Raw genomic sequence first — 142,565 nt, forward strand, 5'->3', positions numbered from 1 at the left:
CTGAGAATAGAAAGAAATATAGAAACACTTGATTTAGTTAGGATGCACATTCCAAAGTCCTGGGGAACCCTAGAAAAGGCTTGGTTTTTGGTCAGCACCAGCTGAACCAGTGGCAACTGCAACCAAGCCTCCCCAGATGATCTGAATAGGCAGCAGCAGGGTTCATGAAGAAGGTAGCATTTCCTCTAATATCTTGGGCCTAAGCCCCAGAGACCAGCCTGGCTGCTGTATTCTACATACATTCGGCATACTACAGACAAAAACTGCCCAATGTACAGTGCATGGCACTAGTGCAGGATGTTACCAGCATATGCGCCACTGTTTCCAGGTGGTCTATCTCCAGGAATGGACGTAGCTGGCGTATCAGCCTAAGCTGATAGAAAGCCCTCCTGGCCACTGCCTCAACCTGAGAGACCAGGAAGAGGCTTGGGTCCAGAAGTACTCCCAGACTACATACGGGTTCTTTCTGGGAGAGTGTAACTCCATCCAAAACAGGCAGATCTAAGCCACTTCCTATGTCCCAACTTCCCACCATGACTACCTTTGTCTTCCTTGGATTCAGCCTCAGTTTGTTCTCCCTCATCCGCCTCATCACAGACTCCAGGTAAGTCCTTCGGGAAGTTAGGCCATTTCCTAAGGCAGTTGACATGGAGAAAGAGGTCTGGGTGTCAGCATATGGGTAACACCCTGCACCAAATCCCTGACGATTTCCCCGCACCGATCCATGTAGATATTAAAAAGCATTGGAGATAGAATGGAGCCCTGTGCAACCCCATACAATAGCTCTCCTTTGGAAGAGCAACAATCTCCAAGCAACAGCATCTGGGACCTACATGAGAAGTAGGAGTGGAGCCACCGCAAAGCGGTGCCTCTCACTCCCTACCCCTCTCCCTACCCCTTCAGGTGCTCCATGAGGTGCCATGATTCACTGATATCAGAAGGATCGGCTGAGAGATCCACAAGGATCCACAGGCTCACACTCCCCCTGTCAATGCCCAATTGGAGATCACCCAACAGGCCAACCAAGTCCTTCTCAACCCCATAGCCCACCCGGAAGCCATTTTGAAATGGGCCCAGATCATCTCCTTCTTCCAAGACTCCTCGAGCTGAGATGGCACTACCCTCTCAGTCCCCTTGCCCTACCATGGGAGGTTGGAGACAGGCCTAGAATGGGATCCAATGCAGGTTTCTTCAACAGTGGTCTAATCATGGCCTTCCTGAGGCAAGGAGGCATCCTGCCCTTCCTCAGAGAAGCATTAATGATGCTTCCAAGACCTTCTCCAATCACCTCCTTGCTAGATGGTATAAGCCATGTTGGGCAAGGATCAAGAAAACAGGTAGTCAAGTGAAGTCTCCCAAGCAGCTTGTCCACATCCTCCGCTCTCACAAATGGAAAATGATCCAAATTCACTGTGTAAGAGGAGCTTCTGGACACCTCCACATTAGGCTCTGCACTACCGGTAGAGTCTAGTTCCGTTGGATGAAGAGAGTTTTCATCTGCAAACATCTCGTTTAAAATGTCAAAGTGGGTAACTGATGGATCCAAATACTCATTCAAGGGAGGAGGGTCATGTACTAACCCTTTCACAACTCGAGACAACTCTGCTGAACGTGAGCTTGCAGAAGCAATGCGGGCAGAAAAGAACTGCTTCTTTGTGGCACGCATGTGATTGATGGATGGAGTGCTGTCAAGTCGGTGTCAACTCTTAGCAACCACATCATTTTGATAATGGAAAGGCAAAATGTTCATAATAAAAAATGATTTTGCCATCGAATGAATTCTTTGCATTGCATCAATATTGGGTTTCTGTATCATATACCTTTTTCACATAAGAAGTAATATAGCTACTCCTGCTAACTTGGCAAAGAGGTACCTTTAACTTGGTGATTCTCTTTATTTAGCGGGGGAGAGTAACTGGCCCTATCCACCCCCAGCACAGTATCTCCAGTGACAGTTGCTGGTGTCTGTCTTATGTTTCTTTTTAGATTGTCAGCCCTTTGGGGACAGGGATCCATCTTATTGATTTATTATTTCTCTGTTTAAACCGCCCTGAGCCATTTTTGGAAGGGCGGTATAGAAATAGAATAAATTATAAAGAATAAATACTTCCAAATTGGATCTATCCAGTTTCTAATGTCAGAAAATGAAATTAGAGCCAAAGAACATGTTTCCCATTTCAGGAGTAACCTGAAGGGTGTGTCTTCAGGGTGAGACCACTGTGTTTGCAATTTGAGCAAATGCTTTACAGATCCTACACACGATTGCTGTCTGGAACACAAGACCGAAGGGATGGAATCAGGATGACAGAAATGGGGATCTGCTGAGTCAAAGACAGCAGCCAAGACAGGAGGTTCATTGAGGCCGGGTGGGCCAACGTATATGACGACACTTGGCTTGGTGGATCCTGGGTGGTTTAGACCTGCATTCAATGTTTGTGTACAATTCCATATGGGAACACCAACCAGTGATCCTGTTCTTACGTGTGCACGGAAGGTGTCAGGGTTTCCATATGAGAGCCACTTTCACTTTGACAAGCAACACTACTCCAGAGATTTGCATCAGAGGATAAAATGGGGCACAAGCTGGGGCAAGTCCTCTCCGCCTTTCCCTATTCTTTCTTCTGTTTTTCCTCAGCATCCAGCCCTCAGAGGGATACCTGCAATCCTTCACCGGGCTCCCCAGAGCTCACCTGTCTATCAACAGACCTATCTTCCATTAATTGGCGTAATTCTTAAGCGAAGCCGGTGGCACTCCCGACATCTCCAAGGGAATCCCGCAACATAAAGATGCATTGTGCAAAGCAGTCTGTCCTGAATCTACTGCCACTGGGTAACCAAGTTCGATTATTGTTGTTGTAGTTGTTCTCTCTCAGTCTAGAAAACCAAACAAAAAGACAAAAGATTGAGTCTCCGGTTCAAATGGCTATTCAACCACTCCCACCCGCTCCATTCTGATACTCATACAATTACCAGACTCCTCCTCCTCATTGAAGTCCTCCAGGACAAGATCATCTGAAGGGAAGAGAAGAGAAAAGATTGGGGTTTCTTCTTTCAATTTGCTAAGAGAAAAGTTAAGGAGGGACAGGTCCATGTTGAATAAATGAGGAGGTTCTAATGGGTCACTTTTTGCACTGGGCTTGCCAAAGCGGAAGACAAGCATGGCTTCCAGACCTCGCAGTTTCACTGCAAGGGCTTTCCCAAGAAGAACCATGTTTGGCCATGTAAGAGGGGTTGGGAGTTTGAGACATGCCCACTCGGGAGGCCTGCCACAGAGAGGTCAGGGCAAAACTGGTGCTCCCTGGACGAATGATGACCTTTGTCACCCAGGCCCATTCTGGGATTCCAAGGAGACAGTTCTGCCCTCCCCACTTCCCTGGAAATTGGCATTACCATTGATGGTGCTTTTAATCAAACGATGTGTCAAGTCATCTTCTATGCGCAAGAGAGCCTTGTGTGTGGTCAGCTGTAGAAATTAAGACGGACATGTTTCTTTCATGTCAATGTGACACCATATCCAAAGCAGTGAAGAATTGAAGATGACCCAGTTGGGAACAAAGTTGAGGATTCCCAAAGATGGAGTGTGGCTCTTCTGGGCACTGGGCAGCCCGAAGAGACATGGGGTGGGTGTGGGTGACAGCTCTGTCCTGTTCCTCCTGTTCCTCGGTGAGCCCCAGTGGAAACAGCCCCTCTCCAGCAAGTGTGCTGCCAGGCAGCCCCCGTGTGACCAGAGACCAATGGGAGGTCTTCTTCTGAACCTGGAAGCTGACAAGGGGTCCCAGAGGATGCTGAAGCAGAGCCAAGCCATGTCCACAGCAGGGTACTTACTTCCACATTGGGCAGTCTGGCAACATGCTGCAGGATGTAGACGTAGGCTTCTCGGCCCAGAGCCTGCAGCCGGGGCTCCTCTGATTCAATATACCTGTGGAGCTCCTGTGGGTTGAAACAGCAGCTCAGAGTCATTGCACTGGCCTAAATCATCCCTTGCCATGCTACTGAGAGCAAAGCGCAGTAGGAATTTGTTCCAGTACAGGAACATCCCTTGCTTGTGTCCCAAAGGAGTCTAAGGAGGATCTAATTCCATATAAACATCCCCCCCCCAATAAAGTTGACAAGATCTTCAATATTCCTGAAAGTTGCTTATGGGAGTGATGGTTTTCTCTGTCTTCTCAGCCAGTTGGCTTCTAATAAGGAAGTGACCTAGATGTATCTTCAATAAACTAAGAGGATGGGGTCTGCTGCCTCTTTCTGTCAGGCCACGTTCGGATGTCGGAGAGGATGAAGACTGAAGCCCCATTCACACCTTATGTTGCACACTCGGACCACGAGTGGAGAGTGCACAGGGGCAGATCTGGACACAGGGACTGCAATTCATACATGCTGTTGAATACAGGCACTGCTTGACACTCCCTCTCTGTACCAGGCCTGTGAGGGGCCCGTGCCCAGGTTCACTTTGAAAAGAAATGCAACTACAGTCATGCAGACAAAATCATGTCAGCGTTCAGACACCTGCACGCATCTGCTACCTAATGTCCCAATAGGGCTTTCATTGCGCTTACCTTCAAGATGCCAATGGTGCTGTAGACAGAGGGGGCCTCCTCCAGCAACCCCCTGAGCATCTTCTTAAAGGATGCCATTGTCTCCTTCGAGGGGGAAAGAGAAGATCAGTCATGAGTAGGAGGCACAACCGGTCTTGAGAATACAACATTGAAAAATCACTGGTACTGACAGTGGTATCACCTTTTCTTCGCAAGAGGAAAAAGCCCAAGAAGAATTTACCTGGGTCCCTGGGTCCACTTGGTTCAGCCCGGACACCGCCACGTTGAGGACTGCTGCCTTGAGATTGAAGGGCATAGGCGGCTTCATTTTGCTGGAGGGAGAAAGATGAGATTTCGTAGTGTGAGGAGGGCTGGTGATCCAGCCAATGGAAGCTCCTCTAGAGAAGAGGAACATGGCAACCCAGCAAGCGTGAAAAACGACGACAGGTCTGTGATGGTTTCCCTTCTCTTTTCCAAAAATGACCAATCCCCGTCTGGGGAGGCCCTGGTTCGCAAAAGGCCATAGTACTTAAGAAGATTTGTTTCTAAAAGAAAAACCTTCACTTCAATGGCCATCTTTTGGGAAAGGGGAGATCCAGTTACAGATCTGGCCTGGTTTGCCACAGCCCTTTCCTGACACAACCCCCTCCTATTTAATCCCCGTGGGCTATAAGCATACGTGAGTTCCGTGACGGTGTCCAGGCTTAACCTCAGCAGGAACCCAGGGTCCGGATGCTTTTTGACATCCTCCATAATTTCCTGGCAGAGATCAAAGAGCAGAAGAGAGTTGCTCACTACCCACGGACTTCCTTGGGATAGCTCCACCCCCAAACACACACTTTGGACTGAGCCCTCGCTTGGGCATTCCCTTCCATTCTCTGCCACATCTCACTCACAAGTACGGCTTCCGCAGCCTCATTCTTTTCATAGGTCAGGAGTTGACCACCCTGCGAACTGACTTCTTTGACGTCTTCTATTACTGCGGACAGGAACTGGGTCCAGCTGAAGATGACCTGAAAATTAAAAGCACTGAACTGTTAGTGATGGAAGGACTCTCTGTGCCTTCCTGCAAATGGAGCGGGCACCCTGACTTGGTGGGCTGCTCTCAAGTCCTTTCTGGGGACACCACCTGCTCCATGGAATATCCTGCAGCTACTGCTTCTCAGGGAGAGTGCAGAACTGGGAAAAGGATCAGAGCAGAGAGTGGGTGCTCCCAGATCCCGGATGGAAGAAATGCCTCTCACAGAGTTGTCTTGAGCTCTGTGGAGGAAGGCCCTCTACTCAAAGGTTCCCTACCTCAGCTCTGTCCATTTCCTCCATGACAGTTGTCAGACCTGGAAGGGAAGAAGAATGGGAAGGGAGGGGGGATTCAGGACTTGAATTCCCATGAGGAATTAACCAATGGGAATTCCCTTTGTTGGCATTCAGGCTGGCTCCCGGGCTCCCAAGCACCAGCTGGCTCACCTTCCCCAAAGGGTCAGCCCCAGTCCCAACCATTTCCCAGGAGCCTGGGGCACGTCCTCACCGATGGTGACTCCGGAGATGGCTGGGGTGCCTCCTGAGGGAGTTGGCGGTGGCGCTGGAGTCGGCTCAACCCGCTTGCTTCGTGGCCAGAACCTCCCTCTGGGGGGCTTGCCCTTTTCGGAGTCACTGGGGGGGGAGGTCTTAAAGAACTTTCTGCAGCATCTGCAGACTCTTCGCAACCTAGAAGAGAGCAGGGAGAAGGTGAGAATGCGACCTTTAAGCAGACATTGGCAGGAGAGGGGGCCAATGGGGCAGGGAAGGAGTGCAGAACAGAAGGAGGGGCAGCAATACAGGTAGCCCAATAGGCTTCCAGATGGTGCACCATCCTCCTTCTGGCTGAGGAATTGGGTCGAGACAGATGCTCCAACGCTTTGGGGCAGAGACCTTTGACATATGGGGTGCAGTTCTGGTCAGCCCAGTTCAGCCAGATGATGTTAGAGCTGGGAAAGATGCAGAAAAGGCCCGCAAAGGTGCGGAGGGGTGGAACACGGAGGCAGAATTACAGGCTCCGAAGGCACTGCCAGGGACACCAGGCAGCTGAACTTAGAGGTGGTGCTGCTGGTGCCGGACTGCACACTCCTAGGCGCTCCAGCCCTCTCCTCCTGCTTGCGACCCAGCCTCCTCCTCTACTCTGAGCTCATTTAATCGGGTTACTCTGCTAAAGGAGGGATTGATTCAATTATTCCCCCCTACAATCGGGACCTCCGTGAAGCACGTCACAGTAGGCATCTTCAGAGCTGGTGCCCTTCCTAATCGGGCAGCCGGGCAGGCAGGCAGGCGGGGGTCTCTAGTCAGACCTGTCCGGGAATAGAGGGAGCAAGGCAAAGCTGTTATGGAATCCTACTCACCGTGCGAAGACATATTTTCTCATCTTCTCCCCCATTTCCCTCCCTGTCTAACTATTCCCCCCTGACTAACTATCCCTCCTGTTCCTAAAAGCTGACTGTCCCTCCCTCCCCCCCTAGATCCCTCCCAAAACCACCCCAAACAAACAACAAACAACAAGCAACAAAATAACAAACACTAACACTAACTGTAATACTGAATGGATAAATAAATGGATAAATCGATGAATAAATAAATGGATAAAGAAACAAATAGATGAATAAATAGATGGATAAACAGAAACAGAAACAGAAACGGACTCACTAATACACTCTTTCCTTGCTATCTCTCCAACTCCTCTCCACCTCGCCTCCTCCCTCCTCGCCTAACTCACCCACAAAGAGCAGCTGAGCCCCGGAGGTGTCATAAAAGAGGATGTGTCATGAGCCTCAGCAATGGCCATTGGTCCTCTTGCCTCTAGTGGTTGCTTCAGGACTAGGAGGCATCCCCTGCCAAGCGGGCAAAGAGGCACCTTTTCAAAGGGCTGATTCTCTTTATTGAACAGAGGCCGCACGGGGGAGCAGTTGGCCCTACCCACCCCCTGCCCAGTAACCCTCCAGTGGTGGTTGCTGGTGTCAATCTTAGGTTCCTCTGTAGATTGTGAGCCTTTGGGGGCAGGGAGCCATCTTTATTCCTTTATTCTTACTCCATTTAAACTGCTTTGGAAACTTGTGTCGAAAAGCGGTATATCAATAGTAGTAGTAGTAGTAGTAGTAGTAGTAGTAGTAGTAGTAGAAGTTCTTCCAAACCTCACCCTTCCTGTTCATATGTCTGTTGATCTGAGAAATCAGAGGACTCTCTTCCCCACCATGTTGAAAGCAAAACCACCACCACAGGCCCCTCAGAGCAGACCCCTCCACCTCCGCCCACTGCCATTCATCCCGAGAGCCACCTTGGTTGCTGGGATGTGCTCTTGTTTCAGCCCGACACGGGGACTCCTTCCTTCAGCGCAATCCTGACACTGATTCTCACCTGAGGGGACACACATCACTTTGCTGGCTCTGCCCTCTGGCCACTGCTCTCTGCTCTTTCCAGAGTGTGGCGATGCTGTCACTTGCCTGCCAGGAGGCAGCATGGAGCAGGTCGGTGGCTGCTTAGCCTTCTCCACTCTGCCTCTTCATCGCTGACTTTGGCATTATTCAGAGGAGGGTGGCGGAAGAGGCAGCAGCAGGATTCTCCCTCCCTCCCTCCCCTCTGAGTCTCAAAACCAAGAGCTGATGCCCCAAGTGGAAGGAAGCTCTGAACAGCTGCCTGGCTTCCCTCTGGACCCTCTTGTTTGGGGAACAGCAGGGCTCTCCTTCCCATGCTTGGAGAGGAGGAGACCCCGTGGAAGTGAAGGAGGAGGCTACTGACGTAATAGCGCAGCAGTCAACCACAGAGAGGCAGCCCCTTGTCTTCTCCATGCTGCCTCTCACCAGGTGCCCCATGCAAAGTGCCAGCAATGTTCAGCAGAGAAAAACAAGGCCTCTCTTGTATCCCTCATCTAATATGGAGCCCTGAGGAACACCATATGAAAGGGAAGAAAGGAAAGGGGGTGAGGAAATGTAGAGGGCCAGGAGGGTAGTACTGACCCTGGTCCATTGGTGCCAAGCAGGTCTCCTCACAAGTGGCAGGCAGCAGGAAAGCAGGAGAAGGACTGAGACGTGACATACAGCTACCACTCACAAGCTAGAGAACCAGTATGGGGAAAGTCCGTATAGATTTGGATTGAGTTCTGATCCCGAGAGCAGGGGCTGGGCCAGGAGGAGTCGTATTTCAAAACCTGCTTGGAGGCCATGCATCAGTCATAGCTGGAGGGTGTGTGTGCAATATTCAGGTAGAAGAATGAGTTCATGGATGCTGGAGTTGGTCCGTTTGGGTGCAGACCCAAGGAAGAGAAGTCTGGAAATGGCTTGAGTGAAGTGTATGTGCAGGTTTGAAGGGGTGACCTTCAACTTCTCTGAGAAGTGGGATGTCTCTTCCAGGTTGAGAGCGAAAGTTTTCTGAACTCTTAACGGCTGAGGCCTCACCAGCTCCTTAGGTTTACAAGTAGAGGGAGTTCCCTGTCCTAAAAAGGGCAAGTGGGCAACCATGAGGGTCAATCTCAAGTGTTGTTTAGCTTCCCACAACTGCTTGGATACCAACATTGCTCGCTGCTATAAGCTGCAGCTACATTGCTTTCATAGGGCTGTAGAGCTGACAACTGATATTATGGTGAACAGCATAGCCATTGCCTGATGACGTTTGAAGACTTGGGGAAGTCTGTTTCCTGATGTCTGCTCTTCAGAGTCCCAATGGCACCAGCTTTTGAACCCCTTTGAACCCCAACGTGAGTGACAACATGACACACTTGATGGTGGACTTCTCTCAGGAAAGGCACATGCTCCAGGCTTGAATGCTCATTGCCCAGATCCTAAAGGTGGCAACTGCTGAAAGAAACCTAGAGGAGGAAAACCTGGTCAGAATAGCTCCAGAGATGACTGACAGTCTGTCTACACAATAGAAAGGAGGACACCCATTTCTCACAGACAGAGAAGCAAACAGCAGGTTGAATTGAAAGAACAGGAAAGTGAGAGAGAGAGAGAGAGAGAGAGAGAGAGAGAGAGAGAGAGAGAGAGAGAGGTCTTTCAATGTAGCAACCAGAAATGAGAGGAATAGTTTTGTTATTGATTCAGGCACTACCCCAAACATCCTGAATTCCCCTCAACTGTTGATAGATGTAGACAAAAATGACAAAGTTGCTGTTTGGTTTGCTGATGGGAAAAATAGTTATTCATCCAGGAGAGGAACTGCTGAACTGTATAGTAAGCAATTGGATGGGGAAATGGAAAAGATTTTGATCCAAGATGCCCTCTTAGTCCCTGATATGGAGAGTAACTTGACCTCTGTGAGAGATGGAGTCAATCAAAGCTGCAAAGTGACTTTGCAGGACAAAGTTTGCTACATCAGCTAAGAAGGATGATTTCATGATGACAGCCTATATGCATAAAGATGTGCTTTTTCAATTGGACTGTGTAACTGAACAGGCCAGGCTTGCAGCCTCATGCAAACACAAGAACTTTTCGACCATATGGCCTAAAAGACTAGCACATAGGCAAATCCATGTGATAAATGAGCTTGGGGGAAATGGCATTAGGAAGGACTTTAAAGTGGAGTCATGCAGAGAAGCTGCCACAAGGGGTCAGTGTTGCTGACTTAATCAAGGGGTGAGACCCAGCTTTTCTGCACAGACACAGACAGAGTCACAGTGTCCTTTGGAGCTCATACATTCTGCTGTCATAGAAACATAGGAAGCTGCCATCTCCTGAGTCAGACCATTGGTCCATCTAGCTCAGTATTGTCTACACAGACTGGCAGCGACTTCTCCAACGTTGCAGGCAGGAATCTCTCTCAGTCCTATCTTGGAGAAGCCAGGGAGGGGACTTGGAACCTTCTGCTCTTCCCAGAGCGGCTCCATCCCCTAAGGGGAATCTCTTACAGTGCTAGCCTCCCATTCATATGCAAGCAGGGTGGACCCCAACCTTCTCCCAACCTTGGAGAAGCCGCTGCCAGTCTGTGCAGACAATACTGAGCTAGATGGTCCTGTGGTCTGTCTCAGTCTATGGCAGCTTCCCATGTGTTCCTAAGTCCTTGCAACTCAGATTGCTAGCCAAAGCAACAGACAAGACACCATCTGAACGATGGCTTGGGCACAAACCCTCTCTAAAGCATGCCAACATGTTTGGATCAAAAGCTTATGCATACATCCCAAAGGCCAGGAGAACCAAACTCAATCGCAACTGTGAACTGGGAGTGTTGGTTAGATATTCGCCTGGCCAAAAGGGATAGAGAACCTTTGATCGTACAAATGGAGAGGTCAGGATCTGCAATGTGGTGTCTTTTGAGGAGAGACAAGGGCCAACTAGGGATGATGTGCCAGAACCTGTGCCAGAGATCCAGGTGAAAGAGGCAAGATGTCTCACGATGCAAGAGCCAGACCGTGAAGCCGAAGAATCTGTGCCACAACCAGAAGGAGGTTCAGAAGGGGATACAGATTAGAGAAGGGGCTGCACAGCCTGAGCCCGAACTGAGGCGCTGCTAGAGGCCCAACAAGGGGATTTCACCCAAAAGGTTCTCACTCGTGACCAAAGGAGGAGAGCTACAAGAACCCACCACATGGCGAGAGAAAGAAAAGATGCCAGCTGACACAAGGTGAGACATGGAGATAAGCAGCATTCGAAGGAATTGATTCCCTGCACCAAAAGGAGACTTGAAGACGTGTCAATGCCCACAGGAAGAAAGACTGCGGGATGCAAGTGGGTCTTCAGAGTCAAGCAGGATGCAGAAGGGGAGGCAGAGCGCTACAAGGCGAGGCAAGTAGTCGAGGGATACTCCCAGATCTATGGTGAGGACTACAAGGGGACCTTTGCACCACTTGTGACATACACTTCAATGAGGACACTGCTCAGCATAGCAGCGGCCAGAAAAATGCAAGTTGAAGACATGAATGTAAAGACTGCCTTCCTTCATGGGGAAATCAAGGAAGACATCTCTATGCAATAGCCACCAGGCTGGGAGGTACCTAGAAAGAAGGGGCAGCTTGTGTCCTAACCAGAAAGAAGCATCTATGGCTTCAAAGAAGCAGCCAGAGTGGGGAATGAGAAACTAAATCAACTGCTACTTAAGGAGGGGTTGATGGAAGGAAAAGCTGACCCCCGCCTATATTCCAGATTGAGAGACAATAGATGGACTTACATCCTGACTTCGGTTGTTGACTTGATTATTACATGTGAGGAAAAACAAGATAGCCATGAGACTGTACAGCACCGGAACAAGGAAAGAGAGGTGAAGGAACTCGGAAACATCTCCTATTACCCTGGCATCCAAATACAAAAGAGAAGGGGGTGGGGCATTCCTTCTCCACCAGAGGCAGAAGATAAAGGATCTTCTCCAATGCCTGTTAGCTTCCTTGGTGCTTTGCTAAATAATCACAAACCCCAACAACAGCCTCTTGGAGGCCGTTTTCAGCAACAGCTCCCTGGTGACCACCAGTATCTGGTCTGAACTTTCACACTCTGATTTGCTTGCAGAAAAGCTTTGCCATATATGGGCAAAGCTTAAGTACACCAAAATATACCCGGGATACCAATAGGGCTGGCTCATTCTAAGAGAATAGCCACTGGCGCTTGTATTGTGCCAGCTCAGATGCAGCTCTTTGATTAGAACATTGAAGTCCACTCCCCTCTTCCACATCAAGCGTGATTTCTGTGCATGACAAGCCACATCAAACAGCTCGAGATATCCCATGTGCAGCCTGGCTTGCTCTGTACAGGCCTCTGCTACAGGGTAAACTTGTCCCAGGCTAGTTAGATGGTCATGAACATGTTCCAAAGCCCAGCTTTCTAGATCAAATGGAAGTTTTGATGCTGACCATGAAACTTTGATGGTGAGAGAGAGAGAGAGAGAGAGAGAGAGAGAGAGAGAGAGAGAGAGATTCAACTCTGCACAAGAGACTCCCATGCTCCTTTGGAATTAGGTCAGAAATTGCACTTACTGTAAAGAAGCTACTACTATGAGAGTTGGAGATGGAGTTCCAGTACATCGAGCTTTTGCACCTGCTCTCCTAATGACCACTTGGGGTATTGGGAGTAGAGGTAGTTAGTGAGGGTCTCCTTACCTGTCCCTGCTTGCCTCTACTCTATGGCCCCTGCCTCGACTCCTCAGGTATTTCCAGACAAGAGTCAGTCCTCTTCCTTTCCTCTTAGAAAGTAGATGGAAACATCTCTCTCTCCCTTCCTATTCATTATGTAGCTGATAGATAGGACTAGGTTTTTCCTCTCTAAATGTACGTCACCAATACATCTTTTTCGTTTAGATTGTACAACAATCTCCATGCGTGTTCTTCACATAATGGCAACAACTCAACTCTGCACTCTACTCCGTAACTGGTTTGGGTAGCTTCCTTTTGCCGCCTTGCTAATAAGATCAATAAGATGCATAGCTATGTTGTTACTGGACATCAAACCAAGACATTTCATAAACACATGCTAAGACAGAGATCTATCTATCTTGGATGCGTTTTTGACCACATTTTGTCTGTTCCTTTTGCTCTTTTAGTTGCTGTTGTTGTTGTTTTGTACTGAACGTGTGAAACAAACTTGAAGTGAACTAATCACAAAGTCAGATTTCTTGTGATAGCGAAAGGAAAATTATAGCTTCTGTGGACTCCACCTCACGCCTATAGGCTTTACTACCTTGAAAGAAGTTTGCTTTTGCAACAGAAGGTTGGAAGGCCATTGCGGTAGATTCAGTCTAGAACACACAAGTCTACTTGGTGGCAGTGGTTAAACGGGTCATTGGTCAGGAGATCCATGTTTGGTGTTAGCAGCAAAGCAGATCCTTCTAGGGTCACACCAAGGTAATTTGGGCATCCGGACCTCCCAGCCACGAGCCCCCACCCCCATGCGAGGCTCCCCAAAACTTCCTTTGGGGGCCCACCCCACCAAAGCTCCATTAAAAAGCCAAACCAAAGACTCTAATGGTGGCTGAGGGGTGGCAGCAAGGGGGGAGGTATGGTGTCTTGAAGCAACTGAGTGTCTTGAAGCAACTGAGATGCACGCCTGTGCAGTTTAGAGATCGTCACAAGCTCGTGATGTTACGGGGGGCAACTCAAGTTGTTCGGGGGGAAACCCAAGCCATGATATTGTTCAAAACTGAGCCGGCTTCATCCAGGTCAGGGTCTCCTTGGAAGTCCAACTGGCACTTCCCCCCTCTGTGAAGGAAGGATGTTGAGAAATGGAATACAGAAGCAAACAACTACTTATCTTATTTATATCTCATGTTTCAAGGCAACTGTTCTCAAAGTGGTTTACATACAAAAAGGAGAAGAAAGTGGCCCCCTGTCCCCCAAAGAGCTCGCAATCTAAAAAGAAGCACAAGGGAGAAGCTAGTGCCAGTCACGGAAGGAATGCTGTTCTGGAGTTGTCGCCTAACAGAAAACCTGAATTGGTCATAAAGGTCTGTTGCCAGTTGTTCAATGTCTCGGCATGAAATAAAGAGGGCTTGGTGCTAGCATCACCAAGTTCCAGATGTCCTCTTGTCTAATCAAGTGCTGAACCTCCAGCAGGATTGTAAACTGAGAGCAGGAACAAGCCCCAAATCCAGCCCTATGGCCATTGGTGCTCCTGTGGAGACAGCCTCTCATAAGGCATGACTGAGCCACCTCTCCTGGCTTCAGATTCTCTTTCAGCCATGAAACACACTGGGTGGCCGTGGGCCAGTCACTATTCTCCGCCTAGCCTACCTCAGAAGGCTGTTGCAAGGATAACATGGAGAACTCTACCCTCAGGGAGGAAGAGTGGGGTATAAATGTAATGGGGCGGGGGGTGGGGCGGGGTAGCAGTGTTGATCTGTACCCCGGCTGACATCTGTGCTCAGCCATAAACTCACGGGTGGTCTTGAGCAAGTCACACTGTGATCCTGCCTGCCCACTGGTAAAACAGCAGCTATCATGACTCACCCAGTTAGGTGCAGATTAATCCCACCAAGAAAATGGTGTGTACAATAAAAGATGCTATGTCAAGACTATCATCCAGCACTGCTGTCAGTACAGAGCTCCTCTGCAACCTCTTCTCTACAAACCTCTTCATAACATCACTGTATATAGACTTATGCAATCCGATTTGATCGGATTCCACGCAACACAGCCCAAAATCAAGCAAGATCAAAAGCCTGTCCATAGAATCATTGAGAAGTTCTGCTCCACTGGGCTAGTCTGTGAATTGGAATGTTTTGGATCTTACAGCCCTGAACTGAAGTATGCTTACTCAACGTAAGCCCTATTGATTTCAAAGGGATTTACTTCCAAGCAGCTATGTTTAGGATTGCTGTTTTAATCTTACTTCTGCCATCTATAGATGGTGTGATATGCTTCAGGGAGTAAGACACTTTAATTTCTAGTTGAGATAAATTCAAGATATATAGCAGTTTCACTAATAGTAAGAATAAGAATTCAAATAAGAATAAGAACAATAAACTGTATTTATTAAGATAAAACAAACAAAAAATTAAATCATAACAGATCAAAAAGGGGGGAGGGGTGAAGAAAATACAAAATACAATAAAGAACCATTTCAAAGTCATTGTTAAAATCAATCATGTCACATGATATGTATTCTTAAAAACATATAATACTTCCAGGCAGCTATTCTCCTAGCTTTAGGAGCATTAAAAAGAAAAGGAAGCAAATGGGCGATCAGACAAAGATCCTCCTTTTCATGGAAGTCCTCGAAGACAAGGCCATCTGAAGAGAAGAGAAGAGAAGAGAAGAAGTAATATTCTGATGTTAATTGATTTAGGTAAGGAGGGACTTATACATGTTGAACAAATGGAGGAGGGTCTAATGGGTCACTTTTTGCCTTGGGGTTCACAAAGCGGAAGGCAAGCATGGCTTCCAGACCTCACAGTTTTGCTGCAAGGTCTTTGCCTGCAAGAACCGTTTTTACCCCTGTGAGAGGGGTTGGGAGTTTGGGACATGCCCACTAGGGAGGCCTGCCACAGAGAGGTCAGAGCAAAACTGGGGCTCTTTGGACAAACGATGACCTTTGTCGCTCAGGCCCATTCTGGAATTCCAAGGAGACAGTTTTGAGCTCCCCAATTCCCTGGAAATTGGCATTACCTTTGATGGTGCTCTGGATGTCATGATGATCCAACTCCTTTGCCTTGTGAAAGAAAACCTTCCATGTGACCAGCTGCAGAAATAGAGATGGAAATGGTACTTTTCATGTCAATGTGACACCATATCCAAAGCAGCTAAGAATTGAAGATGATCCAGTTGGATACAAAGTTGAGGATTTCCAAAGATGTAGCGTGGCTCTTCTGGGCACTGGGCAGCTAGAAGAGACACTGGGAGGACCCAGCTCTCTTCTGTTCCTCCTGCCCCTGCTGCTGTCCCCAGGGGCATTCGGTGAGCCCCAGTGGAAACAGCCTCTCTCCAGCAAGTATGCTGCCTGGCAGCCCCCGTGTGACCAAAGACCACTGGGAGGTCTTCTTCTGAACCTGGAACTTGACAAGGGGTCCCACAGAGGATGCTGAAGCCGAAGATGAAGCAGAGGATGCTGAAGCCATGTCCACAGCAGGGTACTTACTTCCACATTGGGCAGTCTGGCCACGTGAGCCAGAGCATCAATGTAGGCTTCTCGGCCCAGAGTCTGCAGCCGGGGCTTCTCCGAGTTGATGTACTTGTGGAGCTCCTGTGGGTTGAAACAGCAGCTCAGAGTCATCGCACTTGCCTAAATCATCCCTTGCCATGCTACTGAGAGCTAAGCCCGGAAGGAATTTGTCCCACTACAGGAAGATCCCTTGGTTGCTGGCCCAAAGGAATCGAAGGATGATCTAATTCCATATAAACACCCCCCCCCCCAATAAAGTTGACAAGATCTTCAACATTTCTGAAGGTTGCTTATGGGAGTGATGTTTTCTCTGTCTTCTCAGCCAGTTGACTTCTAATAGGGAAATGACCTAGACATATCTTCAGTAAACTAAGAGAATGGGGTCTGCTGCCTCTTTCTGTCAGGCCACGTTCGGATGTTGGAGAGGCAAAAGTCAGAAGCCCCATTCACACCTTATGTTCCACACTCGGACCATGAGTGGACAGTGCACAGGTGCAGATCTGGACACAAGGACAGGAATTCATTCATGATGTTGAATACAGGCACTGCTTGACACTCCCTCTCTGTACCAGGCCTGTGAGGGGCCCGTGCCCAGGTTCACTTTGAAAAGAAATGCAACTACAGTCATGCACACAAAATCACATACCAGTGTTCAGACACCTGCACACATCTACTACCCGATGTCTGAATAGGGCTTCCATTTCACTTACCTTCAAGATGCCAATTGTGTCCTGGATAGAGGGGGCATCCTCCAGCAGCCCCCTGAGCATCTTCTTGAAGGATGCCATTTTCTCCTTCAAGGAGGGAAAGAGAAGATAAGTCATGAGTAGGAGACACAACCGGTCTTGAGAATACAACATTGAAAAATCACTCACAATGACAGCGGTATCACGTTTTCTTCGCAAGAGAAAAAAGCCCAAGAAGAATTTACCTGGGTCCCTGGGTCCAGTTGATCCACCCCGGACACCGCCACGTGCAGGACGGCTGCTTTTACATTGAACGGCAGAGCTGGCTTCATTTTGCTGGAGGGAGAAAGATGATATTTTGTAGTGTGAGAAGGACTGGTGATCCAGCCAATGGAAGCTCCTCTAAAGAAGAGGAACATAGCAACCCAGCAAGGTCTGTAATGGGTTCTCCTCTTTTCCCTGAAAAGGTCCAATCCCGGTCTGGGAAGGACCTGATTTGGAGAAGGCCCTAATACTTAACAAATTAAAAGCTATATTTTAAAAAGGGGGAGATCCAGTTACAGATCTTTCCTGGTTTGCCACTGCCCTTTCTCTGTGGACTATAAGCATACCTGAGTTCCGTAAGAGTGTCCATGGTGAGGCTCAAGAGAAACCCAGGGTCTGGATGCTTCTTGATGTCCTCCATAATTTCCTGGCAGAGATCAAAGAGCAGAAGAGAGTTGGTCAGTACCCACGGACTTCATTGGGATAGCACCAGCCTCAAACACACACTTTTGGCAGTCAGGTTTTGACTGAGCCTGCGCTTGGTCATCATCTTCCATTCTCTGCCACATCTCACTCTCTAGTTCGGCATCCACAGCCTTGTCTTTTTCATACGACAGCATCTCACTTTCACAGGACTTGGCATCCTTAATACCGTCAATAATGGACGTCAAGAATTCAGTCCAGCAGAGGATGACCTGAATATTAGAAGCATTGAGCTGTTAGAGATGAAGGACTCTCCGTGCCTTCCTGGAAATGGAGCGGGCACCCTTACTTGGTGGGCTGCTCTCAGGTCCTTTCTGGGGACCCCACCCCCTCCATGGAATATTCTGCTTCTGCCTCTCAGGGATAATGCAGAAGTGGGAAAGGGATCAGAGCAGAGAGTGGGAGCTTTCAGATCCCGTATGGGGCAAATGCCTCTCAGAGAAACGTCCTGGGCTCTAGGGAGGAAGGCCCTTTTCTGAATGGATCCCTACCTCAGCTCTTTCCATTTTCTCCACTCCAGTAGTCAGATCCCAGTAGTCAGATCTGGAAGGGAAGAAGAGTAGGGGGTGAGTGGGTTTAAGGACTTTGATTCCCATTTGGAATTTAAAAATGGGGATTCCCTTTCTTGGAATTAAGGCGGGCTACCAGTTCGAGGTTACATCCCAAGTCAGCCAGCCTATATGAATAATGAGAGATTAGCATCTCCCCAAGGGAAGCGACTTCTCACCAAAGGCCTTTTCATTGAGACCCACAGGTCTGCCAGGTTCCCAAGCACTAGCTGTCTCACCTTCCCCAAAGAGTCGGCCCCAGTCCCAACCAGGGGCACCTGCTCATCGATGGTGACTCCGGATACTGCCGGGGAGTCCCCTGTGGGAGTTGGAGGTGGTGCTGGAGTAGGCTCAATGCGGTGTTTCCATTTAAAGAACCTCCCTCTGGGGGGCTTGCCCTTGGCGGAGTCACTGGTGGGGGAGGACTTAAAGATCTGCCTACAGCAAAGGCAGACTCTTCGCAACCTAGAAGAGAGCAGGGAGAAGGTGAGAATGCGACCCTTAAGCAGACATTGGCAGGAGTTGGGGCCAATGGGGCAGGGAAGGAGTGCAGAACAGAAGGAGGGGCAGCAATACAGGTAGCCCAATAGGCTTCCAGATGGTGCATCATCCTCCTTCTGGCTGAGGAATTGGGTCGAGACAGCTGCTCCAATGCTTTGGGGCAGAGACCTTTGACATATGGGGTGCAGTTCTGGTCAGCCCAGCTCAGCCAGATTATGTTAGAGCTGGCAAAGTTGCAGAGAAGAACCATGAACGAGCTCAGGGGTGAATGGAAACCGTGTAACCAAAAGGCAGTCCTGTTTTCAGGCACTGCATGACACTTCCTAGCTGGACCAGGCCTGTGAGGGGCCTGTGCCCAGGTTCACTTTTAAAACAAATGCAACTACAGTCATGCACACAAAATCACGTACCAGTGTTCAGACACCTGCACACATGTACTACCGACTGTCTGAATAGGGCTTTCATTGCACTTACCTTCAAGATGCTGATTAAGTTCCAGACAGAGGGGGCCTCCTCCAGCAAAGCCCTGATCATCCTCTGGAGCGCCTCAATGTTCTTGTTCTATGGGGGGCGGGGAGAAAAGATCAGACATGAGTATATGAGTGACAACCGGTCTTGAGAATGCAACATTGAAAAAGCACTCATGTTTATTGTGGTATTGTGTTTCATTCCAGTTGGGCCAAGAAACCACCAGGACATATGGAAGTGGGAAAGGGTGCTCACAATTAACTCCGAAGAAGAGCTTATACATTAAATCCAGGTAAAGTAAGAAACCACCTGTGCAGGGAGTCACACCATTTCTAACTTGGTCATTCTTTTGGAACTCTCCCGTTCAGTGTGGGGTCAAATATTCACTTTCCAAAGTGTTTTGGTAACCAGTTCAAACACCTGGAACCAGTTTAGTTACATTTCCTACAGAATAATATCCAAACTCTTGAGCTTGCCATGTAACTCTAGAAAAAGACAACCATGGGACTTGACTTGAGAAGAAAGCATCATGCCAGTCTTTCTGAATGAAACCAATGATGGAATGATGGAACGCCATCTTCTGAACTGGTTACCACTACAGCGCTTTGCTTCGGGTTCCAGTTGGGGCCAACCAGGAGATTTTCAGTTGACACTGAATTCTCCCTTCTTCATAGAACATATTAGGACAAAGCAAAACTGTGGCATCCTTACATAGAAAAGATTCCCAAGTGGTCTCAAATGGGACAAGTAGCCCGGGAGTGGAAGCAGCAGGAGTTTGTGGCGCAGGAGAAAAAAAGCTCAATAAGAATATCCCTGCGTCCCTGGGTCCAGCTGGTTGACTCTGGACACGGCCACGTGCAGGACTGCTGCTATTAGATGAATTGGCAGAGCTGGCTTCATTTCACTGGAGGAAGAAATCTTATATTTCATCGTGTGAGGAGGACTGGTGATCCAGCCCACGGAAGCTCATCTAGAGCAGAGCATCATGGCAAGCCAGCAAGTGTTGGGGAATGTCCTGGGCTGGGTGGAGGAAGGCCCTCTACTCAATGGTTCCTGACCTAAGACCTGGAATGGAAAAAGAAACAGAGAGGGGTGGGACACCGTCTTTTGGAATGAAGGCTGGCTACCATTGATTGGTTACAGCACAAGTCAATAATCCATCGGTAAGACAGTCGCCTTGCTACCAAATGGCAAAACCTAGCCTGGCTGCTGGTCAAAACTTTGGGGAGGAACGAATGCTCTGTCACCCATGTCTTGGTCTGTGGAGTCACACCAGCTGACTGGGGATGTGGATGGTAACTGTGCCTGTTGGTGGGGGCTGGCGTTACAGGGCTGTAAAACAGCAATAAAACCACAAAGAAGACATTGGAAATGTGAATGGCACCTTGCTGACAGTGGGAAGGAAAAGGCTGAACAATGGGAAGACTAGTCCTCCCAGAAAACCAACTGAGAGACTAGCTCTCACCAGATGTAATTTTATCTGGCTCAGTATGGCAATGGACTGAAATGACCCTGACACAATTAAAAAGAAATCATTAAAAACCACCTGATTTCCCAATTGCTCTGTGGGTTGGGTGGTGGGTAGCACCCATCATGCTCAACCCGCTCTGGTGCCCCCAGAAGCCAGAAGAGTGCTCCAAAGAAGTGGGAAAGCAACCGAAAAGGCCCTTTCCCGGGTCCTAGAGCCCCAAACCTCTCAGAAACCAGGGACCGACAAAAGGGCCATCTGAGACGATCTAACCGGAAGGGATGTAACTGGAAAGGGAGAGGCGGGTCTGTAGGTAGACAGATGCCAAGCCCTGAAAGGCTTTCAAGGTCAGAACCAGGACCTTAAATTAAACTCGGAAGCCAATAGGCAACCAGTGCAATGACTGCAGGAGAGGTGTTACTCCATCATATTTTCTGGCACCCATGGGTAGGCGAGCCGCTGCATTCCGGACCCACTGTAGCTTCCTGTTCGTCCTCAAAGGGAACCCTAGATAGAGAGCTCATCACGGCAATCACCAAGAAATATCACACACAGACACATAGAGCTGAGCTGCCACTGTCCCTTTCTCTCCACAACACCATCTCACACACAGACTACCAAACCAGAGCTCAAGGAAGGAAGGAAGGAAGGAAGGAAGGAAGGAAGGAAGGAAGGAAGGAAGCCAAGTACTGCTTTTGTCAATCTGAGAACCAGCAAAACCAGGTCGTTATACTGACAAGAGAACAGCATTACACTCAGTGCAGAGAAAAGGACATTACAGAATCAAACCTCCTTGCCTCTCCTGAGGCACAGCATGAAGCAGAAACCCCCCCAACCAAACCATCCCGGAGAAGAAGGTCAGAGTTCCACTGGGTAGGAACCTCCTGAGGGTTCCGGTGTTCAGGCAGGTCCAGCTCAAGCTGCCTCTCCTTCAGCATGCACTGCGCCTTTTCACCCCGGTGGAAATGGCCGGCTATCTTTTGGCGCTTCTCCGCAAGAGCGCCATGGGAGCAGCAGGGGCCCGTAGCCAGGGTGTGTCCCAGATTGTACATTGCGGCTGGCTATGGGCCCTAGCAGGGCCTGTGTGGTGGGCGCCCCCTATTGCAAGTGCCCTTCGAATCCTGGAGACTTGGGAGCAGCAGCTGCTGCTGCTGCTGCTAGCCGAGGGCACGCCAGAACCATTGCTGCCAGCAGGAGAAAGGGGGTGAAAGGGGTCGCAGGTACAGCAGCACCATCATCGTCCCAAGACGCTTGGGGTCCTTTCCCCTGCTGACTCATGTAGATGCAGACAGTACCTATTACTCACTTCTACCCAGTACCTACTACTCAGTAGGTGCAGACGGCATGTCTATGGTCACTAAGGCAGAACTTGAAGTGATCCCACACCAGGCTGCCACCATGCTCACCGGCCTATGGGTGGTGAAGCTGCTGGTTCCTTCAGGGACCCCACCATCACAACTGGAGACTCGCATTGCTAAGGGGGATTGGGGGCATGGTGAGACCGATCTCCAAGCGAGACCACTTTGGTTGGGCTAGCAGCCAAAGCAGTCGGCACCTCCTCCACAACATGTATTCAACATCAGTCAGTCCCTGCGCATACCTTTGGCTAGTTCACACAGAGAGATGCAGCAAGTTCTCATCATCACTGGCAAGAAGCAAGCAGCCTGGCCTCTGTTGGAGGGTTTCCTTGTCTCAGGTTCAGGATTACATGTCAAAAGGATCTTCACTTTCAAAGAGTGTTCTAATCGGAGGCACCTTCAGCAAGTTTCAGGTCTAGATGCAAGTGCCTTACAGTTCTGTGTCCCCCTTGTGAGGAACAAGCAGGCCCGGTGCTACCGTTAGGCCAACTAGGCAGCAGAGTGCAGACCTCAGACCTCAGGGGGGCGCAGAGTGTAGAGTGTCAATGTGTTTGCCTAGGGCGCAAAAGAGTCTGGCACCGACCCTGGGAACACGTGCACCAACATCCTACTGTTGGTTTTTTCTGCTAGTTAGATTGTCTTCAACATATTCCAAAGCCCAGCTTTCTAGGCCATATGGAAGTTTTGATGCTGTCCATGGGATGTATTTGACATTACGAGAGGGAGGCAGGGAGGGACAGATAAACCTCTTCATTTGTCTCTGCTCAGGAGACTTCCATGCTCCTTTTGAATTTGGTCTGCAATTGAACGTACTGTAAGGAAGTTGCTATTATTTGCTCTGCTGTGGAATACAAAACTACACTTCTCTTGAAGATGTGACCACGTTTGTACCACATGAGAAACAACAGACAGATCAGGAAGAGGTGTCAATCCAGCAGAGAGCAGCATGTCTTGACACCATGCAAAACTCAGTAGTGAGAATCCCAAGGAACACATTAGAAGAGAGCCTTTTCTATTGGAATCCTCAACTTCAGTTAGAAACTGTTGTTACAAGCAAAGAAGTGTGTACTGTCCCTCTCCTTGATCTGTCTGACAGCCTTGAGGTGCGTCAGGGAGACGAAAGAGAAGATCATGAATGGTTTTGTGCAAGTGTCATCCGCAGTAACATACAAGAAGCCCACGCGCAAGCCTGTGTTGCCAAAGAGCAGAGCGGAGGGGAGGGCCAGCAGACCCACACACCTTTCTCCTCCGCCTGGTAGGCATGCTGGTCGATGCAAGTCTCTGTGCTTCTCACTTTGGTGGATGGCACCTAGCAGTCAATGCTGCAGCCTACCTCTCTTAGGTTAGATTTGGAGAAGAATGTGGCAGATGCTGGACACCCCTGAACCAAGTTTGTAATCTCCAAAGCCACAAATTCTTCAACACACCCTCTTGCTTTCTCTGTGTAATTCTCCATTAGGATACCATCCCTGTTGGATGCTGTCCTCTTAGGAACCTAGGAAGCTGCCATATACTGAGTCAGACTATTAGTCCATCTAGCTCAGTATTTTCTACACAGAGTGGCAGTGGCTTCTCCAAGGCTACAGGAAGGAATTTCTCTCAGCCCTCTCTTGGAGAAGCCAGGGAGACCAAAGCTAGGAGTCAGGCACTGTATGGCGCACAGTAGGGCCCCTATCCTTCTTATAAAACCCTGGAGGCTGTGCAAAATCAATTTCTTAGGACAATACTAAGAGCACCAAGATGTGCTCATTCTGTGATGTTGAGATTTGATCTGGGTATTCTGAGAATTGAGGCTAGAGCTTGGATGTTGATCCTAGCATTTTGGCTTAGGATAAACTTCTTTCCTCAAGGATGGATTTTGGCCATTTGGGTTGATAGTTTTCAATCTTCTTGGGCCCAGGCAATTCATGCTAAAATTCTTTCATTGGGATTCTCCATGGATTATCTGGTTTTGTTGAGCCATAATCAAGCTCTACAGGCTCTGAAGCAGAGAATCCTGGATAATGAAAAGCAACACGAGTTTTCCATGATCCCAGATCAAAAACAGCTGGAGGGCCAAGGTTCCCCAGCCCTGCTTTAGAGCAAGGTATGACCTGCTCCTGTCGGTTGTGCATGTGGGGAGAATAAAGAGTATACCTAGGGAAGATAGAATCTGCCCTTGTGGTTATAGGGCGATTGAAACCATCCAACATGTATTGCTCCGTTGTTTGTTTTACAGAGAGTTAAGACCCTCCCTGATATCTCCTTGTCTGGCACCCTCTCCAGGATGCTTAGAAGACTTTTGTGTCTCTTATCTTGGACAGATCAATCTCCATCTATTACATATAAGGTCGCGAAGTGTTGCTCTAATGCTATGTGGTTACGTCAGTTTTTTATTTCATGCGTATGTTCTTCCTGAAGTTTTAGTTTCTATTTCTATTTCTTGTTAGCAATTGCTAGTTAAGTCTTTGATTGGTACTGTATGTGACCGATGTTTTATTATTTTCTAGCAACTGTTAATCTTTTGTAGGATTTATTTATTCTCCCATTTTTAGTTGTTTTATAAGCTGACCATGGGTCGTGAATAAAATATCTGTCTATCTACAGTATCTATCTATCTATCTATCTATCTATCTATCTATCTATCTAATATGCCATTAAAAAGTAAAAACCTCTGGTAGAAGTCAGTGAGCTGGTTTTGTTGTTGTTAGCACACAGGCAACACCAAAACTATTTTGTGAAAATATACCAATAACAACATTTAGAAAAATCTACCAGCACCTGGGGAATTCTCCCCACCCTCCTTTCCACTTTCATTTTGTCAGTGCTGTGTCATTTTTCTCCCCCTTCACACTCTCTTGCTTCGTAGTTGTCCAAGTCGCTAAGTGAGGTTACATGAAGAGGACCAGAAAGGGCCAGCACCAACGTGCCTCCTGGCCATTATAAGTAGGAGGATCCATGGAGAACAGGGCTTGCCTGTAAAGCAGAACCGGTTTTCGCCCTTCCAGAGATGGTGATATGAAAGGAAACCCCTTCATTCATTCCCTGGGCCTGCTTTGGATCTTCTTTACAGAGATCATGGGAGCATTGTGGAATTAAAAGGGCATGGCTGAAGTTGTCCTCAGGTTGAATTCAAACCCAGTTATCCATGGATCCTATATCTGTGGTTTAGCATATCCGTGGTCGGGCAATTGACACCCGACCCCGGCTTACACGGAAAAGAAATGGTTAATTTCTGTGTATCCACGGTATGGAGATGCCCGAAAATATCCTCCAAAAATATTTCCAGATGCCGTTTTGTAAAAGGGAGCTCATTAAGTTTTTAAAAACACTATTTTCTGCAAAAAAAATTGCTGAATAATGGAAAGGACTAAGACGGGGGTGGGTGGGTGGCTAGCTGGGTGCCCACACAGCACAGTAGGGTGCTTTGTTTCACTCTTTTAAAGGTTCTGTGGCCATTTCCCCAGCAATTTTTTCATTGACTTAATGCCTTGGTATATGCCGTTTCGGAATCGGTGGTTGTAGCGGAGAATGGAACCCTCCCGGATACTGAGGTCCGCCTGTATATCCCGTCCTTGAGCGGTATGGGATCCAGCCACAGACAAGCACACTCTTCCAGAAACATACAAACTGGGACCGAGTGTTGAGACAGTGCAGTACAAGACTAACAAGAAGTCTACAATGGGGAAGTGACTGAAAAGGTGCAGCTTGACACACCTCCTCACATAGGCGACAAGGAGAAGGAATGGCCAACTTCTGCATCCGATAGCTGTCCACACTGGAGCCAGTGTGGTGTAGAGTTGGACTAGGACTGGGGAGCCCCGAGTTCAAATCCCTGTTCAGCCATGAAGCTCATTGGGTGACTCTGGGCCAGTCACCTATTTCTCAGCCTAACCTACCTCACAGGCTTGTTGTGAGGGTAAACCTAACCACAGACACCGCTTCAAACACAGGAAGCAATGAAGAATCCACCTTCCCTTTTGATGAAGCCCCCCAAAGGTAAACCAAACCGACAGAAAGCAGCTCTCGTCAAGGAGGTGGCTGCACCGCTGCTGACCCACCAGGCATGGAAAGGGCCTTGATGGATGCTCAGCAACTCCCCTGTCTTTGCGGTGCTGGGAAGTAAGCAGAACCAGGGAGTTTCATTACACTCCTGGTGGGCTACGAGGGGTGGGGGTGGCACAAGCCCAGCAGATCTGGACTCCTGGAAACATTTGTCCATCCAGGGCAATCTCAGAATCAAGATTGGGATGACACTAGTGTTAGTCTAAAGGTCTTGCAGAAGTCGAGATGTGGTAACTCCAATCAATGGACAGCTCGGGCTTCACGGAGACTTCCGATCTTCGGTCTTGTCTGTGCCTTCCATCCTCCTCCTAGTTATCTCCCTCTGGGATGGATGGTTTGTCCCCACCCCCCTAAGAAACCCTTTAAAACATACCAGGACGGCAACACGGATTCAGCACAAGGCATTCGCTGCCCACAGTTCTGGCTGGTGCCCACAGAGAGAGGCAGCAAGGAGGACTCACCATCCCTCAGGCAGGAAGAAGCCGGTCTTTCCAAGCCAGATCCCTTGCCTCCTGTGTGTGTGTCAGGACTCCTGCCAGAGGCCCAGGGGGAGCGGGGAGGAGTTCCCTCACTGGGGTGGGATCCTTGCCCGGAAGGGGTTCCCAGGAGGCTGCTGCCACCATCCACTGTATTATTTTGATGTGGGGAAACACGCTCCCCATATCCGGTGCCTGGGGGTGGGGGATTAAGGGGCCCAACCCTCCCCCAAGGGCTGAGCAGTCCTCGGCCTCCAAAGGCAGGTGCCGAAGGCAGACCCAGAGCAGCCAGGATTTCGTTTCGGATTCCAAGGAAAAGTGGTGCAGCAAGAACTTTTCATCAAAGAGATGACCAGAGAGAGGTCTCATTAACCTGGCAATGCAGATCCCCAGCGATCCGCACAGAAGAACCACTTCCCTCCGGAGGCCTTGCACGGATGTCCTGGTCCTTCTTCCTCACAGGCTGCGGCCTTCTTCCCATCTCCCCAGCAGCTCTCGGCCTGCTTCTTCCTCGGGGTCCTCCTCCTCCTCCTCCTCCTGGGACAGACTCACCAGGAGACCAGAGCTTCTGCTGGGGGTGGAGCCAGGAATCCCGCCCGCTCCTCTGAGCTGGTCCCTTTGATTTGGCTCTAAGCGAGGCCTAGTCCTCCCTCCAGTCCTTACACTGTAATGCTACATTGTGCGTTATCACCTCTTCAGGATGACTAGTCCTCATTGTCCTAGATGTCACTGACTGCAGATGCCTCCCTAGCTGAGCAATTAGCTGGCCAGCAAGATTCCTGGGAAGAGGCAAAGGGTGCCCTAACAGCTCATCCAGAGAGAGGAGGGGGGTTTCGTTTGGTTGTGTAGCACCAGCCTTTCCAATCACACAGTCACAATTGTTGGAGATGGAGTTCCAGTGCATCGACCTCTTGCACCAACTATCCTAATGATGACCACTAGGGGCATTGGGAGTAGAGGTCGTGAGTGGGGGTCTCCCTCAACTCTTCTATCTGCCTCTACTCTATGAGCCCTGATCTGACTCTTCCGCACTTCCTGTGCTGATGAGACTCAATCCTTCCTTTCCTCTTAGAGAACCGATGGAAACATCTGTCTCCCTCCTTACCTATTCATCATGTTGGCCTTTAGATTAGGGTTAGGCTTTCCTATCCAAGTGTACTTCACCAATCAATGCTTAGTATTCAGTTCAACAAGAATCTCCATGCATTTTCTCTAAAGAGCTGCAACAACTAGACCATCCTCTGCTACCTACTCTGGAACGGGAGTGTGTGCTCATTCCTTAGTGCTCTGCTGCTTTACCTACTGGGGGTGAAAATTAACAACCTTCAACAACAATCACTGACGTCTGTGTTCTACATTGCTTCCTCTTTTGCCTGGTTTATTTTTCTTCCCTGCAGAAAACGTATGGAGGCTAGAAAAGTGATGTTCCCCTGACATTTGCAAGAGTGGGAAAGGCAGAAACACCACTGGAGAGACACAACCCAATCAATCAGGGCGTCTAGAAGGAAGGGCACGGCCTGCTCCCCACCCGTTAAAATGTTGAAAGTTGATCTTTATGGAAGGCTGCAGTGCCCAGGCTGACGCCTTGCCTGCACATGCTCCAAGTGATGTGCTTGCATGGTGGCCCGTTTGAAGAACTACTCCGAGAGAGAGAAAATAAGATTCCAAGAGCAGAATTACATTATCAATTGATTTATTTTATTTGACGTATTTATGTACCACCCAAAACTTATGTCTCTGGGAGGCTTACAATAAACAGTACACATTATATAAAAATAAAACATTAATAGAATGTATTGTCCTTGGTATGAAAATGTGAAAGCCACCAATTTTTGTGTGATACTGAAAACAAAATCCCGCAATTAATACATCCCTTAATTGGGTCTTTCTGGCAAAATGAAGGGAGCATCTCAGAATGGAAAACTTCTTCTGGCCATGACTTCCTGATGGGGGAAAGAAGGGCTGGATAAGGGCCACAACAGGTGGTTGTGTCTTATAGACAGGTCAGTCGAGCTGAATGATGTCTTCCCATTCATCAATGGGACAGATCTCATTGGCCTGTACATTGGGTAGTGTGGTCTTCCAGTCCCATGCCTTCACAGGTATCTTCCATGGTTGGCTTTGATGTACTGGAGGGCTTCACACGGTACACGTACCCTGAGTTCTATGAACTCGGTCCAACAGAGTGTGGATTTGGAAAACAGGGACCTGTGTAACATAAAGGACAGGAGGGTTAATGGAATGCATTTTTTGAAAAAGCCTTGCCATGAACTGGAGCACAATCTTTGTGGAAAAGCAAGATCTATATAGTAGTAGTGGTGGTGGTAGTAGCGAATAATAAGAACATTCTGCTTCCTCCAGGAAGGCTGACAGCAGGATGCCATCCATCCTCAGGCAGTCATAGCTCTACATTATTGACCCTTCCAGGAGAATTAACACTTCCTGGGGAATATCACTCAGTCAGTTTCATGGGAAAGCAAGCATTTGTCACAGGTGGTCTTAGTCCAAGTGTAGCACACTCTCTAGAACGCTGCTCTGGCTGTAAGCATGCCGCACCATTTTTGAAAAATGCTGGAACCAAGCTGGCCCTCATACATACAGATGATATTCCCCAGGAATTGTAGATTCTCTTGGAAGGGTCAATAATGTGGAGCTTGACTGCCTGAGGATGGATGGCATCCTGCTTTCAGCCTTCCTGGGGGAAGCTGGTTCTTACTATGGACTACTACTATTTATAGACTGCTTTTCCACAAATGTTTTCCAAAGCAGTTTACATAGAAAAAGAAACACAAAATGAGGGGCCTCACTGTTTCCTCACCTGGACTTTGACTGTGGTTTGAAACACAGTTAACTCTTTCTTCTAGCTCCAACACAAGGTTGGTTAAAAAGAAGAGAGCAGGTTGTCTTTCAGGCAGAACATGCCCACCATTCCTGACCTTCTCATTGAGGAGCCCTTGAGATGCCTCTGTGGGATCCCAGGGTCCCCCAAAACACAGTTTGAAAACCCAGCTGCAGACGATGCAATTGCTTGATGCCTGGTGGGCTCTTTCTTGTTTACGCTCCCTCCACCAAGACAGATGCTCTGTGCTTCCTGGGAGGAGCATTTCATCTTAGGGTGGGCAGGTAGCTCATTTTCTTCCCCCCAGACATGGAACCCAAATCATACTAGAATATCTTGCCCGATTTGGCCTGTATTCCTCCATTCCACACGTTCACATCATCTTCTCCCTGAAAAGAGAGCTCCGAGCTGTCTTCCACTTGTAAGGGAGACAAAAATACACCTTGAATGAACAAAAATATTTCATAGAGGCTGCAGTTGAGCACTGAAAACACACTAAACAGAGAAAATGCGACATCTGAATTGGTCACCTTTGCGCATATAACCTCTGCTACAATTTGAATGAGACGTCTCTAGTGGATTTGAAGATATGCAGAGATGCAAGAGCCAAATGGAAAGAATGTTGATCCCCCCCCGACCCCCAAAGCAAACAATTTAAAGGCTAATTCATACATACATATTCACCCAGCTCATGCCTAAATGTCCAAAACAACAACTCCATGGAAAAGCTTTGCGCTTGAGGTGATATGGAGGTTGCAATTGTGGTGTTGTTAGGGGAGCCTATTCAGAGATGCGAGTTACCACCCGATGTTTCAATGATCCAGTGAATATGTGACACACATTCATCAACCTGAAGTAAGAACAACGATCAGAGTGTGTTCCTGTCAATCTTACTTAATGGCCATTGAGATGATCTGCAAGTGGAAGGTCACTGCACTCTACACTCACATCACAAGTTACAAGGATACTATCTCATATTCAGTTCCTTTACAAGCTTTTCCAGATTGATCAAAACTATTGCCCTATTTTCAGGCTTTGAGGATATTTTCCAAAATATCTCATGGATATTATCCATTTGCCATTTGGAGTTGGTAGCCCAAAAGATGGATGTTTCTTGATAGGGCCTCAATACTTACTAGTACATTTTATCTCTCCAGTGGTAATAGACTGCTGTTTCTGAGTTAGCAGGTTAACTTAGAAACAGCAGGTAGAGATGAGATCCTAACAGGTAGAGACGGGATTCTGAATGGAATGCTAAAGGCCCGCAACCAATGGGCAGGGCGAATTGCACAGCAGTTTCACCCCAAACTCTTGCCCCGATCTCAGTCGGGCAGCAATTGTGCCTACAGAAACTGCACAACTGCTCTGTCCAGGTGACTGCAGGCCACTGAGCATGACTGTAGAGCTGTGCCAAGAACCCACCGAAAAGCGGCTCCTGCCGGGCCCAGATCCTATTGAAAGGGAATCCATTGCACAGTAAACGTGTAAAATCAGGCTTTAGGGAATGTTTCTTTCCCCTAGTGTCTGTATATCATAATGCTTATGCCACTGAAATTCTTGAGAGAGCCAGCAGCAACACTCACCAGCACTCCTTTCAGAGGAGACAATTCAGGCACAAACTGAGCATAGTGTTAGAGACGAACAAAATCCCCAACACTGATAGCAGATGGACACACGTAAAAGGATCCTTGTCAGTGAGGGCTGGGACATGAAGCATCAGGACGGAAGGTAGGCAACCACATTTCCAAGTGATGCACTGGAGATTTCCCCGATGGAATGGACATAGGTGGTCCATTGATATGGGGGAAAGTGAGGAGGTGCACTCAGGCACATCAGTGGGGTGGCAGCTAAACCAAAAACAAGCCCGTTCCTGTCTGCATGGCCCCATCAGGGCTTCTGCTTCTTAGCATGCTACAGTGCAACACAAGGTTGAGAACTCAGTAGCCAGATTCACATGTTATGTTCAACACTTGCACAATGAGGGTACGTTGTCCACAGATACCGCTCTGTACAGAGGTGGAGAAGGCAACTAGCGCCCGCTATTTCAACGGGCTGAAAAATACTAGTACAACATAATGTCTGAATAAGGCTTCCCTGGTGTGTGTGCGCATGAGTGGACAGAAAACATTCTCCCTGTAAAACCTTGTGGTAAATCTGTATTGCAGACACTTTGAAAGGAGGGCTTACCCAAGAGGGACAAAGCACTACAGACAAACATGAGTATACTATCCACCAACCTTGCCAGACTTGTGCTTTGGTGGTAATCCTGCCTTCTGAAATGCTGGAATCATATCTGTTTTATAGTCTGGAATAAAAATCCTCAAGTCCACATCATTGCTGTAAGGAGCTTGAATGGACTTGGGGGTATGTACGGCTGGAGTATGAACGCACACTCTCTCCTCCGGAGGAGATTTGGGGTAACAGCCCTTTCTGTAAAGCCCCCAGGCCAAACAGAGAGGTGTTAAGGGCTCTCTCAAAGGCCAACAATGAACCCGAGTTCTAGTCCAGCAATATCTAGAGGACCACCGGTTGAGGACCTCTGGGAGCAAACAGTGATAAAGGGGAGTGTGTGTGTGTGTGTGTGTGTGTGTGTGTGTGTGTGTGAATTCTCAGTCCCGGGTTGGCCTGTGGTTACCTGCAGCTGTGCCCCATTCATTGCCCTGCCCACCAGCCTCCACTGACAGAAGAGACCCCTTCTGTTCCTGGCTTCTATCGGCCAACCAAAGTTTGGGGGACTCCTGTGGAGAACCAAAGGGATCTCTCCCTTCAAGCAACAGCTGTAGATTGAGCAGTGGAAAGTGGATCCCTTGACCCTAGAAGTGATGCCCTGACTTGAATGACTTGCCCCCCACAGCTCCAGGGGGCACAGTGGAGTATGTATGTATGTATGTATGTATGTATTTAATATCCCACTTTTCCTCCAAGGAGCCCAGAGCAGTGTGTGTGCTTGTGTTTATCCTCACAACAACCCTGTGAGGTGGGCGAGGCTGAGAGAGATGTGACTGGCCCAGAGGCCGCCAGGGAATGTCATGGCTGAATGAGGATTAGAGCCCCGGCCTCCCCAGTCCTAGTACAACACTCTAACCATGACACCACCCTGGAGGCAGTGCTGCCTGGAAGACCACAACCACCAACAGCCCAAATTAGACCTGTAAAGAGGCTTCCATGAAGGGGGGGATCCCAAAGCAACCATTTTTGCCCGACTCATCTGCTGCCACTGGAGTCAGGGGACAGTGAGCTCAGGTGCACCCGTCTCCCCGGGGAGCCCTCCTGCATGCCAGCCACATATACCTGTGTGTGTGATCACATTGGGGGGCGTGGCCATAAGCTGGAAGGGCCCAGGTGGCCCTCTGGAGCTCTTTTCCTAGCTGGCTGTGTTGTCAGCTGGAGGTCTTCTTGGTTCACGGTGGCTCCTAGGCAGCTGGGCGGCTTGGGTTCTTGGAGAGGAAGGGGAGGAGAGCTGGTAGCAAGCCTGAATGGTCCCCTTTGCTAAGCAGGATCCATCCTGGTTTACATCGGAAGGGGAGACTACATCATGTGAGCCCTGTAAGATATTCCCCCCTCAGGGGATGGAGGGGCCGCTCCGGGAAGTGCATCTGCAGGCTTGCATGCAGAAGGTTCCAGATTCCCTCCCTGGCAGCATCTCCAAGATAGGGCTGAGAGAGGCTCCTGCCTGCAATCTTGGAGAAGCCGCTGCCTGTCCAAGGAGACATTCTGGAGCTAGATGGACCAAGGGTCTGACTCAGTATATGGCAGCTTCCAGGGTGTGTGGCGCCATGGATATAAAGAGCCAAGCTGACCAAGGAAAGAAACTACTAGCCAGAGCAGCCAGGGACTGTGGAAGCCACGGAGGGACAGCAGCATCCCGCTGAGAAGGCAAAGCATTGAGGACCTTCCTGTATTCCTCGGTAACCACTGGAAAAGGTGAGGCGTGCCATCAAGTCAATCTCGACTCCTGGCGACCACAGAACCCTGTGGTTGTCTTTGGTAGAATACAGAAGGGGTTGACCATTGCTATCTCCTGCACAGTGTGAGATGATGCCTTTCAGCATCTTCCTATATCACTGCTGCCCGATAGAGGTTTTTTCCATAGTACCAGCGGGGATTGGAACTGGCAACCTCTGGCTCCCTAGTCTAGTCGTTTTCCTGCTGTGCTATTAGTCCATCTGCTTAATTATAGCTTCGCCCAGGACTGGATTAGCCCTCCCCAGTAAAAACTATATTGGGAAACACTTGGGAACTAGAAAGTGGCACAAGCAGGAAAAACAGGGACAAGCAAGAAAGCTGATACTTATAATATTTATATATCACTTTCCAACAGAAGTCCTCTTAAGTAGTTTACATGAATATGAATAAATTTTAAAAATGGCTCCCTGTCCCCCAAAGGGCTCAGAATCTAAAAAAGAAACATAAGATAGACACCAGCAACAGTCACTGGAGGGATGCTGTGCTGGAGATGGATAGGGCCAGTTGCTCTCCCCCTGCTACATATAAGATAATCACCACTTTTTAAAGTTGCCTCTTTGCTCTTTTAGCTGGGATACTAGTAGTAGCAACGATGATGATGATGATGATGATGATGATGATGATGATGATGATGATGAATCAAATGCAGTCAATAACATCTAGTAGATTGTGTGTAAATATAATAATAATAATAATAGTTATAACACATATAATTATTCTAAAATATATATCTTTATTGAGAAGATAGAAAGCACCATGGCACTCAGTTCTTGTTTCTTTAATGTTACTATTATCTGTATACTGTTTTTCAACAAAAAGCAAACTCTTCTCAGAGCAGTTTGCACAGGGGTAAGGTTTGCTGTCCCCAGAGGGCTCACAGTCCACGCAGAAAAAAGGGAGACCCCAGCAAGAGCCGCTGGAGGGATGCCGTGGTGGGGCTGGACAGGGCCAGATGCTCTCCCCCTGCTTAACCGAAAGGGCATCACCGCTTTGCTGGGTGCCCCGTTGCTCAGTCCACAGGGGGACCTTGCCTCTCCAAGCAGACCGGGCTAATCATTACTTGACTTTTATTTGAACATCTGCGCCCTGCCTTTCTCCACAGGCCCCAAAGTGGCCAACCAAAACTAAAATCCCATAGAAAGCAAAAAGGTCATTTCCCAAAGCGCCATGAAATGGGGCACACCCCACATGCTGTGGGGGCAGAGCAGGCACTGGAAAACTACCACTAGAAGACAAACAACCCTGTTCAAAGCAGCCATTGAGCAGCAACTGTTACCCAGCAACCATCAATGATAGAACCCTGGCCCTGTTTGAGTAGGAATAACTGTACTTCTGGCCTTCCTCTTCCCTGGGGGTTACCAACCTCTCCTCCTGTGCCTTTCAAAGCAACCCAAGAAAAGTGTCAGGAGATAAGGATCAGATGAGGATCTGGGGCCCAATTCTCATTCAGCCTGAAGCTTGCTGGGGGGAATTGGGGCCAATCTCTTGTTATCTACTGGCTTTTGGCCAAAGGGTGGATAAGACTATAATTGCTTGCTAGTGGCAAATTAGTATAAATTTTATGTCTATTTTGTTATGTAAAAAGAGATATTTGCAGACTGGATTGGGCAAGGTTCAGACCTCAATGTGAGACTAGACTTAAATTTGCATTCTGATTGGGCAAGACCTCCAGGGTTTTTAAATTCTATGTCGATCAAAATGGGCAAGATCTCTAGGATTTTTAAAATGACGGGAGAAGCTAAGAAGAAGGAGAGAAGAGACTCTACAGTGGGAGAACCACTTTGGGAAGAGCAGGATCAGCCCCTTTATCATTTCGGTTTCCCTCTTCTGCTGCACCTTCTTCAGTTCGACAGTATCGCTTTTTTGGTAATCTGGCGACCGGAAGGATACACTGTAAGTATTCCAAATGTGGCAAAATACCAGGCTCTAGTTTCCCCAGGCACCATGAAATTGGGGCACACACCCCATGCAGTGGGGACCGAGCAAGCCGTAAAAAATGACTCCTCCTCTTCCTGGCCCCAAAGCCAGAGCAGACTCGCCCACCAGCCCTGTTCAAAGCAGGCCTTGACCAGCCACAGTAAGCATTGGAACCCTGGCCCAGTTTGAGCAGGGAGAACAGTATGACTGGTCTCCTCCTCCCTCAGGGTTTCCATCTTGCCCTGACCTTGCAGCTTTCAAAGCAACCCAACCGATGTGCCAGGCGTTAGTATATGATCAGGACTTGGCTTCCAAACCTCACCCAGACTAAAGGTCCGTGGGGGAAACTTGAGCAATCTCTTGCTTCTTTCCCTACCTTATGAGACAGTGGTGAGGTTAAATCATGAGTGGGGAGCACAGGAAGAGATGGATGTACATTGCCCCAAGCTTTTGGCCAAAGGGTGAAATGAAAAATTACTCAGAACATTGCCTAACACAATGTCTGTATCATTTACAGTTACTTCTGAGGAACAGCTACAACTGGAAACAAGGTCAGCTTCATGTTGTTGTTGTTGTTGTTATAGCCCAGTAAGCTTCCAGACCACCTTGGGTTTATTCTCTCTTTTTGACAGTTAAAGCACCACATTTTCATTGATGCCAGGAGATGTTGAACAGTAGGGCACACATCCTGGGGTGCCTCTGTTATGGCACAAGAGATATTCCCAGACTGATTGGGCAAGGTTCGGACCACAATGTGTGTCTGGACATTTAAATTTGCATTCTGATTGGGCAAGACCTCTAGGGTTTTTAAATTCTGTCTTGATCGAATTGGGCAAGATCTCTAGGATTTTTAAATTGTATATTGAATTGGGCAAGATCAAGGCCTGTGTGGGCCTCGATTTCTAAATTGCATCCCCCAGCTTGACCTTTACAATTGTATTCTGATTGGGCAAGACCTCTAGGGTTTTTAAATTCTGTATGGAATTGGGCAAGATCAGGGCCTGTGTGGGCCTCGGTTTTTAAATTGCATCCCCCAGCTTGACCTTTACAATTGTATTCTGATTGGGCAAGACCTCTAGGGTTTTTAAATTCTGTATGGAATTGGGCAAGATCAGGGCCTGTGTGGGCCTCGATTTTTAAATTGCATCCCCCAGCTTGACTGAGCACACAATCTCTAGGTTCCCTTAGAGTGTATTGGGCATGATACCATTTTTTTAAAATTCCATGTTTGGGCAGCTTTAAGCCAGTGGACTGGAGTCCCATGAGCTTGGAATCTCCAATGGCTCAACTGGGCAAGACAATTGGTGTCTTTAAATTCTGTCAGGGCCTTGTGGACATATTTTTCAGCCAGGGGTGTAGTGTTAAATTTGGATCGACTGACCACCCACTTTTATTCATGCTCATGATAAAGTCTGAATCAAATGGATCACGTTGCGTGTTTTATATGCGCTGTGTCCCAAGTCTTGAGTGACCCATGAAGAGATGAGTTCTTCTTTAGTGCGCTCATGGCCATCTCGGATCCTTATTCCTTACTCAAGGAAAGCATTGATTTTGAATGCTGGGCTCAAGGTTTTGATGATTTTCTGTCTATTGATAAAATGGAAGGAATCATTTCACATGCAAATGTTTAAATTGGTTGTGTCATGCAAGGGATTTGAGGACTGTCTGGAATAAAGAAATAGTTTGATTGCCTTGTCAGCAAGAGAGGTGCCTGCAGCCTAGGCGGCAACCATGCTATCTTGCACAGACACAAAAAGCCTTTTGGAAGGTTGTGTCTTTGTTGACGATGATGTTTAGCATTTTAGCATTCAAGACTCTTCAGACACGGATTGCGAGAACGCCTGGCCTGAGAAATTGACACCCGAGTGAATGGAGGCGAATGCACCTGTTTAAGTTGAGGAAGGCAGATCACCAAAGGTGGCAGGAGTCCTTTGGTGAGGATGGGGTGAGTAACTGGGCCTGACTGGTTGGATGATGCCCCATCTATATTGGGCTTCTTCCATAACAGATGCCCAATTAGTAGATAAATGTAAGGCAGTCTAACATTTCTCAATGACTCTCTTACAGAGGTCGGGAGAAGCAAAGAAGAAGGAGAGAAGAGACTCTACAGTGGGAGAACCACTTTGGGAAGAGCAGGATCAGCCCCTTTATCATTTCGGTTTCCCTCTTCTGCTGCACCTTCTTCAGTTCGACAGTATCGCTTTTTTGGTAATCTGGCGACCGGAAGGATACACTGTAAGTATTCCAAATGTGGCAAAATACCAGGCTCTAGTTTCCCCAGGCACCATGAAATTGGGGCACACACCCCATGCAGTGGGGACCGAGCAAGCCGTAAAAAATGACTCCTCCTCTTCCTGGCCCCAAAGCCAGAGCAGACTCGCCCACCAGTCCTGTTCAAAGCAGGCCTTGACCAGCCACAGTAAGCATTGGAACCCTGGCCCTGTTTGAGCAAGGAGAACAGTTTGACTGGTCTCCTCCTACCTCAGGGTTTCCATCTTGCCCTGACCTTGCAGCTTTCAAAGCAACCCAGCCGATGTGCCAGGCGTTAGTATCTGATCAGGACTTGGCTTCCAAACCTCACCCAGACTAAAGGTTCGTGGGGGAAATTTGAGCAATCTCTTGCTTCTTTCCCTACCTTATGAGACAGTGGTGAGGTTAAATCATGAGTGGGGAGCACAGGAAGAGATGGATGGACATTGCCCCAAGCTTTTGGCCAAAGGGTGAAATGAAAAATTACTCAGAACATTGCCTAACACAATGTCTGTATCATTTACAGTTACTTCTGAGGAACAGCTACAACTGGAAACAAGGTCAGCTTCATGTTGTTGTTGTTGTTGTTGCTATAGCCCAGTAAGCTTCCAGACCACCTTGGGTTTATTCTCTCTTTTTGACAGTTAAAGCACCACATTTTCATTGATGCCAGGAGATGTTGAACAGTAGGGCACACATCCTGGGGTGCCTCTGTTATGGCACAAGAGATATTCCCAGACTGATTGGGCAAGGTTCGGACCACAATGTGTGTCTGGACATTTAAATTTGCATTCTGATTGGGCAAGACCTCTAGGGTTTTTAAATTCTGTCTTGATCGAATTGGGCAAGATCTCTAGGATTTTTAAATTGTATATGGAATTGGGCAAGATCAAGGCCTGTGTGGGCCTCGATTTCTAAATTGCATCCCCCAGCTTGACCTTTACAATTGTATTCTGATTGGGCAAGACCTCTAGGGTTTTTAAATTCTGTATGGAATTGGGCAAGATCAGGGCCTGTGTGGGCCTCGATTTTTAAATTGCATCCCCCAGCTTGACTGAGCACACAATCTCTAGGTTCCCTTAGAGTGAATTGGGCATGATACCATTTTTTTTAAATTCCATGTTTGGGCAGCTTTAAGCCAGTGGACTGGAGTCCCATGAGCTTGGAATCTCCAATGGCTCAACTGGGCAAGACAATTGGTGTCTTTAAATTCTGTCAGGGCCTTGTGGACATATTTTTCAGCCAAGGGTGTAGTGTTAAATTTGGATCAACTGACCTCCCACTTTTATTCATGCTCATGATAAAGTCTGAATCAAATGGATCACGTTGCGTGTTTTATATGCGCTGTGTCCCAAGGCTTGAGTGACCCATGAAGAGATGAGTTCTTCTTTAGTGCGCTCATGGCCATCTCGGATCCTTATTCCTTACTCAAGGAAATCATTGATTTTGAATGCTGGGCTCAAGGTTTTGATGCTTTCCTGTCTATTGATAAAATGGAAGGAATCATTTCACATGCAAATGTTTAAATTGGTTGTGTCATGCAAGGGTTTTGAGGACTGTCTGGACTAAAGAAATAGTTTGATTGCCTTGTCAGCAAGAGAGGTGCCTGCAGCCTAGGCGGCAACCATGCTATCTTGCACAGACACAAAAAGCCTTTTGGAAGGTTGTGTCTTTGTTGAAGATGATGTTTAGCATTTTAGCATTCAAGACTCTTCAGACACGGATTGTGAGAACGCCTGGCCTGAGAAATTGACACCCGAGTGAATGGAGGCGAATGTACCTGCTTAAGTTGAGGAAGGCAGATCACCAAAGGCGGCAGGAGTCCAGTGGTGAGGATGAGGTGAGTAACTGGGCCTGACTGGTTGGATGATGCCCCATCTGTACTGGGCCTTTTCCAAACCAGATGCTAATTTTTTTCCCCTTTAAGTTCGGCACTGACATTTTTATTGAGTTAGTGAAGGGGTGTTGCGACAGCTACTTGGGGAACTCTGGAAATGGGCCCATAATTATGTAAGGATGACCAGAAACTGTATATTTATTAAAATTGACTTGGACCTTTCTTTTTAAAAATATATATATTTTAAAGTAACCTGGAAATTGTACTGTCAGAGTGAATGCAGAAGAAAAGTGACGTAACATCAGAGAATCGCTTTGGAAGTGATGTGAAACTGTGGTAATCTTCTGCCTTCTTTTTCAAATGGTAAGTGAAATAAAGGCAAAAAGTAAGAAATATCTTACATAAAAGATGCATGGGTGAGCAGGCATTTGGGCAAATGGAACCATCCCCCCACCAGCCCACCAGCCCCAATCAGTGACAAAATGTGGAGCCCCACCACCACATGGAGCTCTAAAATGGGTCGGGAAATCCCGGATGGTGTTCGGGAACTCTGACCCAATGTAGGCTTCCCAACATCGGGATTGGCTGATCCCCGGCATCCTCCAACATGGCCCATCTCAGGCCATGACCAACACAACTGATGCAGACTTGAACAGCTGTATATTAAGCACCTTCTCTCTTTCTGTTCCGATTCTGTCCCCAAACTGAGCTGAACAGACACAAGCCCAGAGATGGAAGGGGAGCTGAAAAGGCTGGAGAACAGCAGAGACGCTCTCAAGGCTGGCTTCTACGAATCCTTCGGTGGACTGCATCCTCCTCATGACTCTGATGACAGTAGCAATGGACCGAGAGAGAACCTACATTATGTGTTCAGGACTACAGAAATCCACCTCCCCTTGGCCTCGTGCAGAGGGGAGGGAGTTTGTCCCAGCCCCGCCCTGCACGAGGCCCAAGAAGCGGGCCGATTGGCCCTTTGGGTTAGGGGGTGGGGTTTCGGCCGGGATGATCCCCGCCCTGTTCTCCTCAGTTTGGGCCAGGCATTCCCCTCCCTCCCTCCCTGGTACAGAGCGGGTCTAGCGACTGGTCGCCCAACGGGGCCGAGTAGGCATTTTTGGCTCCCAACGCATTGGCCACTGATGGGGTTTTTTTTGCCTACTCCGTTCTGTGTTCCAGGTGTGTAGTTAGAGTTAGGCCGGTCACAATGGCAGTAACAGTGCGGGCGGGGTGGTAATTCGAGGGTTTCCCGAGCCAGGGTGTGTCGCCCAGTAAGGTGCTGGGTAGGACGTCAGAGTTCTAACCCGGTCCTCTTGGCCCGCACTGTTCTCTAAGGGTGATTAATCACCTGGTGTTCCAGTCCGCCATGTCTTTTGTTACAGTTAATAAAGTTGTGGCCCTTTTACCCATACTAAGTCTACGTGTCTTCTTGGGCTGGGGGCTGGGGACAAGGATTCCACTTTTGTGTGCTGATCAGGCGCACACTGCCTTGATTCTTCCACTCAGAACAAAACTCATTCCGCGCACAGATGAAAAAGATCTGAGGGAATATTCAGAGGCACTCTTACCCCTGGATTTCTGGGTGAACTCCAAGGCCTCCACACATCCTGGGGGCCCCAACATCCTTTTTAGTCTATCCTGGCCCATTGTTTTCCAGGCGACCGAGCATGACTGTTGCCTGCACCGGAGTTGACTTCTGCTTTAAAGACAATGGGGGGAGTGGGGAAAGAAATATGGATGATGGAAATATGTTACGCTGCATGTTGAAATGTTCCTGCTAATGCATATTTCCATAAATATAACTTTTTTTTATTCATACATTCTTGTTAGTTCAGTTTCTGTTTGCATTCTAAAGAACCCACATGTAAATGATACTGCATGTGTCATGGTGTGTGTGTGTGTGTGTGTGTGTGTGTGTGTGTGTGTAAGGGATGGTGCTTAACTTGCTGGGGGGGGGCTCCAAAGGCCTTCAGTTCCAGGCTCCAAAATCACCTCGGTGCACCTCTGGGAAAACTGCAAGGGAAGCTCTGATTCTCTTCTCCACTCAGGGGAAGACAGGGGAAGGTTTTTCTCTCAGTTCCCCATTCTGCTCTACCACTGTGCTATACCAGATAGCACAGTAATAATCGGCCTCATCTTCAGCCTGGATATTGGTGGTGGTTAAGTAGCCGTTGTCTCCAGAGGCAGAACCAGTGAACCGAGCTGGGATCCCTTCTCCTCTGCTGCAACCACTACAGTGCACAAAGCGAAGGGCCTGTCCAGATCTCTGTTGATACCAGTAAAAGCTGCCTCAGCGACCACCACTGCTTTTCCTACAGGTGAGTTTTGCTGTTTGGCCCAGGGACGCAGACTGGGAGGCAGGCTGAGTCACACTTGCCTGGGAATGGACACCTTTACAAAAAAGACAAACCAACAGTCAAGATATCCGTACATTAATGCTGCCTTCATATATCACATAATCATTTTCCCGATGTATACTGAAGATAAATTGCTTTGTGGTCAGAGAGCAATGTGATGCGGGCCCTGCATTCCCTTACCTGAGCAGTAATGGAGAAGCATCAAGAATAACAGAGTCCAGGCCATGGTGAGCTCTCTAGAGCAGTTTAACTGCCTGAAGTCAACAGAGAATCATGCGGGATCTCCCCCTTCCTTCCTTAAATCCTCCATCGCTGAAGAAAAGCCCCTTGATGCAAATTTGTTCTGTGATCATTAGCTCTGCTGGAGCTTCATAAAGTAAAGTAAAGTTGTGCTGTCAAGTTGGTGGCGACCCCTGGCCACCATAGAGCCCTGTGTGATTTTCTTTGGTAGAATACAGGAAGGGTTTGCCATTGCAATCTCCCACACTGTGTGAGATGATGCCTTTCAGCACCTTCCTATATTGCTGCTGCCCAATAGAGGTGGTTTCCATAGTCTAGGGAACATACCAGTGGGGATTCGAACCGGCAACCTCTGGCTCCCTAGGCAAGTTACTTCCCCACTGTGCCATTAGGTGGCTTGGAGCTTCATAACCTCTCTGAAAATACGTCTTCCTCTAGGAACATAGGAAGCTGCCTTATATTAAATCAGACCACTGGTCCATCTAGCTTACTCCTTTCTATACAGACTGTTAGCAGCTTCTCCAAGGTAATGTAGGTGAAGAGATGAAATTTTTTCAAATCTAAGCTATATAGCAATGTAGGATTCAAATAAAGAAACAGAACACACAATTTGCTGTGTATGCTAAACACCTTTTGGAGTTTTTTTTATCTTCAGAGATGATTCATAGATGTAATGAATAAATAAATAGCCATACAAGTCCTATTTAAACACATTTTGAGAACGTAACCACCAAGGACTTTGATTTTCCTCCACATGTATGGACTCCTTACAATCATTACATAAATGTTAATTTCCTTTGCAATTGAGAGAGCCAGGCAACTGCAATTTTTTTTTAAAATTACATACATTGATTGATTGATTGATTGATTGTTCAAATAACAACCTCCTTCTACCTGGGTTCTACCCGGATTTGGGTGCTGTGTGTACTCCCAATTTTCAGTTGTGTGGAAGCAAGGTTGGAGGAAGACCTGGGTAGCTTTTCCTCCTACCTTGCTTCCACACAATCGCTTCTCCACAACCAAAAATTGGGAGCACAGATAGCTCCCAAACCCAAGTAGAACACAGTTTTGGGTTGTGTGAATGACCCCGATATGTGACTAGAGTTTCTGCATTTAACCATATGTGTACTTTGGCCCTGAGTGGCACAAGGCAAAGCAGAACCCCTCTAAAGGAGACAGTTGCAGGCACAGAACACATTCAGGTTAGGGAGCCCTCACTTTGAGAAGGAGGAATGAAGGTTTTTGTCTCAGTTCCTCATTCGCCTGTGCCACTGTGATACACAGCAGTACTCCACTCCCTGGCCCCACAGTAATAATTGGCCTCATCTGCAGCCTGGATGTTTGTGATGGTTAAATAGCCGGTATTCCCCGATGCAGACCCAGTGAACTGATCTGAGGCCCCTTCTCCCTTCTTCCTGGTGTCGTAAATCAGAAGGCGAGGGGCCTGTCCAGGCTTCTGTTGATGCCAGTAGAAGTAGTCACCCCAGTTATTACCACTGTGTCTTGTGCAGGATAGTTTAACGGTTTGGCCCAGGGACACGGACTGAGTGGCCAGCTGATTCACCGTTGGCTGTGTCCTGACACTTTTACAAGAAACACAAAACAGCAATCATGGCCTTAGTACCTTCTCCCTGCTCTCAGATAGCACATCATCGCTAGGTTTCTCCCTTAAATACAGAGCATCAATTGCTCTGCAGTCTGTGCTTCAGGTTATGCAAACTGCATCCTCCACACCCTTACCTGAGGCATAACTGAGAAACATGAGAAGAAACAGGGACCAGGACATGGTGGTGAAAGGTGAGGCAAGAGTGTAGATCTGTCTGGAATCTTCCTTCTTTCTTACATCCCCAAGGAACTGAAGAATGGTCCACCATGCAAATCTGCTCACGCTCATTGGCTGTGGTCAAAATGGAACTCTTCCACTGGAGGAGGTGATACCTGAGCTGAGCCAATGACATGAGGTCAAGGTTGACCTCAATGGCATGAGACCAAGCTTGATCCATGATTTAATGTAAACGTAAAACCATAAATTGATGCAATGTAAGTTGCCATAAGTTGCATTCATTTCCTGTAATTGTATATATTTTTTCTTTTTGTTTCTGTTTTTGTTTTCTGGTCGTGGACTGTAATAAATGTTAGCTAATCTCAAAAAAGAATGAAAAATGAAAGGCAATAAATGGCCATTGGGAGGATATACCACACTCTTCCACTGATTAATTTTGTTTGTTACAGAGGGTGCATTTTCTTCTTGATGGATGAAAACGGATATGAACAGGGCCTGTCTCTAAACCATCCCAGAGTTCCAGACTATGTTCTTGGGTAGAGAAAGACATATTTTGGACCTTGATTGAAGCATAAATAGACAATAGAAATAGATTGGCCTGGAAGCCAATGTTAAGAGAGTCCTCTACTCCCTTACCTGAGTAATAACTGAGAAGGGCAAGAATGCCCCTTCCCCTGGCCTCGTGCTGGGGGAAGGGTGATTTGTCCCACCTCCCTAGCATGGGCCCCAAGAGGCTCCAGATTGGGCCTCAGCGTCTGGTGGGCGGGGCTAAGGTTGCTGTTCCGGCAGCTCCCCACCCCGAAGGATCAGTTTGGAGCGTGATTCCTCCACCCTCCTTCCCCTAGGAGTAGAGCGAGTCTAGAGGCTGGTTGCATTCCTTGGGGGCCAAGTAGGAATCTTTGGCTCCCAACGCATTGGCCATGTTGGGGGTTTTCTCCCGCCTACTCCGTCCTGCTACACTAGTATCAATGGTTAGCTAGTTAGGTCACGGCTTGGCAGAGACAGTGCGGGATGGGTGGCAAGTAGATGAGATGGAACATCAGTGAGTACCCTTGGACAGTCAAAACGGGTGATTGGTCAATCGTTCACTTGTGGTTTGTGCAGCCCGGGGAGGAAGATTTGCCATGAAACCTGCTTCAGGCACTTCACATACCCATGGGCTGTGTGGTCCGGGGTGTGCGAAGATCTGGAAGGATCCAGGCCCCCTTGGGGGTTGGCCATGAAGGTAAAGGAGAAGGTTTTCCACCTGCTGACTTCCTGAGCCAGGGTGTGTCGCCCAAGCAAGGCACGGGGGAGGACACGGTAGTCCAAACCCGGTCATTGCTAGGCCCTGCACTGTCTTGGGGAGGTGGGCTTAACCCTATCCAGTCCGCTAATCTAATTATAGTTTATCAATAAAGCTGTGACCCCTTTTACCCACTACATTTGTTGTCCGTGTCTTCTTGGGGGCCGGGGTCTGGCGACAAAGCACAGAGCCCGGGCCATGGTAAGCTCTCTCTTGAGGAGCGAGCTTTCTGAACCCATCAGATAACAGGGTGGGACCTTCCATGTCGGCTCTTCAATCCTCTGGAGCCACAGAGTGACACCCCCCATGCAAATTTGCCTTACGGTCATTGGCTTGCTTTCCAGCTCGTGTCTCCCCTGAGAATCTGAGTTGCTCAAGTCAGTCCAATGATCATAGGAGAAATGTGTGTAAAGGAGATGATGCCAGATTTTGGAAGAAGCTGCTTACTTTGCCCTGGATCAAAATCAGGCCGTGGTAGCAGAAATCACAATGAAAAATGTCCCCAGGGACATAAAGAAAGGGCGTTTTCAGAAACCATACCAGGAACTCCAATCACAATTTATTTTAGCTGGGGATGATGGGAGTTGTAGTTCCTCAACACCTGGACAGCCAAGGTTGCCCACTCCGGCCTGAAGGAGAATATCTTACAGCAGAGAGTGCTCCCATGTATTTTATTTATTTTTACATTTTATATTCCGCTCTTCCTCCAAGGAGCCCAGAGCGGTGTACTACATACTTGAGTTTCTCCTCACAACAACCCTGTGAAGTAGGTTAGGCTGAGAGAGAAGTGACTGGCCCAGAGTCACCCAGCAGGTCTTATGGCTGAATGGGGATTTGAACTCAGATCTCCCCGGTCCTAGTCCAGCACTCTAACTACTGCACCACGCTGGCTCTTGGATGTAGTCACCCATCTAAAAGCAAACCAGCATGGACCCTGCATAGCAAAAAGAACAATCCATGCTCCCTTCCACAAGACCAGATCTCTTCCTCAGAGCCTCGAGTGCAGATTCTATGACCATATGAAGCTCTGATTCAAAGCAGTTCTAATATGGGCCTGCCTCCATTTGTTCTGGAGTGGCTGGCTTTATTTTCAGAATGGATAGAAGCACATATGGATGGGTCCCATTCTAGATCGGACTAGAGTCCCAGGCTATGTTCTTGCATAGAGGATGATGTTCTTGCATAGAGAGGAGAGCTGGTCTAGCAAAGAGAGCTGGTATTGTGGTGGCAAGCATGACCTGGCCCCCTAGCTAAGCAGGGTCCAACCTGGTTGCATTTGAATGGGAGACCACATGTGTTAGCAAGCATGACTTTTCCCCTTAGCTAAGCAGGGTCTGCCACAGTTGCCTATGAATGGGAGACCACATGTGTGATCACTGTAAGATATTTCCCTTAGGGGATGGAGCTGCTCTGGAAAGAGCTTCTAGCTTCCAAGTTCCCTCCCTGGCAGCATCTCCGAGACAGGGCTGAGAGAGATTCCTCTCTGCAGATTTTGAGAAGCTGCTGCCAGTCTGTGTAGACAATACTGAGCTAGATAGACCAATGGTCTGACTCAGTATATGGCAGCTTCCTATATTCCTGTGTTCCTATGATATGTACTTGCATTCTATCTCTATACCTGATGGCGTTCAGTCAGGAAGGCCCAGAAAGAGCACCCATGGATGGTGAATGTTCTCCTGCTCCCCTTCACCACCCATGTGTGACCACACATGTGGCTTCTGGGCATCCTTCATTTGGTGCTAAGTTGGGAAACTGGCCAGACATCCCCTCCAGAAGGCTAAAGTGGGAATCTCAAGCTTCCTATTGCAATGCATTCCAAGCAATGGCAGTGAGCTTGGCTTAATAGTTTAAAACAAGGCACTTGGACACAATCCAGTCCCTGACTTCTGCCCCCTAAGAGTGACTCATGGACTCAGTGAAGCCCAGGACATGTGCAAGCAGGAAAGGAAGGAAGGAAGCACACACACACTCTTCAGCACAAGAATGAACTGGGGGTCAGGATGTCAGCCTTTCCAAAAATGAACACATTGCAGCAGGCTATTGTAAAGTATGGGATCTGGATTGGACAACTAACTTTGCTGCCTTTAATCCAGAGGCCTATGTAAAGTGAGCTCTCCACACCCTTAATGGAGCAGTGATGACAGGTAAGGGCGGTCCTTCCATGAGGCAAGGTCAGGCAGTTCCCTCAATGGGCAGATTATTGGGATGCCCGAGGGGCAGCAAGATGGCTACTGCTGCTCTCATTACCTAGGCACTTTTAAAAACAATCCTTACAAAACAATTTCAAAAACAGTCTAAAACCATGAACAACGAAAACATGTAAAGCCGTTAGAAAACCCTGGAAGGCCAGGGAGTTATTCGCACCTGGCTTCATGCTTCAGGGTCAATGTTGAGTGAAGACACTTCGAATCACACTCGCGACAAGGAGGGAAGCAGCCCCTCCCCTCTGCTCTCAGGTTTTCTTTTGGTGCAAGTTCACATTGCGTGCCTCCGTATTTTCCTTCTAGCCAATGGCGGGGTGGGGAGAGAGATTTCTAAAGCCTCTATCTGCATTCCTAAAAGATTATATCCCTCTTCTCATGTGAATGATTCTACGTCAATGCCTCTCCCTATTTGCTCTGGTGTTTTCAGAAAATCTCATTAAAAGCAGCATTTAAAAAACCCAGAAATACATCGAGATAAGCTAGAATTTGGGAGACAAAGCCCGATTTGTGTGTGGAGTGCTTCAAAGAATAATATTTGCAGCTGCTTGAGTCCCGAGCACTTGCTATGCACTGGTGGTTGAGATTTGGAAGGTTGTGATTTTACGAAGGAGACCTGTCTTTTCTGAAATAGGGAGGTCCTAGAAGGACGAAAGGAACGGTTAGTTGATTGAGAGTAGCTGGAAGGACAAAATGATATAGCAGCAGCAGAAGAAGAAGAGGATTTGTTGCCCCTTGAGGAATTGTAGGCAGGTTGTTGGGAGGTCATAGGTCTTGCCATATTTTTCAGTTTTTGTCTCCTTTCCATTTTGTCTCCTTTCCAACAAGGGCCTGGCCATCAAAAGGTCAAATTCTCTCTTCTTCTTCCTCTTGTTCCAGGTGCCAATGTAGGTGAACACATCCATGTGTGCCAGCGAGGAGTTGCTGCAGCAAACATTGAATGAACAGTCAGTGGCATGGCGAGACGTATATGGAGGAGCTGTTTGGAAAGGGGACAGGCCCAAGGGCATCTGCTTTTCTGCCTTCTGTGTCAGATGCTGCTGAATGGATTCTGTTCTTTGAACAGGACTGAGCAGAGTCCATTATAATGGAGTGAGGAGTAGGATGGCACAGAAGGAACTGATTGTCCCTGGCTTGAACCTTGTAAAAAAACCTTCCAGCTTCTGAGAGGTAGGTGGCAAAAATGCCCAGCAAGCGTTGACAATGTCCATTCAAGCAGAGTTCAGTGGTAGGAAGAAAGAGTGCAAAGTTCCAGCATCAGTTGGCCCAAAAATGGGATCAGGAGGAGATTTAGGAGGTTCGTTAACCTGGATATGTAAAGAGGTAGCCATATAGGCCACTTGGTCAGTGAAGAGCTTCAGGTACTCCGAGGGAGGCAGAGGCTTTGGATCTTCAATTAGATCTGAAGGTGTGGAACCCCATGCGATGTCCAGGGCTGTTTCTGCATCTTCCTCTGAGGCGGATTCTTCAATCGAGGAATCCGGTGGTAGGAGGTCAAAGTCCAGCTGCTTAGGTGGTTGAGTTCTCTTATCTCTTGACTGAGACCAAGACCTGCAGTGCTGAGGAGAGTATGATCAGGACCGAGAGTCTGGATGGTGCAATCTCCCCGGATATTGGTTTCGATGTGGAGCCCAAGAGCAAGGGTGGAGATAGCGTTCTCTATCATCAGTGACAGATCTGTCATCGAAGATGTAAGTGGAACGATCAGGCATGATCAGATGGAAAGTAGTCTCAGTGTCGACGTTCTCAGTAGCAATACACCGGATCCTATGGAATAGCATTTAGGAGAGTACAGATGGTGAGGGGATTCCCTGTGACCCGGAGAGCGTTGGTATCACGTAGGGTCTCTTCTATATAGTCGGTATCGTGCAGGGCATGCTTTTCAGTCGGTGTTGAGAAGACCAGCTAGGGTTGATGGTATAATCCTCCATTTGAGCTGGGTTGGAGTCACGTTCAGGATTGGAGGGTGATCTTGGTGTGACTTCTCTGGTGTCTCTCTTGTTGGGAATGGAGCGGTCTCTCGAGTCTATGTTGGGAGCATCATGTTCCCCGCTTTGTCACTGTGCAGGCTTAGGGTCTGCAAATACCAAAATCACCTTTTTTGGAATCAGAGCTGATGACTAAGATTTTTTGTGATTTTAGGCAGTTGAGATATTGGGGTGGGAGTGACGAGCTTGACGGGCTGCACTCTATTGGCAGCACAGTGTAGTGTTTGCATTAACTTAGGAATCTTTTCATTTGTAGTTGGTGAAAGATGCTGAGAATAAAAAGAAATATAGAACAACTTTATTTAGTTAGGATGCACATTCCAAAGTCCTGGGGAACCCTAGAAAAGGCTCGGTTTCAGGTCAGCACCAGCTGAGCCAGTGGCAACTGCCACCGAACTTCCCCAGATGATCTGAATAGGCAGTAGCAGGGTTCATGAAGAAGGTGGCATTTCCTTTAATATTTTGGGCCCAAGCCCCAGAGACCAGTCTGGCTGCTGCATTCTTTATACATTCTGCATACTACAGACAAAAACTGCCCAATGTACAGTGCATTGCACTAGTGCAGTCTGGATCTTACTTGCATATGCACCACTGTTTCCAGGTGGTCTATCTCCAGGAATGGATGTAGCTGGCGTATCAGCCTAAGCTGACAGAAAGGCCTCCTGGCCACTGCCTCAACCTGAGAGACCAGGAAGAGGCTTGGGTCCAGAAATACTCCCGGACTACATACGGGCTCTTTCTGGGAGAGTGTAACCCCATCCAAAACAGGCAGATCTGAGCCACTTCCTAAGTCCCAACTTCCCACCATGAATACCTCTGTCTTCCTTGGATTCAGCCTCAGTTTGTTCTCCCTCATCCGGCTCATCACAGACTCCAGGTAAGTCTTTCGGGAAGTTAAGCCATTTCCTAATGAAGTTGACATGGAGAAAGAGGTTTGGGTGTCAGCATATGGGTAACACCCTGCACCAAATCCCTGACGATCTCCCCCCACCGTTCCATGTAGATATTAAAAAGCATTGGAGATAGAATGGAGCCCTGTGCAACCCCATACAATAGCTCTCATTTGGAAGAGCAACAATCTCCAAGCAACAGCATCTGGGACCTACATGATAGGAAGGAGTGGAGCCACTGCAAAGCGGTGCCTCTCACTCCCTACCCCTTCAGGTGCTCCAGGAGGTGCCATGATTCACTGATATCAAAAGGATCTGAGAGAGATCCAAAAGGATCCACAGGGTCATACTCCCCCTGTCGATTCCCAATTGGAGATCACCCAACAGGCCATCCAAGTCCTTCTAAACCCCATAGCCCACCCGAAAGCCATTCTGAAATGGGCCCAGATCATCTGCTTCTTCCAAGACTGCCTGGAGCCGAGATGCCACTACCCTCTCAATCTCCTTGCCCTACCATGGGAGGTTGGAGAAATGCCTAGAATGGGATCCAATGCAGGTTCCTTCAACAGTGGTCTAATCATCGCCTTCCTGAGGCAAGGAGGCATCCTGCCCCTCCTCAGAGAAGTATTAATGATGCTTCCAAGACCCTCTCCAATAACCTCCTTGCTAGATTGTATAAGTCATGTTGGGCAAGGATCAAGAAAACAGGTAGTCAAGTGAAGTTTCCTAAGCAGGTTGCCCACATCCTCTGCACTCACAAATGGAAAATGATCCAATTTCACTGTGCAAGAGGAGCTGCTGGACACCTCCACAGTAGGCTCTGCAGTACCTGTAGAGTCTAGTTCAGTTAGTTATAAGTTTATTCGGTCATTGACCAGCAAACATTTACAATAAAGCAGTACGTATTTTACAAATAATATAACAAAATTTGGCCATAACAGAAATAATATCAGTGTCCTCATTAATTAAAAGATAATTTAAATAAAATTCATCAGACCGGCCAGGCAAATTGTCTAACATAGGAGATAAAAGTCTTAAACGGGGTTCCCTATAAAAATCACAATAAAGAATAACGTGCGAGGTGGATTCTATAACCCCTTTGCCACATGGGCACCTAGTTCAGTTCGATGAAGAGAGTTTTCATCTGCAAAAATCTCATTTGAAATGTCACAACGGGTAGCTGATGGATCCCAATACTCATTCAAGGGGGGAGGGCCATGCACTAGCCCTTTCACAACTCGAGACAACTCTGCTGAATGTGAACTTGCAGAAGCAATGCGGGCAGAAAAGAACTGCTTCTTTGTGGCACGCATTTGATTGATGGATTAAGTGCCGTCAAGTCGGTGTCGCCTCATAGCGACCACATCATTTTGAGAATGGAAAGGCAAAATGTTCAGAGTAAAAAATGATTTTGCAGTCCCATGAATTCTTTGTTTTGCATCAATATTGTGTTTCTGTATCTTGTACCTTCTTCACATACCAAGTAATATAGCTAGCCCTGCTAACTTGGCCAAGAGGCTAACTTGGCCAAGAGGCACCTACAGGAGCTTCTGTAGGGTGAGATCACTGCGCTTGGAATTTGAGCAAAAGCTTTGCAGAGCCTGCACATGATTGCTGTCTGGAACACAAGACCAAAGGCATGGAATCAGGATGACAGAAATGGGGATCTGCTGAGTCAAAGACAGCAGCCAAAACAGGAGGTTCATTTAGGCCAGGTGGGCCAACGTATATGATGACACTTGGCTTGGTGGATCCTGGGTGGTTTAGACCTGCATTCAATGTTTGTGTGCAATTCCATATGGGAACACGAACCAGTGATCCTGTTCATATGCATGCACAAAAGGTGTCAGGGTTTCCATATGAGAGCCACTTTCACTTTGACAAGCAACACGACTATAACACGGGGTGGGGGGGGGAACAAACATAAAATTGTAACCCTCAAAATAGTTTGCATTTGGGAAGACTTATTACTGAATGACCTCAAACCTGAAAGAAAGAGCCAGCTATTTGTACTTACATTCAATAAAACGAGAGGGAGAGAGAGTCCTTTCCTCTAGGAACTGGGATGGCTGTTTTGGAATTTGGACTGTTAGCCCATCCATCAGTAGTTCTAGCCTGTCATGAAAGAAAGAAAGAATGTCACATGATCCAGGCCAGTCAACCTAATACAGCAGAAGTGACTTTCTTTCCAACTAGTATCATTAAGGGGAGATAGAAAAATACCCAACCCACCAACCAACCACTAGCACAGTTGTACGTCAGACATATAAGCAGCAAGTACAGTCTGTCCCTTTCCATTCCAATTCTCTGAAAAAACTCACTCATTCACAAGAAGCAACTCCAAAGCTCACAGCATATAGGCAACTGAGCAGGAGGAAAGTATCTTTTTTCCAGAGACTTGCATTGGAGGATAAAATGGGGCACAAGCTGGGGCAAGTCATCGCCCCCTCTCCCTGTTATTTATTCTGTTTTTCCTCAGCATCCAGCCCTCAGAGGGATACCTGCATTCATTCACGGGGGTTCCCAGAGTTCACCTGTCTATCGACAGACCTATCTTCCATTAATTGGCGTAATTCTTAAGTGAAGTCAGTGGCACTCCCGACATCTCGAAGGGAATCGCGCAACGTAAAGATGCATTGTGCAAAGCAGTCTGTCCTGAATCTACTGCCCCTGGGTTACTTCAAGTTCTATTATTATTATTTATTTACACAGTCAAACAGGTGTTATTGACTGGTTTGTTTTATCCAGACATCGAGTCCTTCCCTGGGATGGCTGAATTTTATGGTCAATGTTGTTGCTGTTGTTATAGATATCATCGCAGAATATAGGCTGTTCCCAGTAAAGTTGCTTTTTGTAACTGGCTGATGGTGATTTCTGTGGCCCCTATGGTGTTGAGGTGCTCTTCAAGGTCTTTGGGAACTGCACCCAGGGCGCCAACTACCACTGGGATTAGTTTGGTCTTTTTCTGCCACAGCCTTTCAATTTCAATTTGTAGATCTTTGTATTTGGTGATTTTTTCTATTTCTTTTTCTTCTATTCTGCTATCCCCTGGTATTGCTATGTCGATTATTTTAACTTGTTTTTCTTTCTTCTCGACTACAGTTATGTCTGGTGTATTGTGTGGCAGATGTTTGTCTGTTTGTAGTCGGAAGTCCCATAATATTTTTACATCTTCATTTTCTTCAGCTTTTTCAATTTTATGGTCCCACCAATTTTTGGCTACAGGTAGCTTGTATTTTTTGCAGATGTTCCAGTGTATCATCCCTGCTACCTTGTCATGCCTTTGTTTGTAGTAAGTCTGTGCGATCTTTTGACAACAGCTGATTAGGTGGTCCACTGTTTCATCTGCTTTTTTCCAAAGGTGGCACTTGCTGTTTGTTGTGGATTTTTTGACTTTTGCTCTTATTGCATTTGTTCTTAGTGCCTGTTCTTGTGCAGCCAGTATTTAACCCTCTGTTTCTTTCTTCAAGTTGCCATTCTGAAGCCATTGCCAGGTCTTGGTGATGTCTGATTTTCCACTTATATTGTGCAAATATTGACCATACAGTGGCTTCTTTTCCCATTTTTCTGCTCGGTTCTTGACTTGTTCTTTCTTGTAGGCCTGCTTTCTCTCATTGGTGTTGAATAGTTTTGCGTTATTGACCATTTGAAGTGCATCTTCTTAACTGTCCTTGATATTTTCTTCAAGGCCTCTTTTCTCCTCCTCTACCGTTTGATGGACTTGCAGCATTCCTCTTCCACCTGAGCTGTGAGGGAGGTATAGCCTATCTACATCACTGTGGGGGTGCAGAGCATGATTGATGGTCATTATTTTCCTGGTCTTATGATCTAGCGTCTCTAGCTCTGCCTGGGTCCAGTCTATTATTCCTGCAGTGTATCTGATAATAGGTATAGCCCAGGTGTTTATGGCTTATATGGTGTTCCCGCCATTGAGTTTGGACTTGAGGATTTTTCTAACTCTCCTGATTTATTCACTTCCAATTTTTCTTTTAACTTCAGTGTGTGCAATGTTATCAGCCTGGAGAATGCCCAAGTATTTGTAATGTTCTTTGTCTTCCAGGTTCTTGATCTTGCTTCCATTGGGCAGCTCTATTCCTTCTGTTTTTCTTATTTTCCCTCTGTTCATTATTAATGCAGCACACTTGTCTAGTCCAAACTCCATTGCTATATCGCTACTGAATATACGGAGAGTGTTTAACAGTGATTCGATTTCTGACTGGGACTTTCCATACAACTTCAGATCATCCATGTAGATCAGATGGTTGATTTGACTTGATGTTTTAGATGTTTGGTATCTGAGGCCTGTTTTGTTTAGTATTTGTGAAAGTGGAGTCATGGCAATTACAAACAACAGAGGGGATAGTGAGTCCCCTTGGAATATGTCTCTTCTAATGCTAACCTGTCCAAATGTCTCACCATTGATTGTTAACTTTGTACTCCACATGCTCCACCCGCTATCTTGCGGCACTGCTCCACAAGAGCAGCCACGGGAGCCGCAGGATCCTTAGCTTAACTAACACCCTTCGCACACAGCTTGGACTTCGCCGCCTCCTTGAGCCCAAGCGCATCCTGCACCACCAGGTTCAAGGTGTGCGCAACGCATGCCATGTTCACACCGTAAACCTGCCTAGCTGCCTTGCTGATGTTAGCTGCATTGTCTGTCACCATGAAGCCTCGTCAGAGGCTTGACTCCACAGTCAGCCAACCCCCCACCTGGCGGTCCATGATGGCGGCCAACTCACCCGACCTGTGGTCTGTATCCATCGCCTCCACATGCAACACTGCCCAAGAAGGCGTGCATGCATGGGAGGAGCTGGATACAGTGCCAGCAGAGCCAGATGTCCCCTCACCCCCATGCCCCCACCAGTGGGCTGTCAGGGACATGAAGGCAGTGTGCAGCCCGCTGCGGCTAGTCCAGATATCCGCAGTGAAATGCACACTGGTGCTGGGCCCAGCTGCACGCAACCGGGCCAACACAGCCTCCCTGCACGCATGGTACAAGGAGGGGACCACCCTCCTGCTGAAGGTGCTCCTTGAAGGGATCTTGTAATCTGGGGAAAGTAGCTGGAGCAGACGGTGGAAGCCGACATTCTCAACAATGGAAATCGGCTGGTTATCCAAAGCGTTCATCTCAGCAATGGCCCGAGCCACGAGATGTGCTTTTGGGTGATCAGACCGCTTTCCCAGAGATTGCATCCACTGATGACGATCGGTCAGTTTTTCCTGCCTAGGAGCAGGAGCCACTGGCCGCTTGCTGCCACTACTGTTAGTCGAGGCACTGTGCCTACTGCCACTGCCAGCAGAGGTCTCCCCACCTGGGTGCCGCTGGCGCAGGTGCAACAACAGACCCAAGGTAGTGAAGTGCTTAGGGTCCTTGCCTCTGCTGACCAGCGCCTTGCAGTCGGTGCACTCAGCATGGGTGGGATCACCAGGGCGAAGCTCAAAGTGATCTCAGTCCACACTGCTGGACTCTCCTGCGACACGAGGTCGCTTGGGAGGTGGCAGCTTTGCTGGTTCCTTCTCGGGCATGCCACCACCACCACTGACCTCAGAGCTGGCCTGGGAAGGCCCAGGGACAAGTGGGCTTCCCTCCTCCTGAGCCTCCTCAGATGCAACCCTGGGCTCCCCACCCCCCAACAGGGACCGGTGGGGAGGGCGGCAAGGTGGATCTGGCTGGACTGCCAGCCTCCTCCACCAGCACCACCTCCTCAGCAGCCACAGGAAGATCTTCTTCCCTGGCAAATTGGGAGGCCCTCCCCCCTAAATTCTGCCCTGCTGCAGGCTCTGGCATAGGGCCAGGTTGACTCGAGAAGTCTAGCCTGCATGCCGAAGCAGGGCCGGGGGTGACTCGGGGAGTAAGCCCCTCTGGCCGCCCCCTGCCACGACCAGCAGGGAAGAAAAGCCTCCCCCTTCCTTGCAACCTGCCTCTTTCTGCTGCTCTACCAGCCCTCCCAGCCATGGTTTTGGGGCTTCTTTTTAGAATGTAAAAAGGGGGTGGTGGTGGAGTGGATTGGGTTGTCTCAGGGGGCAGGTAGATTCAGAGGGCCAAAAACAGGGGCTGCTGTGATGACTTGTGGACTGGAGTGGAGTGCCTCCTTGCTTAAGGCTGTTTGGCACAAATTCTGTGGCTGGCTAAATCAGAGGTTGCTGTGTAATGTGTATCACACAGAGTTTAGCTAGAGGGACTGGGAGTTAGGTGTGTGTGACACAACAGAAGCAGGATGCCACAGAACAAGAAATAAAATAATGCCACTTAGCTTGTGGCACTGCTGTGCGCACACAGTGCACTGACTGTGGAGGAGTTCTTTAAGGCTGGCTCAGTGCACTCGCCACGAATAACAGGGATTACAGTTATTCTCTGTCTGTGGTTCTGGGAATGGAAGTTAGTTACAAATTTATCAAAATTTAATTACACAGATTAGGATTGCTGGAACAACAATGATGCTGTTGTTGTCAATATCACAGGCACAGAAGATGAAAAAGTAACGGAATTGTGCTGGGCCTACCTACACACAATAGCACTTACATTTATATACCACTCTATAGCTGGAAGCTACCTAAGTGGTTTACAATGATTTAGCATATTGCCCCCCAACATTCTGGGTACTCATTTTACCGACCTCGGAAGGATGGAAGGCTGAGTCAACCTTGAGCCCCTGGTCAGGATCGAACTTGTAACCTTCTGGTTACAGGGGGGCAGTTTTACCACTGCGCCACCAGGGTAGCCACCACTGCGCCACAAGTCAATCAAACAATGTGTGTTTCAATTCACGAATGATGGGCAAAGAAATAACTGGGTGGGCACTGGGCAGGCTAGGGCAGAGGTGTAATCAGGGGTGGGGCAGGCAGGGCACATGCCCTGGGCTCCAGTTGACTTGGGGCACAGAAATGCCTGCCTGGCCCCTCTGCCACGCCGCCGCCGCCGCCACCACCACCACATTAAAAGAAAAAATTTCAATCCCCCACCCCCAAAAAATCAACCCAGTGCACCAGTGGGCCCACTGCTCACATCACCGCTGGCGTCTCTCCAGAGTCTGGCTCCGGGCAGCACCTGTGCCCAGCCACACAACCCCCCACTCACGCAGGCGCAGAGGTTTATGGCTGCAGCGGGCGGGGGCACCTATTCGCTGGCATGCCCCATGCAGAGGGTGGACAAGGCCCCCTGGGCAAGCGGCACTTCCGCTTCCTTCTTCCCCCGCTCACGACGCTGCTCCTCTCCTTCCAACCTGAACCTTCCCACTGCACTGCTGCAGGCTGCTCTGAGTGCCTCGGCCGGTCTGCATTCTGCCTGCCTGACTCAGTCCCTTGTAGCTGCTCACCACCTCTAATTGGCGTGCTGGCTGCCTGTTCTTTGAGTGCTGCTGTGCTGCTGCCGCCGCCCAAGTGCCATTCGTCCCAGCTGCATTACACACTGACTGACTCTCCAGCAAGTAGTAAACTCCTCGAATCATGATGTCTCAGTCAGTGTGTCGCGCCACGTGCCCTACCCTGCTGCTTTGCCTTGCAGCTCCCTTCTGTCCCAGTCCTGGATAGCATTTTCCTCCTCCCTCTCCCCCAAAGGCTCAAATGTATTATAATCGGCAAAGATCATCTATGAAAGAGGGCGGGCGGGGGCCATTGGGAGAGCAAGCGTGGGACAGAGAGAGAGAGAGACCTGCTGCCGGGGCAGCGCAGAGGGCGTGCACAACAGCAGTTTGCTTTTTAAACTGTAGCCTGAGCTTTCCTCCCTTTCTCCAGAGTAGCTGCTTTGCTAGTCAGATAGCCTCCCAGTGCTTGCGGGAAACACACCTGGACTTGGTTTATAAAAGGTTGTTCTTTGCTAAAGACAAGCAGCTGCTCCCTACTGCTTTCCAAACTCAGCGGGCAAATCCCTTCACCGCTCCCTCCTTTTAAAAACGTTTGTCTGCATTAAATCCTTGCAAGCCCTCATAGTTCCTAAAGTGGGGACTCCCAGTAAATTAGCTTAGCTATAGATTAAATGCTTATACTTATTTGCATTTTAAAAATCACTCCAAAAACGGACCCCTTCACCCCCAATATCTAATCCCCGTTCTCTTTCCCAGTTTCCCTTGCTGCAGATCTGATGTCTTTTGGGGCAGGGGCATTTCAGAGTTGCCTTTCAGCTAAATAAAATCGGTGCTTTGCTTTATTCTCGGTTCTGTTTTTTGGTTGGCTTTCATTCTGAAAGAAGGGTGATTCGAGGAGTCTAGGAGCTTGTAAACAGCTTCCAAGGAAGGATAGAGTTGCTGGCAATACAAGCTGTGTGTGTGAGCGCAGTGGTGCAGTGGCGCAGTGGCGCAGGGGCAGGAAACGGTGCCCAGGGCAAGCTCTGCCCCTGAAATTGCACCCTCCCCTGCCCCCCCCAGGCCCCCAAATACCTGCGCCGGCACCCCCCTGGCTGGAGTGAGCGCGGCGGTGGCGGGCGGCGGATCGCCCGCCGAGTGCATCAGAGCGACGCCGAGGCCTGCTGTCTGGCCCAGCGTCGCTTCCCCACTGCGAGGCCTGCGCAGTTGGGAAGTGATGCCAGGCCAGATGGCAGGCCTCGGCGTCGCTCTGCTGCACTCGGCGGGTGATCCGCCGCCGCCACCGCCACACTCGGCGATCCGGGGGGGTCGGGGGGATGCCACTTTTTGGCGCCCCCCACGTGACCCACCGGAGTGGCGCCCAGGGCACGTGCCCTGCCTGCCCCCCCTATCGTTACGCCCCTGTGTGAGTGCCAAGTGGATGTCTTCCTCGATTTTGCTCTCCCTGTGGATGTCTGTGTGATGGTCTGTGCACGCAAGGGCGGGCGGGAGAGAAGCAGCGGCAACAGCCACCTCTGAGAGAGCTCAGCTGGATGCAGAGAAACCCTGAGCTTCTGCTGCAGCCTGGTGAGTCCCAGCAGACAGTAGCTGGGGCGCAGGGGAGGGAAGGCGAGGCGAGGGACCTGCAACTGGCAGAAAGAGGGGTGGGGGGAGGAGGGAGCTTTTCTGGCTCCTCGTGGGGGAGGGGGAGTGAGCTATTCATGAAGTTTTCCTCAGCACTTGCAATGCAAATTCAGTGCTGAGTTGAGCTTGCCGTGTGGCTCTTAGACAAAAGCACCGGAATTTTGCAACAGAGGGGAAAAGGGGTGGAGAATGAGCGGGGTTATGCTTTCCTATAATGCTTCTAGCTTGCAACTCTAGTATCCCCTAGGCAGGGAGTACAGGCAAACGTGACTCTCTCTTGGCAGTTGAACTACAACTCCCATCATTCCCCAGCCACAATCAATTGAGGGTGGGGGTGATGGGAGTTGTAGTTCAACACCTGCAGATCCTGGATATCACTGATAACAGGAGGGTGGGGAAAAGAGAAACGCTCATACTTGTGAAGGGAGAAGAAAACATATCTGCAGCTTACCACTTACTCATGTAACAGTAACAGTATAAATGTCAATAGTCTTCTGTCTCACTTCTACACTCACAACAGTACTTTGCTGAAGCCTTTTAACTGAAATGCTCTTGCAGTTTGAATGCCCCTGTTGGTGCCTGTTCAGCATAAGATTCAGAGCAGAGGGGGAGAGCGATTTTCTTCCCATTTCTCTGATAGAGATTGTTCATCCTTTTTAGGGTCTCTCTGACTTTTTAAAAAAGAGGGGGGGTTTGTCTGATCCCTCACAAAAGCTTTGGTCTTTACTACATATTTAGGTAGCAGTTTGCATAATCCTGCCAAGACCTGTACCTGATGGACCCCATTTACCCCTTTTGGAGTAATTTGTGACTAACCCAGAGAGTAAACAATGAAAAGTCGCAGAAAATAATTTCTTACGCATGTGTAGTCAGGTCTTCTAAGTACACACAAACAAGAGACATTATCAAAACTATTGATGAGAAGAGCATTTGCTTCAAGTCCTTTATCTGAACCTCCATAGTTTCTAAACCTGAAATTGGTTTGAATTAGCTTTGTGTGAGAAGTTATACCCAGTGAACAAGCTCAGGTTGCTTTGCTAGAGTTCAGGATTGGTTGTTGGAGGTAAAGATGCTCTAGAAATATAGAATGTGGCTGGTTGCTTTGGGGATTGTTAGTGTCTTTGAAATTGCGTTAAGAAGAGCCTCTGAAATAAGGAGTGGTGGGAAAACACAGGGAGGTTGTGTTTATATAGATTATATCATTCTTGCATGTGTGTGTCTGAGGTAGAGATCATGTATGAATATGAGCATGTACATATAAGAGATACTAAGCCATCCTTTTTTTTAAATATAAGACTATCTGTAACAACGATTTCTTTTACCATACCTACAATCAATAGGGCTGCCACCTGTTTCCTAAGAGAGATTCTGTGTCTTTAGCAACCACGACAAAAATTCAATAGATGCAGATTTCTTGGAACTATACTTTCATGCTAGAAAAAGCTGTACTTATTGAATTTCTGCCTCTCGTGTGTTCAAGCTATAAGAAACTTAGCAAAACACACACACACACACACACACACACACACACTCAAACCACCCCCAGTACCCCAAGATAGTGTCGTTTCCTACATGCTAGTTGGCCCTTTGGCATCTTCCTTGTGAATTCTGTGCAAAGTGTACAGAGTACTGCAGCACTATTCTCTACTCCATCCCATGGGCTGAGGCCATATAATACAACCCCTTTGCTGAAGCTAAACAGATCCAGTTGTAGTCAGTGCCTGGATGTGTAATCACTTGGGAACCCCATGCAGTGTTCCCAGATGTTGTTGACTACAGGTCTCATAATCCCTATGCAAAAGCCATCACAGCTGGGGAATATGGGAGTTGTAGTCAACAACATCTGGGAATCCGTGATAGAGGGAACACTGACCACATATATAGTTGGAATTCCATGATGGAAGAAAGGCGGGATATAAATGGAATGCATAAATAAATGCTTCTCCATCATATGCTTATGAGATGGGCCATTGATATCAGATTCCATACAGTATAGGGTTCATCGGCTTTTAATAGCTGGGTACAAAGCAGTATTTTGGCAGCTATAGTGCTATAGTATTTGGAGATATTACAGCTGAAAACATTCTTCTTCCTACAGTTATAGAATTAAGTAATCCTGTTAATGTTCACATTTTGCAAATAAGGGAATGAGGCTGAGAGAGTTATCTGAAAGATGGGTGTCAGATGTTTGGATGGGGGGGGGCACAATTTCAGTGCTTGCCCTGGGTGCTATTTTCCCTATATACGCCACTGGGCTAGGGGCTTTCAATATTTTTTAAAAAGCAACAACACAAAAGTGTATGCAGGACTCAGGATAGGAGGAGTCAGTGCTGAGACCATTGAGCTGAATTAATCCTTTATTAGCGCAAGCACTGGAACAGGCTCAGGCTCCTTTCCTCTTTAAAATAAAATTTCTTGGGAGGGGAAAAAAGAATTATTTATTTAAAGCACTACTAGGCTACGCTTCCAGTCTACTCTACAGTTGAACCACCACCTACTACTACCTAGCTAATGGGGATCCAGCCTATAGACTCTAAGGCAACACACACTGAAGGACCCCTATTTAAAACCCAATCTTCCAAATATCACAAAACTTTTAGAGAACAGTTAAACCCCCAAACCTTAACCTCCCTCCAAACAGGGATAAAATAAACCCCAAATACACAATTGAAGGGAGACTAGAGAAAGATCTGTCTGTGTGTGTGTGTGTGTGGTGGTGGTGGTGTGTGTGTGTGTGTGAAATATAAATGGTTGGGCCACTCTCACTCAGTTGAAGGCTTCTCCAACGCTGGGTCTCTGTAGTCCCCCTCTGAGGGTCTGGTCACAGGAGGATGGCACACTGGGCCTGGAGTGGAAGTGCAGGCAGGCAGGCAGGCAGGCAGGCACAGGCAGCCGTGATGAATGATTTTCTCTTTCCACAGCAGGAAGAAGTTGCAAAAAATCAGGGGGGAAATTTAAAAAGGAGAAAAAAACCCCTCCTTTTCTACCAATATTCTTTCTTACTCAATTTAAAACAAAGACAGAAAATGCAGGAGAGACTGGATGCACAGCCAGCAGGCTGGCCTTGCAGCAAGGCAGATTTTTCTTTAAAAAAATCTAATTTTCCTCCTCCTCTTCTCTTTTTCTCAAAAAAAGGATGAAATTATTGCAGGATGGATGGCACGCTGGGGCTGGAGTTGCTTCAGGCAGGCTGCAGTGATGATTATCCACAGCACGAAGAAGCTGCAAAAAATCAGGGGGGGGGGAATATAAAGAGGAGGGGAAAAACCTCCTATTCTACCAATATTCTCTCCTGATCAATTTTTAAAAAGACAGAAAATGCAGGAGAGAGAGAATGGCTGCACAGCCAGCAGGCTGGCCTTGCAGCAAGGCAGATGTTTGTTTGTTTTTAATTCTCCTCCTCATCCTCCTCTTTTCTTCCCCCCCCCCAAAAAAAAGAGGCTGAAATCAAGCAGGAAAGGCAGGCAACCAGCAAGGCAGAGCAATGGCATAAATGCTGAACAATAGCGCCCACACAAATCGCTGAGCAAAATGGAGGCAAGGCTGAGTAAGCAGGGCAATAGAGCTCTCTCTTCTCCCACACAAGGCAGCAGAGAGGAAGAAAAAGGCTACTGGTGGCCCTTTAAATACCCTCCTGCAAAGCCCTCCAATAATTGCCCCCACCCTTGACCCTTCCTCCACCTCCCCCTGGCCAATGGGGGGGGGTGGTGTTATTTACTAATCAACTAATGTGTAAAACATGACTTAGCCTGACAAAAATACTCAAATAGGCAAAAAAAACACCACATAGGAAACATCTTTTTAATCTTCCAATACTGGTCTCTTGCTACTGAGATTTTTACGTTTATGCCATCAAATAGGAATTCTAGACCTTTAAAAGCTTAGAATTGAGGTGTTCTGGATTCTAACAAGTGATGTAGGGCCTTCAAACCACAATGTAATTTCTCTCTTTTATTTCAAATAAGTTTAAAGTAGTATGTACAGTATATAACATAATCAAGGATAACAATTATATCTGTGTATTACTGAAAGTGGGGGAGGAAGAGGAAAGAAGGAAAAAGAAAAAGAAAAGATCCCTTAAGTTGTGCCGTCGAGTCTGTGTTGGCTCCTGGCAAGCACAGAGCCATGTGGTTTTCTTTGGTAGGGGTTTACCATGGCCATCTCCCACGCAGTATGAGCCTTTCAGCATCTTCCTATATCGCTGCTGCCTGATATAGGTGTTTCCCATAGTCTGAAAAACATACCAGTGAGGATTCAAATATTTCTCTTCTTTACCTTTCAGTCAGTCGGTCGGGGGGCAACAATCCAGTTCAAATGCTGACTAGGAACACATATCAGTTATCCAAAGTTGCAATTCAGGAGTAAATTTCTCCCTTCAGTGCTGTATTATAATCCTTGGGGCCACTCCCTCCAGCATGAAGAATCCACCATTCTTGATGTAATGCTAGATTCCAGTTGCTGGGGATGTACCCCAACAAAACATGAATGTCCTTAACAGGCAATGATTGCTGCAAAGTCATGTTAATAAGCGTATGTATTTCAAGTCAAAATGGAGGAATAACTGGACCCTCATACAATTGAGGGCACTCACACAGTGCCCTCATACAAATTGGAGCAGATGTGAGGATGTGGGCAGGGAGGTGGGATGGTTATGTGCTATAAGAATACCATTTCACTTACCATAATTGGGATTATGCCGCTGGATAGTGTCCTAAAATGGACCTTGAAGCCCCCCACCAACAACAACCTCCTGGGCCACTCCAAGGCCAACTCCGCAACCAGGTCAGGCAGCTCAGTTAGGGACTTAGGGACTCACCGGTTCCATGCACATTCCTAATAGTAGCCACCAGATGAGCCAGTGGCAACTGCAGCTGAACCTCTCCCGATGACCTTAATGGGCAGTCGGGCTCATGGCAAAGAAGATGTTCTCTTAAATACCAGAACCTGTTCAGAGTTTGATAGGTTATAGCCAGCACCTTGTATTTTGCCCCGGACTTATAAGTAGCCAGTGTAGCTCTTTTAATGCAGGAGTAATATAGTCCCTCCGAGATGACCCAGAGACCCACCTGGCAACTGCAGTTTCTGGACTACATAGAAAGGCAGCCCCACATAGAGCGCATTGCAGTAGTCAAGTCTGAAGGTTACCAGCATATGTATCACTGATGTTGCCGCATATGGACCACCATTCAGAGGTCATTTATCTCAAGCAATGGACACAGCTGGCGTATCAGCTGAAACTGATAGAAATCACCTCTGAAACTGATAGAAATCAACCTGGGACACACCAAGGAGAAGATTCAATCCAGAAGCACTCCCAGACTGCGAACCTGTTCCTTCTGGCAAAGTGTGACCCTGGACTGGCAGATCAAAATCACACACACACACACCCGGTTTCCAAAGAGGCACAGTAAGAGCCTCCATGTTATCTGGATTCAGTCTTAGTTTCTTATCTCTCATCCAGTCCATCACCGTCTCCAGGCAGGCAATTAGGGAGGTTATGTCTTCTCCTGATGATGTTGACATGGAGAAATAGATCTGGGTGTCATCAGCACACTGATACCACCCTGCACCAAATCTCCTGAGGATCTCTCCCAGTGGTTTCATGTAGGTGTTAAAGTACTTTGGAGACAATATGGAGCCCTGAGGAACACCATACGAGAGTTCAGATTTTGAAGCGCAATGGTCTCTAAGGGACACCATGTGGAATCTGCCTTAGAGGTAGGAGCGGAACCACTGCAAAGCAATGCTCCCACCCCCAACCCCCTCAGACACTCCAGAAGGATACTATTGTCAATCGTATCGAAAGCCACCAAGAGACCCCAAAGGATCAACAGAGTTACACTCCCTTTGTCAATTGCCAATTGGAGATCATCTATCAGGCAGACCAGGGCATTCTCCACCCCATAGCCCTCCCCAAAGCCAGTTTGAAATGGGTCTAGATAATCAGTTTCTTCCAAGACTCTGCTCCGGGGCTGCCGACAAGGAGGGAGGCTCGGCTGTCGTGCATGCGGGACAGGGCCTTCTCTGTGGTTGCTCCCAGACTCTGGAATGCTCTCCCTGTTCGCTCCTCGGTCTCCATCACAGTTTTTAGAAAGCATGCCAAATCTTGGCTTTTTACCCAGGCTTTTTATATGATGGTCTCTACTGCTGCTTCTTTGTCTTTGGTTTGGTTATTTTATGCCTGTATTTTAAATCATATTTATGTTTGTATATTTTAGCTTAATATTTTGATTGTGTCTTTTTATAGTCTTGTCTTAATTTTTCTATGTGAACTGCCTTGGGATTGTTTGAATGAAAGGCGGTATATACATTTAACAATAAATAAATAAATGAATAAAAATATAAGACAGGCTGGAGCTAGTAGAAGCCTTGTTGAAGAAGGGTCAGGAGAAGAGGTGGTAGCTGCACCATTTCAAGCAGCGCATCCTCATCCTCAGGAGTCACAAACTGAAACTGATCAACTGAATCACAGAAGAGGAGTCACTGGAAAGCTCTGTATCAGACACGGCAGGAATTGTGGGGTCTGAGAGACTGCAATGTATAGGACTTGAAGTGAGTCTTACTCCACTTGCGCTCCACTTGTCTAACTTGCAATGCAGAAATGAGAAGAACGGGAAGGGGGCGAGGAGATTTAGAGGGGCAGGAGGGAAGAACTGACCCAGGTCCATTGGTGCCGAGCAGGAAGAAGGACTGACACGTGACCACTCACAAGCTAGAACCAGTATGGAAAAGGTCCTATAGATTCGGATTCAGTTCTGATCCCGAGAGCAGGGGCCAGTGGCGGACTGGCCAGGGTGTCAGCTTGCCCAATGGCAAGTGGGTCCCATGGGCCCCCGATGAAGTGGGCCCCCTTAAACATTAGACAATATGTTAAAAATGTTAATGACCTTTTAGTAGTTTGGAAATATAATAGAAGTTCCAATATTATTACTGTATGCTACTAAAATTTACGTCGTATTACTCTTTTAATAATTTTTTTAAATAAAATCATTTTTTGAGGATACTTTATATTTAAGAATATTACGCTCAGCCAGCCAGGGGTGCCTGGCCGAGGGCAGAGGGCGCTGGTGAGCCTCTGGCAGCCTGCCTGCCGTGGCCCCTGCCCGCCTCTGCCGCCTCCTGGGTCAGTTGCTGCCACCGCTGCCGCCACCCCGCTCGCCATCATGGGCCAGATGCTGCTGAGTGACACCATGCAGCTGGCCCTCGAGCAAATCATCCACGAGTCGCTGCTCAGCCCCTACGCCCTCGACCTGCGCGCTATTGCCCATGCCCCCACATTGCACAGACAGCAAATATTTTCCTTGCGTTGGCCACCTCCGTTTGAGTGTGCTTCGTCAGCTCTTCACCTCGTGCTTGCTGTGTTTTATGTGTTCTATAAAAGGTATGTATTTAATTCATATTTTTAATATACTGTGACCCTAATGAGCCCCTGGTGGCGCAGTGGTAAAACTGCCGCCCTGTAACCAGAAGGTTACAAGATCGATCCTGACCAGGGGCTCAAGGTTGACTCAGCCTTCCATCCTTCCGAGGTCGGTAAAATGAGTACCCAGAATGTTGGGGGCAATATGCTAAATCATTGTAAACCACTTAGAGAGCTTCCAGCTATAGAGCGGTATATAAATGTAAGTGCTATTGCTATTGCTATTGCTAATGATGTGTTTAGAAAAGCAAAGAAACCCCCTTTTACTTAGAAAACCTCATCTTAACTTAAAGTAACCCCAGCCCAGCTCAGGGACATCACTGCCTCTCGTGATCAACGTCATTATCTCTCTCCACTAAATTGTATCTATGAAACTTGGTTCTCACAAGGCTCTCACTGTTTATCGCTGACAGTTAAGAAAACAGGATTTAACCAAATGAGGAGTAGTCACCAGATGAACAATGAATCATTCGCATGCGTACTAGATACTTGGACCACCATTTTATTGTCACGTATACTGTGTCTAGGGTGTCAGCATCATTCAGATTGTTTGTATGAATGTAACCAAACTGTAATTGGTTTGAGAGCGTGAGCCTATTGATTACCTATTGCTAGACTGCAGTAGCGATAAAGCCTCTAAATGATTCCTACTGAGTCTGTTTGATTGACTAAGAGGCGGACCCAGGGACGAACCATGTTCACATCACTAATATACAGTGGAGACAAAGGGGGCCCACCCACAACTACAAGGCTATCATTTACTGTGGAGTGTTAAAATTCAGCAAGGAATTCCGCAGCATGCTCCCCTTGCAGTAAGAAAACGCTCTGCAATGATGTCTCTGGGACCGTTTGCTGTGGGCTGGGGCTCTGTAGGTGTAGTGTCTACTCTTCAGAAGCCTGAGGCCTACTTCTTCTCCCTGGATCGTATAAGTCCTGCCTGGCAAATACTGCTTCTTTTGCACCAGATCAGGCTTAATAAGGGTGACTTCTGCCCCTCCAGCCCACCACCTCTTCATCATTCACTCCCACAGGTCCCATATAATCCCTGTTCAATTCCTCCTGCCCCTTCCAAATCTGCAACCCCCTGGCTGGGCCTTCAGGAAGTGCCTCCTCTGAGACAGGGTTCTCTGGGGAGCTGTGTTCAGTGGCTTGACTTGGAAAAAGAAAAAAGAAAAAACATAAATCTGGATCAGTGAAACGCAAAGAGCGACAAGAAGCAGAAAGGCAGGAATCAGCCAAGCGATGCAGGTCTATTACAGATTTTATAATACCACAACCACCATCCGCATCAATGTACAGTTCCGCCACAAATAATCAAGAAGCAAGCAACAATACTCATGGTGATGGTGCATGAGGGACCAATGTTCTGACCCAGTATAAAGCAGCTTCCTATGATCCTGTGCATGCTTATTCCCTGCCCTCTTACCTGGCTGTTGAGTAGCTTAGTAGGAATATAGGAAGCTGCCTTGTATAGTGTCAAACGGTTTGACACTTTTTAAGGCAGCTTCCTATGATGCCGCTGTCAGTACTTTTGTAAATCTATTGACCTGCTTATCAATGATACAAGATTCAGACAAGCTTGATGCAAAAACAAAACAAGAAGCAAATGTTTTACTTCAAAATCTTCTAAAGTATGAAGCAATATTGACAGCATTTACTTACTTGTATATATTTGAAACCCCGTTATCAAGTTATTTACAGACAAGTGGTTTAGATATGTTTACTGCATGGAGTTTAGTAGATTCAGCAACAACAAGGAACAGACAAGAACATTTGATAACGTTCACAGCAATGCACTGGAATTTGTAAACAAATGTAATGACAAAATTTCACAGTTGAATATGGATGAAAATCAAACATTGGAAATTGACTTTTTGGAAACAGCATTGCCAGTTAAGTGGCAGAGGAAGAAGAAAAGAATGGCAGATGAGCTTATAGATGATGAAGGAAATTCCTCAGATTCTCGAGCTGATTTTTGAGTAAATGTGTTTAACCTAATATTGGACTGCATTGTCCAGTCACTAGATCCATGCTTTGTACAACACAAAAAGTTGTATAAAGATTTATCCTGCTTGGACCCAGCAAAGTTTAAAACTATTGCAGAGATGGGCCTTGAAGATGAAGCATTGGAAGGTATTATTAAGCTGTCTCCACAAATCAGCAAAGATCAAGTAATATAGGAATTGTTTTCTTTTGCTTTGAACTTTGCTGTATTAAAGCTATTGCTTAATGATGGTGAGAATATGGATTCCAGTTGCAACAAGTATAAAATTTGTAGCACTTGCCCATCATGTGTACTAAAAATTCTGGCATCCAACAGACTTCATGACAAGTCATATGATAACCTTTATGAACTTTATAAAGTCATCAGCAACACTATCAGTTACTCAAGTCCAATGTGAGGGTACATTTTCCAAGCTAAATATCATAGAGACAAGACTAAGAAATTCACTGTCTGAGGAGAACTTGGAATCATACATGTTGCTATCCATTGAAAAGGAATTGTTAGATGAATAGGATGCAGAAGCAATTATTGACAGATTCGCACAATCATCTAGTGAACTCAAACAAATGCTCTTAATATAGTGGACTGCATGAAATATGCTTTTGAACTATCTGTTAATGTGTAAAATGTTCAGTACAAGCAAACTATTTAAAAATATCCACCATTTATTTAAAAAATTTTAAAATTTAAAAATTCAATTATAACAACCTGTACTGTACACTGCCAGTAATATGTACAATATATGTACACTGTAATTACTAAAAATATACATTTATTTTGCAAAAAAAATTAATTGTACCTTTTTTCCACTTATGTATTTTTGAAAATTTTATTTATTTCTTATAAAAAGTAAATGATAGCCTTATAGTTGTAGGTGGGCCCCCTTTTTCTCCTGGCCACCAATATTTTTACTGGCAGGGGCTGGGCCGGGAGGACTTGTACTCCAAAACCCACTTGGAGGCCATGCATCAGTCATAGCTGGAGGGGCCAATATTCAGGTAGAAGAATGAGTTCATGGATGCTGGAGTTGGTCCGTTTGGGTGCAAACCCAAGGAAGAGAAGTCTGGAAATGCCTTGAGTGAAGTGTGTGTGAAGGTTTGAAGGGGTGACCTTAAACTTCTCTGAGAATTGGGATGTCTCTTTCAGGTGGAGAGCAAAAGTTTTCTGAACTCTTAACGGCTGAGGCCTCACCAGCTCATGAGGTTTACAAGTAGAGGGAGTTCCCTGTCCTAAAAAGGGCGAGTGGGCAACCATGAGGGTCAATCTCAAGTGTTGTTTAGCTTTCCACAACTGCTTGGATACCAACATTGCTCGCTGTTATAAGCTGCAGCTACATTGTTTCCATAGGGCTGTAGAACTGACAACTGATATTATGCTGAACAGCATAGCCATTGCCTGATGGCATTTGAAGTCTTGGGGAAGTCTGTTTCCTAATGTCTGCTCTTCAGAGTCCCAATGGCACCAGCTTCCAGCCTGCCTTTGAACCCCAAAGTGAGTGACAACATGACACACTTGATGGTGGACTTCTCTCAGGAAAGGCACATGCTCCAGGCTTGAACACTAATTGCCCAGATCCTGAAGGCGGCAACTGCAGAAAGAATCCTAGAGGAGGAAAACCTGATTACCATAGCTCCAGAGATGACTCTCAGTCTGTTGACACAATAGCAATAGCAATAACATTTATATACCGCTCTATAGCTAGAAGCTCTCTAAGCGGTTTACAATGATTTAGCATATTGCCCCCAACATTCTGGGTACTCATTTTACCGACCTCGGAAGGATGGAAGGCTGAGTCAACCTTGAGCCCCTTGGTCAGGATCGATCTTGTAACCTTCCGGTTACAGGGCAGCAGTTTTACAACTGCGCCACCAGGGGCTCAACAATAGAAAGGAAGTTAAGTGTTTTTCATAGACAGAGAAGCAAACAGCAGGCTGGAATGAAAGAAGAGGGGAGAGAGAGAGAGAGAGAGAGAGAGAGAGAGAGAGAGAGAGAGAGAGAGAATAAAAAAGACAAGTCTTTCAATGTAGCAACCAGGAATGACAGGAATGATTTTGTTATTGATTCAGGCGCTACCCCAAATACCCTGAATCCCCCTCAATTGTTGATCGATTCAGACAAAAATGACAAAGTTGCTGTTTGGGTTGCTGATGGGAACAGTAGTTATTCAGCCAGGAGAGGAACTGCTGAACTGTATTGTAGGCATTTGGATGGGGAAATGGAAAAGATTTTGATCCAAGATGCCCTCTTAGTCCCTGATATGGAGAGTAACTTGAGCTCTGTGGGAGATGGAGTCAATAAAGGTTGCAAAGTGACTTTGGAGGACAAAGTTTGCTACATCAGCTAAGAAGGATGATTTCCTTATGACAGCCTATATGCGTAAAGATGTGCTTTTTCAATTGGACTGTGTAACTGAACAGGCCAGGCTTGCAGCCTCATGCAAACACAAGGACCATTCTACCATATGGCCTAAAAGACTAGCACATCGGCAAATCCATGTGATAAATGAGCTTGGGGAAAATGGCCTTAGTAAGGACTTTAAAGTGGAGTCATGCAGAGAAGCTGCCACAAGGGCTCAGTGTTGCTTACTTAATCAAGGGGTAAGACCCAGCTTTTCTGCACAGACACAGAGTCACAGCGTCCTTTGGAACTAATACATTCTGATGTCATAGGAACATAGGAAGCTACCATCTCCTGAGTCAGACCATTGGTCCATCTAGCTCAGTATTGTCTACACAGACTGGCAGTGACTTCTCCAAGGTTGCAGGCAGGAATCTCTCTCAGTCCTATCTTGGAGGAGCCAGGGAAGGGACTTGGAACCTTCTGCTCTTCCCAGAGCGGCTCCATCCCCTAAGGGGAATCTCTTACAGTGCTAGTCTCCCATTCATATCCAACCAGGGTGGTCCCCAACCTTCTCCCAACCTTGGAGAAGCCACTGCCAGTCTGTGCAGACAATACTGAACTAGATGAACCTATGGTCTGACTCAGTCTATGGCAGCTTCCTATGTGTTCCTAAGTCCTTGCAAAGCAGATTGCCAGGCAAAGCAATAGACAAGACACCATTTGAAGGATGGCTTGGGCACAAACCCTCTCTAAAGCATGTCAAAATGTTTTTATCAATGGCTTATGCATACGTCCCAAAGGCCAGGAGAACCAAACTCAATCGCAAATGCGAACTGGGAGTGTTGGTTAGATAGGCACCTGGCCAAAAGAGATAGAGAACCCTTGATCCTACAAATGGAGAGGTCAGGATCTGCAATGTGGTGTCTTTTGATGAGAGACAAGGGCCAACTAAAGGTCATGTGCCAGAACTTGTGCCAGAGATGCAGGTGGAAGAGGAACCACGTGAGTGGAGTCTCATGATGCAAGAGAAGAATCTGTGCCATGACCAGAAGGAGGTTCAGAAGGGGATACAGATTCAGAAGGGGCTGCACAGCCTGAGGCAGAACTGAGGCCCTGCCAGAGGCCCCACAAAGGGTTTCCACCCAAAAGGTTCTCACTTGTGACCAAAGGAGGAGAGCTATAAGAACCCACCACATGTCAAGAGAAAGAAAAGATGCCAGCTGACACAAGGTGAGACATGGAGAAAAGCAGCATTCGAAGGAATTGATTCCCTGCACAAAAAGGAGACTTGGAGACTTGTGTCAATACCTGCAGGAAGAAAGACTGTGGGATGCAAGTGGGTCTTCAGAGTCAAGCAGGTTGCAGAAGGGGATGTAGAGTGCTACAAGCCACGGCAAGTAGCCAAGGGATACTCCCAGATCTATGGTGAGGACTACAATGGGACCTTTGCACCACTTGTGACATACACTTCAATTAGGACACTGCCCCTCATGGTGAAACCGAAGAAGACATCTACATGAAACAGACACCAGGCTAGGAGGTACCTAGAAAAAAGGGGCTTGTGTCCAAACCAGAAAGGAGCATCTATGGCTTCAAACAAGCAGCCAGAGTGTGGAATGAGAAACTAAATCAACTACTACTTAAGGAGGGGTTGATGGAAGGAAAAGCTGACCCCTGCCTATATTCCAGATTCAGAGACAATAGATGGACTTACATCCCAACTTTGGTTGTTGACTTGATTATTACATGTGAGGAAAAAGAAGGCAGCCATGAGACTGGACAGCACCTGAACAAGGAAAGAGAGGTGAAGGAACTCGGAAACATCTCCTATTACCCTGGCATGCAAATACAAAAGAGAAGAGGATGGGGCATTCCTTCTCCACCAGAAGCAGAAGAGAAAGGATCTTCTCCAATGCCTGGTAGCTTCCTTGGTGCGTTGCTAAATAATCACAAACCCCAACAACAGCCTCCTTGAAGTGAATGACCTTCACTGGGTTTGTGCATGTGTACTTGGTGAAATTGCAATGCAGCAGCCACATTGTAAATCTCCACAAGCCCATTCGCAGGAGACATGGAGAATCCCAGTGCAATTGTCAAGCTGTACACAATGCTTCTAAGTGTTAGCAGCAAGATGGAGATCAGATCCTAGGAGGCCATTTTCAGCAACAGCTCCCTGGTGACCACCAGTATCTGGTCTGACCTTTCACACTCCGAATTGCTTGAAGAAAAGCTTTGCCATATATGGGCAAAGCTTAAGTACACCAAAATATACCTAGGATACCAATAGGGCTGGCTCATTATAAGAGAATAGCAACTCCCGCTTGTATTGTGCCCGCAGAGATGCATGTCTTTGATTAGAACATTGAAGTCCACTCCGGTCTTCCACAATCAAGCGTGATTTCAGTGCATGACAAGCCACATCAAACAGCTTGAGATGTCCCATGTGCAGCCTGGCTTGCTCTGTACAGGCCTCTGCTACAGGATAAACTTGTCCCAGGCTAGTTAGATGGTCGTGAACACATCCCAAAGCCCAGCTTTCTAGATCATGTGGAAGTTTTGATGCTGACCATGAAACTTTGATGGAGAGAGAGAGAGAGAGAGAGAGAGAGAGAGAGAGAGAGAGAGAGATTCAACTCTGCACAAGAGACTCCCATGTTCCTTTGGAATTAGGTCAGAAACTGCACTTACTGTAAAGAAGCTACTACTATTAGTGTTGGAGATGGAGTCCTAGTGCATCAATCTTTCGCACCAGCTCTCCTAATGACCACTTGGGGTACTGGGAGTAGAGGTAGTTAGTGAGGGTCTCCTTACCTGTCCCTTCTTGCCTCTACTCTATGGCCCCTGCCTCGACTCCTCAGGTACTTCCAGTAAAGAGTCAGTCCTCTTCCTTTCCTCTTAGAGAGTAGATGGAAACATCTCTCTCTCCCTTCCTATTCATAATGTAGCTGATAGATAGGACTAGGTCTTTCCTATCTAAATGTACTTCACCAATAAATCATTTTAATCTAGATTGTACAACAATCTCCATGCGTGTTCTTCAAATAACGGCAACAACTCAACTCTGCACTCTACTCTGTAAATGGTGTGGATAGCTTCCTTTTGGCGCTTTGCTAAATAATGACAAACCCCAACAATTAGTTCTGCTGTGGAATATATAATAACCACACTTCTTTTAGAGATGTGACCACGTTTGTTAAAACACCAGACAGAACAAGAAGTAGTGTCAATCCAGCAGAAAGCAGCATGGCTGTACAACACACTAAACTCAGTGGTGTAAATCCCCAGGAGCGTATCAGAAGAGACCCTTTCATACTGGAATCACAATGGTTTTGTGCAAGTTTCATCCACAGTAACATGCAGGAAGCCCATGCGCAGGCCTGTGCTGCCAACGGGCAGAGTGGGGGTGGGGGGTGGGAGGGCGAGCAGACCCACACACCCTTCTCCTCCACCTCGTAGGCACACTGGTCTATGCAAGCCTCTGTGCTTCTCACTTTGGTGGAAGGCACCTAGCAGCCAATGCTGCAGCCCAGCTCGCTTAGGTTAGATTTGGGGAAGAATGTGGCAGGAGCTGGACACCCCCGAAACGATTTTGTAATCTCCAAAGCCACAAATTCGTCAACACTGTTGCCTTTTCTATGCACATCTATGAGGTCTAAATCGTGACTGTTGGAAGCTATCCTCTTGAAGGTTAGCCGTGAGGCAGTAGTGATGGCTTCAATGCAAATGAAACTATGTTCTGCCTTCTGATTGAAACGCCTTGTGCATGCCCATGCAGCCATGACCGGCCCGCCAAAGACAGGGTACTTGTTCTATATGCCAGAAGTGGGCGGCTGTGCTGGCATGTCCAGGGGCTGCACGCATATTGCCTCATGCTCATTAAGTAAGGGTCCCCTTCTTGGATGAAAGCATATATATGATGCGCACCACTCAGGGAAGATGTTCCAGAACAGGAGGGAGAGCAGTCTCATTCAACCCTGTCCTGCAACTGCCTGCTCAAAGAGTACCTCGTCCCAGGCTGAAACCTCCCTGGCACAATTTGTTTGGCCTGCTGGAAAGGTCTTTTCTCAAGTTCTTTCTAGAGTTCTGGAGTGGGGTGGCCATCCCTCTTGGAATCCCGCCTGATTATAGCAAGAGCATTGTATCCAAAAGAACACCTCGACCACCCCCCATGAATGGCCGTCTTGGCCGGCACTATCCTGTGGGTATGCCCTTTGCTTGCTGCCATACTGTGTGCAGGTGCTGAATTAACAACATAGGCCCACCACGGGGACAGGGGCACATGGACGTCTCCATTTTGTTGTATAAGGAGTAAGGGATCAAATGGAGAAGGCAGAAGGACAGACTCTCTGTTGCTTCCTATCCAGCCTGCAGAAGCTCTCTGGGCAAGGAGGAAATGGATGGGCAGGGAACTGAGGCCATGCAGGAGGGGGGCACACACACATTTGGCCATGGCTGGGCTGGAGTTGTCCAGGAACCTTGGCGAGGTTGCATGAAGAGGGCCAGAAAGGGCCAAACACTATGTCCCTCATGGCCATTCAATAGAAGGAAGAGCAGCCAGCACAAACCGCTGGCCGCAAGCATGCCCAGGGAGAGGGCACACAGATGAGTTCCGTGACGGTGTCCATGCATAACCTCAGCAGGAACCCAGGGTCCGGATGCTTTTTGACATCCTCCATAATTTCCTAGCAGAGATCAAAGAGCAGAAGAGAGTTGGTCACTACCCACGGACTTCCTTGGGATAGCTCCATCCCCAAACACACACTCTGGACTGAGCCCTCGCTTGGGCATTCCCTTCCATTCTCTGTAGCATCTGACTCACCAGTACGGCTTCCATGGCCTCGTCCTTATCATAGGAATGGAGTTGACCACCCAACGACCTGACGTCTTTGACATCTTCTGTAATGGCGGACAAGAACTGGGTCCAGACAAGGATGACCTGAAAATTAGAAGCACTGAACTGTTAGGAATGGAAGGACTCTCCGTGCATTCCTGGAAATGGACCGGGCACCCTTACTTGGTGGGCTGCTCTCAACTCCTTTCTGGGGACACCACCCGCTCCATGGAATATTCTGCAGCTGCTGCTTCTCAGGGAGACTGCAGAACTGGGAAAAGGATCAGAGCAGAGAGTGGGTGCTCCCAGATATGGCAAATGCCTCTTACAGAAATGTCCCGGGCTCTGTGGAGGAAGGCCCTCTACTCAATGGTTCCCTACCTCAGCTCTGTCCACTTCCTCAAGGAAAGTTGTCAAACCTGGTAGGGAAGAAGAATGGGAAGGGAGGGGGGATTCAGGACTTGAATTCCCATGAGGAATTAAGCAACGGGAATTCCCTTTCTTGGAATTCAGGCTGGCTCCTGAGCCCCCAAGCACCAGCTGTCCCACCCTCCCCAAAGAGTCACCCCCAGTCCCAACCATTCCCCAGGAGCCTGGGGCACCTCCTCACCGATGGTGACTCCTGAGACTGCCGGGGTGCCCCCTGAGGGAGTTTGAGGTGGCGATGGAGTCGGCTCAACCCTCTTGGTTCGTCACCAGGACCTCTCTCTGGGGGGCTTGCCCTTGTCGTAGTCACTGGTGGGGGAGGTCTTAAAGAACTTTCTGCAATATTTGCAGACTCTTCGCAGCCTAGAAGACAGCAGGGAAAAGGTGAGAAAGCAACCCTTAAGCAGACATTGGCAGGAGAGGGGGCCAATGGGGCAGGGAAGGAGTGCAGAACAGGCGGGGCAGCAATACAGGTAGTCCAATAGGCTTCAAGGTGGTGCACCATCCTCCTTCTGGCTGAGGAATTGGGTCGAGACAGCTGCTCCAACGTCATCCGTGTCCATGACTGTAGTTGCATTCGTTTTTAAAGTGAGCCTGGGCACGGGCCCCTCATAGGCCTGGTACAGATAGGAGGTGTCATGCAGTGCCTGAAAACTGGACTGCCTTTTGGTTAAATGGTTTTCATTCACCCCTCAGCTCTTTCATGGTCCTTTTCTGCACCTTTCCCAGCTCTAACATCATCTGGCTGAGCTGGGCTTATCAGAACTGCACCCCACATGTCAAAGGTCTCTGCCCCAAAGCGTTGGAGCAGCTGTCTCGGCCCAGTTCCTCAGCCAGAAGGAGGATGGTGCACCATCTGGAAGCCTATTGGGCTACCTGTATTGCTGCCCCTCCTTCTGTTCTGCACTCCTTCCCTGCCCCATTGGCCCCCTCTCCTGCCAATGTCTGCTTAAGGGTCACTTTCTCACCTTCTCCCTGCTCTCTTCTAGGCTGTGAAGAGTCTGCCATTGCTGCAGGCGGCTGTTTAAGACCTCCCCCACCAGTGACTCCACCAAGTGCAAGCCCCCCAGATGGAGGTTCTTTAAACAGAAACACTTGAGCCAACTCCAGCGCCACCTCCAACTCCCGCAGGGGGGCTCCCCGGCAGTATCCAGAGTCACCATCAGTGAGGAGGTACCCCAGGCTCCTGGGGAATGGTTGGGACTGGGGGTGACTCTTTGGGGAAGGTGAGACAGCTAGTGCTTGGGAACCTTGCAGACTTGTGGGTCTGAATGAAAAGGCCTTTGGCGAGAAGTCGCTTCCCTTTGGGAGATGCTAATCTCTCATTATTCATATAGGCTGGCTGAATCCCCGTTTGTTAATTCCAAATGGGAATCAAAGTCCTTAAACCCACCCACCCCGACTCTTCTTCCATTACAGATCTGACTACTGTAGTGGAGAAAATGGGAAAGAGCTGAGGTAGGGAACCATTGAGTAGAGGGCCTTCCTCCCCAGAGCCCAGGACATTTCTGCGAGAGGCATTTGCCCCATATGGGATCTGGAAGCACCCATTCTCTGCTCTGATCCCTTTCCCACTTCTGCATTCTCCCTGAGAGACAGAAGTAGGGATGTGCCAACCGGGTGATTTTCAGTTGACACTGAATTCTCCCTTCGTCATAGAACATATTATGACAAAGCAAAACTGTGGCATCCTTACATAGAAAAGATTCTGAAGTGGTCTCAAATGAGACAAGGACCCCGGGAGTGGAGGCAGCAGGAGTTTGTGGCGCAGGAGAAAAAAAGCTCAATAAGAATATCCCTGCGTCCCTGGGTCCAGCTGGTTGACTCTGGACACAGCCACGTGCAGGACTGCTGCTATTAGATGAATTGGAAGAGCTGGCTTCATTTTGCTGGAGGAAGAAATCTTAGATCTCATCGTGTGAGGAGGGCTGGTGATCCAGCCCACGGAAGCTCATCTAGAGCAGAGCATCATGGCAACCCAGCAAGTGTTGGGGAATGTCCTGGGCTGGGTGGAGGAAGGCCCTCTGCTCTATGGTTCCTGGCCTCCGCCCTTTCTTTCTTTCTTCTGCTTTGCAGTCCTCAGACCTGGAATGGAAAAAGAAACAGAGAGGGGTGGGACACCGTCTTTTGGAATGAAGGCTGGCTACCATTGATTGGTTACAGCACAAGTCAATAATCCATCGGGAAGACAGCCGGCTTGCTGCCAAATGGCAAAACCTCGCCTGGCTGCTGGGCAAAACTTTGGGGAGGAAGGAATGCTCTGTCACCCATGTCTTGGTCTGTGGAGTCACACCAGTTGACTGGGGATGTGGATGGTAACTGTGCCTGTTGGTGGGGGCTGGCCCACAAGCCCATATTCACTGGGACCCTTAAGGTGCGGGGTAGTGTGGTGGGGAGGCCAGTTTCCTTTCAGTCCAAGATGTGTCTGGCTTGGACGTGAGATTGTAAGCCTGTAAGCATGGCCCCTCGTCCCTCTTCAGGTGTGCGCTCTCGACTCCCGAACTGGGGGCTTTGGGGGCAGGTGGGGCTTAGAGAATTGTTGGAGCTGGGACCTCAGCCTCCGCGGAGGGACTTGTTATGTTCACAAGCCCCTCATTTGCCTTCTGCCGACTGCCAGGTCTCCTAGGGGTCATAGGGCTCTGTTGCCCCTGAGCCCTCCTCCCAGTCTGGCCTCTCATCTCAGGCCACCTGCCTGTTATAAATCCCCCAGCAGACAGAGCAATCTTCGTGAGATCCCAGGTTTGGCCAAGATCTCATCTCCAAGCCTCCCCGAGGTCTGGCGGGAAGTCTGCGAAGTCCCATGGGAGGTGGAGCTGGAGCTAGAGTTGGCTGTATGTGACGGTTTCTTTCCAGAATCTCCATTTGGGGGGCTTGCCCTTCATGGAGTCACTCCTGGGGGAGTTCCTGCGGAGCCATCTGCAAAAGCTGCAGGCTCTTCACAGCCCACTACTGGGACACTCCCTCCCTCCCCCATAATGGAGCTAGAAAAGGGTACAGGATTTCCATCTAAGTTTGTAACTTATTTTTTTAAAAAACTGGACTGTTCTTGACCTTCCACACTCATCTCCAGCCAGCAGCATCCTCCTTCCCTCCATCCCTCGCTTCTTCTGGGTCTCTTCCTCTCCAAGCACAGGAACGAGAGCCAGTGGAAGTGAGAGGCAGAGAGACCTGCTGTTACTAAAAGCAGAGAGTCTGGGGGGAGCCAGGCAGATGTTCGGAGTTTCCTTCCGCTTGGGGCATCAGCTCTTGGCTTGGAGGGAGGGAGGGAGGGAGGGAGCAAGGGAGAATCCTGCTACCAAGACTGCCACCCCCACCAGCTGAACAATGCAGCAGTGAGTGAAGAAGAGGAAGAATGGAGAAGGCCCAGCAGCCACCGATGTGCTCTACGCTGCCTCCTGGTGGGCATGCTGGTGACTGCTGTCAGTAGGTCAACCCAAAGTTAGGGTTGAATATTTCCTGGGTCAGAAGGTCAACCCTAAGTTACTAGTACAGGAAAAATTCAACCCTAACTTTTTTGCTGTTGTTTCTGGGTCAACCCCACCCCACCCCCCACACACCACAACTCAAGTAAGGCAGGCACCCAAATTCTGCCTTTCTGCACCTGAGATCCAGCAAAACCAGATAGTTAGCAATAGGACTGAAAGCATATTATCAACAGTGCTGAGAAATGAAAGTCACATATTTCCCTCAGACAAGAAGACTTTTTTCTTCTCTTCATGGCACTTCCCAGTTATACGCTACAACTGCAGTAAAATGCTTCGGCTTGGGCAGATAGCATTGAAAAGGTAAATAAAGGATTGAAGCTGTTTGTTGCGCAAAGCCACCAGCAGGGGGAGCAGTCTTATTAGCTTGCTCAAGGAAAACTCCACAATAGGAAAATACAGCTATTTTTGCATGGCACACATGCAACATTATAGGACTGTAACACAGCAATAAAACCACAAAGAAGACATTGGAAATGTGAATGGCACCTTGCTGACAGTGGGAAGGAAAAGGCTGACCAATGGGAAGACTAGTCCTCCCAGAAAACCAACGGAGAGACTAGCTCTCACTATATGTAATTCTATCTGGCTCAGTCGGGCAATGGACTGAAATGACTCTGACACAATTAAAAAGAAATCATTAAAAACCACCTGATTTTCCAATTGCTCTGTGGGTTGAGTGGTGGGTAGCACCCATCATGCTCAACCTGCTCTGGTGCCCCCGGAAGCCAGTTATTTATTTATTTATTTATTTATTTATTTGAAACATTTAATATACCGCCCACTCAGAAGACTCCGGGTGGTGCACAATAACATGCAGACCAGGCAACATTAAAAATTACATTCTAAATTAAAAACTAAAGTAACTAACAAAAAACAAATAAGTAAAATACAGGGCAAAAGCCTGGTGAAAAAGAAAAGTCTTCAACAGAGATTTGAAGATCAGTAAGGAAGGAGCTAGACAGATCTGAAGGGGAAGAGTGTTCCAAAGAAGTGGGGCAGCAACCGAAAAGGCCCTTTCCCGGGTCCTAGAGCCCCAAACCTCTTGGAAATCAGGGACCGACAAAAGGGCCATCTGAGATGAACTAACTGGATGGGATGTAACTGGCAAGGGAGAGGCAGGTCTGTAGGTAGACAAGCGCCAAGCCCTGCAAGGCTTTGAAGGTCAGAACCAGGACCTTAAATTGAGCTCGGAAGTGAATAGGCAACCAGTGCAATGACTGCAGGGGAGGTGTTACCCCGTCATATTTTCTGCCACAGTCCCTTTCTCCCCACAACACCAACTCACACACAGACCACCAAACCAGAGCTCTAGGAAGGAAGGAAGGAAGGAAGGAAGGCAGGCACCCAAATACTGATTTTGTCCATCTGTGATCTAGGAAAACCAGATCGTTATTAGGGATGTGCAAAAAATTTCGGGCACAGAACGATCTGTGCCTGAAACAAACAATTTCGGGTGATTCGGGGCCGAACCGAATCACCCCCGATGCCCCCCGAATTTTTTCGGACACGAGCCGAATCACCCGAATTTCGGGCACAAAAAATTTGGGTGATTCGGTTCATGGTTGATTTTTGGCGATTTTTTAAAGTTTTAGTGACTTTGGGGCAGTTCGGGGGCATAACATGGGATTTGGGCAAAAGGAGTGGGGTGGGGTGGTAGTGCCTAATGGGTGCAGGCTTCCACCCCAATTTCAGGGGGATTGGGCAAAGGGCTGATTTTTGGTAAATTTCTGAAAATTTCATGTCTTTGGGGCAGATTGGGGCATATTGGGGCAGAAAGTGGGGGCTGGGGCAGAATAGTGGGTGGGGTGGTAGTGCCTCATGGGTGCAGGCTACCACCCCAATTTCAGGGGGTTTGGACAAAGGGGTGATTTTTTGAGAATTTTTGAAGTTTTGGTGACTTTGGGGCAGTTTGGGGGCAGAAAGTGGATCTGCCCCAAAATAGTGGGGTGGGGTGGTAGTGCCTCATGGGTGGAGGCTACCACACCAATTTCAGGGGGATTGGGCAGAGGGCTGATTTTTTGAGAATTTTTGAAGTTTGGGTGTCTTTGGGGCAGATTGGGGGCAGAAAGTGGATCTGCCCCAAAGGAGTGGGGTGGGCTGGTAGATAGTGCCTGATGGCTGGAGGCTACCACCCATCCCCAATTTAAGAGTGATTGGGCAGAGGGGTGAATTATGGTGAATTTAATTTTATGAGGTTTGTCTTCATAAGGTGAAGTGTGCTAAATTGATTACTTCCTCATATTATTCATAGTAAGGGAAAGTGTGAAAAAGTGAAAGTGGGGTCATGAGAGTTGTTTAATTGAAAAAAATCTCATTTGCTATGATAGAATGAGAATTCACACCTCAGAAAAAACACATCCCTACTTTTGAATTAGGTCTGCAATTGCAAATACTGTAAGGAAGCGACTATTATTAGCTCTGCTGTGGAATACAAAACTACACTTCTCTTTAAGTTATGACCATGTTTGTTACCACATGAGAAACAACAGACGGAGCAGGAAGAAGTGTCAATCCAGCACAGAGCAGCATGTCCTGACACCATGCCAAACTCAGTAGCGAGAATCCCAAGGAACACATTAGAAGAGAGCCTTTTCTATTGGAATCCTCAACTTCAGTTAGAAACTGTTGTTACAAGCAAAGAAGTGTGTACTGTCCCTCTCCTTGATCTGTCTGACAGCCTTGAGGTGCGTCAGGGAGATGAAAGAGAAGACCATGAATGGTTTGGTGCAAGTGTCATCCACAGTAACATACAAGAAGCCCACGCGCAAGCCTGTGTTGCCAAAGAGCAGAGCGGAGGGGAGGGCCAGCAGACCCACACACATTTCTCCTCCGCCTGGTAGGCATGCTGGTCGATGCAAGTCTCTGTGCTTCTCACTTTGGTGGATGGCACCTAGCAGCCAATGCTGCATTGCACCTCGCTTAAGTTAGAGTTCAGGGTGAAAGTGGCACGAGCTGGTAACCCCCGAACCAAGTTTGTAATCTCCAAAGCCACAAATTCTTCAACACAGCAACACACTCTTGCTTTCTCTGTCTAATTCTTCATTAAGTCTAAACCACTCTTTCTCAACCACTGGTCCGTGGACCAGTGCTGGTTTGTGAGGCATTGGTTTGTGAGCCATCTATGAGGCATCACTAATAAAAATCACCCCCCAAAAAACCAATTTTGGGCTGGCAGGGGCCACTGGGACCTCTCCGGAGCTCATCTGCAGGCAGCCCTTCCTGCTGGATAACATTCATCTCACTTCCTTGAAATGAACATTATCTGGGAGAGAGCCGCCTGGAAATGAGCTCCAGAGAACTGCCCAAAATTGTTTTTTGGGAGGTGCCTGGGGGTGGGGTTGGGGCTGAGGAGGGCAACCCCCTCACTAACTGCTGGTCCAGGAAACTGTGCATGAATAATGTACCGGTCCTTGACTCCAAAAACATTGAGAAACACTGGTCGAAAGCATCCCTGTTGGATGCTGTCTCCTTAGGAACCTTGGAAGCTTCCATATACTGAGTCAGACCATTGGTCCATCTAGCTCAGTATTGTCTACAGAGACTGGCAGCAGCTTCTCCAAGGCTGCAGGCAGGAATTTCTCTCAGCCCTCTCTTGGAGAAGCCAGGGAGAGCAAAGCTAGGAGTCAGGCACTGTATGGCACGCAGTTGGGCCCCTATCCTTCTTATAAACCCCTGGAGGCTGTGCAAAATCAATTTCTTAGGACAATACTAAGAGCACCAAGATGTGCTCATTCTGTGACATTGAGATTTGATCTGGGTGTTCTGAGAATTGAGGCTAGAGCTTGGATGTTGATCCTAGCATTTTGGCTTAAGCTAAACTTCTTTCCTCAAGGATGGATTTTGGCCATTTTGGCTGATAGTTTTCAATCTTCTTGGGCCCAGGCAATTCATGCTAAAATTCTTTCATTGGGATTCTCCATGGATTATCTGGTTTTGTTGAGCCATAATCAAGCTCTACAGGCTCTGAAGCAGAGAATCCTGGATAATGAAAAGCAACACGAGCTTTCCATGATCGCAGATCAAAAACAGCTGGACAGCCCATGTTCCCCAGCCCTGCTTTAGAGCAAGGTATGACCTGCTCCCGTCGGTTGTGCAGGCAGGGAGAATAAAGAGTATACCTAGGGAAGAGAGAATCTGCCCTTGTGGTTATAGGCAGATTGAAACCATCCAACATGTATTGCTCCCCCCTTGTCTGTTTTACAGAGAGTTAAGACCCTCCCTGATATCTCCTTGTCTGGCACCCTCTCCAGGATGCTTGGAAGACTTTTGTGTCTCTTATCTTTGGACAGATCCATCTCCATCTATTACATATAAGGTGGTGAAGTTTTGCTCTAATGCTATGTGGTTACGTCAGTTTTTTATTTCATGCGTATGTTCTTCCTGAAGTTTTAGTTTCTATTTCTATTTCTTGTTAGCAATTGCTAGTTAAGTCTTTGATTGGTACTGTATGTGACCAATGTTTTATTATTTTCTAGCAACTGTTAATCTTTTGTAGGATTTCTTGATTCTCCCATTTGTAGTTGTTTTATAAGCATACCATGGGTATCTATCTATCTATCTAATATGCCATTAAAAAGTAAAAACCTCTGCTAGAAGTCAGTGAGCTGGTATTGTTGTTGTTAGCAAATAGGCAACACCAAATCTATTTTGTGAAAATATACCAATAACAACATGGAGAAAAATCTACCAGCACCTGGATAATTCTCCCCACCCACCCCCCTTTCCACCTTCATTTTGTCGGTGCTGTGTCATTTTTCTCCCCCTCCACCCTCTCTTGCTCCGTAGTTGTCCAAGTCGCTAAGTGAGGTGGCATGAAGAGGACCAGAAAGGGCCAGCACCAACGTGCCTCCTGGCCATGAAGGAGGAGGATCCATGGAGAACAGGGCTTGCTTGTAAAGCAGAACCCTTTATAGCCCTCCCAGAGATGGTGATATGAAAGGAAACCCCTTCATTCATTCCCTGGGCCTGCTTTGGATCTTCTTTACAGATATCATGGGAGCATTGTGGAATTAAAAGGGCATGGCTGAAGTTGTCCTCCGGTTGAATTCAAACCCAGTTATCCATGGATCCTATATCTGCAGTTTAGCATATCCATGGTCGGGCAATTGACACCCGACCTCAGCGTACACGGAAAAGAAATGGTTAATCTCCATGTATCCACGGTATGGAGATGCCCGAAAATATCCTCCAACAACATTTCCAGCTGCCATGTTGTAAAAGGGAGCTCATTTACTTTTTAAAAACACTATTTTCTGCAAAAAAAACTCCCGCTGAATAATGGAAAGGACTAAGGCGGGGGTGGGTGGGTGGATGGCTAGTAGTAGTGTTCAAGGTTCGGTACAGGCAGAATTGAAAAGCCCTCCGGACCGGTTCGGAATTCCGGCGGTCCGGAAGTTCGGAAGGGCGGGGGAGTGTCTCTTTAAGGGGGTGGTGGTAATCCTCCCCCACCCCCCGCCGTTCTTCCCCCTCTGGCACTGGTGCTTTTAAAAATCTTCTTTGGGCGACAGAGTTCCTCCCTGCGGCCTCTGCCCCCGTTGTTGTTCTTCAAGCCTGAAATGGAGAAGAGCTAGCGGCGTGCATGTGCCCTGTGCGATGCGCGCGCTCGTCTCTGCCGCTTGCTCTTCTCCGTTTCAGGCTTGAAGAACGACGGGGGCAGGGGCGGCAGGGAGGAACTCTGTCGCCCGAAGAAGATTTTTTAAAGCACCAGCGCCAGAGGTGGGGGGGGTAAGTACTACCACCACCCCCCTTAAAGAGACACTCCTCCCAGTGCCGGACGACACTTCTGTAGTTCTGTGCACATCCCACATGGCTAGCTGGGTGCCCGCAGAGCACAATAGGGTGTATTATTTCACTCTTTTAAAGGTTCTGTGGCCATTTCCCCAGCAATTTTTTCATTGACTTAATGCCTTGGTATATGCCGTTTCGGAATAGGTGGTTGTAGCGGAGAATGGAACCCTCCCGGATACTGAGGTCCGCCTGTATATCCCTTCCTTGAGCGGTATGGGATCCAGCCACAGACAAGCACACTCTTCCAGAAACATACAAACTGGGACCGAGTGTTGAGACAGTGCAGTACAAGACTAACAAGAAGTCTACAATGGGGAAGTGACTGAAAAGGTGCAGCTTGACACACCTCCTCACATAGGCGACAAGGAGAAGGAATGGCCAACTTCTGCATCCGATAGCTGTCCACACTGGAGCCAGTGTGGTGTAGAGTTGGACTAGGACTGGGGAGCCCCGAGTTCAAATCCCTGTTCAGCCATGAAGCTCATTGGGTGACTCTGGGCCAGTCACCTATTTCTCAGCCTAACCTACCTCACAGGCTTGTTGTGAGGGTAAACCTAACCACAGACACCGCTTCAAACACAGGAAGCAATGAAGAATCCACCTTCCCTTTTGATGAAGCCCCCCAAAGGTAAACCAAACCGACAGAAAGCAGCTCTCGTCAAGGAGGTGGCTGCACCGCTGCTGACCCACCAGGCATGGAAAGGGCCTTGATGGATGCTCAGCAACTCCCCTGTCTTTGCGGTGCTGGGAAGTAAGCAGAACCAGGGAGTTTCATTACACTCCTGGTGGGCTACGAGGGGTGGGGGTGGCACAAGCCCAGCAGATCTGGACTCCTGGAAACATTTGTCCATCCAGGGCAATCTCAGAATCAAGATTGGGATGACACTAGTGTTAGTCTAAAGGTCTCGCAGAAGTCGAGATGTGGTAACTCCAATCAATGGACAGCTCGGGCTTCACGGAGACTTCCGATCTTCGGTCTTGTCTGTGCCTTCCATCCTCCTCCTAGTTATCTCCCTCTGGGATGGATGGTTTGTCCCCACCCCCCTAAGAAACCCTTTAAAACATACCAGGACGGCAACACGGATTCAGCACAAGGCATTCGCTGCCCACAGTTCTGGCTGGTGCCCACAGAGAGAGGCAGCAAGGAGGACTCACCATCCCTCAGGCAGGAAGAAGCCGGTCTTTCCAAGCCAGATCCCTTGCCTCCTGTGTGTGTGTCAGGACTCCTGCCAGAGGCCCAGGGGGAGCGGGGAGGAGTTCCCTCACTGGGGTGGGACCCTTGTCCGGAAGGGGTTCCCAGGAGGCTGCTGCCACCATCCACTGTATTATTTTGATGTGGGGAAACACGCTCCCCATATCCGGTGCCTGGGGGTGGGGGATTAAGGGGCCCAACCCTCCCCCAAGGGCTGAGCAGTCCTCGGCCTCCAAAGGCAGGTGCCGAAGGCAGACCCAGAGCAGCCAGGATTTCGTTTCGGATTCCAAGGAAAAGCGGTGCAGTAAGGACTTTTCATCAAAGAGATGACCAGAGAGAGGTCTCATTAACCTGGCAATGCAGATCCCCAGCGATCCGCACAGAAGAACCACTTCCCTCCGGAGGCCTTGCACGGATGTCCTGGTCCTTCTTCCTCACAGGCTGCGGCCTTCTTCCCATCTCCCCAGCAGCTCTCGGCCTGCTTCTTCCTCGGGGTCCTCCTCCTCCTCCTCCTGGGACAGACTCACCAGGAGACCAGAGCTTCTGCTGGGGGTGGAGCCAGGAATCCCGCCCGCTCCTCTGAGCTGGTCCCTTTGATTTGGCTCTAAGCGAGGCCTAGTCCTCCCTCCAGTCCTTACACTGTAATGCTACATTGTGCGTTATCACCTCTTCAGGATGACTAGTCCTCATTGTCCTAGATGTCACTGACTGCAGATGCCTCCCTAGCTGAGCAATTAGCTGGCCAGCAAGATTCCTGGGAAGAGGCAAAGGGTGCCCTAACAGCTCATCCAGAGAGAGGAGGGGGGTTTCGTTTGGTTGTGTAGCACCAGCCTTTCCAATCACACAGTCACAATTGTTGGAGATGGAGTTCCAGTGCATCGACCTTTTGCACCAACTATCCTAATGATGACCACTAGGGGCATTGGGAGTAGAGGTCGTGAGTGGGGGTCTCCCTCAACTCTTCTATCTGCCTCTACTCTATGAGCCCTGATCTGACTCTTCCGCACTTCCTGTGCTGATGAGACTCAATCCTTCCTTTCCTCTTAGAGAACCGATGGAAACATCTGTCTCCCTCCTTACCTATTCATCATGTTGGCCTTTAGATTAGGGTTAGGCTTTCCTATCCAAGTGTACTTCACCAATCAATGTTTAGTATTCAGTTCAACAAGAATCTCCATGCATTTTCTCTAAAGAGCTGCAACAACTAGACCATCCTCTGCTACCTACTCTGGAACGGGAGTGTGTGCTCATTCCTTAGTGCTCTGCTGCTTTACCTACTGGGGGTGAAAATTAACAACCTTCAACAACAATCACTGACGTCTGTGTTCTACATTGCTTCCTCTTTTGCCTGGTTTATTTTTCTTCCCTGCAGAAAATGTATGGAGGCTAGAAAAGTGATGTTCCCCTGACATTTGCAAGAGTGGGAAAGGCAGAAACACCACTGGAGAGACACAACCCAATCAATCAGGGCGTCTAGAAGGAAGGGCACGGCCTGCTCCCCACCCGTTAAAATGTTGAAAGTTGATCTTTATGGAAGGCTGCAGTGCCCAGGCTGACGCCTTGCCTGCACATGCTAAAAGCGATGTGCTTGCATGGTGGCCCGTTTGAACTACTCCGCGAGAGAGAAAATAAGATTCCAAGAGCAGAATTACATTATCAATTGATTTATTTTATTTAATGTATTTATGTACCACCCAAAACTTATGTCTCTGGGAGGCTTACAATAAACAGTACACATTATATAAAAATAAAACATTAATAGAATGTATTGTCCTTGGTATGAAAATGTGAAAGCCACCAATTTTTGTGTGATACTGAAAACAAAATCCCGCAATTAATACATCCCTTAATTGGGTCTTTCTGGCAAAATGAAGGGAGCATCTCAGAACGGAAAACTTCTTCTAGCCATGACTTCCTGATGGGGGAAAGAAGGGCTGGATAAGGGCCACAACAGGTGGTTGTGTCTTATAGACAGGTCAGTCGAGCTGAATGATGTCTTCCCATTCATCAATGGGACATATCCCATTGGCCTGTACATTGGGTAGCGTGGTCTTCCAGTCCCATGCCTTCACAGGTATCTTCCATGGTTGGCTTTGATGTACTGGAGGGCTTCACACGGTACACGTACCCTGAGTTCTATGAACTCGGTCCAACAGAGTGTGGATTTGGAAAACAGGGACCTGTGTAACATAAAGGACAGGAGGGTTAATGGAATGCATTTTTTGAAAAAGCCTTGCCATGAACTGGAGCACAACCTTAGTGGAAAAGCAAGATCTATATAGTAGTAGTGGTGGTGGTAGTAGCGAATAATAAGAACATTCTGCTTCCTCCAGGAAGGCTGACAGCAGGATGCCATCCATCCTCAGGCAGTCATAGCTCTACATTATTGACCCTTCCAGGAGAATTAACACTTCCTGGGGAATATCACTCAGTCAGTTTCATGGGAAAGCAAGCATTTGTCACAGGTGGTCTTAGTCCAAGTGTAGCACACTCTCTAGAACGCTGCTCTGGCTGTAAGCATGCCGCACCATTTTTGAAAAATGCTGGAACCAAGCTGGCCCTCATACATACAGATGATATTCCCCAGGAATTGTAGATTCTTTTGGAAGGGTCAATAATGTGGAGCTTGACTGCCTGAGGATGGATGGCATCCTGCTTTCAGCCTTCCTGGGGGAAGCTTCTTCTTACTATGGACTACTACTATTTATAGACTGCTTTTCCACAAATGTTTTCCAAAGCAGTTTACATAGAAAAAGAAACACAAAATGAGGGGCCTCACTGTTTCCTCACCTGGACTTTGACTGTGGTTTGAAACACAGTTAACTCTTTCTTCTAGCTCCAACACAAGGTTGGTTAAAAAGAAGAGAGCAGGTTGTCTTTCAGGCAGAACATGCCCACCATTCCTGACCTTCTCATTGAGGAGCCCTTGAGATGCCTCTGTGGGATCCCAGGGTCCCCCAGAACACAGTTTGAAAACCCAGCTGCAGACGATGCAATTGCTTGATGCCTGGTGGGCTCTTTCTTGTTTATGCTCCCTACACCAAGACAGATGTTCTGTGCTTCCTGGGAGGAGCATTTCATCTTAGGGTGGGCAGGTAGCTCATTTTCTTCCCCCCAGACATGGAACCCAAATCATACTAGAATATCTTGCCCGATTTGGCCTGTATTCCTCCATTCCACATGTTCACATCATCTTCTCCCTGAAAAAGAGAGCTCCGAGCTGTCTTCCACTTGTAAGGGAGACAAAAATACACCTTGTATGAACAAAAATATTTCATAGAGGCTGCAGTTGAGCACTGAAAACACACAAAACAGAGAAAATGCGACATCTGAATTGGTCACCTTTGCGCATATAACCTCTGCTACAATTTGAATGAGACGTCTCTAGTGGATTTGAAGATATGCAGAGATGCAAGAGCCAAATGGAAAGAATGTTGATCCCCCCCCCGACCCCCAAAGCAAACAATTTTAAAGGCTAATTCATACATACATATTCACCCAGCTCATGGCTAAATGTCCAAAACAACAACTCCATGGAAAAGCTTTGCGCTTGAGGTGATATGGAGGTTGCAATTGTGGTGTTGTTAGGGGAGCCTATTCAGAGATGCGAGTTACCACCCGATGTTTCAATGATCCAGTGAATATGTGACACACATTCATCAACCTGAAGTAAGAACAACGATCAGAGTGTGTTCCTGTCAATCTTACTTAATGGCCATTGAGATGATCTGCAAGTGGAAGGTCACTGCACTCTACACTCACATCACAAGTTACAAGGATACTATCTCATATTCAGTTCCTTTACAAGCTTTTCCAGATTGATCAAAACTATTGCCCTATTTTCAGGCTTTGAGGATATTTTCCAAGATATCTCATGGATATTATCCATTTGCCATTTGGAGTTGGTAGCCCAAAAGATGGATGTTTCTAGATAGGGCCTCAATACTTACTAGTACATTTTATCTCTCCAGTGGTAATAGACTGCTGTTTCTGAGTTAGCAGGTTAACTTAGAAACAGCAGGTAGAGATGAGATTCTAACAGCTAGAGACGGGATTCTGAATGGAATGCTAAAGGCCCTCAACCAATGGGCAGGGCGAATTGCACAACAGCTTCACCCCAAACTCTTGCCCCGATCTCAGTCGGGCAGCAATTGTGCCTACAGAAACTGCACAACTGCTCTGTCCAGGTGACTGCAGGCCACTGAGCATGACTGTAGAGCTGTGCCAAGAACCCACCGAAAAGCGGCTCCTGCCGGGCCCAGATCCTATTGAAAGGGAATCCATTGCACAGTAAACGTGTAAAATCAGGCTTTAGGGAATGTTTCTTTCCCCTAGTGTCTGTATATCATAATGCTTATGCCACTGAAATTCTTGAGAGAGCCAGCAGCAACACTCACCAGCACTCCTTTCAGAGGAGACAATTCAGGCACAAACTGAGCATAGTGTTAGAGACGAACAAAATCCCCAACACTGATAGCAGATGGACACACGTAAAAGGATCCTTGTCAGTGAGGGCTGGGACATGAAGCATCAGGACGGAAGGTAGGCAACCACATTTCCAAGTGATGCACTGGAGATTTCCCCGATGGAATGAACATAGGTGGTCCATTGATATGGGGGAAAGTGAGGAGGTGCACTCAGGCACATCAGTGGGGTGGCAGCTAAACCAAAAACAAGCCCGTTCCTGTCTGCATGGCCCCATCAGGGCTTCTGCTTCTTAGCATGCTACAGTGCAACACAAGGTTGAGAACTCAGTAGCCAGATTCACATGTTATGTTCAACACTTGCACAATGAGGGTACGTTGTCCACAGATACCGCTCTGTACACAGGTAGAGTGATTCACGTGTTATGTTCAACACTTGCACAATGAGGGTACGTTGTCCACAGATACCGCTCTGTACAGAGGTGGAGAAGGCAACTAGCGCCCGCTATTTCAACGGGCTGAAAAATACTAGTACAACATAATGTCTGAATAAGGCTTCCCTGGTGTGTGTGCGCATGAGTGGACAGAAAACATTCTCCCTGTAAAACCTTGTGGTAAATCTGTATTGCAGACACTTTGAAAGGAGGGCTTACCCAAGAGGGGCAAAGCACTACAGACAAACATGAGTATACTATCCACCAACCTTGCCAGACTTGTGCTTTGGTGGTAATCCTGCCTTCTGAAATGCTGGAATCATATCTGTTTTATAGTCTGGAATAAAAATCCTCAAGTCCACATCATTGCTGTAAGGAGCTTGAATGGACTTGGGGGTATGTACGGCTGGAGTATGAACGCACACTCTCTCCTCCGGAGGAGATTCGGGGTAACAGCCCTTTCTGTAAAGCCCCCAGGCCAAACAGAGAGGTGTTAAGGGCTCTCTCAAAGGCCAACAATGAACCCGAGTTCTAGTCCAGCAATATCTAGAGGACCACCGGTTGAGGACCTCTGGGAGCAAACAGTGATAAAGGGGAGTGTGTGTGTGTGTGTGTGTGTGTGTGTGTGTGTGTGTGTGTGTGAATTCTCAGTCCCGGGTTGGCCTGTGGTTACCCGCAGCTGTGCCCCATTCATTGCCCTGCCCACCAGCCTCCACTGACAGAAGAGACCCCTTCTGTTCCTGGCTTCTATCGGCCAACCAAAGTTTGGGGGACTCCTGTGGAGAACCAAAGGGATCTCTCCCTTCAAGCAACAGCTGTAGATTGAGCAGTGGAAAGTGGATCCCTTGACCCTAGAAGTGATGCCCTGACTTGAATGACTTGCCCCCCACAGCTCCAGGGGGCACAGTGGAGTATGTATGTATGTATGTATGTATTTAACATCCCACTTTTCCTCCAAGGAGCACAGAGCAGTGTGCGTGCTTGTGTTTATCCTCACAACAACCCTGTGAGGTGGGCGAGGCTGAGAGAGACGTGACTGGCCCAGAGTCCGCCAGGGAATGTCATGGCTGAATGAGGATTAGAGCCCCGGCCTCCCCAGTCCTAGTCCAACACTCTAACCATGACACCACCCTGGAGGCAGTGTTGCCTGGAAGACCACAACCACCAACAGCCCAAATTAGACCTGTAAAGAGGCTTCCATGAAGGGGGGGGATCCCAAAGCAACCATTTTTGCCCGACTCATCTGCTGCCACTGGAGTCAGGGGACAGTGAGCTCAGGTGCACCCGTCTCCCCGGGGAGCCCTCCTGCATGCCAGCCACATATGCCTGTGAGTGACATCACATTGGGGGGCGTGGCCATAAGCTGGAAGGGCCCAGGTGGCCCTCTGGAGCTCTTTTCCTAGCTGGCTGTGTTGTCAGCTGGAGGTCTTCTTGGTTCACGGTGGCTCCTAGGCAGCTGGGCGGCTTGGGTTCTTGGAGAGGAAGGGGAGGAGAGCTGGTAGCAAGCCTGAATGGTCCCCTTTGCTAAGCAGGATCCATCCTGGTTTACATCGGAAGGGGAGACTACATCATGTGAGCCCTGTAAGATATTCCCCCCTCAGGGGATGGAGGGGCCGCTCCGGGAAGTGCATCTGCAGGCTTGCATGCAGAAGGTTCCAGATTCCCTCCCTGGCAGCATCTCCAAGATAGGGCTGAGAGAGGCTCCTGCCTGCAATCTTGGAGAAGCCGCTGCCCGTCCAAGGAGACAATCTGGAGCTAGATGGACCAAGGGTCTGACTCAGTATATGGCAGCTTCCAGGGTGTGTGGCGCCATGGATATAAAGAGCCAAGCTGACCAAGGAAAGAAACTACTAGCCAGAGCAGCCAGGGACTGTGGAAGCCACGGAGGGACAGCAGCATCCCGCTGAGAAGGCAAAGCATTGAGGACCTTCCTGTATTCCTCGGTAACCACTGGAAAAAGTGAGGCGTGCCATCAAGTCAATCTCGACTCCTGGCGACCACAGAACCCTGTGGTTGTCTTTGGTAGAATACAGGAGGGGTTGACCATTGCTATCTCCTGCACAGTGTGAGATGATGCCTTTCAGCATCTTCCTATATCACTGCTGCCCGATAGAGGTTTTTTCCATAGTACCAGCGGGGATTGGAACTGGCAACCTCTGGCTCCCTAGTCTAGTCGTTTTCCTGCTGTGCTATTAGTCCATCTGCTTAATTATAGCTTCGCCCAGGACTGGATTAGCCCTCCCCAGTAAAAACTATATTGGGAAACACTTGGGAACTAGAAAGTGGCACAAGCAGGAAAAACAGGGACAAGCAAAAAAGCTGATACTTATAATATTTCTATACCACTTTCCAACAGAAGTCCTCTTAAGTAGTCTACATAAATATGAATAAATTTTAAAAATGGCTCCCTGTCCCCCAAAGGGCTCAGAATCTAAAAAAGAAACATAAGATAGACACCAGCAACAGTCACTGGAGGGATGCTGTGCTGGAGATGGATAGGGCCAGTTGCTCTCCCCCTGCTACATATAAGAGAATCACCACTTTTTAAAGTTGCCTCTTTGCTCTTTTAGCTGGGATACTAGTAGTAGCAACGATGATGATGATGATGATGATGATGATGATGATGATGATGATGATGATGAATCAAATGCAGTCAATAACATCTAGTAGATTGTGTGTAAATATAATAATAATAATAGTAATAACACATATAATTATTTTAAAATATATATCTTTATTGAGAAGATAGAAAGCACCATGGCCCTCAGTTCTTGTTTCTTTAATGTTACTATTATCTGTATACTGTTTTTCAACAAAAAGCAAACTCTTCTCAGAGCAGTTTGCACAGGGGTAAGGTTTGCTGTCCCCAGAGGGCTCACAGTCCACGCAGAAAGAAGGGAGACCCCAGCAAGAGCCGCTGGAGGGATGCCGTAGTGGGGCTGGACAGGGCCAGATGCTCTCCCCCTGCTTAACCGAAAGGGCATCACCGCTTTGCTGGGTGCCCCGTTGCTCAGTCCACAGGGGGACCTTGCCTCTCCAAGCAGACCGGGCTAATCATTACTTGACTTTTATTTGAACATCTGTGCCCTGCCTTTCTCCACAGGCACCAAAGTGGCCAACCAAAACTAAAATCCCATAGAAAGCAAAAAGGTCATTTCCCAAAGCGCCATGAAATGGGGCACACCCCACATGCTGTGGGGGCAGAGCAGGCACTGGAAAACTACCACTAGAAGACAAACAACCCTGTTCAAAGCAGCCATTGAGCAGCAACTGTTACCCAGCAACCATCAATGATAGAACCCTGGCCCTGTTTGAGCAGGAATAACTGTCCTTCTGGCCTTTCTCTTCCCTGGGGGTTACCAACCTCTCCTCCTGTGCCTTTCAAAGCAACCCAAGAAAAGTGTCAGGAGATAAGGATCAGATGAGGATCTGGGGCCCAATTCTCATTCAGCCTGAAGCTTGCTGGGGGGAATTGGGGCCAATCTCTTGTTATCTACTGGCTTTTGGCCAAAGGGTGGATAAGACTATAATTGCTTGCTAGTGGCAAATTAGTATAAATTTTATGTCTATTTTGTTATGTAAAAAGAGATATTTGCAGACTGGATTGGGCAAGGTTCAGACCTCAATGTGAGACTAGAATTAAATTTGCATTCTGATTGGGCAAGACCTCCAGGGTTTTTAAATTCTATGTCGATCAAAATGGGCAAGATCTCTAGGATTTTTAAACTGACGGGAGAAGCTAAGAAGAAGGAGAGAAGAGACTCTACAGTGGGAGAACCACTTTGGGAAGAGCAGGATCAGACCCTTTATCATTTCGGTTTCCCTCTTCTGCTGCACCTTCTTCAGTTCGACAGTATCGCTTTTTTGGTAATCTGGCGACCGGAAGGATACACTGTAAGTATTCCAAATGTGGCAAAATACCAGGCTCTAGTTTCCCCAGGCACCATGAAATTGGGGCACACACCCCATGCAGTGGGGACCGAGCAAGCCGTAAAAAATGACTCCTCCTCTTCCTGGCCCCAAAGCCAGAGCAGACTCGCCCACCAGCCCTGTTCAAAGCAGGCCTTGACCAGCCACAGTAAGCATTGGAACCCTGGCCCAGTTTGAGCAGGGAGAACAGTATGACTGGTCTCCTCCTCCCTCAGGGTTTCCATCTTGCCCTGACCTTGCAGCTTTCAAAGCAACCCAACCGATGTGCCAGGCGTTAGTATCTGATCAGGGCTTGGCTTCCAAACCTCACCCAGACTAAAGGTCCATGGGGGAAACTTGAGCAATCTCTTGCTTCTTTCCCTACCTTATGAGACAGTGGTGAGGTTAAATCATGAGTGGGGAGCACAGGAAGAGATGGATGGACATTGCCCCAAGTTTTTGGCCAAAGGGTGAAATGAACAATTACTCAGAACATTGCCTAACACAATGTCTGTATCATTTACAGTTACTTCTGAGGAACAGCTACAACTGGAAACAAGGTCAGCTTCTTGTTGTTGTTGTTGTTGTTGTTGTTGTTATAGCCCAGTAAGCTTCCAGACCACCTTGGGTTTATTCTCTCTTTTTGACAGTTAAAGCACCACATTTTCATTGATGCCAGGAGATGTTGAACAGTAGGGCACACATCCTGGGGTGCCTTTGTTATGGCACAAGAGATATTCCCAGACTGATTGGGCAAGGTTCGGACCACAATGTGTGTCTGGACATTTAAATTTGCATTCTGATTGGGCAAGACCTCTAGGGTTTTTAAATTCTGTCTTGATCGAATTGGGCAAGATCTCTAGGATTTTTAAATTGTATATGGAATTGGGCAAGATCAAGGCCTGTGTGGGCCTCGATTTTTAAATTGCATCCCCCAGCTTGACCTTTACAATTGTATTCTGATTGGGCAAGACCTCTAGGGTTTTTAAATTCTGTATGGAATTGGGCAAGATCGGGGCCTGTGTGGGCCTCGATTTTTAAATTGCATCCCCCAGCTTGACCTTTACAATTGTATTCTGATTGGGCAAGACCTCTAGGGTTTTTAAATTCTGTATGGAATTGGGCAAGATCAGGGCCTGTGTGGGCCTCGATTTTTAAATTGCATCCCCCAGCTAGACCTTTACAATTGTATTCTGATTGGGCCCGACCTCTAGGGTTTTTAAATTCTGTATGGAATTGGGCAAGATCGGGGCCTGTGTGGGCCTCGATTTTTAAATTGCATCCCCCAGCTTGACTGAGCACACAATCTCTAGGTTCCCTTAGAGTGAATTGGGCATGATACCATTTTTTTAAAATTCCATGTTTGGGCAGCTTTAAGCCAGTGGACTGGAGTCCCGTGAGCTTGGAATCTCCAATGGCTCAACTGGGCAAGACAATTGGTGTCTTTAAATTCTGTCAGGGCCTCGTGGACATATTTTTCAGCCAGGGGTGTAGTGTTAAATTTGGATCGACTGACCACCCACTTTTATTCATGTTCATGATAAAGTCTGAATCAAATGGATCACGTTGCGTGTTTTATATGCGCTGTGTCCCAAGTCTTGAGTGACCCATGAAGAGATGAGTTCTTCTTTAGTGTGCTCATGGCCATCTCGGATCCTTATTCCTTACTCAAGGAAAGCATTGATTTTGAATGCTGGGCTCAAGGTTTTGATGCTTTTCTATCTATTGATAAAATGGAAGGAATCATTTCACATGCCAATGTTTAAATTGGTTGTGTCATGCAAGGGTTTTGAGAACTGTCTGGACTAAAGAAATAGTTTGATTGCCTTGTCAGCAAGAGAGGTGCCTGCAGCCTAGGCGGCAACCATGCTATCTTGCACAGAGACAAAAAGCCTTTTGGAAGGTTGTGTCTTTGTTGAAGATGATGTTTAGCATTTTAGCATTCAAGTCTCTTCAGACACGGATTGCGAGAACGCCTGGCCTGAGAAATTGACACCCGAGTGAATGGAGGCGAATGCACCTGCTTAAGTTGAGGAAGGCAGATCACCAAAGGCGGCAGGAGTCCAGTGGTGAGGATGGGGTGAGTAACTGGGCCTGACTGGTTGGATGATGCCCCATCTGTATTGGGCTTCTTCCATAACAGATGCCCAGTCTAACATTTCTCAATGACTCTCTTACAGAGGTCGGGAGAAGCTAAGAAGAAAGAGAGAAGAGATTCTACATTGGGAGAACCACTTTGGGAAGAGCAGGATCAGACCCTTTATCATTTCGGTTTCCCTCTTCTGCTGCACCTTCTTCAGTTCGACAGTATCGCTTTTTTGGTAATCTGGCGACCGGAAGGATACACTGTAAGTATTCCAAATGTGGCAAAATACCAGGCTCTAGTTTCCCCAGGCACCATGAAATTGGGGCACACACCCCATGCAGTGGGGACCGAGCAAGCCGTAAAAAATGACTCCTCCTCTTCCTGGCCCCAAAGCCAGAGCAGACTCGCCCACCAGCCCTGTTCAAAGCAGGCCTTGACCAGCCACAGTAAGCATTGGAACCCTGGCCCAGTTTGAGCAGGGAGAACAGTATGACTGGTCTCCTCCTCCCTCAGGGTTTCCATCTTGCCCTGACCTTGCAGCTTTCAAAGCAACCCAACCGATGTGCCAGGCGTTAGTATCTGATCAGGGCTTGGCTTCCAAACCTCACCCAGACTAAAGGTCCATGGGGGAAACTTGAGCAATCTCTTGCTTCTTTCCCTACCTTATGAGACAGTGGTGAGGTTAAATCATGAGTGGGGAGCACAGGAAGAGATGGATGGACATTGCCCCAAGTTTTTGGCCAAAGGGTGAAATGAACAATTACTCAGAACATTGCCTAACACAATGTCTGTATCATTTACAGTTACTTCTGAGGAACAGCTACAACTGGAAACAAGGTCAGCTTCTTGTTGTTGTTGTTGTTGTTGTTGTTGTTATAGCCCAGTAAGCTTCCAGACCACCTTGGGTTTATTCTCTCTTTTTGACAGTTAAAGCACCACATTTTCATTGATGCCAGGAGATGTTGAACAGTAGGGCACACATCCTGGGGTGCCTTTGTTATGGCACAAGAGATATTCCCAGACTGATTGGGCAAGGTTCGGACCACAATGTGTGTCTGGACATTTAAATTTGCATTCTGATTGGGCAAGACCTCTAGGGTTTTTAAATTCTGTCTTGATCGAATTGGGCAAGATCTCTAGGATTTTTAAATTGTATATGGAATTGGGCAAGATCAAGGCCTGTGTGGGCCTCGATTTTTAAATTGCATCCCCCAGCTTGACCTTTACAATTGTATTCTGATTGGGCAAGACCTCTAGGGTTTTTAAATTCTGTATGGAATTGGGCAAGATCGGGGCCTGTGTGGGCCTCGATTTTTAAATTGCATCCCCCAGCTTGACCTTTACAATTGTATTCTGATTGGGCAAGACCTCTAGGGTTTTTAAATTCTGTATGGAATTGGGCAAGATCAGGGCCTGTGTGGGCCTCGATTTTTAAATTGCATCCCCCAGCTTGACCTTTACAATTGTATTCTGATTGGGCCCGACCTCTAGGGTTTTTAAATTCTGTATGGAATTGGGCAAGATCGGGGCCTGTGTGGGCCTCGATTTTTAAATTGCATCCCCCAGCTTGACTGAGCACACAATCTCTAGGTTCCCTTAGAGTGAATTGGGCATGATACCATTTTTTTAAAATTCCATGTTTGGGCAGCTTTAAGCCAGTGGACTGGAGTCCCGTGAGCTTGGAATCTCCAATGGCTCAACTGGGCAAGACAATTGGTGTCTTTAAATTCTGTCAGGGCCTTGTGGACATATTTTTCAGCCAGGGGTGTAGTGTTAAATTTGGATCGACTGACCACCCACTTTTATTCATGCTCATGATAATGTCTGAATCAAATGGATCACGTTGCGTGTTTTATATGCGCTGTGTCCCAAGTCTTGAGTGACCCATGAAGAGATGAGTTCTTCTTTAGTGCGCTCATGGCCATCTCGGATCCTTATTCCTTACTCAAGGAAAGCATTGATTTTGAATGCTGGGCTCAAGGTTTTGATGCTTTTCTGACTATTGATAAAATGGAAGGAATCATTTCACATTCCAATGTTAAAATTGGTTGTGTCATGCAAGGGTTTTGAGAACTGTCTGGACTAAAGAAATAGTTTGATTGCCTTGTCAGCAAGAGAGGTGCCTGCAGCCTAGGTGGCAACCATGCTATCTTGCACAGACACAAAAAACCTTTTGGAAGGTTGTGTCTTTGTTGAAGATGATGTTTAGCATTTTAGCATTCAAGACTCTTCAGACACGGATTGCGAGAACGCCTGGCCTGAGAAATTGACACCCGAGTGAATGGAGGCGAATGCACCTGCTTAAGTTGAGGAAGGCAGATCACCAAAGGCGGCAGGAGTCCAGTGGTGAGGATGGGGTAAGTAACTGGGCCTGACTGGTTGGATGATGCCCCAGCTGTATTGGGCTTCTTCCATAACAGATGCCCAATTAGTAGATAAATGTAAGGCAGTCTAACATTTCTCAATGACTCTCTTACAGAGGTCGGGAGAAGCTAAGAAGAAGGAGAGAAGAGACTCTACAGTGGGAGAACCACTTTGGGAAGAGCAGGATCAGCCCCTTTATCATTTCAGTTTCCCTCTTCTGCTGCACCTTCTTCAGTTCGACAGTATCGCTTTTTTGGTAATCTGGCGACCGGAAGGATACACTGTAAGTATTCCAAATGTGGCAAAATACCAGGCTCTAGTTTCCCCAGGCACCATGAAATTGGGGCACACACCCCATGCAGTGGGGACCGAGCAAGCCGTAAAAAATGACTCCTCCTCTTCCTGGCCCCAAAGCCAGAGCAGACTCGCCCACCAGCCCTGTTCAAAGCAGGCCTTGACCAGCCACAGTAAGCATTGGAACCCTGGCCCACTTTGAGCAGGGAGAACAGTATGACTGGTCTCCTCCTCCCTCAGGGTTTCCATCTTGCCCTGACCTTGCAGCTTTCAAAGCAACCCAACCGATGTGCCAGGCATTAGTATCTGATCAGGACTTGGCTTCCAAACCTCACCCAGACTAAAGGTCCATGGGGGAAACTTGAGCAATCTCTTGCTTCTTTCCCTACCTTATGAGACAGTGGTGAGGTTAAATCATGAGTGGGGAGCACAGGAAGAGATGGATGGACATTGCCCCAAGCTTTTGGCCAAAGGGTGAAATGAACAATTACTCAGAACATTGCCTAACACAATGTCTGTATCATTTACAGTTACTTCTGAGGAACAGCTACAACTGGAAACAAGGTCAGCTTCATGTTGTTGTTGTTGTTGTTGTTGTTGTTGTTGTTGTTGTTGTTATAGCCCAGTAAGCTTCCAGACCACCTTGGGTTTATTCTCTCTTTTTGACAGTTAAAGCACCACATTTTCATTGATGCCAGGAGATGTTGAACAGTAGGGCACACATCCTGGGGTGCCTCTGTTATGGCACAAGAGATATTCCCAGACTGATTGGGCAAGGTTCGGACCACAATGTGTGTCTGGACATTTAAATTTGCATTCTGATTGGGCAAGACCTCTAGGGTTTTTAAATTCTGTCTTGATCGAATTGGGCAAGATCTCTAGGATTTTTAAATTGTATATGGAATTGGGCAAGATCAAGGCCTGTGTGGGCCTCGATTTTTAAATTGCATCCCCCAGCTTGACCTTTACAATTGTATTCTGATTGGGCAAGACCTCTAGGGTTTTTAAATTCTGTATGGAATTGGGCAAGATCGGGGCCTGTGAGGGCCTCGATTTTTAAATTGCATCCCCCAGCTTGACCTTTACAATTGTATTCTGATTGGGCAAGACCTCTAGGGTTTTTAAATTCTGTATGGAATTGGGCAAGATCAGGGCCTGTGTGGGCCTCGATTTTTAAATTGCATCCCCCAGCTTGACTGAGCACACAATCTCTAGGTTCCCTTAGAGTGAATTGGGCATGATACCATTTTTTTAAAATTCCATGTTTGGGCAGCTTTAAGCCAGTGGACTGGAGTCCCGTGAGCTTGGAATCTCCAATGGCTCAACTGGGCAAGACAATTGGTGTCTTTAAATTCTGTCAGGGCCTTGTGGACATATTTTTCAGCCAGGGGTGTAGTGTTAAATTTGGATCGACTGACCACCCACTTTTATTCATGCTCATGATAAAGTCTGAATCAAATGGATCACGTTGCGTGTTTTATATGCGCTGTGTCCCAAGTCTTGAGTGACCCATGAAGAGATGAGTTCTTCTTTAGTGCGCTCATGGCCATCTCGGATCCTTATTCCTTACTCAAGGAAAGCATTGATTTTGAATGCTGGGCTCAAGGTTTTGATGCTTTTCTGACTATTGATAAAATGGAAGGAATCATTTCACATGCCAATGTTTAAATTGGTTGTGTCATGCAAGGGTTTTGAGAACTGTCTGGACTAAAGAAATAGTTTGATTGCCTTGTCAGCAAGAGAGGTGCCTGCAGCCTAGGCGGCAACCATGCTATCTTGCACAGACACAAAAAGCCTTTTGGAAGGTTGTGTCTTTGTTGAAGATGATGTTTAGCATTTTAGCATTCAAGACTCTTCAGACACGGATTGCGAGAACGCCTGGCCTGAGAAATTGACACCCGAGTGAATGGAGGCGAATGCACCTGCTTAAGTTGAGGAAGGCAGATCACCAAAGGCGGCAGGAGTCCAGTGGTGAGGATGGGGTGAGTAACTGGGCCTGACTGGTTGGATGATGCCCCATCTGTATTGGGCTTCTTCCATAACAGATGCCCAATTAGTAGATAAATGTAAGGCAGTCTAACATTTCTCAATGACTCTCTTACAGAGGTCGGGAGAAGCTAAGAAGAAGGAGAGAAGAGACTCTACAGTGGGAGAACCACTTTGGGAAGAGCAGGATCAGCCCCTTTATCATTTCGGTTTCCCTCTTCTGCTGCACCTTCTTCAGTTCGACAGTATCGCTTTTTTGGTAATCTGGCGACCGGAAGGATACACTGTAAGTATTCCAAATGTGGCAAAATACCAGGCTCTAGTTTCCCCAGGCACCATGAAATTGGGGCACACACCCCATGCAGTGGGGACCGAGCAAGCCGTAAAAAATGACTCCTCCTCTTCCTGGCCCCAAAGCCAGAGCAGACTCGCCCACCAGCCCTGTTCAAAGCAGGCCTTGACCAGCCACAGTAAGCATTGGAACCCTGGCCCACTTTGAGCAGGGAGAACAGTATGACTGGTCTCCTCCTCCCTCAGGGTTTCCATCTTGCCCTGACCTTGCAGCTTTCAAAGCAACCCAACCGATGTGCCAGGCGTTAGTATCTGATCAGGACTTGGCTTCCAAACCTCACCCAGACTAAAGGTCCATGGGGGAAACTTGAGCAATCTCTTGCTTCTTTCCCTACCTTATGAGACAGTGGTGAGGTTAAATCATGAGTGGGGAGCACAGGAAGAGATGGATGGACATTGCCCCAAGCTTTTGGCCAAAGGGTGAAATGAACAATTACTCAGAACATTGCCTAACACAATGTCTGTATCATTTACAGTTACTTCTGAGGAACAGCTACAACTGGAAACAAGGTCAGCTTCATGTTGTTGTTGTTGTTGTTGTTGTTGTTGTTGTTGTTGTTGTTATAGCCCAGTAAGCTTCCAGACCACCTTGGGTTTATTCTCTCTTTTTGACAGTTAAAGCACCACATTTTCATTGATGCCAGGAGATGTTGAACAGTAGGGCACACATCCTGGGGTGCCTCTGTTATGGCACAAGAGATATTCCCAGACTGATTGGGCAAGGTTCGGACCACAATGTGTGTCTGGACATTTAAATTTGCATTCTGATTGGGCAAGACCTCTAGGGTTTTTAAATTCTGTCTTGATCGAATTGGGCAAGATCTCTAGGATTTTTAAATTGTATATGGAATTGGGCAAGATCAAGGCCTGTGTGGGCCTCGATTTTTAAATTGCATCCCCCAGCTTGACCTTTACAATTGTATTCTGATTGGGCAAGACCTCTAGGGTTTTTAAATTCTGTATGGAATTGGGCAAGATCGGGGCCTGTGAGGGCCTCGATTTTTAAATTGCATCCCCCAGCTTGACCTTTACAATTGTATTCTGATTGGGCAAGACCTCTAGGGTTTTTAAATTCTGTATGGAATTGGGCAAGATCAGGGCCTGTGTGGGCCTCGATTTTTAAATTGCATCCCCCAGCTTGACTGAGCACACAATCTCTAGGTTCCCTTAGAGTGAATTGGGCATGATACCATTTTTTTAAAATTCCATGTTTGGGCAGCTTTAAGCCAGTGGACTGGAGTCCCGTGAGCTTGGAATCTCCAATGGCTCAACTGGGCAAGACAATTGGTGTCTTTAAATTCTGTCAGGGCCTTGTGGACATATTTTTCAGCCAGGGGTGTAGTGTTAAATTTGGATCGACTGACCACCCACTTTTATTCATGCTCATGATAAAGTCTGAATCAAATGGATCACGTTGCGTGTTTTATATGCGCTGTGTCCCAAGTCTTGAGTGACCCATGAAGAGATGAGTTCTTCTTTAGTGCGCTCATGGCCATCTCGGATCCTTATTCCTTACTCAAGGAAAGCATTGATTTTGAATGCTGGGCTCAAGGTTTTGATGCTTTTCTGACTATTGATAAAATGGAAGGAATCATTTCACATGCCAATGTTTAAATTGGTTGTGTCATGCAAGGGTTTTGAGAACTGTCTGGACTAAAGAAATAGTTTGATTGCCTTGTCAGCAAGAGAGGTGCCTGCAGCCTAGGCGGCAACCATGCTATCTTGCACAGACACAAAAAGCCTTTTGGAAGGTTGTGTCTTTGTTGAAGATGATGTTTAGCATTTTAGCATTCAAGACTCTTCAGACACGGATTGCGAGAACGCCTGGCCTGAGAAATTGACACCCGAGTGAATGGAGGCGAATGCACCTGCTTAAGTTGAGGAAGGCAGATCACCAAAGGCGGCAGGAGTCCAGTGGTGAGGATGGGGTGAGTAACTGGGCCTGACTGGTTGGATGATGCCCCATCTGTATTGGGCTTCTTCCATAACAGATGCCCAATTAGTAGATAAATGTAAGGCAGTCTAACATTTCTCAATGACTCTCTTACAGAGGTCGGGAGAAGCTAAGAAGAAGGAGAGAAGAGACTCTACAGTGGGAGAACCACTTTGGGAAGAGCAGGATCAGCCCCTTTATCATTTCGGTTTCCCTCTTCTGCTGCACCTTCTTCAGTTCGACAGTATCGCTTTTTTGGTAATCTGGCGACCGGAAGGATACACTGTAAGTATTCCAAATGTGGCAAAATACCAGGCTCTAGTTTCCCCAGGCACCATGAAATTGGGGCACACACCCCATGCAGTGGGGACCGAGCAAGCCGTAAAAAATGACTCCTCCTCTTCCTGGCCCCAAAGCCAGAGCAGACTCGCCCACCAGCCCTGTTCAAAGCAGGCCTTGACCAGCCACAGTAAGCATTGGAACCCTGGCCCACTTTGAGCAGGGAGAACAGTATGACTGGTCTCCTCCTCCCTCAGGGTTTCCATCTTGCCCTGACCTTGCAGCTTTCAAAGCAACCCAACCGATGTGCCAGGCGTTAGTATCTGATCAGGACTTGGCTTCCAAACCTCACCCAGACTAAAGGTCCATGGGGGAAACTTGAGCAATCTCTTGCTTCTTTCCCTACCTTATGAGACAGTGGTGAGGTTAAATCATGAGTGGGGAGCACAGGAAGAGATGGATGGACATTGCCCCAAGCTTTTGGCCAAAGGGTGAAATGAACAATTACTCAGAACATTGCCTAACACAATGTCTGTATCATTTACAGTTACTTCTGAGGAACAGCTACAACTGGAAACAAGGTCAGCTTCATGTTGTTGTTGTTGTTGTTGTTGTTGTTGTTGTTGTTGTTGTTATAGCCCAGTAAGCTTCCAGACCACCTTGGGTTTATTCTCTCTTTTTGACAGTTAAAGCACCACATTTTCATTGATGCCAGGAGATGTTGAACAGTAGGGCACACATCCTGGGGTGCCTCTGTTATGGCACAAGAGATATTCCCAGACTGATTGGGCAAGGTTCGGACCACAATGTGTGTCTGGACATTTAAATTTGCATTCTGATTGGGCAAGACCTCTAGGGTTTTTAAATTCTGTCTTGATCGAATTGGGCAAGATCTCTAGGATTTTTAAATTGTATATGGAATTGGGCAAGATCAAGGCCTGTGTGGGCCTCGATTTTTAAATTGCATCCCCGAGCTTGACCTTTACAATTGTATTCTGATTGGGCAAGACCTCTAGGGTTTTTAAATTCTGTATGGAATTGGGCAAGATCGGGGCCTGTGTGGGCCTCGATTTTTAAATTGCATCCCCCAACTTGACCTTTACAATTGTATTCTGATTGGGCAAGGCCTCTAGGGTTTTTAAATTCTGTATGGAATTGGGCAAGATCAGGGCCTGTGTGGGCCTCGATTTTTAAATTGCATCCCCCAGCTTGACTGAGCACACAATCTCTAGGTTCCCTTAGAGTGAATTGGGCATGATACCATTTTTTTAAAATTCCATGTTTGGGCAGCTTTAAGCCAGTGGACTGGAGTCCCGTGAGCTTGGAATCTCCAATGGCTCAACTGGGCAAGACAATTGGTGTCTTTAAATTCTGTCAGGGCCTTGTGGACATATTTTTCAGCCAGGGGTGTAGTGTTAAATTTGGATCGACTGACCACCCACTTTTATTCATGCTCATGATAAAGTCTGAATCAAATGGATCACGTTGCGTGTTTTATATGCGCTGTGTCCCAAGTCTTGAGTGACCCATGAAGAGATGAGTTCTTTAGTGCGCTCATGGCCATCTCGGATCCTGATTCCTTACTCAAGGAAAGCATTGATTTTGAATGCTGGGCTCAAGGTTTTGATGCTTTTCTGTCTATTGATAAAATGGAAGGAATCATTTCACATGCCAATGTTTAAATTGGTTGTGTCATGCAAGGGTTTTGAGAACTGTCTGGACTAAAGAAATAGTTTGATTGCCTTGTCAGCAAGAGAGGTGCCTGCAGCCTAGGCGGCAACCATGCTATCTTGCACAGACACAAAAAGCCTTTTGGAAGGTTGTGTCTTTGTTGAAGATGATGTTTAGCATTTTAGCATTCAAGACTCTTCAGACACGGATTGCGAGAACGCCTGGCCTGAGAAATTGACACCCGAGTGAATGGAGGCGAATGCACCTGCTTAAGTTGAGGAAGGCAGATCACCAAAGGCGGCAGGAGTCCAGTGGTGAGGATGGGGTGAGTAACTGGGCCTGACTGGTTGGATGATGCCCCATCTGTATTGGGCTTCTTCCATAACAGATGCCCAATTAGTAGATAAATGTAAGGCAGTCTAACATTTCTCAATGACTCTCTTACAGAGGTCGGGAGAAGCTAAGAAGAAGGAGAGAAGAGACTCTACAGTGGGAGAACCACTTTGGGAAGAGCAGGATCAGCCCCTTTATCATTTCGGTTTCCCTCTTCTGCTGCACCTTCTTCAGTTCGACAGTATCGCTTTTTTGGTAATCTGGCGACCGGAAGGATACACTGTAAGTATTCCAAATGTGGCAAAATACCAGGCTCTAGTTTCCCCAGGCACCATGAAATTGGGGCACACACCCCATGCAGTGGGGACCGAGCAAGCCGTAAAAAATGACTCCTCCTCTTCCTGGCCCCAAAGCCAGAGCAGACTCGCCCACCAGCCCTGTTCAAAGCAGGCCTTGACCAGCCACAGTAAGCATTGGAACCCTGGCCCACTTTGAGCAGGGAGAACAGTATGATTGGTCTCCTCCTCCCTCAGGGTTTCCATCTTGCCCTGACCTTGCAGCTTTCAAAGCAACCCAACCGATGTGCCAGGCGTTAGTATCTGATCAGGACTTGGCTTCCAAACCTCACCCAGACTAAAGGTCCATGGGGGAAACTTGAGCAATCTCTTGCTTCTTTCCCTACCTTATGAGACAGTGGTGAGGTTAAATCATGAGTGGGGAGCACAGGAAGAGATGGATGGACATTGCCCCAAGCTTTTGGCCAAAGGGTGAAATGAACAATTACTCAGAACATTGCCTAACACAATGTCTGTATCATTTACAGTTACTTCTGAGGAACAGCTACAACTGGAAACAAGGTCAGCTTCATGTTGTTGTTGTTGTTGTTGTTGTTGTTGTTGTTGTTGTTGTTGTTGTTGTTATAGCCCAGTAAGCTTCCAGACCACCTTGGGTTTATTCTCTCTTTTTGACAGTTAAAGCACCACATTTTCATTGATGCCAGGAGATGTTGAACAGTAGGGCACACATCCTGGGGTGCCTCTGTTATGGCACAAGAGATATTCCCAGACTGATTGGGCAAGGTTCGGACCACAATGTGTGTCTGGACATTTAAATTTGCATTCTGATTGGGCAAGACCTCTAGGGTTTTTAAATTCTGTCTTGATCGAATTGGGCAAGATCTCTAGGATTTTTAAATTGTATATGGAATTGGGCAAGATCAAGGCCTGTGTGGGCCTCGATTTTTAAATTGCATCCCCCAGCTTGACCTTTACAATTGTATTCTGATTGGGCAAGACCTCTAGGGTTTTTAAATTCTGTATGGAATTGGGCAAGATCAGGGCCTGTGTGGGCCTCGATTTTTAAATTGCATCCCCCAGCTTGACTGAGCACACAATCTCTAGGTTCCCTTAGAGTGAATTGGCCATGATACCATTTTTTTTAAATTCCATGTTTGGGCAGCTTTAAGCCAGTGGACTGGAGTCCCATGAGCTTGGAATCTCCAATGGCTCAACTGGGCAAGACAATTGGTGTCTTTAAATTCTGTCAGGGCCTTGTGGACGTATTTTTCAGCCAGGGGTGTAGTGTTAAATTTGGATCGAGTGACCACCCACTTTTATTCATGCTCATGATAAAGTCTGAATCAAATGGATCACGTTGCGTGTTTTATATGCGCTGTGTCCCAAGTCTTGAGTGACCCATGAAGAGATGAGTTCTTCTTTAGTGCGCTCATGGCCATCTCGGATCCTTATTCCTTACTCAAGGAAAGCATTGATTTTGAATGCTGGGCTCAAGGTTTTGATGCTTTTCTGTCTATTGATAAAATGGAAGGAATCATTTCACATGCAAATGTTTAAATTGGTTGTGTCATGCAAGGGTTTTGAGAACTGTCTTGACTAAAGAAATAGTTTGATTGCCTTGTCAGCAAGAGAGGTGCCTGCAGCCTAGGCGGCAACCATGCTATCTTGCACAGACACAAAAAGCCTTTTGGAAGGTTGTGTCTTTGTTGAAGACGATGTTTAGCATTTTAGCATTCAAGACTCTTCAGACACGGATTGCGAGAACGCCCGGCCTGAGAAATTGACACAAGATTGAGCGGAGGTGAATGCACCTGCTTAAGTTGAGGAAGGCAGATCACCAAAGAAGGCGGGGGTCCTGTGATGAGGATGGGGTGAGTAACTGGGCCTGACTGGTTTGATGAAGCCCCATCTGTACTGGGCATTTTCCATGCCAGATGACAATTTATTTTATTTTTTAATTTCGGCACTGACATTTCTTAGCGACTCTCCTACATAGGTTGGGAGAAGCTAAGAAGAAAGCCAGAATAAACTCTACATTCATCACGTGCACTTTAGTAAGGGCAAGATCAGCCCCTCGATCATTTCAGTTTCCCTCTGCTGCACCGATTGCAGCTCTACAGTATTCCTTTTTTTTTTGCAGAACGATAAAGAGTAGGTATCCCAACTGTGGTCATCCCATAATCCAGAGTGGCACCACTCCGGCCCTCCTGTAGATGTTTGACTACAATTCCCATGATCCCTGACTACCGGCCACTGTGGAAGTCATCCTAACTTTTTTTTTTAATTTTTTTATTTTTGCATTTTTATACCGCCTTTCGTTAAAATATAGCCCCAAGGCGGTTTACAAAAGTTAAAAACATACAATAAAAACACAATAAAAACAACATGCTAAGAGTATAAAAACAGGCATAAAACAATACAAGAAATAAAAACACCCAGAAGCAGCAGTAAAAACGATTATGTAAAAGCCTGGGTAAAAAGCCAAGTCTTTACAAGCTTTCTAAAAGCCATGATGGAGTCCGAGGAGCGAATGACCACTGGGAGAGCATTCCAGAGTTTGGGGGCAGCAACAGAGAAGGCCCTGTCCCGAGTGTACGACAGCCGGGCCTCTCTCATTGTCGGCACCCGGAGCAGGGCCCCCTCAGATGTCCTCGTCAAGCGGGCAGCAACCCTTGGGAGCAGGCGGTCCCTCAAATACCCTGGCCCAAACCATTTAGGGCTTTAAAGGTCAAAACCAGCACCTTGAATTGGACCCGGAAACGAACCGGTAGCCAGTGCAGCTCTTTCAAAATGGGGGTGATATGTTCCCAACGGGCAGCTCTGGATAACACCCTCGCTGCCGCGTTTTGCACTAGCTGCAGTTTCCGGATATTCTTCAAGGGCAGCCCCACGTAGAGCGCGTTACAGTAATCCAGCCGCGACGTGACTAAGGCGTGGGTAACTGTGGCCAGATCTGCCCTCTCGAGAAAGGGACGCAGCTGGCGCACCAGGCGAAGCCGTGCAAAGGCACCCCTGGCCACCGCCTCCACCTGAGCTTCCAAGAGCAGAGCTGGGTCCAGTAGTACCCCCAAGCTGCGTACTTGTTCCTTCAAGGGGAGTGCAACCCCATCCAGAACTGGTAAAATCTCCACATCCCGATTGGCTCTCCTACTGACCAACAGCACCTCCGTCTTATCCGGATTCAATTTCAGTTTGTTAGCCCACATCCAACCCATCACGGCCTCCAGTCCCCGGTTCAGGACATCCACCGCCTCCCTAGGATCAGATGACAAGGAGAGATAGAGCTGAGTGTCATCCGCATATTGCTGACAACTCAGTCCAAATCCCCGGATGACCTCTCCCAGCGGCTTCATGTAGATGTTAAACAGCATGGGGGACAAGACCGAACCCTGCGGGACCCCACAGGCCAACGGCCACGGGGCCGAGCAGTAGTCCCCCAGCACCACCTTCTGGACCCTCCCCTCAAGAAAGGACCGGAACCACTGCAACGCAGTGCCTCCGATTCCCATACTCGAGAGGCGGCCCAGAAGGATACCATGGTCGATGGTATCGAACGCCGCCGAGAGGTCCAGCAGAACCAACAGGGTTCTAGTTCCCGGCGTAGGTCATCCACTAGAGCGACCAAGGCAGTCTCAGTCCCATACCCGGGGCGGAAGCCAGATTGAAAAGGGTCCACATAATCCGTATCATCCAAGACCCTCTGCAGCTGGGACGCCACCACACGCTCCATCACCTTGCCCAAAAAGGGCAGGTTAGACACAGGTCTATAGTTGTCCATGCTGGAGGGATCAAGGGAGGGCTTTTTTAATAGAGGTCTTACCACCGCCTCCTTAAGGCACGATGGCATCCTGCCCTCCCTTAATGAAGCATTAACCATCACCTCCAGCCATCTGCCTGTCCCCTCCCTGGCAGCTTTTATTAGCCATGAAGGGCAAGGGTCAAGAGCGCACGAAGTCGCCCGCACACTGCCCAGGATCTTGTCCACATCCTCAGGCCGCACCAACCAAAAAGAATCCAACACAACGGGACCAGATGGTGCCAAAGGCACGTCTGCCGGAACTGCCAAAACTCTGGAGTCCAGGTCAGCACGGATGCAAGCGACTTTATCTGCAAAGTGACAGGCAAACCGATCACAAAGAGCTGTAGATGGCTCCTCCCCCATTGTCCGGGGGGGATGTGTGGAGCAATGTTTTCACCACACGAAACAGCTCTGTTTGCCTGCACTGAGCAGACGCAATGGAGGCGGAGAAAAAACGTTTCTTCGCCGCCCCCACCGCCACGGCGTAGTCCCTAAAATGGGTTCTAGCCCGTGTTCAATCAGATTCGTGACGACTCTTCCTCCAGCGTCGCTCCAGCCGTCGTCCGAGTTGCTTCATCGCCCTAAGCTCCGAGGAAAACCAAGGAGCGGAACGGGCTCCACTAAGCCGGAGAGGGCGCTTGGGGGCAACCGTGTCAACAGCCCGGGCCATCTCTCCATTCCAGAGATCAACCAAGGCGTCGACAGGGTCACCAGCTCTGGACACTGGAAACTCCCCGAGGGCCGTCTGGAATCCAAGCGGATCCATAAGCCTCCGGGGGCGGACCATCTTAATCGGCCCACCACCCTTGCAGAGGGCAGACGGAGCAGTCAAACTAAACCCCACCAGGTGATGATCTGTCCATGACAAGGGAGTGGTCTCAAATTCCCCCACCTCCAGATCATTTATTTCCCGGTCGGCAAAAACCAGATCCAGAGTGTGTCCCGCCACGTGGGTAGGGCCCGATACCAATTGAGACAGGCCCATGGTTGCCATGGAGGCCATGAAATCCTGAGCCGCACCCACTAGGGGGGCCTCAGCGTGGACATTGAAATCCCCCAAAACTATAAGCCTGGAGGAACCCAAGGCCACCTCCGAGACCACCCCCGCCAGCTCAGGTAGGGAGACTGAAGTGCAGCGGGGTGGTCGGTACACCAGCAGAATCCCCAGCCTATCTCGGAGGCCCACCCTCAAGGACAAACACTCAAAATTCTGAGATTGCCTGACCGGGCACCTGGAAACAGGGAGGGTCTCTCGAAAGATGACTGCAACGCCTCCTCCCCGACCCTCGAGGCGGGGCTGCTGCACGATCTGGAAACCTGGAGGACAAAGCTGAGAGAGACCGACCCCGCCCAGCGGATCCAACCAGGTCTCCGTCACACATACCAGGTCAGCACGCTCATCCACAATCAGATCGTGGATGAGAGATGTTTTTGCGTTAACTGACCTGGCATTCAGCAGCAGCACCCTAATCCTCGAAGGAGTGTTCCCAGAGCTCCCTAGGGTCAGAGGGTTGGGAGAAGGGCCAGAAAAAGGAACAGGCCTCAATTGCCTGGACCGTTTTCCCCTGTAACGGCCTGCCCAACTCCCACCGCCATACCTCCCTCTGCCCGCTACCTGTGATATTGCCGCCCCCGCTCCAGACCCACTTTTTTGCTCCCCCAGACACATCTCCCCAGACTAACCCACCACGGCTTCTTGGCTTAATTAAAAAACAAAACAAAAACAAAACTTCAACTGACTTGGATGTATGTCTTTCTGCATTAACTTGAATTCTTTTCCAAGCTATTCCAACCAGAGATGCACATTCCTAGTTGTCAGCATCGCCAGAGGTTTCCAGAGGCCTCTCCTTTTTAAAGGTAGCTTGCTTGTTAAAATCGCTATGGATCTCTTCTCTGTGGGATGCTGATGGAGATGCTTCTCCCCAAATAAAACCATAAACCATGCATTCGCTTCACAGTGGGTGGGAGGTTGCAGGACAGATAGGTCCCAACCTGCATGAGGTCTCACTTTTATTGTTGCAGACTTCTGCTGCTTGGTCAGAATTTTAGATCTGGAAAACAGTGTTGGAGAGAAGGACAGTGCACTCCATCCATCGGAGCTCTTTTTACCTCAAAGGTATTATCCTTATTATTGTTATTGCTGTTGTTGTTGTTACTGCAACTTTTAAGAGTGACGCATGCATGCCATATCTCTGTTTCTCTGTCCTGATCCGATCAATCAATTCTGTTCAGTGATTCTTTTCTATTTAGCGGATTGGGGGGAGCAACTGTCCCCCTCCCGGGGTTGTTGCTGGGGTCTACCATCTTCCTTTTTAGATTGCGAGCCCTTTGGGAGCCGTCTTTCATATTTTATCTACATAAACTGCTTGGAGAACCTGTGCTGAAGATTTGTCCTAATAGCAAGTATGGCAGTGAATGACTGCAAATATCAGGTCGGATTAGGAACTCCAGATGCCAGTCCGGGCTCTTGCAGTCCCTTCAAAAGGTAAGGGTCACAAAAACTGCTGATTTTTTAAATCAGCAAGGATCACCATAGAAATCTATCGTGAAAGGAAAAAATAGATGGGGGCGGGGGTGTTGGGACAACTACCTGGGGAACTCTGAAAATGGGCCCAGAAGTAGTAAGGATGACCAGACTCTGTATATTTAATTAAAATTGAATCGGACCTTCCTTTTAAAAACAAAATTATTATTATTTTTAAAGTAACCTGGAAATTGTACTCTCAGAGTGAATGCAGAAGAAAAGTGATGTAACATCAGAGAATCGCTGGGGAAGTGATGTGAAACTGAGGTAATCTTCTGCCTTCTTTTTCAAATGGTAAGTGAAATAAAAGGCAAAAAGTAAGAAATATCTTACATAAAAGATGCATGGGTGAGCAGGCATTTGGGCAAATGGAACCATCCCCCCCGCAGCCCCCCAGCCCCAATCAGTGACAAAATGTGGAGCCCCACCACCACATGGAGCTCTAAAATGGGTCGGGAATTCCCGGATGGTGTTGGGGAACTCTGACTCAATGTAGGCTTCCCAACGTCGGGGTTGGCTGATCCCCGACACCCTCCAACGTGGCCCATCTCAGGCCATGTCCAACACAACTGATGCAGACTTGAACAGCCGTATATTAAGCACCTTCTCTCTTTTTGTTCCGATTCTGCCCCCAAACTGAGCTGAACAGACCCAAGCCCAGAGATGGAAGGGGAGCTGAAAAGGCTGGAGAACAGCAGAGACGCTCTCAAGGCTGGCTTCTACGAATCCTTCGGTGGACTGCATCCTCCCCATGACTCTGATGACAGTAGCAATGGGCCGAGAGAGAACCTACATTACGTGTTCAGGACTACAGAAATCCCCCTCCCCTTGGCCTCGTGCAAAGGGGAGGGAGTTTGTCTCAGCCCCGCTCTGCACGAGGCCCAAGAAGCGGGCCGATTGGCCCTTTGGGTCAGGGGGCGGGGTTTTGCCGGGATGATCCCCGCCCCGTGCTCCTCAGTTTGGGACAGGCATTCCCCTCCCTCCCTCCCTGGTATAGAGCGGGTCTAGCGACTGGTCGCCCAACGGGGCCGAGTAGGAATTTTTGGCTCCCAAAGCATTGGCCACTGTTGGGTTTTTTTTTCGTTTTTTTCTGTGTTCCAGGTGTATAGTTAGAGTTAGGCCGGTCACAATGGCAGTAACAGTGCGGGCGGGGTGGTAATTCGAGGATTAGAACATCGGTGAGCACCCTTGGATATTTAAACGGGTGACTGGTCAATCGCTCCTTTGTGGCCTGTGCGGCACGGGGAGAATGGATTGCCATGAAACCTGCTTCAGGACTTCACCAACCTTTGGGCTGAGCGGTCCGGGGTGGGCGAAGACCTTGAAGTATCCAGATCCTCTCTTACGAAAGGGGGGGTTTGGCTTTGAAGGAATTGGGCGGGGCGTACCTGCCCGTTTCCCGAGCCAGGGTGTGTCGCCCAGTAAGGTGCTGGGTAGGACGTCAGAGTTCTAACCCGGTCCTCTTGGCCCGCACTGTTCTCTAAGGGTGATTAATCACCTGGTGTTCCAGTTCGCCATGTCTTTTGTTACAGTTAATAAAGTTGTGGCCCTTTTACCCATACTAAGTCTACGTGTCTTCTTGGGCTGGGGTCTGGGGACAAGGATTCCACTTTTGTGTGCTGATCAGGCGCACACTGCCTTGATTCTTCCACTCAGAACAAAACTCATTCCGCGCACAGATGAAAAAGATCAGAGGGAACATTCAGAGGCACTCTTACCCCTGGATTTCTGGGTGAACTCCAAGGCCTCCACACATCCTGGGGGCCCCAACATCCTTTTTAGTCTATCCTGGCCCATTGTTTTCCAGGTGACCGAGCATGACTGTTTCCTGCACTGGAGTTGACTTCTGCTTTAAAGACAATGGGGGGAGTGGGGAATGAAATATGTATGATGGAAATATGTTACGCTGCGTGTTGAAATGTTCCTGCTAATGCATATTTCCATAAATATAACTGTTTTTTATTCATACATTCTTGTGAGTTCAGTTTCTGTTTGCATTCTAAAGAACCCACATGTAAATGATACTGCATGTGTCATGGTGTGTGTGTGTGTGTGTGTGTGTGTAAGGGATGGTGCTTAACTTGCAGTGGGGGGGGGGGGGCGGCAGGGGCTCCAAAGGCCTTCAGTTCCAGGCTCCAAAATCACCTCGGTGCACCTTTGGGAAAACTGCAAGGGAAGCTCTGATTCTCTTCTCCACTCAGGGGAAGACAAGGGAAGGTTTTTCTCTCAGTTCCCCATTCTGCTCTACCACTGTGCTATACCAGATAGCACAGTAATAATCGGCCTCATCTTCAGCGTGGATATTGGTGGTGGTTAAATAGCCGTTGTCTCCAGAGGCAGAACCAGTGAACCGAGCTGGGATCCCTTCTCCTCTGCTGCAACCACTACAGTGCACAAAGCGAGGGGCCTGTCCAGAACTCTGTTGATACCAGTAAAAGCTGCCTCAGCAACCACCACTGCTTTTCCTACAGGTGAGTTTTGCTGTTTGCCCCAGGGACGCAGACTGGGAGGCAGGCTGAGTCACACTTGCCTGGGAATGGACACCTTTACAAAAAAGACAAACCAACAGTCAAGATATCCGTACATTAATGCTGTCTTCATATATCACATAATCATTTTCCCGATGTATACTGAAGATAAATTGCTTTGTGGTCAGAGAGCAATGTGATGCGGGCCCTGCATTACCTTACCTGAGCAGTAATGGAGAAGCATCAAGAATAACAGAGTCCAGGCCATGGTGAGCTCTCTAGAGCAGTTTAACTGCCTGAAGTCAACAGAGAACCATGCGGGATCTCCCCCTTCCTTCCTTAAATCCTCCATCGCTGAAGAAAAGCCTCTTGATGCAAATTTGTTCTGTGATCAATGGCTCTGCTGGAGCGTCATAAAGTAAAGTAAAGTTGTGCCGTCAAGCTGGTGGCGACCCCTGGCGACCACAGAGCCCTGTGTGATTTTCTTTGGTAGAATACAGAAGAGGTTTGCCATTGCCATCTCCCACACTGTGTGAGATGATGCCTTTCAGCACCTTCCTATATTGCTGCTGCCCAATAGAGGTGGTTTCCATAGTCTAGGGAACATACCAGCGGGGATTCGAACCAGCAACCTCTGGCTCCCTAGGCAAGTTACTTCCCCACTGTGCCATTAGGTGGCTTGGAGCTTCATAACCTCTCTGAAAATACGTGTTCCTCTAGGAACATAGGAAGCTGCCTTATATTAAATCAGACCACTGGTCCATCTAGCTCACTCCTTTCTATACAGACAGATAGCAGCTTCTGCAAGGTAATGTAGGTGAAGAGATGAAATATTTTTCAAATCTAAGCTATATAGCAATGTAGGATTCAAATAAAGAAACAGAACACACTATTTGCTGTGTATGCTAAACACCTTTTGGAGTTTTTTGATCTTCATAGATGATTCATAGATGCCATAAATAAATAAATAGCCATACAAGTCCTATTAAAACACATTTTGAGAACGTAACCACCGTAATAATTGGCCTCATCTGCAACCTAGATGTTTGTGATGGTTAAATAGCCAGTATTCCCCGATGCAGACCCAGTGAACTGATCTGAGGCCCCTACTCCCTTCTTCCTGGTGTCGTAAATCAGAAGGTGAGGGGCCTGTCCAGGCTTCTGTTGATGCCAGTAGAAGTAGTCACCCCAGTTATTACCACTGTGTCTTGTGCAGGATAGTTTAACGGTTTGGCCCAGGGACACGGACTGAGTGGCCAGCTGATTCACCGTTGGCTGTGTCCTGACACCTTTACAAGAAACACAGAACAGCAATCATGGCCTTAGTACCTTCTCTCTGCTCTCAGATAGCACATCATCGCTAGGTTTCTCCCTTAAATACAGAGCATCAATTGCTCTGCAGTCTGTGCTTCAGCTTATGCAAACTGCATCCTCTCCACACCCTTACCTGAGGCGTAACTGAGAAACGTGAGGAGAAACAGGGACCAGGGCATGGTGGTGAAAGGTGAGGCAAGAGTGTAGATCTGTCTGGAATCTTCCTTCTTCTTTCTTACATCCCCCAGGAACTGAAGAATGGTCCACCATGCAAATCTGCTCACGCTCATTGGCTGTGGTCGAAATGGAACTCCTCCACTGGAGGAGGTGATACCTGAGCTGAGCCAATGACATGAGGTCAAGGTTGACCTCAATGGCATGAGACCAAGCTTGATCCATGATTTAATGTAAACGTAAAACCATAAATTGATGCAATGTAAGTTGCCATAAGTTGCATTCATTTCCTGTAATTGTATATATTTTTTCTTTTTGTTTCTGTTTTTGTTTTCTGGTCGTGGACTGTAATAAATGTTAGCTAATCTCAAAAAAGAATGAAAAATGAAAGGCAATAAATGGCCATTGGGAGGATATACCACACTCTTCCACTGATTAATTTTGTTTGTTACAGAGGGTGCATTTTCTTCTTGATGGATGAAACCGCATATGAACGAGGCCTGTCTCTAAACAATCCCAGAGTTCCAGACTATGTTCTTGGGTAGAGAAAGACATATTTTGGACCTTGATTGAAGCATAAATAGACAATAGAAATAGATTCTTTGTCATTGGCCTGGAAGCCAATGTTAAGAGAGTCCTCTACTCCCTTACCTGAGTAATAACTGAGAAGGGCAAGAATGCCCCTTCCCCTGGCCTTGTGCTGGGGGAAGGGTGATTTGTCCCATCTCCCTAGCACGGGCCCCAAGAGGCTCCAGATTGGGCCTCAGCGTCTGGTGGGCGGGGCTAAGGTTGCTGCTCCGGCAGCTCCCCATCCCGAAGGATCAATTTGGAGCGTGATTCCTCCACCCTCCTTCCCCTAGGAGTAGAACGAGTCTAGAGGCTGGTTGCCCTCCCTGGGGGCCGAGTAGGAATTTTTGGCTCCCAACGCATTAGCCATGTTGAGGGGTTGTTCCGCCTACTCCGTCCTGCTACCCTAGCATCAATGGTTAGATAGTTAGGTCATGGCTTGGCAGGGACAGCGCGGGATGGGTGGTAAGTAGATGGGATGGAACATTGGTGAGCACCCTTGGACTGTCAAAATGGGTGATTGGTCAATCTTTCCCTTGTGGTTTGTGCAGCCTAGGGAGGATGATTCGCCATGAAACCTGCTTCAGGCACTTCACATACCGATGGGCTGTGCGGTCTGGGGTGTGCGAAGACCTGGAAGGATCCAGGCCCCCTTGAGGGTTGGCCATGAAGGGGAGGGAGAAGGTTTTCCACCTGCTGCCTTCCTGAGCCAGGGTGTGTCGCCCAAGCAAGGCACGGGGGAGGACACGGTAGTCCAAACCCGGTCATTGCTAGGCCCCGCACTGTCTTGGGGAGGTGGGCTTAACCCTATCCAGTCCGCTAATCCAATTATAGTTTATCAATAAAGCTGTGACCCCTTTTACCCACTACATTTGTTGTCCGTGTCTTCTTGGGGGCCGGGGTCTGGTGACAAAGCACGGAGCCCGGGCCATGGTAAGCTCTCTCTTGAAGAGCGAGCTTTCTGATTCCATCAGATAACAGGGTGGGACCTTCCATGTCGGCTCTTCAATCCTTTGGAGCCAAAGAGTGACACCCCCCATGCAAATTTGCCTTACGGTCATTGGCTTGCTTTCCAGGTCGTGTCTCCCCTGAGAATCTGAGTTGCTCAAGTCAGTCCAATGATCATAGGAGAAATGTGCGTAAAGGATTTTGGAAGAAGCTGTTTGCTTTGCCCTGGATCAAAATCAGACCGTGGTAGCAGAAAATCACAATGAAAAATGTCCCCAGGGACATAAAGAAAGGGCGTTTTCAGAAACCATACCAGGAACTCCAATCACAATTTATTTTAGCTGGGGATGATGGGAGTTGTAGTTCCTCAACAGCTGGACAGCCAAGGTTGCCCACCCCTGCCTGAAGGAGAATATCTTACAGCAGAGAGTGCTCCCATGTATTTTACTCATTTTTACATTTTATATCCCGCTCTTCCTCCAAAGAGCCCAGAGCGGAGTACGACATACTTGAGGTTCTCCTCACAACAACCCTGTGAAGTAGGTTAGGCTGAGAGAGAAGTGACTGGCCCAGAGTCACCCAGCAAGTCTTATGGCTGAATGGGGATTTTAACTCGGGTCTCCCCGGTCCTAGTCTAGCACTCTAACCACTGCACCACGCTGGCTCTTGGATGTAGTCACCCATCCAAAAGCAAACCAGCATGGACCCTGCATAGCAAAAAGAACAATCCATGCTCCTTTCCACAAGACCAGCTCTCTTCCTCAGAGCCTCGAGTGCAGATTCTATGAACATATGAAGCTCTGATTCAAAGCAGTTCTAATATGGGCCTGCCTCCATTTGTTCTGGAGTGGCTGGCTTTATTTTCAGAATGGATAGAAGCATATATGGATGGGGCCCATTCTAGATCGGACTAGAGTCCCAGGCTATGTTCTTGCATAGAGGATGATGTTCTTGCATAGAGAGGAAAGCTGGTCTAGTGAAGAGAGCTGGTATTGTGGTGGCAAGCATGGCCTGCCCCCCTAGCTAAGCAGGGTCCAACCTGGTTGCATTTGAATGGGAGACCACATGTGTTAGCAAGCATGACTTTTCCCCTTAGCTAAGCAGGGTCTGCCACAGTTGCCTATGAATGGGAGACCACATGTGTGATCACTGTAAGATATTTCCCTTAGGGGATGGAGCTGCTCTGGAATAGGGATGTGCGTTTCGTTTTGGATACAAAACGTTTTGTGAACAAAACAAGCCATTTCGGCTGTTTTGCAGCCAAAACAAAACACCCAATGCTCAAAACAGAAAATTTTGTAGCCAAAACAAAATGTCCCTGTTTCGGATACAAAATGTTTTGTTGTTTCGGCTGTTTTGAAACTCCATTTTGCAATCGCAGAAAGTCTTTCTCCTTCAGTCTTTCTCCTTCAGTCTCCATTTTGAGTTTTGACATCTGTTTGAATTTCCAGCCCTTCCAGCCCACAGATTGGCCAGCGATAGCATGGGCTGATCTGCTGGCAATTGCCTCTTTGTTCCTTTTAAGCAAATTTAAGGGTAAATTTTACCCTCATTGCCCAGTGGGGCAGTGTGTATTTCATTGTTGTTGTTTTACACTGTTGTGTGTAGATCAATTGCATTTCGGGGGTGGGTGGATGTGGATGTGCATGACCTTTGGAAATCTGCCTGATTTTTTCCAAAGCTCTGCTGCTGTTGTTGTTGTGTGATGTTGATGTTATTTGGGGTGGATTGGGGCAGAAAGGGGGCTTTAGGGGCAGAAGAGTGGTTCAGGTGGTAGTGCCCCAATGGGTGCCTGCTGCCACCCAGATTCCAAAGGAATTGGGAAAAGGGCTGATTTTTAAAGAATTTCTGAAGTTGAAATGTCTTTGAGGCATTTGTGCATGACCTTTGGAAATATGCCTGATTTTTTCCAAAGCTTTGCTGTTAATGATGTGTGATGTTGATGTTATTTGGGGTGGATTGGGGGCAGAAAGGGGGCCTGAGGGGCAAAACAGTGGGTTGGGTGGCAGTGCCCTAAGGGGTGCCTGCCACAACCCAGATTCCAAAGGAATAGGGCAAAGGGCTGATTTCTTAGGAATTGTTGGAAGTTTACACTTCTTTAAGCACCCCGAGGGAATGATGGAAGTTTCAGCAGACCCATAACTCCACCTGGGGGGCACAGGGGTGGCTGGGAGTGAGTGGTGGTGTAGTGCACATAGGGTGCCAACCACTCCCATGGGTTGCTAACCCATGGGGTGCTGGGTTCTGTTGTTTCTGAGGTGTTCTGAGTGTAGATTCTCTGGTAGCAGATGATATTTTCAATGACAAACCATGAATCCACTCTCATATGCTACCAGATAATCTGAATCTACACTCAAAACATCTCAGAAAAAACAGAACCCAGTACCCCATGGGTTAGCAACCCATGGGGGTGGTTGGCACCCTATGTGGTCTACACCACCACTCGCTCTGGGACACCCTGGTGCCCCCCCAAGTGCAGTTATGGGGCAGGAATTATGGAGGTCCATCATTCCCTATGGGGAAGAACTTTACAGACACCCAAACTCCATTACATCTTTAAAAATCATCCTTCTGCCCAATTCCTTTGAAATAATTCTGGCAGCTTCCTTGCCCCCACTGGGCACTACCACCCACCCTACTGTTCTCTGGGCCACCCCTCCCCCCCCAACATGAAGCTATACTTTTGCTAAAACCTCAATTCTTCCCTAAGGGAAAAGTCCTATACTTTAAAAATTCACCAAAACCCAGCCCTTTGCCCAGTTCCTCTGACATTTGGGTGGTAGTTTTCCACCCATTGGGCACTACCACCCCCACCCACTAGTTTTTCCCTGGGGCCATTTTTTAAAATCCAAAACGTTTTGGATTTGGATTTTGCAATTTCGAACAAAGAACAAAATTGGGGTGTTTCGGATTGGCTGGTTTTGAACAAAGAACAAAATGGGGGTATTTTGGATTTGGGCCAAAAACAAAACAGAAAAACAAAACAAAATGCACAACCCTAGAAACAAGAGATGAAGTGGTAAAATTAATACAGTGGTCCCTCGACTTACGAACTTAATCCGTTCCGAATGCACATTCGTAGGTCGAAAAGTTCGTAAGTCGAAAAGCGGTTTCCCATAGGAATGCATTGGAAACGGATTAATTCGTTCCGGAGCCTAGGAAAAAGACCCAGACACCCAGTTTTTTGTGCAAAACTCTTTATCAAGTGCACTTTAAAGGCATGCAGACTGCACAGCAACATTACTTTTCAACAATAAACATTTACAAGAGCACTTTATCATTTTTTGGGGACCTGATGCAGGTCACTTCAGGGCACTTTAATGGCAGGCAGGCACACTCAACATGCCTCAGCCTCAGCCAACATTTCTAAACCTTACTCAACACAGTTTTTGGACCTGATGCAGGTCACTGCAGTGCTTTTCAAAGACAGGCAGACACAATGAACATGCCTCAGCCAACATTTTAAAGCATTACTGTACACACCTCAGCTTTGGAACATGTTAAGGACACTTAACATTTTACACATGGCATGGAAAGAACACCCACACACACACACACACAAGACCCCCCCCCCGCAACCCCCACAGTAAAGAGAAGGAAAATCAACCTACAGTACCTTTCCAGCAGTAGAGAATTGCAGGAAAAAGAAACTCCAACACTCTCCAAGCAACTCCAACTGGCTCCAAATCTCTCTCTCTCTCTCTCTCCAACGCCGCTCCGCACCTCCTCACTCCATGCCTCGTACAACCCACAGAGGTCTGGAAGCATGGCACAGGGGTTTTAAAGCCTCCCATATGCAAAGCGCCATGGGAAAAGCAGTTTTCTAAAGTCGAGGAAACCGCATCTAAAATTCGTAAGTCAAGGAAACCGCATCTAAAACCACCAACGGTTTTCCATTCGGATGTCGAAAAATTCGTAAGCGTGCGGCCACTTTTTTCGTTCGTAAGTCAAAAAATTCGGATGTCGAGTAGTTCGTAAGTCGAGGGACCACTGTAATGGTAAAGTGGGTACAAGAATTAGGTTATAATATTAATTTAGAGGTCTGGGAGAAGCAGTGGAAGAAAGATCTCAAACTCACAGTGTGTTATAATGTAAAAGAAAATTTGATAAAATTGATGTATGGCATTTAATACCTAAGAAATTAGCTTTAATTTACAAAATGTATCTAATAAGCATTGGAGATGTAAAGAAAGCGAGGGATCCCTTTATCACATGTGGTAGTCCTGCAGAGAAGTAAAGAGGCCTTAGGATAATTTAAAAAGACTCTCACAAGAGATTTGAACCCTTTTTGTTGGGTATAACCAATGAAGAAATCCCGAAAGAAAAGAGAAATTTCTAAATTTATTGTATTAGTAAGGGATGGCCATTTAGCAAGTTTTCTAGAAGACTGGAAACCCTCTTTGTGGTACAGGAAAAACAATGCAAATGTAAATTTGAACCTATCAGTGAGGCCTGAAATATAAAAATAACAGTCGGGGAATTTGTTTGAGTAATGAACTAAAGGATTATGATGGTAAAATATGAAGAAAATATTTATATGAGAGCAAATATAGATGTTATAGTATAACTATGTTGAAAGATGAACTGGAAGTCACATTGGTATACAGAAAACCAATAAAAATATAAATGCAAAAAAAGGAAAAGAAAGAAAGGTTGGTGTAGGGAATTGTCCAAGACTGGTCCTCTTGTGGACTGTATTCGTGTGGGAAATGTGGTTCAGACAACCCTTCCAGAGAGTTTCAATGACCAAAATCTATCTGAGAGAGGTCTTAAGAAGCAGCTTTTTCAAGAATCCCAAACCAGTCCAAGAAGTCCAATGGAAGAGATGTGTTTTTGCCTGGTTTTAAGGATCGGCTGAGCAGCTTCAGAGCTGAATGATCCAATCCTTGCTCCGCCATTGGTTCCCTAGACTGGTGGTGTCATTTTCATTTCTGCAAGAGTGCTTTGAAGTAAACATTCCTCAGTGGCTCCATTCAACTCAACCATGGAAGCAATGACAAACTCAAACATACTGTGATAGGTCACCGCTTACAGAGAAACGGTGAGGGTGGTTGATAATAATTCCATGATAAGTATCAAGTACCTTTCAGTTAACATGTTTGCTCCGTTAATATCAGCTAAGGGGAGGGGTACTTTGGGCATTTTTCTGCCGGAAGCAGCGTGGCTCCCGTTGCAGCACACGGTCGCCAAAAAGCAGGCTAGGCTCCCTTAGCCCACTTTTTGGCGATCGTAAGAATCGCCTCATGGTCTTTGATGAGAGGAGCACCACTACATTTGGCGTGGACAGCTGCGGTTGAAACGGCACATGGACAGGAAGTGTGTGCCTTTCCAGAAGCTACCGTTTGGCCGCTACCCTGGAGCCTATGACAAGTCAGACCTGGCAGGGCAATGGTAAACTTGTCTTTCTTTATTCAGGGGTATCATTGGGTCTTTCTTGCAAAGCACAGCTGTCAGACTTGCCTTACGACTCGACTGCAGTATAGCTGACAACTGTTAGATTAAGTCAGATGTGTAGGATGCTAAATTCAATAGCTGTAAATAAGTAAAAATGGTTTTATAGTGGACTGTAAAGGCAATGGGTCCCCCCCCTTTTTGCTGACTCTTGCATAATAGGAGCCAGCGTGGTGTAGTGTTTAGAGTGCTGGACTAGGACCAGGGAAACCCGAGTTCAAATCCCCATTGAGCCATGATACTTGCTGGGTGAATCTGGGCCAGTCACTTCGCTCTCAACCTAACCTACTTCACAGGGTTGTTGTGAAGAGAAACCTAAGCATGTAGTACACTGCTCTGGGCTCCTTGGAGGAAGAGCGGGATATTAATAACCACAACAACAACAACAACAAAATCACCATCAGCCAATTACAAAAAGCAATTTTACTGGGAACAGCCTATATACTGCGACAATATCTATAACAGCAACAACATTGACAATAAAATTCAGCCATCCCAGGTCCTTGGGAAGGACTCGATGTCTGCATAAAACAAACCAGTCAATAACACCTGTCTGACTGTGTAAATAAATAAATAAATAAAAATTAATAATAATAGAACTTGAAGTTACCCAGTGGCACTAGATTCAGGACAGTCTGCTTTGCACCATGCATCATTATGTTGTGGGATTCCCTTTGAGATGTCGGGAGTGCCACTGGCTTTGGTTAAGAATTAGACCAATTAATGGAAGATAGGTCTGTCAATAGACAGGTGAGCTCTGGGGAGCCCGGTGAACGATTGCAGGTATCCCTCTGAGGGCTGGATGCTGAGGAAAAACAGAAGAAATCACAGGGAAAGGCAGAGTGGACTTGCCCCATTTTGTGCCCCATTTTATCCTCTGATGCAAGTCTCCGGGGGAAAAGATACTTTCCCCCTGCTTAGTTGCCTATGTGCTGTGAGCTTTTGGAGTTGCTTCTTGTGAATGGGTGGAGTTTTTTCAGAGAATTGGAATGGAAAGAGACAGACTGTACTTGCTGCTTATGTGTCTGACGTACAACTGTGCTTGTGGTTGGTTGGTGGTTTGGGTATTTTTCTATCTCCCAGGGGCATATCTAGGGCAGGGCAGGCAGGGCACATGCCTTGGGCGCCACTTGAAGGGGGGCACAATTTCTTAAAATTAATTTTTTTTTAAAAAGGCCACCAAAAACAAAATGGCCACTGCACATGCTCAAATGGCCTCTGTGAGGCCCTAGGCCATGCCAGGCCTCGCAGAAGCCATTTGAGCATGCACGGTGGCCATTTTGTTTTCAGCAGCCATTAACAAAAAAATATTTTAAAAAATGGCCACTGCACACGTTCAAATGGTCTCTGCGAGGCCCTAGAGGCCAGCGGTGGGAGGGGTAACCTTTGCAGACACCCCCCCCCACGGCCTATAGGAAGCATCCCGAAGGGGCTACAAGTTAAAAAAAATTAATTTAATATAATATAAGTCACTGTACACATATTCAGTTTGGCACTATGTACAGAGAATCAGGGCTTGTGGATACTGAGCTGAAGCTTATGAGCTAGGATTGTATTCAATTGCTCTTACTTTGCTTCTTATGATAAGTGAGTTAAATGTGGTGTCTTAATAATATGGCTATTAATGGTGAGTTTCTCTTTGAATCAGTGTGAAGTCCTTAATAGTAAGGCCCACTGGGAGTTTCTTGCTCTCTTTCTCTCATTTTAACTGTCTTTCTGAAAGACTAGAATATATTCCAAGCAGTGATACAGTTTACTCTGCATATCCTTTAATTATTTTCAGAGTATCTGGGAAAAGCCAAATTCTCCATTTATTTTTAAAACTGATGTAATAGTGATGCTACAATGCATAGTAGAGAATTAGATAGGCAATTCTGTTTAGTTTTCCAAGTACACCTCCACGTAGTATTTGGGTATTTCATGAGCATACTGAAATTTGTAGTTTTCCAGCATTTTTTGGTCTGGCAATGTCCACTGCTAAATAGTTTTTGAAATTTTAAAAGATGAACGATCTTGACATATTTTTCAGCTGATATTATAGCAAAGTTAACTGAAAGATGGGTTTCAGATGTTTGGCCAGGGGGCATAATTTCAGTGCTTGCCCTAGGCGCTATTTTCCCTAGATACGCCTCTGTTAACAAGCTTGACTTGTATTTTTGAGCTGATATTATGGTGAAGTTATCTGAAAGATGGGTGTCAGAAATTGGGGGAGGGGGCGCAATTTCAGTGCTTGCCCTAGGCACTGTTTCCCCTAGATACGCCTCTGCCTCCACCTCGTAGGCACGCTGGACTATGCAAGCCTCTGTGCTTCTCACTTTGGTGGATGGCACCTAGCAGCCAATGCTGCAGCCCACCTCGCTTAGGTTAGATTTGGGGAAGAATGTGGCAGGAGCTGGACACCCCCGAAATGAGTCTTTAATCTCCAAAGCCACAAATTCGTCAACACTGTTGCCTTTTCTATGCACATCTATGAGGTCTACGTCGTGACTGTTGGAAGCTATCCTCTTGAAGTTTAGCCGTGAGGCAAATGTGAATGGCTTCACTGCAAATGAAACTATGTTCTGCCTTCTGATTGAAACGCCTTGTGCATGCCCATGCAGCCATGACCAGCCCGCCAAAGACAGGGTATTTGTTCTATATGCCAGAAGGGGGCGGCTGTGCTGGCATGTCCAGGGGCTGCACGCATATTGCCTCATGCTCATTAAGTAAGGGTACCCTTCTTGGATGAAAGCATATATATATGATGCACATCACTCAATGAAGATGTTCCAGAACAGGAGGGAGAGCAGTCTCATTCAACCCTGTCCTGCAACTGCCTGCAGAGTACCTCGTCCCAGGCTGAAACCTCCCTGGCATAATGTGTTTGGCCTGCTGGAAAGGTCTTTTCTCAAGGGCTTTCTAGAGTTCTGGAGTGAAGTGGCCGTCCCTCTTGGAATCCCGCCTGATTCTAGCAAGGACATTGTGTCCAAAAGACCACCTTGCCCACCCCCATGAATGGCCGCCTTGGCCGGCACAATCCTGTGGATAAGCCCTTTGCTTGCTGCCATACTGTGTGCAGGTGCTGAACTAACAGCATAGGCCCACCTCAAGGACAGGGGCACATGGACACCTCCATTTTGTTGTATAAGGAGTCAGGGATCAAATGGCGAAGGCAGAAGGACAGAGTCTCTGTTGCTTCCTATCCAGCCTGCAGAAGCTCTCCGGGCAAGGAGGAAATGGATGGGCAGGGAACTGAGGCCATGCAGGAGGGGGGCACACACACATTTGGCCATGGCTGGGCTGGAGTTGTCCAGGAACCCTGGCGAGGTTGCATGAAGAGGGCCAGAAAGGGCCAAACACTATGTCCCTCATGGCCATTCAATAGAAGGAAGAGCAGCCAGCACAAACCGCTGGCCGCAAGCATGCCCAGGGAGAGGGCACACAGATGACAAGTCCCCTCCCTGGCAGGAACACCGCCTCTAGTTTCTGGAGACTGTGCATCCAGCATGCCATGCACAATTTAAGTTTCCACGTGGGCATGTGCCATTACCCCACCTCCCTTCCAGCCAGAGAGGGATTGCTTTTCAGTAGTGGCTACAGCTTCTTGCCCAGCTGCCCATAATAAGGGATGTGACAAATCCACATTTCCAATGGATATTAATGGCTGAAAGCAGAATATGTGAGCTCCTAGTTAGGAAATGGGACAGGAAAACCTTGCAACAAATGCTAGTGAGAGCCAATTCACACAGTATTCAAAGGACACGGCTGATGTTTTCCTGAGCTTGAATTCCACAATGCCCCAATAATATCTATAAAGAAGAAGCAAAGTAGGCCCAGAGGATGAAGGGGTTTCCTTTCACATTGGCAGCTCTGGATGGGCTAGAAAGGGATCTGCTTTACAGGCAAAGCCCGTTATCTGTGGATCTGATATCCGCCCTTTTGCATATCCGTGCTCAGGTAATTGACACCCAACCTCGACATCCACGGGAATCAAATTGTTAATGTCTTCTTATCCGCGGTATGAGGACGACTGGAAGCTTGAGGCAAGATCATATTGTCCAACCTTGCCCAACCACGATGAGCTTAAGAGGTATTTAAGAACATAAATGTATGGTTAAAACTACTGAGAGGTTCCAAGGTCTCTAGTGCATTTCCCAGGAACTCTTCAGACGGGATCTGACCACAGAGCAATGCAGATAAAGAGTGCAACAGTCACCACAGTAACAGATCTCTTACCTGCAACACTAAGAGATCTGTTGTGGAAGGTCTCAGCAGAGTTGCTAGAACCTGGAGATGGCACAACTTTTTAAGCCAATGTATTTTTAGATAGTGCCATCACTCAGAAGGTAAGCTTGGTGGGCGGGGGACACAAAATGCGAAGAACAAGGTTATACACGGACATACCCAAAAAATTAGACCGTGAGTGTTATGAAATGACCTCAGAGGTTATTTCCAGTCATCCTCATATACCACGGATAGTTTCCAGGTCCTGTCCAACAGTGCAAAAAGCAGTGAAGTCCACAGGGAGCACAGAGGGAGCACAGAGTACGTGCATTCTGAGTTGCCACCTTCAGGGGAGATCCTAACAGGGAGATCCTGACAATTATAACAGATCAAAAGGGGGGAGGGGGAAAGAAAATACAAAATAAAATACAAAACCATTTAAAAGCCATTGTTAAAAACAATCATGTAATATGTATGATACATATTTTTAAAAACATGTAATTACTCCAGGCAGATATTCTCCTAGCTTTAGGCTGCTAGCATTAAAAAGAAGAGGAAGGAAATGTGGGATGCGACAAACTCCTCCTTTTCATGGAAATCCTCTAAGATGAGGCCATCTAAAGAGAAGAGAAGAGATGAGAAAAGATGTGATATTCTGATGTTAATTGACTTAGGTAAGGAGGGACTTATACATGTTGAACAAATAGAGGAGGGTCTATCTAATCGGACACTTTCTGCCTTGGGGTTCCCCAAAGCAGAAGGCAAGCATGGCTTCCAGACCTCACAGTTTAGCTGCAAGGTCTTTTCCAGCAAGAACCATTTTTACCCCTGTGAGAGGGGTTGGGAGTTTGAGACATGCCCATTCGGGAGGCCTGCCACAGAGCAGTCAGAGCAAAACTGGTGCTTCTTGGACAAACAATGACCTTTGTCACTCAGGCCCATTCTGGGATTCCAAGGAGACAGTTTTGAGCTCCCCAATTCCCTGGAAACTGGCATTACCTTTGATGGTGCTCTGGATGTCATGATGAGCCAACTCCTCTTCCTTCCGAAACAGAACCTTCCATGTGGCCAGGCAGAAATAGAGATGGACTTTTCCCCGCCATGTCAATGTGACACCATATCCAAAGCAGTTAAGAATTGAAGATGATCTAGTTGGATACAAAGTTGAGGATTCCCAAAGATCTAGTTTGGCTCTTCTGGGCACTGGGCAGCCGGAAGACACACTGGGGGGACCCAGCTCTCTTCTGTTCCTCCTGCCCCTGCTGCTGTCCCCAGGGGCATTCGGTGATCCCCAGTGGAAACAGCCTCTCTCCAGTAAGTGTGCTGCCAGGCAGCCCCCGTGTGAAAAGAGACCACTGGGAGGTCTTCTTCTGAACCTGGAACCTGACAAGGGGGCCCACAGAGGATGCTGAAGCAGAGGATGCTGAAGACATGTCCACAGCAGGGTACTTACTTCCAAATTGGGCAGTCTGGCCATGTGAGCCAGAGCATATCTGTAGTCCTCTTGGCCCAGAGCCTGCAGCCAGGACTCCTCTGAGTTGATGTACGTGTGGAGCTCCTGTGGGTTGAAACAGCATCTCAGAGTCATCGCACTGGCCTAGATCATCCCTTGCCATGCTACTGAGAGCTAAGCCCGGAAGGAATTTGTCCCACTACAGGAAGATCCGTTGGTTGCCGGCCCAAAGGAGTCTAAGGATGATCTAATTCCATATAAACACCCCCCACCCACCCCACCCCACCCCGCAATTGAGTTGACAAGATCTTCAATATTTCTGGAGGTTGCTTATGGGAGTGATGTTTTCTCTGTCTTCTCAGCCAGTTGGCTTCTAATAGGGAAGGCACTTAGACATATCTTCAATAAACTAAGAGAATGGGGTCTGCTGCCTCTTTTCTGTCAGGACACAGGGACAGCAATTCATACATGCTGTTTAATACAGGCACTGCTTGACACTCCCTCTCTGTACCAGGCCTGTGAGGGGCCCGTGCCCAGGTTCACTTTGAAAAGGAACGCAACTACAGTCATGCACACAAAATCACGTACCAGTGTTCAGACACCTGCATACATCCAATACCTAATGTCCAAATAGGGCTTACATTTCACTTACCTTCAAGATGCCAATTGTGTCCTGGATAGAGGGGGCCTCCTCCAGCAGCCCCCTGAGCACCTTCTTGCAGGATGCCATTTTCTCCTTCAAGGGGAGAAAGAGAATATCAGTCATGAGTAGGAGACACAACCGGTCTTGAGAATACAACATTGAAAAATCACTCACAATGACAGCGGTATCACGTTTTCTTCGCAAGAGAAAAAAGCCCAAGAAGAATTTACCTGGGTCCCTGGGTCCAGTTGGTCCACCCCAGACACCGCCACGTGCAGGACTGCTGCTTTCACATTGAACAGCAGAGCCGGCTTCATTTTGCTGGAGGGAGAAATATTATATTTCATAGTGTGAGAAGGACTGGTGATCCAGCCAATGGAAGCTCCTCTAAAGAAGAGGAACATGGCAACCCAGCAACGTCTGTGATGGTTTTTCCTCTTTTTTCCTAAAACGTCCAATCCTGGTCTGGGAAGGACCTGATTGGGAGAAGGCTGTAATACTTAACAAATTAATGGTCATCTTTTTAAAAAGGGTTGATCACAGATCTTTCCTGGTTTGCCACTGCCCTTTCTCTGTGGACAAATGAGATTTTCAATGAGACACCATGAATCCACTCTAATATGCTATCATAGAATCCACACTCAATACCTCAGAAACAACAGAACCCTGTACCCCATGGGTTAGAAACCCATGGGGGTGGTTGACACCCTATGTGCACTACACCACCACTCGCTCTGGGCCACCCCAGCACCCCCCAAGTGCACTTATGGGGCTGCTGACACCTCAATGCTTCTCTATGGGGAAAAACCTTAAAGACGCGTAAACTTCAACCATTAACCAAAAATCAGCCCTCTGCCCAAATCCTTTGAAAAAATTCAGATAGCTTCCCGGCACTACCACCAATCCCACACCGCTCTAGGCCACCCCTTCCCCCCCGACGTGAAGCGATACACCCTTCATTATATCTAATGGGGGAAAACCTTAAAGACATGTAAACTTCAACAATTAACCAAAAATCACCCCTTTGCCCAATTCCTTTCAAATAATTCAGGTAGCTTCCTTGCCCACCCTAGGAACCACCAGCCACCACACTGCACTCAACGACACGCCTTTCCCCCCAACGTGAAGCTATACATTTGCTGCAATCCTCATTATTCTCTATGAGGAATTCAAAAATACTTTAACAATTCACCAATAATCAGAGGAGTGTCCAATTGCCTTGGGATTTTTTGGGTGGTAGGCACCCCTGCCTGTCTACCACCCATCCCACTTTTGTGCCCCTAGGTGCTCCACAATAGGGGATATGGACTGGTTCGGGTCCCATTATACTCTATGAGAAAAATAATTAAAAATATTTCAAATATTCATAAAAAAACATAGGTGTGTCTGATTGCTTCAGGGTTTGCATGGTTGTTGGCACCCATGGGTGCTGCACAATAAGGAATAATGGACTGGTTCGAATCTCATTATATCCTATGAGAAAATAATTATAATAATTTTCAAAAATTCATAAAAAATCGTACGAGTGTCCGATTGCTTTGGGGTTTGGATGACAGGTACCCCTGGGTGCCAGCTACCATCCTAGCTACTTTTTGAAATCCAAACCAGTTCTGTTCGGATCCTAACCGAACCGGGGGTGGTTTGGACAAAACCAAAACCGAACCACCCCCTCCCGGTTCGGACCCGGTTCGGACCTGAACCGAACCGGGCGAAGCGGTTTTATACACATCCCTAGCATCTCCCAAAGGGAAGCGACTTCTCGCCAAAGGCCTTTTCATTCAGACGCACAAGTCTGCCAGGTTCCCAAGCACTAGATGTACCACCCTCCCCAAAGAGTCACCCCAAGTCTCAACCATTTCCCAGGAGCCTGGGGCACCTCCTCACCGATGGTGACTCCGGAGACTGCTGGGGAGCCCCCTGCGGGAGCTGGATCTGGATCTGGAGTTGGCTCAATGCGGTGTTTCCATTTAAAGAACCTCCGTCTGGGGGGCTTGCACTTGGTGGAGTCACTGGTGGGGGAGGTCTTAAACAGCCGCCTGCAGCAACGGCAGACTCTTCACAGCCTAGAAGAGAGCAGGTAGAAGGTGAGAAAGCGACCCTTAAGCAGACATTGGCAGGAGAGGCCCAAAGAAGTCATCTTTTGGTTCAGTGAGCGCTTCCAGATCGACTGATAAGAGTCCGCTAATACTAAGCGGCTCAGCCCTATCTCAGAGGAAAGGACTCTCAGCCAGTAAAACAGCGCCATTTGCCAACATCTGGCCTCAACTCTGACGAGGCCCGCCTCCAATTTAAGCCTCGCATTGGGGGTACATTTGGGGGTCTGAAATAATGCTCTCAGGAACTTAGACTGCACCACTTCTAAGGGGGACAGATCTGAGTAAGGACCCAGCTGGGCACCGTACAGTAACTGTGCCAATGATTTCGCCTGAAAAAGTTTTAAGGCCGCGAAGATAAGATGCCCACCCCTGGATCTGTAGAACCGCAAAATAGCTCGGGCGCTGTTTTGGGCAGCCTGGGCCACGTGCAAAGCATGAGCCCGTCTTGTACCCGATGAGTGAACAGCTACCCCCAAATATACAAAGTTTTGGACCTGCTCTATCCTTTGTCCGTCGATTTTCCAAACCCGTCTCTTGGGTCTCCTAGCAAAGGAGAGCATCTTTGTTTTCTGGTAATTAATACTCAGCCGTTCACTCTTACAATAGACAGCCAATGCCCCAAAGGCCCTCCTAAGCCCAACTGGGGTTCTAGCCAGAATGGCCGCGTCATCTGCATACAGCAGCACCGAGATACTTCTTCCAGCTAGCTTGGGAGGATGGAAATCACAGCTATCTAGATGGGTCACCATATCATTAATATAAAAGTTAAACAGCAGGGGCACCAGCACACATCCTTGACGGACCCCCTTTCCAATTGGAATAGCTCTGGTTAATCCTCCTTGCGGGTTGCACCTAATCCTCATGATTGGTGATACGTGTAAAGCTCTAATTAGGGCTAAGAGTCGCCGGTCAATGGAGGAAACTCTCAGTTTATCCCAGAGCCTGTCTCGTGGGATTGAGTCAAAGGCGAACCTAAGATCGACAAAGGCAACATGCAAGGACTGAGCATATTTCTGTGCTAGATGATGCAGAACAAAACAGTGGTCGACGGTAGACCTCCCTTCTTTGGATCTTCTTTACAGATATCATGGGAGCATTGTGGAATTAAAAGGGCATGGCTGAAGTTGTCCTCAGGTTGAATTCAAACCCAGTTATCCATGGATCCTATATCTGCGGAGCACTAGGGGCATTGGGAGTAGAGGTCGTGAGTGGGGGTCTCCCTCAACTATTCTACCTGCTTCTACTCTATGACCCCTGATCTGACTCTTCCGCACTTCCTGTGCTGATGAGTCTCAATCCTTCCTTTCCCAATCAATCAGGGTGGCTGGAAGGAAGGGCACGGCCCGCTCCCCACCCGTTAAATGTGTAGAAAGTTGATCTTTATGGAAGGAGCGGAGGCAGCAGTGCCCGGGCTGACGCCTTGCCTGCACATGCTCCAAGCGATCTGCTTGCATGATGGCCAGTTTGAAGAACTACTCCGAGAGAGAGAAAATAAGATTCCAGGATCCGAGATACATTATCGATTGATTGAGTTTATTGAACGTATTTATGTACCACCCGAAACGTATGTCTCTGGGAGGTTTACAATAAACAGTACACATGAAACAAAAATAAAACATGAAAATCATTTATTGTCCTTGCTTGGCGTGAAAATGTGAAAGACACCAATTTTTGTATGAAACTGAAAACAAAATACATCCTTTATTGGGTCTGTTGGGCAAAATGAAGAAAGCATCTCAAAAGGGAAAACCTCTTCTGGCCATGACTTCCTGATGGGGGAAAGAAGGGCTGGATAAGGGCTGCTTCTCGGCCATGGTGGTGATGGACTTCCTGGCCCCTGCTCAGCGGTCGCTGCAGCGGTGCTGGCGAGAGGGAAGACAGGGAATGTGGCGGCACTCACGGCAGGAATCAGCTGGACCTGCTCGGCTGCTGGACAGTGGAGCGCCACAGGATAGATCCAGCCCACGGACCCTGAGTTGGACATCCCTGTTCGAGGTTGTTGTGTCTTATAGACAGGTCAGTAGATCTGAATGACGTCTTCCCTTTCATCAGTGGGCCAGATCCCATTGGCCTGTACATTGGGTAGTGAGGTCTTCCAGTCCCATGCCTTCATAGGTATCTTGCATGGTTGGCTTCGATATACTGGAGGGCTTCACACGGTACACGTACCCTGAGTTGTATGAACTCGGTCCAACAGAGTGTGGATTTGGAAAACAGGGACCTATGTAACATAAAAGGGAGGAGGGTTAACGCAATGCAGTTTTTTAAAAAGCCTTACCATGAACTGGAGCACAACGTCTTATGATGCTGCTATGTGGAAGAACTGCATGCAGACAGCACTGTGTGTGCTGTCAGCCTAAATTCTGTGTGTGCACCGACAGCCTAAATTCTGCAACAAGCAAGGTTGAGTTCTGCAATGAGATAACTGATGCAAATTAAACCCCTTCCCATTATTTCTCTCACTTTGCACAAAACAATTGTGCTTCTGTTGACTATAGGAATGGAAAGGGAAGGGTACACAGCCATGAAGTTGTGGCCTCTGGAGACTGGAAATGTGTCCAGGGCCAGTTACTCTCCCCCTGCTAAATGAAGAGAATCACCATGTTAAAAAGGTGCCTCTTTGCCCCGTTAGCAGGGTCCTTCAGCATTCAAGGCCCAGGGGTCTTTCAACAGTATCAACATCCTCTTAAGAACCATTTGCGTACCTTTCTAAAATCACAGGGGCTAGAAATTGGCTTTTTCTTTCAAAGAGGGACAGAAAGCTGAGACTCAAGAAGCTGAATTCTGTAACCGGATTCTGAAGACATTTTGGCACTTTAAAAATGCTGAAAATGGTCCCAATAACTACACAGCTCTGAAGAACATTCTTCTGCCATCCATCCTCTTGCAGTCAAAGCTCCACATGATTGGCCCTTCCAAGAGAATCAACACCTCCTTGGGAATATCCTTTTTTGTATGTATGAGGGCAAGTTGGGTTCCAGCATTTTTCAAAAATGGTAGGGCATGCTATTCAGTTTGGCCCTCCCTTTCTTGGCTCCAGGTGCTGAAAGAGCTTCAGGTACTCCGAGGGAGACAGAGGCCTGGGATCTTAAATTGGATCTGAAGGTGTGGAACCCCATGCGATGCCCAGAGCTGTTTCAGCATCTTCCTCTGAGGCGGATTCTTCAGTTCAGGAATTTGGTGGTAGAAGGTCAAGGTCCAGCTGCTTAGGTGGTTGAGTTCTTTTATCTCTTGACTGAGACCAAGACCGGCAGTGCTGAGGAGAATGTGACCGGGACCGAGCGTCTGGATGGTCCAATCACCCCGGATATTGGTTTCGATGTGGGGCTCAAGAGCAAGGGTAAAGATAGCGTCCTCTATCACCAATGCCAGATTTGCCGTCGAAGAAGTTAGTGGAACAATCAGGCATGATCAGATGGAGAGTAGTGTCAGTGTTGAGGTTCTCAGTAGCAATATGCCAAATCCTATGGGACAGTGTTTTGGAGAGTACAGATGGTGAGGGGATTCCCTGTGGCCCGGAGAGCGTTGGTATCACGTAGGGTCTCTTCCAGATCATTGGTATCGTGCGGGAGACTCTTTTCAGTCCGGAGGCGGCCGGTCCTGAGAAGATCAGCTAGTGTTGATGGTATCATCCTCCATATGTGCTTTGTTGATGTCACCTTCAGGATCGGAGGGTGAACTTGGTGTGACTTCTCTGGGGTCTCCCTTGTTGGGAGTGGAGCGGTCTCTCGAGTCTATGTTGGGATGGTAATGATCCCTGTCTTGGCCCGGAAGTCACTGTGCAGACTTAAGGTTTGTAGATACTCAAGTCAGCTTTTTTGGAATCAGAGCTGCTGACTGAGACTTTTTTGTGGACTTTAGGCAGTAGAGATATCAGGATGGGAGTGACGAGCTTCGCGGTCGACACTCTATTGGCAGCACAGTGTAGTGTGTGCATTGGCTGAGGAATCTTTTCATTCGTAGTTGGTGAAAAATGCTGAGAATAGAAAGAAATATAGAAACACTTGATTTAGTTAGGATGCACATTCCAAAGTCCTGGGGAACCCTAGAAAAGGCTTGGTTTTTGGTCAGCACCAGCTGAACCAGTGGCAACTGCAACCAAGCCTCCCCAGATGATCTGAATAGGCAGCAGCAGGGTTCATGAAGAAGGTAGCATTTCCTCTAATATCTTGGGCCTAAGCCCCAGAGACCAGCCTGGCTGCTGTATTCTACATACATTCGGCATACTACAGACAAAAACTGCCCAATGTACAGTGCATGGCACTAGTGCAGGATGTTACCAGCATATGCGCCACTGTTTCCAGGTGGTCTATCTCCAGGAATGGACGTAGCTGGCGTATCAGCCTAAGCTGATAGAAAGCCCTCCTGGCCACTGCCTCAACCTGAGAGACCAGGAAGAGGCTTGGGTCCAGAAGTACTCCCAGACTACATACGGGTTCTTTCTGGGAGAGTGTAACTCCATCCAAAACAGGCAGATCTAAGCCACTTCCTATGTCCCAACTTCCCACCATGAGTACCTTTGTCTTCCTTGGATTCAGCCTCAGTTTGTTCTCCCTCATCCGGCTCATCACGGACTCCAGGTAAGTCTTTTGGGAAGTTAGGCCATTTCCTAATGAAGTTGACATGGAGAAAGAGGTTTGGGTGTCAGCATATGGGTAACACCCTGCACCAAATCCCTGACGATTTCCCCGCACCGATCCATGTAGATATTAAAAAGCATTGGAGATAGAATGGAGCCCTGTGCAACCCCATACAATAGCTCTCATTTGGAAGAGCAACAATCTCCAAGCAACAGCATCTGGGAACTACATGAGAAATAGGAGTGGAGCCACTGCAAAGCGGTGCCTCTCACTCCCTACCCCTCTCCCTACCCCTTCAGGTGCTCCAGGAGGTGCCATGATTCACTGATATCAGAAGGATCGGCTGAGAGATCCACAAGGATCCACAGGCTCACACTCCCCCTGTCAATTCCCAATTGGGGAACAGGCCAACCAAGTCCTTCTCAACCCCATAGCCCACCCAAAAGCCATTTTGAAATGGGCTCAGATCATCTCCTTCTTCCAAGACTCCTGGAGCTGAGATGGCACTACCCTCTCAGTCCCCTTGCCCTACCATGGGTGGTTGGAGACAGGCCTAGAATGGCATCCAATGCAGGTTTCTTCAACAGTGGTCTAATCATGGCCTTCCTGAGGCAAGGAGGCATCCTGCCCTTCCTCAGAGAAGCATTCATGATGCTTCCAAGACCTAATCCGATCACCTCCTTGCTAGATGGTATAAGCCATGTTGGGCAAGGATCAAGAAAACAGGTAGTCAAGTGAAGTCTCCCAAGCAGCTTGTCCACATCCTCCGCTCTCACAAATGGAAAATGATCCAAATTCACTGTGCAAGAGGAGCTTCCGGACACCTCCACAGTAGGCTCTGCACTACCTGTCGAGTCTAGTTCCGTTGGATGAAGAGAGTTTTCATCTGCAAACATCTCGTTTAAAATGTCAAAGTGGGTAACTGATGGATCCAAATACTCATTCAAGGGAGGAGGGTCATGTACTAACCCTTTCACAACTCGAGACAACTCTGCTGAACGTGAGCTTGCAGAAGCAATGCGGGCAGAAAAGAACTGCTTCTTTGTGGCACGCATGTGATTGATGGATGGAGTGCTGTCAAGTCGGTGTCAACTCTTAGCAACCACATCATTTTGATAATGGAAAGGCAAAATGTTCATAATAAAAAATGATTTTGCCATCGAATGAATTCTTTGCATTGCATCAATATTGGGTTTCTGTATCATATACCTTTTTCACATAAGAAGTAATATAGCTACTCCTGCTAACTTGGCAAAGAGGTACCTTTAACTTGGTGATTCTCTTTATTTAGCGGGGGAGAGTAACTGGTCCTATCCACCCCCAGCACAGTATCTCCAGTGACAGTTGCTGGTGTCTGTCTTATGTTTCTTTTTAGATTGTCAGCCCTTTGGGGACAGGGATCCATCTTATTGATTTATTATTTCTCTGTTTAAACCGCCCTGAGCCATTTTTGGAAGGGCGGTATAGAAATAGAATAAATTATAAAGAATAAATACTTCCAAATTGGATCTATCCAGTTTCTAATGTCAGAAAATGAAATTAGAGCCAAAGAACATGTTTCCCATTTCAGGAGTAACCTGAAGGGTGTGTCTTCAGGGTGAGACCACTGTGTTTGCAATTTGAGCAAATGCTTTACAGATCCTACACACGATTGCTGTCTGGAACACAAGACCGAAGGGATGGAATCAGGATGACAGAAATGGGGATCTGCTGAGTCAAAGACAGCAGCCAAGACAGGAGGTTCATTGAGGCCGGGTGGGCCAACGTATATGACGACACTTGGCTTGGTGGATCCTGGGTGGTTTAGACCTGCATTCAATGTTTGTGTACAATTCCATATGGGAACACCAACCAGTGATCCTGTTCTTACGTGTGCACGGAAGGTGTCAGGGTTTCCATATGAGAGCCACTTTCACTTTGACAAGCAACACTACTCCAGAGATTTGCATCAGAGGATAAAATGGGGCACAAGCTGGGGCAAGTCCTCTCCGCCTTTCCCTGTTCTTTCTTCTGTTTTTCCTCAGCATCCAGCCCTCAGAGGGATACCTGCAATCCTTCACCGGGCTCCCCAGAGCTCACCTGTCTATCAACAGACCTATCTTCCATTAATTGGCGTAATTCTTAAGCGAAGCCGGTGGCACTCCCGACATCTCCAAGGGAATCCCGCAACATAAAGATGCATTGTGCAAAGCAGTCTGTCCTGAATCTACTGCCACTGGGTAACCAAGTTCTATTATTGTTGTTGTAGTTGTTCTCTCTCAGTCTAGAAAACCAAACAAAAAGACAAAAGATTGAGTCTCCGGTTCAAATGGCTATTCAACCACTCCCACCCGCTCCATTCTGATACTCATACAATTACCAGACTCCTCCTCCTCATTGAAGTCCTCCAGGACAAGATCATCTGAAGGGAAGAGAAGAGAAAAGATTGGGGTTTCTTCTTTCAATTTGCTAAGAGAAAAGTTAAGGAGGGACAGGTCCATGTTGAATAAATGAGGAGGTTCTAATGGGTCACTTTTTGCACTGGGCTTGCCAAAGCGGAAGACAAGCATGGCTTCCAGACCTCGCAGTTTCACTGCAAGGGCTTTCCCAAGAAGAACCATGTTTGGCCATGTAAGAGGGGTTGGGAGTTTGAGACATGCCCACTCGGGAGGCCTGCCACAGAGAGGTCAGGGCAAAACTGGTGCTCCCTGGACGAATGATGACCTTTGTCACCCAGGACCATTCTGGGATTCCAAGGAGACAGTTCTGCCCTCCCCACTTCCCTGGAAATTGGCATTACCTTTGATGGTGCTTTTAATCAAACGATGTGTCAAGTCATCTTCTATGCGCAAGAGAGCCTTGTGTGTGGTCAGCTGTAGAAATTAAGACGGACATGTTTCTTTCATGTCAATGTGACACCATATCCAAAGCAGTGAAGAATTGAAGATGACCCAGTTGGGAACAAAGTTGAGGATTCCCAAAGATGGAGTGTGGCTCTTCTGGGCACTGGGCAGCCCGAAGAGACATGGGGTGGGGGCGGGTGACAGCTCTGTCCTGTTCCTCCTGTTCCTCGGTGAGCCCCAGTGGAAACAGCCCCTCTCCAGCAAGTGTGCTGCCAGGCAGCCCCCGTGTGACCAGAGACCAATGGGAGGTCTTCTTCTGAACCTGGAAGCTGACAAGGGGTCCCAGAGGATGCTGAAGCAGAGCCAAGCCATGTCCACAGCAGGGTACTTACTTCCACATTGGGCAGTCTGGCAACATGCTGCAGGATGTAGACGTAGGCTTCTCGGCCCAGAGCCTGCAGCCGGGGCTCCTCTGATTCAATATACCTGTGGAGCTCCTGTGGGTTGAAACAGCAGCTCAGAGTCATTGCACTGGCCTAAATCATCCCTTGCCATGCTACTGAGAGCTAAGCGCAGTAGGAATTTGTTCCACTACAGGAACATCCCTTGCTTGTGTCCCAAAGGAGTCTAAGGAGGATCTAATTCCATATAAACATCCCCCCCCCCAATAAAGTTGACAAGATCTTCAATATTCCTGAAAGTTGCTTATGGGAGTGATGGTTTTCTCTGTCTTCTCAGCCAGTTGGCTTCTAATAAGGAATTGACCGAGATGTATCTTCAATAAACTAAGAGGATGGGGTCTGCTGCCTCTTTCTGTCAGGCCACGTTCGGATGTCGGAGAGGATGAAGACAGAAGCCCCATTCACACCTTATGTTGCACACTCGGACCACGAGTGGAGAGTGCACAGGGGCAGATCTGGACACAGGGACTGCAATTCATACATGCTGTTGAATACAGGCACTGCTTGACACTCCCTCTCTGTACCACGCCTGTGAGGGGCCCGTGCCCAGGTTCACTTTGAAAAGAAATGCAACTACAGTCATGCAGACAAAATCATGTCAGCGTTCAGACACCTGCACGCATCTGCTACCTAATGTCCCAATAGGGCTTTCATTGCGCTTACCTTCAAGATGCCAATCGTGCTGTAGACAGAGGGGGCCTCCTCCAGCAACCCCCTGAGCATCTTCTTAAAGGATGCCATTGTCTCCTTCGAGGGGGAAAGAGAAGATCAGTCATGAGTAGGAGGCACAACCGGTCTTGAGAATACAACATTGAAAAATCACTGGTACTGACTGTGGTATCACCTTTTCTTCGCAAGAGGAAAAAGCCCAAGAAGAATTTACCTGGGTCCCTGGGTCCACTTGGTTCAGCCCGGACACCGCCACGTTGAGGACTGCTGCCTTGAGATTGAAGGGCATAGGCGGCTTCATTTTGCTGGAGGGAGAAAGATGAGATTTCGTAGTGTGAGGAGGGCTGGTGATCCAGCCAATGGAAGCTCCTCTAGAGAAGAGGAACATGGCAACCCAGCAAGCGTGAAAAACGACGACAGGTCTGTGATGGTTTCCCTTCTCTTTTCCAAAAATGACCAAACTTCGTCTGGGGAGGCCCTGGTTCGCAAAAGGCCATAGTACTTAAGAAGATTTGTTTCTAAAAGAAAAACCTTCACTTCAATGGCCATCTTTTGGGAAAGGGGAGATCCAGTTACAGATCTGGCCTGGTTTGCCACAGCCCTTTCCTGACACAACCCCCTCCTATTTAATCCCCGTGGGCTATAAGCATACGTGAGTTCCGTGACGGTGTCCAGGCTTAACCTCAGCAGGAACCCAGGGTCCGGATGCTTTTTGACATCCTCCATAATTTCCTGGCAGAGATCAAAGAGCAGAAGAGAGTTGGTCACTACCCACGGACTTCCTTGGGATAGCTCCACCCCCAAACACACACTTTGGACTGAGCCCTCGCTTGGGCATTCCCTTCCATTCTCTGCCACATCTCACTCACAAGTACGGCTTCCGCAGCCTCATTCTTATCATAGGTCAGGAGTTGTCCACCCTGCGAACTGACTTCTTTGACGTCTTCTATTACTGCGGACAGGAACTGGGTCCAGCTGAAGATGACCTGAAAATTAAAAGCACTGAACTGTTAGTGATGGAAGGACTCTCCGTGCCTTCCTGCAAATGGAGCGGGCACCCTGACTTGGTGGGCTGCTCTCAACTCTTTTCTGGGGACACCACCTGCTCCATGGAATATCCTGCAGCTACTGCTTCTCAGGGAGAGTGCAGAACTGGGAAAAGGATCAGAGCAGAGAGTGGGTGCTCCCAGATCCCGGATGGAAGAAATGCCTCTCACAGAGTTGTCTTGAGCTCTGTGGAGGAAGGCCCTCTACTCAAAGGTTCCCTACCTCAGCTCTGTCCATTTCCTCCATGACAGTTGTCAGTCCTGGAAGGGAAGAAGAATGGGAAGGGAGGGGGGATTCAGGACTTGAATTCCCATGAGGAATTAACCAATGGGAATTCCCTTTGTTGGCATTCAGGCTGGCTCCCGGGCTCCCAAGCACCAGCTGGCTCACCTTCCCCAAAGGGTCAGCCCCAGTCCCAACCATTCCCCAGGAGCCTGGGCCACCTCCTCACCGATGGTGACTCCGGAGATGGCTGGGGTGCCTCCTGAGGGAGTTGGCGGTGGCGCTGGAGTCGGCTCAACCCGCTTGCTTCGTGGCCAGAACCTCCCTCTGGGGGGCTTGCCCTTTTCGGAGTCACTAGTGGGGGAGGTCTTAAAGAACTTTCTGCAGCATCTGCAGACTCTTCGCAACCTAGAAGAGAGCAGGGAGAAGGTGAGAA

The 142,565-nt window shown here is 47.8% G+C and overlaps 1 protein-coding gene and 7 long non-coding RNA genes across 17 annotated transcripts; 5 read left to right on the top strand and 3 right to left on the bottom strand.

Moving 5' to 3' along the window:
• Positions 1-14,924: 14,924 nt before the first annotated feature.
• LOC128341519 (uncharacterized) lies at positions 14,925-27,403 on the bottom strand. 8 transcript variants are annotated; one of them, XM_053287744.1, is made up of 8 exons: positions 26,742-27,382; positions 18,293-19,115; positions 17,370-18,048; positions 17,004-17,094; positions 16,783-16,866; positions 16,049-16,153; positions 15,580-15,652; positions 14,925-15,204 (listed from the first exon to the last, which is right to left on the bottom strand). In XM_053287744.1, the coding sequence occupies exons 3-8, from the start codon at positions 17,441-17,443 to the stop codon at positions 15,062-15,064; spliced, it is 570 nt and encodes a 189-aa protein (XP_053143719.1). In that variant the 5' UTR covers positions 17,444-18,048; positions 18,293-19,115; positions 26,742-27,382; the 3' UTR covers positions 14,925-15,061. The 8 variants fall into 8 exon arrangements, with proteins under 8 accessions (XP_053143719.1, XP_053143716.1, XP_053143715.1 ...); XM_053287741.1 differs by lacking the exons at positions 14,925-15,204; positions 15,580-15,652 and having other exon boundaries at positions 15,661-16,153; positions 18,293-18,518; positions 19,029-20,087; positions 26,742-27,400; XM_053287740.1 differs by lacking the exons at positions 14,925-15,204; positions 15,580-15,652 and having other exon boundaries at positions 15,661-16,153; positions 18,293-18,518; positions 19,029-19,115; positions 26,742-27,390.
• Positions 27,404-36,777: 9,374 nt separating this feature from the next.
• LOC128347815 (uncharacterized) lies at positions 36,778-40,582 on the top strand. Its single transcript, XR_008317749.1, has 3 exons — positions 36,778-37,035; positions 37,158-37,325; positions 37,867-40,582. It is a non-coding gene; the product is annotated as an uncharacterized LOC128347815 (long non-coding RNA).
• Positions 40,583-40,783: 201 nt separating this feature from the next.
• LOC128347814 (uncharacterized) lies at positions 40,784-56,749 on the bottom strand. 3 transcript variants are annotated; one of them, XR_008317748.1, is made up of 5 exons: positions 52,417-56,749; positions 51,933-52,030; positions 49,840-49,931; positions 47,201-49,294; positions 40,784-40,867 (listed from the first exon to the last, which is right to left on the bottom strand). It is a non-coding gene; the product is annotated as an uncharacterized LOC128347814 (long non-coding RNA). The 3 variants fall into 3 exon arrangements; XR_008317746.1 differs by lacking the exon at positions 40,784-40,867 and adding an exon at positions 41,011-41,562; XR_008317747.1 differs by lacking the exon at positions 40,784-40,867 and having other exon boundaries at positions 45,497-49,294.
• Positions 56,750-62,595: 5,846 nt separating this feature from the next.
• On the bottom strand, positions 62,596-87,208 carry LOC128348154 (uncharacterized). The gene is made up of 4 exons (XR_008317969.1): positions 86,680-87,208; positions 77,561-77,949; positions 75,427-75,543; positions 62,596-63,073 (listed from the first exon to the last, which is right to left on the bottom strand). It is a non-coding gene; the product is annotated as an uncharacterized LOC128348154 (long non-coding RNA).
• Positions 87,209-101,563: 14,355 nt separating this feature from the next.
• Positions 101,564-103,611, top strand: LOC128348276 (uncharacterized). The gene is made up of 3 exons (XR_008318046.1): positions 101,564-101,821; positions 101,944-102,111; positions 102,653-103,611. It is a non-coding gene; the product is annotated as an uncharacterized LOC128348276 (long non-coding RNA).
• A 235-nt stretch (positions 103,612-103,846) lies between these two features.
• On the top strand, positions 103,847-105,471 carry LOC128342239 (uncharacterized). Its single transcript, XR_008314855.1, has 3 exons — positions 103,847-104,104; positions 104,227-104,394; positions 104,936-105,471. It is a non-coding gene; the product is annotated as an uncharacterized LOC128342239 (long non-coding RNA).
• Positions 105,472-106,126: 655 nt separating this feature from the next.
• LOC128342380 (uncharacterized) lies at positions 106,127-107,325 on the top strand. The gene is made up of 3 exons (XR_008314946.1): positions 106,127-106,384; positions 106,507-106,674; positions 107,216-107,325. It is a non-coding gene; the product is annotated as an uncharacterized LOC128342380 (long non-coding RNA).
• Positions 107,326-108,569: 1,244 nt separating this feature from the next.
• Positions 108,570-114,572, top strand: LOC128342192 (uncharacterized). The gene is made up of 2 exons (XR_008314826.1): positions 108,570-112,972; positions 113,192-114,572. It is a non-coding gene; the product is annotated as an uncharacterized LOC128342192 (long non-coding RNA).
• Positions 114,573-142,565: the final 27,993 nt, after the last annotated feature.

This window comes from Hemicordylus capensis, chromosome 2 (assembly GCF_027244095.1).
Source record: "Hemicordylus capensis ecotype Gifberg chromosome 2, rHemCap1.1.pri, whole genome shotgun sequence".
NCBI classification, from domain to species: domain Eukaryota; kingdom Metazoa; phylum Chordata; class Lepidosauria; order Squamata; family Cordylidae; genus Hemicordylus; species Hemicordylus capensis.

Bases quoted from the DNA above. Each gene is read 5' to 3' on its own strand.
- LOC128341519 (XM_053287736.1), bottom strand. From the start codon at position 18,804: ATGGTTCTTCTCTGCAACTTTGCCAGCTCTAACATAATCTGGCTGAGC. The intron at 18,049-18,292 runs GTGAGACAGCTA...CTTCCCTTCCAG, and splicing joins GGGCCGACTCTTTGGGGAAG to ATCTGACTACTGGGATCTGA. The intron at 17,718-17,996 runs GTAGGGATCCAT...TCTAATATTCAG, and splicing joins AGAAAATGGAAAGAGCTGAG to GTCATCCTCTGCTGGACTGA.